General features: G+C 38.8%; 3 protein-coding genes and 1 pseudogene across 6 annotated transcripts; 2 read left to right on the forward strand and 2 right to left on the reverse strand.

Annotated features, from left to right (window-relative positions):
- Positions 1-23,242: 23,242 nt before the first annotated feature.
- On the reverse strand, positions 23,243-48,185 carry ELOC (elongin C). Of its 2 annotated transcripts, none has more exons than XM_039238399.1 (4): positions 48,108-48,185; positions 36,495-36,548; positions 32,125-32,268; positions 23,243-25,088 (listed from the first exon to the last, which is right to left on the reverse strand). In XM_039238399.1, the coding sequence occupies exons 2-4, from the start codon at positions 36,496-36,498 to the stop codon at positions 24,898-24,900; spliced, it is 339 nt and encodes a 112-aa protein (XP_039094330.1). In that variant the 5' UTR covers positions 36,499-36,548; positions 48,108-48,185; the 3' UTR covers positions 23,243-24,897. The 2 variants fall into 2 exon arrangements, with proteins under 2 accessions (XP_039094330.1, XP_039094328.1); XM_039238397.1 differs by lacking the exon at positions 48,108-48,185 and adding an exon at positions 47,931-48,034.
- Positions 48,186-52,810: 4,625 nt separating this feature from the next.
- Positions 52,811-60,697, forward strand: TMEM70 (transmembrane protein 70). 2 transcript variants are annotated; one of them, XM_039238396.1, is made up of 3 exons: positions 52,811-53,122; positions 54,321-54,426; positions 60,053-60,697. In XM_039238396.1, the coding sequence occupies exons 1-3, from the start codon at positions 52,925-52,927 to the stop codon at positions 60,508-60,510; spliced, it is 762 nt and encodes a 253-aa protein (XP_039094327.1). In that variant the 5' UTR covers positions 52,811-52,924; the 3' UTR covers positions 60,511-60,697. The 2 variants fall into 2 exon arrangements, with proteins under 2 accessions (XP_039094327.1, XP_039094326.1); XM_039238395.1 differs by having other exon boundaries at positions 52,812-53,134.
- A 5,408-nt stretch (positions 60,698-66,105) lies between these two features.
- LY96 (lymphocyte antigen 96) lies at positions 66,106-93,762 on the forward strand. Of its 2 annotated transcripts, XM_039238411.1 has the most exons (5): positions 66,106-66,283; positions 80,051-80,140; positions 83,348-83,476; positions 92,408-92,460; positions 93,631-93,762. In XM_039238411.1, exons 1-5 carry the CDS (start codon positions 66,172-66,174, stop codon positions 93,727-93,729), a joined length of 483 nt encoding a protein of 160 aa, XP_039094342.1. In that variant the 5' UTR covers positions 66,106-66,171; the 3' UTR covers positions 93,730-93,762. The 2 variants fall into 2 exon arrangements, with proteins under 2 accessions (XP_039094342.1, XP_039094343.1); XM_039238412.1 differs by lacking the exon at positions 80,051-80,140.
- A 10,780-nt stretch (positions 93,763-104,542) lies between these two features.
- LOC120235881 lies at positions 104,543-105,757 on the reverse strand (annotated as a pseudogene).
- Between the last annotated feature and the right edge of the window lie 29,064 nt (positions 105,758-134,821).

A 134,821-nucleotide genomic window follows, 5' to 3' on the forward strand; every position in this document is an offset into this window, starting at 1 on the left:
ACCAAGAATGAAACCTAATGTAAATTATTGACTTTCTGTGGTAATTATGTGTCAATATAAGTTCATTGATTGTAGTAAACGTACCTATATGGTACATTGTGTACAACTGTGTAAATGTACAATGTGGTGCAGGATGTCACTAAGTGAGTAAGGTGTACATGTGTTGGGCCAGGTAGTGTGGGGGAAGTCTATACTTTCTCTTAAGTTTTGCTGTGAACCCAAAGCTCCTCTGAAAAGCAAAATGTATTAGTTTACCAGTTTTCTTTACATTAATACATAAATATAATGTGATTTGAATAAAAATAATAATCTTTTCCCCTGGAACTATGTAGGTTGATCCTAAAGGGCATACATGAGAAAATACACATGCAGGAGTAAGCTACACAAAGAGAAAAAGATAATAATGGTGAAATCGCCTTACCAGACACAATAAAACTTTAAATGTACATGGGGACGTCTGGGTGGCTCAGTTGGCTAAGTGTCTGACTCTTGATTTCAGCTAAAGTCATGATCTCATGGTTCGTGAGATTAAACCCCTCATGGGGCTCTATGCTGAGTGTGGATCCTGGTTGGGATTCTCTCTCCCTTTCTCTCTGCCTCTCCCCTGCATGTACACACATACACACTCATGCTTGCTCTCTCAAAATAAGTAAATGAACATTTTTTTAAGTGCATGGTACTGGTATATGAATAGATAAATCAGTATAATAGGGTAGAAGATCCAGAAAGAGATCAAAATATGTATGGAAATTTAATATGTAGAAAACTGGCATCTCAATGCACCAGAAAAGAGATTTTTTTCTTTCATAGTTTATTGTCAAGTTGGCTTCCATATAACACCCAGTGCTCATCCCAACAAATGTCCTCTTCCATGCCTATCACCCCCCTTCCCCTCTCTCCCACCCCCATCAGCCCTCAGTTTGTTCTCAGCATTCAGGAATCTCTCATGGTTTGCCTCCCTCCCTCTCCCCAACTATTTTTTTCCCATTCTCCTCCCCATGATCCTCTGTTAAGTTTCTCCTGTTCCACTTATAAGTGAAAACATATGGTATCTGCCTTTCTCTGCCTGACTTATTTCGCTCAGCATAACACCCTCGAGTTCCATCCATGTTGCTACAAATGGCCAGATTTCATTCTTTCTCATTGCCATGTAGTATTCCATTGTATAGATAAACCATATCTTCTTGATCCATTCATCAGTTGATGGACATTTAGGCTCTTTCTATTCCCATTTGGCTATTGTTGAGAGTGCTGCTATGAACATTGGGGTACATGTGCCCCTATGCATCAGCACTCCTGTATCCCTTGGGTAAATTCCTAGCAGTGCTATTGCTGGGTCCTAGGGAGTTCCATTGTTAATTTTTTAAGGAGCATCCACACTGTTTTCCAGAGGGACTGCACCAGTTTACATTCCCACGAACAGTGTAGAAGGGTGCTATTTCTCCGCATCCTCACCAGCATCTAAGGTCTTCTGATTTGTTCATTTTAGCCACTCTGACTGGCGTGAGGTGGTATCTCAGTGTGGTTTTGATTTGTATTTCCCTGATGAGGAGGGACGCTGAGCATTGTTTCATGTGTCTGTTGGCCATCTGGATGTCCTCTTTGGAGAAGTGTCTGTTCGTGACTTCTGCCCATTTCTTCACTAGATTATTTGTTTTTTTATGTGTGGAGTTTGGTGAGTTCCTTGTAGATTTTGGATACTAGTCCTTTATCTGATATGTCATTTACAACTATATTTTCCCATTCCATCGGTCCTATTAGTTTTATTGATTGTTTCCCTTGCTGTGCAGAAGCTTTTTATCTTGATGAGGTCCCAATAGTTCAGTTTTGCTCTTGATTCCCTTGCCTTTGGGGATGTGCCAAGTAAGAAATTGCTGCGGTGGAGGTCAAGGAGGTTGTTTCCTGCTTTCTCCTCTAGGGTTTTGATAGTTTCCTGTCTCACATTTAGGTCCTTTATCCATTTTGAGATTATTTTTGTGTACGGTATAAGAGAGTGATCTAATTTTATTCTTTTGCATGTTGCTGTCCAGTTCTCCCAGCACCATCTGTTAAAGAGGCTGTCTTTTTTCCATTGGATACTCTTCCCTGCTTTGTCAAAGATTAGTTGGCCATATATTTGTGGGTCCCATTCTGAGCTCTCTATTCTATTGGTCTATGTGTCTGTTTTTGTGCCAGAGATAGATGTTTTAACAAATGGTATTGAAATAACTAGACAGCCATTAGAAAAAACCATAAAATTGGATCTATTCCCCACAATATATATCATAATAATTTCCAAATAAATCAAAGATCTAAATGTAAAAACTGAAACATATTTACTAGAAGTAAAGCACCATGAGCAAATCAAAAGACAAATGACAAAGTGGGAGAAAATATGGCAATTCCAGATGAAGGGATAATCTCTCTAATATCTAAATAACTTAAAAATAAAGGGAGATAAAAAGACCAAATACCTGACTGGCAAACGGTCAAAAGACATGAACAGACAGCTTACAGAAAAAAAGAGAAAGGGTCTTAAGCAAATGAGAAAGTGTTCACCTTTACTCATAAGAAAAGAAACACAAAGTAAAACTGCACTGATATACCATTTCTCAGCTCTCTCCCAGTGTGGGAAAACAGGCCGCTTTCATACACTGTTGCTGGGAATGCAAAATGGCACAACCTCTCTGGAGGGGAATTTGGCAATATCTAGCAACAGTAAACATGCATTTACCCTTTGTCCCAGTGTTCCTGCTTCAGAAAACTCAGTGATTTGCCCCTCCACAAATACAAAACACAATTTGTATGCATTATTTGTACTACAAAATTACTGGAACAATATAAGAGTCTATCCATAGTAGAACAGTTTATAAATTATGGTGCAATCACACAATGAAATACTGTGTAACTGTAAAAATAATGAGAAAGATCTCTTTGAACGTACATGGAATGACTAAGTGAAAAAAATGCAAGGCATGAAAGAGGATACAGCATTCTATCCTGTGCATATGACAAGAAGGAGGGAAAGACAAACACACACAAACATGCATACATATTCTAGCTCTACCCACTGAAAGGGCACAGAACTAATGATAATCCAGTAACAATGAGCATAGGACTTGGTTTCAAGTACTATCCCTCACTAAAAGGAGGTTTGCGGCAGGGAAAGCTCAAGCTTAGCCAAAAACATATCGTTGGGACAAAAAGTAAGTGTTCACATAATAATGGATATACATGTAAAAAGGAACTATGTCCCATTTTGAAGGGATTCCCACTCATCATATTGGGATATTTGGTTATAAAAAAGAATAACAATGGTAATGAATCATAAAATATTTAGAAAAAAGTCCTACGAATCATAGCAGTGCTCCAAAAGTAAAGGGAAAGGGGAAACTTCTCTTTAATAGAAGAATGTTGGCTAATCAATGAGGAAGTAATGATCTAATTAGAAAATCACCATTTTGTAACTACCAATGTAATAACTGATTCAGGCAAAGATTATCAATGGGCATTAATACCATTACATAAAATGTTGCTGAGGAACAGGATAGTCACAAAATACCAACCCATAGATTACTTATAAATTTCAAAGTGTAAAAGTATATTCTTTGCTAATACAGATATTTGGCTGATACTACATGAGCCAAAGAGTATCACCAATGAAGAGACAAACTGATATTATATGCCTCCTAGTGGGATTTAATGGTAAATATACAGCATTCTCTACTTAGTGTTCTTTGACTAAAATTTTAACCTGAATCTAATCATGAAGGAACAGTCAGTCAAATCCAGATTGTAAGACATTCTATAACACTATTGGCCTGGGCTCTTAAAAAATGTCAGCAAGGAGGCCCTGAGTGGCTCAGTTGGTTGAGCATCCGACTTCAGCTCAGGTCATGATCTCACAGTTCGTGGGTTCGAGCCCCTCATTGGGCTCTGTGCTGACAGCTGGCTCAGAGCCTGGAGCCTGCTTCGTATTCTGTGTTTCCCTCTCTCTCTGACTCTCCCCTGCTCACGCTGCCTCTCTCTCTCTCTCTCAGAAATAAATAAAACATTTAAAAATTAAAAAAAGAGAGATAAAGCATATGTGGGAAATGTTAACAACTTACAAATCTAAGTAAAGAGTTAACAGGTGTTCATTGTACTACTAAGTTTTCCCAAAGTTTGCAAAGATTGGGAAAAAAGATAAAAAATGTATTCTAGTGAAATTTTTTGGAAAGGTATACAGATCAATCAGCAGAAACACATAGCCTAATAACAATACTAGAATTTAAACATGAAGAAAAACTCCTATAGATATTGCCTTACAAAATTAAGAAGAACATATCAGTTTGGCATCAGAATTCTCCGTTTTGGTACCAGAAAACAGTGGATCGGTATCTACAAAACCCTTGGGGAAGAGAAAATGTGGCCCCAAATTTTAGAACCATTGAAATAAAAACTCATGAAATTTAGTTCTGAGAGCTCTTCAACCAACTAAAAGTTGAATGAAGAAGCTGCTGAGGTAAACAGAGAAGTGGTGAGAGATGAGTTTATTTACATTGTTTAATCAGTCCGTTAGTTATTCACTGAGTACCTAGTATGTACCAGCTCTGGTGATCGGTTGTGACCCAGATGGATGGTCCCTTCCTTCATGGTACTTATAGTGTATAGAGGGAGACAGGCTGATTGAACAAATACATAAATAATTACACATTACCAATTGCTAAGAGGGAAACAAAGAGACTGCTATTTTTAAAAATAATAGATTTAGGCATGGAGTGGTACCTCATTTGGATAGGGTAGCCAGAGGAGGTAACTGTGATTGATATTCAAGTTGGGACATGAAGCCTGAGAAACAGTAAGCCATGTAAAGAGCCAAGGGAAAAAGAACCCCCATGTGGAGAGTACAGCCAGCTTAGATATAGAACTAAGGCCGGACAGTATGTGCTCTAAAGCAACACCACTCTTGTTTCTGGTAGAATGTCCAGCTTCCACAGCAGTTAATGGAAAAATGTTTCATCAGTTAGAAACAATTTGCCTATCCAATTATCTCCTGATGGAAATTATTTACTTATATAGTCTCCTCAAATTTCCTTTCAGGTTGATGCTAAATTATATGAAATAGCATTTACTATTGTTATGTGCATGTAAGTAGTGAGGCCAGAGATTAATATCTTAAAATACCCTACTATAGTACTATTTGATAATTTATGTATTTAAAAAAATTTTTTAATGTTTATTTATTTTTGAGAGGGAAAGACCGAGTGCTAACGGGGGAGGAGCAGAGAGAGAAAGAGACACAGAATCCGAAGCATGCTCCAGGCTTCGAGCTGTCAGTACAGAGCCCGTTGTGTAACTTGAACTTATGAACCATGAGATCATGACCTGAGTCGAAGTTGGACGCTTAACCGACTGAGCCACCCAGGCACCCCTAGGAAACTTTATATTAATAACAAATCTGGGGCGCCTGGGTGGCTCAGTCGGTTAAGCGTCCGACTTTCGCTTAGGTCATGATCTCGCAGTTCGTGGGTTCGAGCCCCGCGTCGGGCTCTGTGCTGACTGCCAGCTCAGAGCCTGGAGCCTGTTTCAGAGTCTGTCACTCCTCTCTCTGACCCTCCCCTGCTCACTCTCTCTCTCTCTCTCTCTCTCTCTCTCTCCTAGAAAAAAAAACAAAAAACAAAAAACATTAAAAGAAAAAGATTTATAGGGATTAAAAATATTGTCCAGGGGCACCTGGGTGGCTCAGTGGGTTAAGTGTCTGACTTTGGCTCCGGTCATGATCTCACGGTTCGTGGGTTCGAGTCCCTGCATCAGGCTCTGTGTTGACAGTTAGCTCAGAGCCTGGAGACTGTTTCAGATTCTGTATCTCCCTCTCTCTCTGACCCTCCCCTGCTCACACTGTCTCTCTCTCTCTCTCAGAAATAAATAAAAATATTTTTAAAAATTAAAAAAATATATTGTCCAGTGTTCCATAGTCTGTAAGGAATATAGACAAATGTAATTATAGGACTATATAGACACAAATATGATCTAAGGCTAGTTTTGATACATGCTGAAGTAGAACATACAAACAAAAGCAAATGAGAGGAGATTGGGAAGGCGGTGATTTGAGATGGGTCTTAAAGGAGAGGTAGAGCTGTGAGAAAAGAAGAGGAAGCATAAGCATCTTTTAAAAAATCAATTTTTCTAATCCAATAAAACAGCATACAGTGTTACATTAGGTTCAGGTGTACAGCATCGTGAGTCAACATTCTATACATTATTCAGTGCTCATGACAAAGGTACTCGTAATCCTCTTCAACTATTTCACCCATCCTCCCACCCATCTCCCCTCTGGCAACCTATATTTAAGAGTGATTTTTTTTGTCCTTTTTTGGGTCTCTTTTTTTCTTGTTTGTTTGTCTTATTTCTTAAAATCCACATACAAGTGAAATCATATGGTATTTGTCTTTTTCCGACTGACTTATTTCACTCAGCATTATACTCTCTAGTCCTATTCACATTGTCGCAAATGGCAAGATTTTGGTTTTTTATAACAGTAATATTCCATGTGTATGTGTGTATATATCATATATATGTATATTGTATATATACATACATATATACGATATATATGAGATATATAGACTCATATATGATATATATATATATCGTTTTCTTTATCCATTCCTTTATCAATAAACACCTGGGTTTCTTCCATATCTTGGCTACTGTAATTAATACTGCAGTAAACAGCATAAGAATAATCATCTTTTCATGGAGACAGGAAAGTTGGAATGTTTGTAAGTAATGATTAGCTTGGCATGGCTGCTTGTGAAGGTAGAGATATAGGTTGGATATTGAAATACATACCATTTTGATTATGAAGCAGGACAGAATATGACTGCGAGATTGCAGGTGGGAGAGAAAGAGTAAAAAACAGAAAAATGTAAGATAGGGGCTACAAGAAAGGCCTGGCTCTGGGCTGGCCCTCATAGTCGTGATCTGTAGACATCACAGCTTTCAAGAGCACACATGACCTGGGACTGCAGTCACTACCCACGGAGCTTGCGTTAGAGAGCGGATACCGTGGCTGGGATCTCTTGGCAAAACCCACAATGAAGGTGGACAACAGGTTCAAGAAATGTTTGAAATAGATCCCACTTAGTGGTTTGAGTTTCCACAGAAATCTTTTAGTCTCATTAAGAACATTTTGGCAATATTCAGGCATGGTGTTTGGGCCCCAATCAAGCAGGAAGCCCAGGTTTACACCATAATTGGTAAGGGAATTGAATTAGAATCAGGACCTTGCGGAAAATGTAGTCAGACCAATAAAACATGGAGTCAGAGATTAAGAGTCAAGCTGTAACTCCATAAATATATCCTAGGCTCATGAGATATTTGCCTGGGAGCAGCAAAGTTCATTCTAGTCACCAGGCAATAATGGAGATGAAGTTTTCAAAATACATGATTTAACCAGAATTGGACCAGAGACTCAGCATGACTCAGCTAGATATAAAGATTATTGTGCCATTTGCTGGCGGGAGGTAATGTTAGAAATATAGGTTGGATTCAGACTGTGGTCGGCCTTGAAAGCAATTTATTTTATATGTATGTGGAGTGATATTACAATCTTTCAGAATCATCTGGAAATGACAGAAGTGGTTTCATTTTCATGAGTCCGTAATCATAGAAGAAAGAGTCCAGAAACAGACCCACACATACACAGTAACTTGATTTACAACAAAGACAACTGTGCAGTACAGCAGAAGAAATAATGGCCTTTTCAGTCAATGATACTGGGTCAATTAGACATTAATGTGGAAAAAAAGAAATTTTTTTAAAATTTATTTTTATTTTTTATTTTTTTAATGTGCTTTTTTTTTTCTTTTTTCCTGAGAGAGAGAGAGAGAGAGAGAGACGGCGTGAGCAGGGTAGGGTCAGAGACAGAGGGAGACACAGAATCTGAAGCAGGCTCCAGGCTCTGAGCTAGCTGTCAGCACAGAGCCCAACATGAGGCTCGAACCCACGAACCATGCGATCATGACCTGAGCCAAAGTCTGACACAACCAACTGAGCCACCCAGGCGCCCCAAGAAATCTTGACTCCTGCCTAAAACCTTACATAAATATCAATTCTAGATGGATTGTAATTCTAAATGTGAAAGGGAACATAAGAAAATAGGTTTAGGACCTTGGGGGTAATTGCAGTTTTCTTAACACAGTATTAACCTTAAAGGAAAAAATAATATGATTTATATTAAAATTAAGAACTTTTGTTCATAAGAATCCAACATTAAGAGAGTGAAAGGCAAACCACAGACTGAGAGAAGATATTTTCAGTACATGTAGCAAAAAAGATGCATATACAGAATATATAAAGAAGTCTCATAAGTAAATAAGAGACAGGCAAGCCAATCGAAATTGGGCAAAAGAAGTACTGCACAAAAGAGACTATCTAAATAAATGCAGTACCACTATACTTTCTCAAGAATGGTGAAAATGAAAATGTCAATACTAACTGTTGGCTGGTAAGGATGTGGAGTAACTAGAACTCTCATACACTGCTGGAGAAAGCATAAATTGGCGCAGACACTTTGGGAAGCCATTAGCCAGAAATTTGTAAAGCTAAACATATGCATATTCCACAAGTTTATTTGTGGGCATTTATACAAAATGTGTATATATGAACACCAAGAGCCATGTACAAAAATGTTCGTAGCAGCATTATTTCTAAGAGCTCAAAACTGGAAACACCCAAATGTCCATCAACAGTAAAACGGATAAATGAACTTATACAGTACTGTATGTCAGTTATATTTCAATAGAATTGAAAAAAAAATCAATATCCCTTCTCTGAAGAGGAACAACTCGGTGTCTTGTCAATTAGTGAATTTATTTATTTTATTTTACTTATTTTTAGTTTTTTCCCCCGGTTTTTATTTAAAGTCTAATTAGTTAACATATAGGTTAGTACCAGTTTCAGGAGTAGAACTTAGTTGATTCATCACTTACATGTAACACCCAGTGCTCATCACCCATTTAGACCTTCCCCTGCCTACCTCCCTCCATCAACCTTCAATTTGTTCTCTATAGTTAAGAGTCTCTTATGGTTTGCCTCCCTCTCTTTCTTTCCCCTTCCCCTATGTTCATCTGTTTTGTTTCTTAAATTCTATATTTGAGTGAAATCATATGGTATTTGTCTTTCTCTAATTTATTTCACTTAGCATAATATACTCTAGCTCTAGCCATGTCATTGCAAATGGCAAGATTTTGTTCTTTTTGATGGCTGAGTAACATTCCATTGCATATATGTACCACCTCTTCTTTATCCATTCATCAGTTGATGGACATTTGGTTCTTACCACAATTTAACTATTATTGATAATACATCTATAAATATCAGGGTGCATGTGCCTCTTCGAATCAGTATTTTTGTATACTTTGGGTAAATACCCAGTAGTGCAATGGCTGGGTCATAGGGTAGTTCAATTTTTAACTTTTTGAGGAACCTCAATACTGTTTTCAAGAGTGGCTGAACAAGTTTGTATTCCTACCAACAGTGTAAGAGGGATCCCCTTTCTCCACATCCTCACCAACATCTGTTTTTACCTGTGTTGTAAATTTTAGTCATTTGGACAGGTGTGAGGTGCTATCTCATTGTGGCTTTGATTTGTATTTCCTTGATGATAAGTAATGTGAAGCATCTGTTCTTGTGTCTGTTAGCCATCTATATATCTTCTTTGGAACATTTTCTGTTTATGTCTTTTGCCTATTTCTTAACTGGATTATTTCTTTTTTGGGTGTTAAGTTTGATAAGTTGTTTATAGATTTTGGATACTAACCCTTTATCAGATATGTCATTTGCAAATATTTTTTTCTATTCTGTAGGTTGCCTTTTAGTTTTGTGGATTGTTTCCTTGACTATGCAGTAGCATTTTATCTTGATGAAGTCCCAATAGTTTATTTTTGCTTTTGTTTCCCTTGCCTCCAGAGATGTATCTTGTAAGAAGTTGCTAGAGCCAATGAAAAAGAGGTTGCTGATTGTGTTCTCCAGGATTTTGATGGTTTTATGTCTCACGTTTGAATCTTTCATCTATTTTGAATTTGTTTATGTGTATGGTGAAAGTGAGAGGCCCAGTTTCATTCTTCTACATGTTGCTGTCCAGTTTTCCCAACACCATTTGTTGAAGAGACTATCTTTTTTCCATTGGATATTCTTTCCTGCTTTGTCAAAGATTAGTTGACCATATAGTTGTGGGTCCATTTCTGGGTTTTCCTTTCTGCTCAATTAAAAAAAAAAATTTGTTGGCGTGCCTGGGTGGCTCAGTTGGTTAAGCCTCCAACTTTAGCTCAGGTTATGATCACATGTTTGTGGGTTCGAGCCCCGTGTTGGGCTCTGTGCTGACAGCTACAGAGCCTGGAGCCTGCTTTAGATTCTGTGTCTCCCTCTCTCTAACCCTCCCCTGCTCACACTGTCTCTCTCTCTCTCTCTCTCTCTCTCAGAAAGAAATAAAACATTAAAATTTTTAAAATTTGTTTAATGATTATTTACTTTTGAGAGAAAGAGAGAGTGTGAGTAGGGGAGGGGCAGAGAAAGAGACGGGGTGACACAGAATCTGAAGCAGGCTCCAGGCTCCAAGCTGTCAGCACAGAGCTCAATACAGGGCTTGAACCCACCGAGCTGTGAGATCATGACCTGAGCCATAGTCAGATACCCAACTGACTGAGCCACCCAGGGGATCCCTATTCTTCTCCATTGATCTACGTGCCTGTTTTTGTGCCAGTACCATACTGTCGTGATGACTATAACTGTGTAATAAAGCTTTAAGTCTGGAATTCTGATGCCTACAGCTTCACTTTTCTTTTTCAAGGTTGCTTGGGCTATTCAGGGTATTTTATGGCTCCATAGAAATTTTAGGATTATTTGTTCTAGCTCTGTGAAAAATGCTGTTGTCATTTTGATAGGGATTCCATTAAATGTATAGATTGCTTTGGGTGGTATAGACACTTTAATAGTGTTTGTTCTTCCAACCCATGAGTATGGAATGTTTTTCCATTTCTTTGGGTGTATGGAAAGTGTTCTATAGTTTTCAGAGCACAGAATTTTATCTCCTCGGTTGAGTTTATTACTAGGCCTCTAATGGTATTTGATGAAATTGTAAATGGGATAGATTTCTTGATTTTTCTTTCTGCTGCTTCATTTTTGGTGTAGAGAAATGCAATAGATTTCTGTACATTGATTTTGTATCCTGCAACTTTGCTGAATTTGTGTATCAGTTCTAGCAATTTTCTGGTGGAGTCCTTTGGGTTTTCTGCATAGAGTATCATGTTGTCTGTGAATAGTGAAAGTTTGACTTCTTCTTTGCCAGGTTGGATGCATTTTACTTCCTTTTGTTGTCTGATTGCTGGGGCTAAAATATTCAGTACTGTGTTAAATAACAATGGTGAGAGTGGACATCTCTATCTTGTTCCTGACCATAGAGGAAAAGCTCTCAGTTTTCCCCCATTCAGGATGGTATTAGCTGTGTGTCTTTCATATGTAGCCTTTACAATGTTGAGGTATGCTCCCTGTATCCCTACTTTGTTGAGAGTTTTTATCAAGAATGGATGCTGTATTCAAAATGTTTTTCTGCATCTATTTAGAGGATCATATGATTCTTACCCTTTCTTTTATTAATGTGGTATATCATTGTTGATTGACTTCAAATATTGAACCACCCTGCTTCCCAGGAATAAATCACACTTGATCATGAGGAATGATTCTTTTAATGTACTGTTGGATTCGATTAACTAGTATTTTGTCGAAAATTTTTCCATCCATGTTCATCAGGGATATTGGTCTGTAATTCTCCTTTTTAGTGGGGTCTTTGTCTGGTTTTCAAATCAAGGTAATGTTGGTCTCATAGAATGAGTTTGGAAGTTTACCTTCCATTTCTATATTTTGGAACACTGTGAGAAGAAGAGAATAGGTACTATCTTTTCTTTAAACATCTGGTAGAATTCCCCTGGGAAGCCATCTGGCCCTGGACTTTTGTTTGTTGGGAAATTTTTGATTACTCATTCAATTCCTTTGCTGGTTATGGGCCTATTCAATTTTTCTATCTCTTCCTGTTTCCATTTTGTGTATATATTTTTAGGAATTTATCCATATTTTTCCAGATTGCCCAATTTGTTGGCATATAATTTTTCATAAAATTCTCTTATAATTTTAGATCCTTTCTCTTTTCTTTTTGATAAGTCTGGCTAGGGGTTTATTGGTTTTATTAAATTTTTCAAGGAACCAGCTCTTAGTTTTATTGATCTGTTCTGCTGTTTTGTTGTTTCTGTATCACTTATTTGTGCTCTTAATATTTATTATTTCCTTTCTTCTACTGGCTTTAGGCTTTATTTGCTGTTCCTTTTCTAGCTCCTTTAGGTGTAAGGTTGGGTTGTGTATTTGAGGCTTTTCTTGCTTCTTGAGATAGACTTGTATTGCGATATACTGTCCTCTTATGACTGCCTTTGCCGCATCCCAAAGGTTCTAGACAGTTGTGTTTTTATGTTCATTTGCTTCCATGTATTTTTAAATTTTCTCTTTAATTTCTTGGTTAACCCATTCATTCTTTAGTAAGAAGATCCTTAACTTCCATGTATTTGTTGGTTTCCAAATATTTTCTTGTGAGTGACTTCAAGTTTCATAGTGTTGTGGTCTAAAAATATGCATGTTATGATCTCAATCTTTTTGTACTTGTTGAGGCTTGATTTATGACACGGCATGTAATCTATTCTGGAGAATGTTCCATGTGCATTGAAGTGAGTGTATATTCTCCTGCTTTAGGATAAAATGTCTGAATATTTCAGTTAAGTTCATCTGGTCCAGTGTGTCATTCAAAGCCATTGTTTCATTGTTAGATAATCTGTTGATTGTGTAAGTGAGGTGTTAAAGTCCCTTATTATTATTGTATTGTTATCAATGAGTTTGTTACTAATTGATTTATATTTTTGAGTGCACTCAAGTTGGGGGCACAAATATTTATAATTATTTGATCTTCTTGTTGGATAGATCTCTTTATTATGATATAGTCTCTTCATCTCTTGTTACAGCCTTTGGTTTAAAATCTAGTTTGTCTGATATAAGTATGGCTACTCTGGCTTTCTTTTGACATCTATTAGCATGATAAATGGTTCTCCATCCCCCCATTTTCAATCTGGAGGTGTCTTAGGTCTAAAATGAGTCTCCTAGAGGCAGCATATAGATGACTCTTTTTCTTTTTAATTCATTCTGATACCTTATGTTTTTTGACTGGAACATTTATTTAGCCCATTTACATTCAGAGTGGTTATTGATAGATATGAATTTAGTGCCACTATATTACTATAAAGTTGATGTTTCTGGAGATTTTCTCTGTTTCTTCCTAGTCTTTGCTGCTTTTGGTCTTCCTTTCCCACTCAAAGAGTCCCCTTTAATATTTCTTACAGAGCTGGTTTAGTGGTCACAAACGCCTTTAGTTTAGTTTAGTTAGTTTAGTTTAGTTTTTTTTTTGTCCAGGAAACTCTTTATTTCTCCGTCTATTCTGAATGACAGCCTTGCTGGGTAAGGTATTCTTCTTGACTGCATATGATTCCTATTCAACACATTGAATATATCATGCCACTCCCTCTGGCCTACCAAGTTTCTGTTGATAAGTCTGCAGTCAGCCTTAAGGAGTTCCCTTGTAAGTTAGGTATTTCTTTTCCCTTTCTACTCTCAGAATATTTTCCTTATCTCTGTATTTTTGCAGATTTTACTATGATATGTGTTGGTGTTTGCCTGCTTTTGTTGATATTGATGGGAGTTCTCTGTACCTCCTAGATATGGATATCTGTTGCCTCCCTCAGATTGGGGAAATTTTCAGCTATAATTTGCTCAAATAAAACTTCTCCCCACATCTCTTCTTCTGGAACTCCTATGATACTACTGTTGTTATACTTTATGGAGTTGCTGAGTTCCCTAAGTCTACATCTGTGATCCAATTCTTTTTCTTTCCAGCTTCATTTATTTTTCCCACGTAATTTTTTCTTCTATATCACTTATTCATTTTTCTGCTTCTTCCATCCTTGTGGTCATTACATCCAGTAGATTTTGCATCTTGGTTACAGCATTTTTTATTTCAGCCTGACTAGTTTTTAGGTCTTTTATTTGTATGGTAAGAGACTCTCTGGTGTCTTCTATGCTTTTCTCAAACCTAGCTAATATCCTTATCATCGTTGTTGTAAATTCTGGTTCAGGCATATTATCTCTATCTGTTTTGACTAGATCCTTGGTCATGACCTCCTTTTGTTCTTTCTTTTGGGATGAATTCCTCCCTCTTGACATTTTATCTAGGTCTCTGTCTTCTATATGTTAGGAAAGCCTGTTATGTTTCCTACTTCAGAGAGTAATGGCGATATTAAGAAAAGATCACATACTGTCCAGGTCCTGGCGCTTCAGGAAGTGTTTTTGGTGTTTGTTGTGTGCATTCTGCTGTTGTTTTTTGGCTGCTCTTTCCCTCAAATCAGTCCTCTGCAGAGTTTCTCCTTGATTGCAGTGAGGGGTGTTTGGACCTCGTCTAGTGTGTGGTGAGTTTTAACTCAGTGTGTTTTCTGTTTTTTAAAAAGGGCTAGATCCTATATCCCCTAGAGCTGAAGCTCTAGAGCACTCTGTGGTTAGTAGACCTGGTGTATGCAGGGTTTTTGTGCTGGTCTTCTGGGGGAAGGGGCATGTTGCTGTTCTGGCTTTTAGGCACACTTGCCCTCTGTGAAAAAAACAAAAACAAAAACAAAACAAACAAAACCCTATAAAGCGCAGGGGAGCAGGGCTTGGTGTAAGTGGCTCAAGCCTCCACTGTGAGAATTGTGTCTCTCTCTGAAGTCCATGCAGGTTGATGGGAGGGGTGAAAATGGTGTCACTTGGCTCTCTTGTCCCTGGAAAGGGAAATTTGCACCCATTGCTGTTCAGGAAGCCCTCACAGAGGAGCGAACAATTTTCTCTCCTGTGTCCGAGGCTTCTGTCAAATCCCTGCCTTCACCTTGTCTGTGTCCAAGTGTCTGCCCACCTGGCAGCACAGTATCTGTGTTTTATCTCAGGTGCATGGCTGAGTTTCAAAACTCCAAACTGTAGGGACTTGGTATGGCCCAGATCTGTGCTGATCCTCTAATGAGGAGGGTCTCACTGAGCTGTGTCTGATGCTGGTTTGTCCCAGAAAAGCAGTTGCATGACCATGCGGGGTTTGGAGTTTGTGGTAAAGGCAGCAAAAACCCAGCATCCAGGTTAGTTGGCCCCAACAGGTGCCTCTGCTTCTATGCTAATGAATAAGGCAGCTCAAAGGTCTTTTGTCCCCTGGGAGGCAGTGCTACCATTCCTAAATGCACTCCAAGAAGGGGAACTATCTCTCCCAGTGTGACCCAGGGGATCCTCAGTCCTTGCTTTCTGCTTCTGGGCCTCTACCCTCCTTGTCCACATGAGCACTGCTATGCCAGCCAGGCTTGACCCTGGCAATGGCATGGACTTCTAAAACTTCAGGTTTTGAGCTTTGCTGCTTGTAAAAACTTGTGATTATCAGCTCTTCATGTTTTTCCAGTCAGTAATTTTGGGGAGTTGCTTTTCTTGTGCAATTCCCTGCATGCTGCTTTCTTTCTCTCCTCTCTCCATGATTAGGACTCCCTCCCCTCCACCACACCAGGGATTCTTTTCTTCTCCAAATCTCATCTCCATAGCTCCTACTTTCCACAATGTGGACTCTTTTCTCCCTCTAGTTATGCAGTTTGCTCTCTCAGTATACAGATCGATTTCTTGCGTGTTTAAAATGATTTGATATTTATCTAGTTGTGTTTGAGGGATGAGGCAAGCACAGAGTCCCCCAACTACTGCACCATCTTAATTCCTCCCACTGCAATATCTCAATTATTGAATTTAAAAACAAATCTGAGGGGGACATGGATGACTCAGTCAGGTAAGCATCTGACTCTTCATTTTGGCTCAGGTTGTGATTCATGGTTTGTGGGTTTGAGCCCTGCATTGAGCTCTGTACTGACAGCGTGGAGCCTGGTTGGGATTCTCTCTCTCTCTCTCTCTCTCTCTCTCTCTGCTCCTCCCCTGCTCTCTGTCTCTCTATCAAAAATAAATAAACATTTTTAAAAAATAAAAACAAATCCAAGATCTCTGCATTATGTCTATTTCTACTCCAGTTCTCTTGTAATCCCCTCAAGGACTAATTATAAAATTAAACTGCCACAAGTGCTAAATAAAATAGTGGGGAAAAAAGGAGATGGTGGGAAAAGGAGGAGGATAGTTACCACATGTAGATATACACAGGACATAGCAGGAAAGAATATGTTGCAATTAGATGTTATAATTGTCATTTTTACAACTGGTTGTAAGGTTGAAGCAGTATTATAATTTCCCTCTTCTATTGTACTTACTTTGCCTTCAGTCATAAACCTCCTGGCTGTAAGTCTTTACCCGCTGGGATGCCCTAAACTTTTATTCCTGGGGGATCTGAGCTCCTGGTGATCATCCTGTGTTCATGTAGTTGCAGTAATCCTTTATTAACATTGATGCTAGATCTAGAAAATCTCCAGGGATCAATTTATATTCCTAGTCTGAAACAACGATGGGTGAGGTAAGAATGAGCTCTCCCCAGAGTATATCTCCAGGTCTAAAGGAGTTCCTGCTTCTTTACAACTAGAACATGGTGGTTGATTTAGCCTTCAAGAAGGGTCATGATGGATTAGAAATGATCCTTGTTTACTTTTGTGGATTCCTTCTCTTTTCTTAATATCTTAAATTTCACATAGTGGACATGTAATCACCAGTGCCAACTCAACTGACATTTTAATTCAGTAACTTATTGGATCAATCTTCACATTTGGTTTTACAGTGATCAGAAGGCTGCCTGTGGGAGCACCTGGATGGCTCAGTTGACAGTGTGCAACTCTTGATCTTGGGGTTGTAAATTTGAGCCCCATTTGGGGTGTAGAGATTACTTAAAAATATATCTTTAAAAAATACTGTTTGTAGGGGCGCCTGGGTGGCTTAGTCGGTAAAGCGTCCGACTTTCGCTTAGGTCATGATCTCTCGGTTCGTGGGTTCGAGCCCCGTGTTGGGCTCTGTGCTGACTGCCAGCTCGGAGCCTGGAGCCTGTTTCAGATTCTGTGTCTCCCTCTCTCTCTGACCCTCCCCTGCTCACGCTGTCTCTCTCTCTCTCTCTCTCTCTCTCTCTCTTTCTCTCCTAGAAATAAATAAAACATTAAAAAAAATTTAAAAAATACTGTTTGTAGTAAAGAACATAATAATAGGGGCGCCTGGGTGGCTTAGTCGGTTAAGCATCCGACTTTCGCTTGGGTCATGATCTCGCGGTTCGTGGGTTCGGGCCCCGCGTCGGGCTCTGTTGCTGACTGCCAGCTCAGAGCCTGGAGCCTGTTTCAGATTCTGTGACTCCCTCTCTCTCTGACCCTCCCCTGCTCACGCTGTCTCTCTCTCTCTCTCTCTCTCTCTCTTTCTCTCCTAGAAATAAATAAAACATTAAAAAAAAAAGAACATAATAATAGAAATTTCCTAGGATTCTAACTGTGCCTTGAAATGAAACAGGAATTTGTGGTTGTACTCTTTCTTTAAGCTACTTGGTACCATTAAAAGCTGTCATTCCACCTCCCAGGCTCTAATTTCATATTGTTAATTCTTCATATCTTCCATCTTGTTTTTTGATAGATGCTTTGCAAGCATCCAAACCCCTGTCCTCAGTGGGGAAGAAATAACTTGCATAGCTATTTAGTCTTCCTGAGCTCTTGACTCTCAGATTACCATTTATGAATACTATGGAACTGTCACTACTTTTGACCCTAGCTAGGCAAGGTAATAAAAAAATGTATATCAGTTTCCCTCTTTTTCTGAGAGTTTGTTGCCTATAACCTACCTTTAACATCAATTTCTGTAAGAGTCATAGTCCTTAACTAAAGCCTAGGTAGAAAAGAAAAGGCAATTATTGAAAGGATATGGAGGGTTCCTTGGTCATGTCCCAATGCATGGATAGTCAGGAAGCTGAGAAGAAATCTTTTTTTTTCCCCTTCTGTGGTAGGATGTTGGGGCACCACCTTCACTTATTTCTAGATAATGGGTATTTTCCAAGTCCAGGATGGGAACTTTTATGATACATAGCTAAAACGAAAGTAAACAAACAAAACATCCCATAAAAATGGCCACTACATTTTCAACTTCTTTCTTTGAAATTTCAGAATTCTTAAGTTTATGCTTTGGGGATTTTCTGAGACCTCACACTGCCTGAAGATATTATTGTCTGTTTTGTCCCAATATTTACACCTAATTTTATGTATTTTTTAAAAAATTTTAATGTTTTTATTTATTTCTGAGAGAGAGACAGAGACAGCGTGAGCAGGGGAGGGTCAGAGAGAGAGGGAGATACAGAATCTGAAGCAGGCTCCAGGCTCTGAGCTAGCTGTCAGCACAGAGCCTGACGCGGGGCTCAAACCCACGAACCATGAGATCAAGACCTGAGCCGAAGTCAGACGGTTAGCCAACTGAGCCACCCAGGCGCCCCACACCTAATTTTAAAAAATTACAACTTTGCCTGGAAATTTCCAAGAAATAGTATGTAGTGTGTTGATAGCAAGTATTCTTATGTTGGTCCTCATTTTTGTTTTTTAGAGATGTAATGGACATAAAACACCCTATTATTCAGGTGTACAGCATGACTTGGTATTTGTATACATTGCAAAATGTATACACAGTATACACAGTATACTACACAGTATACTACTATACTTACCACAGTAAGTCTAGTTAACATCTGTCACCATACATAGTTAGAAAAAAAATTTCTTTCTTGTGATGAGAACTTTTAAAATCACCTCTCAGCAACTTTAAAATATGCAACACAGTATTAATATAGTCATCATGCTGTACATTTTATCCCTGTTACTTACTTAATCTAAAAGTTTGTACCTTTTGATCCCTTTTACCCATTTCACCTCCCACCCCCATCTCAACCTCTGGCAACCACCAATCTTTCTGTTCTCTGTATCTATGAGCTTGATTTGTATTTTTGGGTTTTTGGGGGGTTTTAATTGCACATACAATTGAGATCATCTGGTACTTGTCTTCCTCTATTTCACTTAGCATAATGCTCTCAAGGTCTGACATGTTGCAACTGACAAAATTTTATTCTTTTTGTGGTTCAAATAAATGTATTCCATTGTGTGTGTATGTATATATGTATATATACATATGTGTATATGTGTATATATGTATACATATGACATTTTCTTTATCCAATCATTGAATATTTAGATTGTTTCCATATCTTAGGTATTGTATATAATCTTGCAATGAACATGGGTGGCGGTGGGGGTGACATATATCTCTTTGGTTAGTATTTTTATTTTCTTCAGACAAATACCCACAAGTCAGATTGCTGGATCATATAGCAGTTTTATTTTTAATTTTGTGAGGAACCTCCATATTATTTTCCATAGTAGCCATATCAACTTAATTCCCACCGACAGTACACAAGTTTTCCCTTTTCTCCAATTCCTCACCACTTGTTATTTTGTCCTCATTTTAAATGAAATTGCATGTGATAAATATTTTTTAATAAATATTCTTATGTGTGGTAACTTTTGGCTTGATATTATTTTTTATTAAAAAGTTTTTAATGTTTATTTTTGGGAGAGAAGGAGAGAGACAGTGCAAGCAGGGGGAGGGGCAGAGAGAGTGCAGGGGACAGAGGATCTCGAACAGGCTCTGTGCTGACAGTAAAAAGTCTAAGGCGGGACTTGAACTCACAAACCATGAGATCATGACCTGAGCTGAAGTCAGTCGCTTAACCGACTGAGCCACCCAAGTGCCCAAGGTATTGTTTGAAAATAATGTATGAAATATTCTATTCCTAGTGTAGTAGTTTAAAATAAGAAGTGGAAACAATTTTTTACCAAATGATTTTTAAGTACCTATAAAGATGATCCTACTTTTTTTTTTTTGGTAAATTTATATCAATATTATTTTCTTTCCTTCAACCATCTTTCTTAGAATAAATGTCGATTATGATGTAGTATTCTTTGACTATAGTCTAGATTTGATTTGCCAGTATTTCATTTAGAATTGTTGCCTCTATATTCCTGTGGCATAATCTTCTGTAGGTTTGTTTATCAGAATAACCCTGGCTTTATAAGAGTGACTTGGAAATTTGTCATCTTTTTCTATATGCTAGAACAATTTACTGTGGGAATCATGTCCCTTGAAGATTAAAAAAACAAAACACTTAACTGTAAAAATAATCTAGTCTTATGCCCCTTTGGGACAAATATCTTGACAATGACTTCATTTCCTTCCATGGTTCATTGTTCTATTTAGATTTTTCTTGGTTTAATTCTCATAATTTATAATTTCCTAGTAAATCAATCACAATTCAAAAATTTATTGGTATCATGTATATAATAATCTCATATAATTTAAAAACTTCTACGTTTTTGTGTATAACCTTTCTCATACATAACAAATGTTGGGCATTGTTTTATCTCTGCATTTTTTCTTTCCTGCTTTTTTTTTTTAATGTTTATTAATTTTTTGGAGAGAAAGTGCACGAGCAGGGAGGGACAGAGGGAGACAGAGGATCTAAAGCAAGCTCCATGCCGTCAGCGCAGAGCTTAGTATAGGGCTCGATCATGACCTGAGCAGAAATCAAGTCAGATGCTTAAATGATTGAGCCACCCAGTCATAAACTTTAAATAAAAACTTAAAATTTTCTCTTCTTGCTGTTCAGTTTGTGTGCTTTCCATTACCCTATTTTTCAGATTCCTGATATATTCTTCTGTAATTTCTAGTGTTGATTCCTTGTACTGTTTTTTCAATTATTGTACTCAACAACAATTGATTCTTTTTAATATTTTTCATCTTATTGAAGGTCTCATTGAGTTCATCGGTTCTTTTCCCCAACTCTGTATCTTTGTGATCATTACTTTAAATTCTTTATCAGGCATTTTGTTTATCTGTTAACTAAATTAACTGTTAACTAAATGGTTCTTTTTCTGAGTTTTTTTATTCTTTCTTTGGAAACATCTTTGTCTCCCCGTTTTGCTTGACTTTGTGTTTTTTTTTCCTATGGATTAAGTGAAATGGATACTTCTCCTAAAGTTGAAGTAGTGGTCTTGTGTATTATGTCCCCTACTCAAACCATGTGGGCTCCGTGACTTTTGCTGGCCAGCTGTGTATGTTACTCTTTTGAACTGTGGCATGTCTCCATTTCTCTTGCTAGGCTATCTATGTTGTGCAGTAGCTGTTCAGTCAGCCCTGTTTTCCTTCAGGAGCAATTGTTTTGTTAATAGTTGTAGTGTGTTCCATGGAGGAGGTGATTTCAGGGACTTCCTACATCACCTTCCTAAACGGAAACCTTTCCATTTAATCTTTTGATGTGCCAAAATATTTTCTACAGGAGCTGCACCATTTTACATTCACACCTGCAATTTATAAGTTGTAATTTTTACACATCTGGGCCAGTATGTATTATTGTCCTTTTAAAAAATATTATTGCTATCCTAGTGGTGGTGAAGTAGGTTATCTTTTTGTGATTTACTAGTTCTCTAATGACTTACGACTTGAGCAGATTGGCATCTATTGTTGGTCATTTGTGTATCTTTGGAGAAATGTTTATTTAGAGACTACAATTATCTTTTTCGTGGGAGAACATCAAGAGCGAAATCATTAACAAGGATCTTGAACCTAACTTTCCTGCCTTCCTATTCAGTAGTCTTCTCTGCAAGTGGCAGACCAGATGGTGTGCAGATATCTCCAATTAGGCTCAGACTAATCTTTTATTTCAACATTTACCTATTCGTTGTTAGGACATAAAACTTTAAGGTTGCAGTGGAATATGTCTGAGACACTACCTTTACATACCAGTGAGTTTGATTCAACGCAACATTTATTGAATGCCTGCAACATAAAGGCATTTTGCTGGACACTAAGAGAAGATCAACATCACCTAAAAAAAATAATTTTCCTCCTTCATTCCTGCTAGCTTACAGTGTAGTTTTTAGATGTACATAAGGCAAAAATTGCCACTAGGCAAAGAATTAAAACAGTTGTTCAAAAACAAATCACATAAATTATTTCATTAGTTTCACGAGCTTTTGTACTTTTATAACTTTAATATACATACCCATTCCACTAGTCAGTGTGACTTCCTGGACTCGATTTAGGAATAGGTTTTCATCAGAGTACCTTCAGTGTTTAAGGATGGTATGGTACCTCATCAGAGTCTATTCTTGCCCAGAACAGGAAAATTGCCTTTCAATGTGATGTTAGAAAAAACCCCCAAAATGTTGGAAGCACAATGCCTAAACCCTGTCTACCATGTTGCATTATAGGACAGCAATTTTATGAAATCCCTTTGAATTACAACTTTGATGCTGCTACATTAAAAAAAAAATTAAGTTATTTATTTTGAGAGAGAGAGCACGTGCCCGAGCGTGCAGGGGAGGGGCAGAGAAAGGGAGAGAATCCCAAATCCCAAGCATGCTCTACGTTGCCAGCACAAGGCCCGGCATGGGGCTCAATCCCAACTATGAAATCATGTCCAGAGCCTAAATGGAGAGTTTGATCCTCAACCTAAGTCACCCAGGCATCTTTTGTGAGATGCCATGCTACCTGAACCAGATTACTGGCTACTTGAGAAAGCTACTTTAATTCCTTTAGTTATATACCTTCTTCCTAAACCAGCTTGGCCTCTTACCTTTATTCTGTAGGTTTGGATCAAAAACATTTACATTATTTCTCTGAGTATTTGCACTATTTTGAAGAGTCGATAAATTTAACAATATGGCTCACACTAAGATGACCACTCCATACATAGCAAAATGTCTCTAAATGTATTTCTTCTAATATGGGCTGGATTTATTGCTTACAGTAAACTGTATTTCTCAATATCAACAAGACTTCAAAAGTAAGGAGACTCTCATTTGTCAATTGCAAGAAAGATAAGCAATCTAAAAAGCATAAAATAATCTTAGTACAAAAATGAAATACTGAATAAAACAGGATTTTGTGGTAATATTTTATATGCAGAAAAATAAGTTGAGATTTGCTCCATTTGAAAAGTAACCTAATTATCAAGTTTCTGAACTGTTAAGATTTCAATGCTATGTAAAAGTTATCTCTTTGATTTAACCAAATAAAAATTCCTGCTATTCAATCATATGGCAAATGTCCTGAAGCAAGTGGTTTCATGAATTCTCAGAAAAAAAGAGAAAATTAAAGTTAAAAAGATCAAACACCAAGTGTTCATCAAACCTTTCAGTCAAGAGCCTTTATTAACATGCATGTATCATTTGCCGCAAGATATACAGTTTTTCCTAATCTTTCAGTTCTATTTCAATATTTTAAACTTAAGGTTACTTCTGGATCTAACACATTAAGTAACCTACTAAAATTGGTCAAAGTTAAACTTTACTCTAGTTATCACTTTGACCTTTAAGATCATTATTTAGGTTTTTGACATTGTCAGCAAGTAGACTATGATTCCTGTACTTGATAATCTTCTATACTAAAATATGTACCAGTATGTCTTGAGAAGTTACTAAAATATATGCAATTACCATATTTAATTGCTTTCAGTAAGCTGGAAAGTACAATGTTAGGTCTTCTATAAGGAAAAATTACTGATAGATCTTGGCTATGTTTTTTGTAGGTTCCAGAAAAACCGGTCCATATTAAAACAGTCTTACAGAACTAAGCTGAAGGCTTAAATATATATCTCCTATTTCGATAGCTGTGTTTTACTACTAAGATAGAGATAATCATAAACCCTACTCCAGTGCTTCTTTTCCCATGCCTGAGCAGAGGTGCTCTGTCATAGTTTTTCTGTTTAGCATAAAAGCTGAATGACCTCTCTGTAAGTCTGATTTCAGTACAAGACCCACAGATTATGGGTATTATACTTATTGAGACGTATTTTAATTAATAGATGATAATTCATATACTATATCAAAGTGCATGATAAGATTTGCACTTCGTCTCTCCACGTTTTTAGTCTTGCATACCATTTCAGTTTGTTGGAGGAAGACTGGAATAGTTCAGAAAAGTCTAGCTTTTAAGAGCCTATTAAAGTCCATAATAAGTCTTTTAAAACATTTATATAATCAGAAGTGCAGTCACAACAAGGGACTATGTAAGAATGAATATTGCAAAGGAAGCTTTATAGTCAATTCAAGTACAGTACTTTGGATTGGCCAAAATGCACAACGCACATGTAATCAGTCATGTAGTTTACCTGTTGACCATGTGGCTACCAGTTCAAAAAGTGATTGCTTCAAAAGCTGTGCCTAGTAATCTTCCAAAATTGCTTTTAAATAAAGTTCTTAAGTTGCAGCAATAAACAAAAAGATACACTTAAACAATACTGCAGTTTATCAAAAGACACATAAGAAATTTCAACTCTTATGTCTTTGACAGTTATAAAAATCAATGTTTTGGCTAAGTTATAAACATGTTTATAATGCAATTATTTGCATAACTCTAGTAATGCTAACAACGGCTATAAGATCAGAACAGGTTTTCTTTCTTTTTTTTAAAAAAACTACTAGAAACACAAAAATACGTAGCCCCGTTATTTACCTGTAGAATGTGTTCATTTATGCTTAAATTTCAGTTTTACGATATCACCACTGCTCCAATTTTAAAAATCACATCCAAAGGATAAGGCAAAACCACCTACGAATTGGCATATTTGTTTATTTCTCAATTTGTGAAAATGTCCTCAATTTGTTGATGTAGCAAACAAATTTCAACTCTGATTGCTATGCAAAAGAACAGAAGATAATCTGCTTTGCAATGAACTTTAAAGTTCAACTGCACACAGGCAACATGCTATATATGAAAAAAATTACTAACTGAACTACAGGTATTAAATACTGAAAAAAGTTAACAGTTTATTATAATTTATTTTATTTAACAATCTAGGAAGTTCGCAGCCATCAGCAGTTCCAGTGCAATTTCAGGTGCAATTGGGAATTCAGGAATCTCTGTGGAGCTGTTAGTGTAGCGAACCTTGTAGGTAAAATACATGCATACTTTTGATAGCACATGTGAAGGGATCTCTCTAAAATTGACTTCATTAGTTTCATTCTCAGCAAACTGACCTGTAAAAGAAAAACAGTATGTTTGTTAGGGGCTTAACAGTGTTCCTCCAAAATTCCTATGTTGGGAAGTTCTAACCCTCAGTACTTCTGTGACTGTATTAGGAGACAGGATCCTTTCTCTCTCTCTCTCTCTCTCTCTGTGTGTGTGTGTGTACACACACACACACACACACACAATGGAGTATTACTCAGCAATCTAAAAGAATGAAATCTTGCCATTTGCAACTACATGGCTGGAACTAGAGGGTATTATACTAAATGAAAATGGTCAGAGAAAGACAAATATCATATGACTTCACTCATATAAGGACTTTAAGATACAAAACAGAAGAACATAAGGGAAGAGGAGAAAAAATAATATAAAAACAGGGAGGAGGACAAAACATAAGGGACTCTTTAATATGGGGAGCAAACAGAGGGTTACAGAAGGGGTTGTGGGAGGAGGGGATGGGCTGAATGGGTGAGGGGCATTAAGGAACCCACCCCTAAAATCATTATTGCACTATATGCTAACTTGGATATACATTTTATTTATTTATTTTTTAATGTTTTATTTATTTCTAGGAGAGAGAGAGAGAGACAGCATGAGCAGGGGAGGGTCAGAGAGAGAGGGAGTCACAGACTGAAACAGGCTCTAGGCTCTGAGCTGGCAGTCAGCACAGAGCCCGACACGGGGCTCAAAACCACGAACCGCGAGATCATGACCTAAGCGAAAGTCGGACGCTTAACCGACTAAGCCACCCAGGCACCCCTGGATATACATTTTAAAAATAAATTAATAAAAAAAATCTTTATTAAGATAGTATTTGAGATTAATCAAGACTGAATTTTAAAATTCTAATTTTTGTCCAGGCTGGAAACTTGAGCTTCTCCTAAGAATCACAGTGGCATGATTAAGTAAAGGTGAATAGGATATAAAAAAAAAAAAGACAAATCTTTTAGAAGATTCAGTTTAGGGAAAGAAGTCTTTATGTGCCATCAGGAGCCTTGTGCTATACTGAACTGCCATATAAAAATAAGTAAATAATAAATGTTTGTTTCCCCCTTTAGTTTTTTTTTTTTTTTAATTTTTATTTTTTTGTTTATTTCTGAGAGAGAAAGAGAGAGAGAGAGCGTGAACAGGGGAGGGTCAGAGAGAGAGGGAGACACATAATCTGAAGACAGGCTCCAGGCTCTGAGCTGGCTGTCACCACAGAGCCCAACGCGGGGCTCGAACCCATGAACCGTGAGATCATGACCTGAGCTGAAGTCGATGCTTAACCGACTAAGCCACCCAGGCGCCCCTCCCCCTTTAGTTTTTAAAACTACGATTGTTAACGAGAGCTCCTCATAAGTTACTTCCTTTTGTTTTAGTAACACTTCATAAACTGTTTTTAGTGACCGCTCAAAATGTCTTTAGCTATATAAAGGTGACAGTGCTTAGCATTTACGATAGGGATAAAATAGTTTCTTAGCAGCCTAGCACTAGCGCTGTGTACTGAATATAAAAAGTAGAAAAATGTACTTTCTGAGAATGTAGTATTTTAAAAGTTTTCTAATAATTGTTGTTTGGGGGTGGAGTGGGAAGAAAAGAATGCATAATTCACAGCAATGAGGTAAGTTTTACTTTGTTAATGACTAAAACTCTCTTTCTTGAATGTAGTGTGAAATCCTACCAATAGATACTTATTAAGCCTTTGATATTAGACAAACATTAGGGTGGTGTTTTTTTGTTTTTTTAAAATTTTTTTTAATGTTTTTTATTTCTAGGAGAGAGAGAGCGAGAGCGTGAGCAGGGGAGGGTCAGAGAGAGAGGGAGTCACAGACTGAAACAGGCTCCAGGCTCTGAGCTGTCAGCACAAAGCCTGATGCGGGGCTCGAACCCACGAACCGGGAGATCATGACCTAAGCGAAAGTCGGACGCTCAACAGACTAAGCCACCCAGGCGCCCCAAGGGTGGTGTTTTTTGAGGTGAAATTCATATTACATAAAATTAACCATTTTAGAGTATACAATTCAGTGTATATAAACAATGTTGTACAAACACCACTGCTATCTAGTTCCAAAACATTTTCATCATCCCAAAATAAAATCCTGAACCCTTTATGCGGTTATTCCCCATTTTCCCAACCCCCAGCCTCTGGCAAATACCAATCTTTCTGTCTCTATGGATTTATCTATTCTGGACATAAATGGAATCCTACAACATGTGACCTTTTGTATCTGGCTTCTTTCACTCAGCATCATATTTTGAAGGTGCATGAATCAGTACCTCATTCCTTTCTATGCAAACAGTTTTGGGTTGCAGATATATTAAAGATCACACTTACAAAAAGCAAATATCCTTTAATCTTAATTTTTAATTAAAATTTGTTGGCACCCATGATTTTGTTCTTCTAAAGTAAATCTTAGCTCTATCCAGTAAAAAGCCTAAACATAATTCATTCCATGAGCAATGAGTACTGCTAGCAACATACTGGAGTCCTTAAGGACCCTTTTCCATTACAAGAAAATGGCTCTTTGGAAAAAAATGGCTGGTTTCAGGATTGGAGAATAATGTACCAGAAAGCCTTAGAAATCTTGTTATTACAGAAAGTAGTATAGCTATCCTAGATTACCAGAGCCGGGTCAAAAGGACACAGGAGCCAACCTAATGTGGCTCCTTCTGAATAAAAATGGAGCAAATGGGGAAATTTGAGCATCAGTGAGAAGGACTACACCAGATAAAAAACCTTAAATAATACAAAATCACAAGTTGAAAATGAAAGAGAAAAAAACCAAAACACTCTTTGCTATTAGAGGATGCTAAAGAATCATTTCATTACTCTGAAAAATTAAATGTAAACAGAAAAAAAAATCAAGTATTTATTTTTACTATGCAGAGTATATTTCCAGGTAACCAAATATTTCTTTATAGGAAAATTCTAATAAATGCAGAAGAAATTACAAGAATTAGAAAATCACGGTTTCATAGTTCCAAATGAAGTAAATCTCAGCAATAATTACACTGAATGCTAAAAGCATTATATGAAAATCTGCCTGCAAAACTGTTCCTAGATGAATCAGCTTCTTAGCAGTGGAACCCACCAAGCGATCTTGACATTGCTAAAAGACTGGTACAACAGGAATACAGTAGTACCGCCTATCAAGTACTCTTGCCTAGAAAAATGAACTGGATTCTAATCATGCCTCTAAGAGTTCTAATTTATACGCTTACAAAATGAAATATTAAGTTTAATCCAGATGTGGACACTTTACAAATAACTTGTTTCTCCAGAAAATTCATGGTCTAAAAAAAGGGAGAGTGCAGCAGGACTATCATAGATTTTTAAGTGAAATGACACTGCCAGGATTTATTTGCTTGAAATACTCTTTTAAAAAAGTGATAATAGGGGCGACTGGGTAGCTCAGTTGGATAAGTGTCCGACTCTTGATTTCAGAGCAGGTCATGATCTCACAGTTCATGAGTTTGAGCCCTGCGTCGGGCTCTGCATGAGCAGTGCAGAGCCTGCTTGAGATTCTCTTTGCCCTTCCCCTGCTCGCACTCTGTCTCTCTCAAAGAAAGTAAATGTTAAAAAAAAAAAAAAAAAAAAAAGCTGAGGATAACAGGTGAAATGAAATTGGCAAAATGTTGACAAAATTGAAGCTGGAGATGGGTACATGCAAGTGTATTATACTATTTTTTGTACTTCTATGTATGTTTTAAAATTTCCACAATAGGGGTGCCTGGGTGGCTCAGTTGGTTAAACATCCGACTCTTGGTTTTGGCTCAGGTCACAATCTCACAGCTTGTGAGTTAAAGCCCTGCACTGGGCTTTGCACTGACAGCGCAGAGCCTGCTTGGGATTTTCTATCCCTGCCCTCTTTGCACTGTCTGTGTCTCTCTCTCGCTTAAAAAAAAAAAAAAAAAAAAAAAAAAAGTTAAATAAATAAATAAATAAAATTTCCACAGTAAATATGGAAAATACAAGTGACCTCAAATAGAAACAATCAACAAAACTAAATGGGAGAAGATATTTACAAATGACTTGGCTGACAGAATCCACAACATAAAGATCTTATAAAACTCAAACCCCAAAACTGCATAATCTAATTAAAAATGGGCAGAAGACATGAATGACATTTTCCCAAAGAAGACATACAGATGGCCAACAGACACATGAAAAGATGCTCAACATCACTCATTATCAGGGAAATGAAATCAAAACGAGATATGGAAACCAGCTTGACAATAAACTATTTAAGAAAACAAAAACAAAAACAAAACAAAACAAAACAAAAAACAATGAGATATCACCACACCTGTCAGAATGGCCCAAGTTAACAACACAAGAAACAGGTAGTTGACAAGGATGTGGACAAAGGGGAAGGAACCCTCTTCCATTTTTGGTGCAAGTGCAGCCACTCTGGAAAATGGTATGGAGGTTCCCCAAAAGGTAAAAATAGAACTACTCTATGATCCAGCAATTGCACTTCTAAGTTTTTACTCAAAGAATACAAAAATACTAACTCAAAGGGATATATGCACCCCAATGTTTATAGCAGCATTATCTACAACAGCCAAATTATGGAAACAGCTCAAATGTCCATCAACAGATGAATGGATAAAGAAGATGTGGTATGCACACGCACACACACTGGAATATTACTCAGCCATAAAAAAATGAAATCTTGCCATTTGCAACAACTTGGATGGAGGTAAAGTACTATGCTATGTGAATTAAGTCCAAAAAAGACAAATACCATATGATTTCACTCGTGTGGAATTTAGGAAACAAAACAAATGAGCAAAGGGGAAAAAAAGAGATGAAGAGGCAAACCAAGAAATAGATTCTTAACTACAGAGAACAAACTGATGGATACCAGAAGGGAGGTGAGTGGGGAGATAGGTTAAATAGGTGATAGGGATTATGGAGTGCAATTGTAATGGGCACTGAGTGTTGTAGGAAAGTGCTGAATCACTATATTGTTTACCTAAAACTAATATTACACTGTATATTAACTAGAATTTAAATCAAAACTAAAAAGACCGAAAACAAGTGACCTCAAATAGCCAAAACAATCTTGAAAAAAATAAAACACAGTTAGAGGCCTCACAATTCCCCATTTCACAACTTACTACAAAGCTATAGTAATCAAAATATTGTGGTATTAGCATAAGGACACATCAATGGACTGCCACTGCCCCCTCCACCTAGCTCAGTGGGTGGAGCATGCGACTCTTGATCTCAGGGTTGTGAGTTCAAGCCTCAGGTCAGGTGTAGAGATTACTTTAAAAAAAGAATAGATCAATGGAAGCAAGTTCAAAGCCCATAAATACAAAGCCCATAAATAAATCCACATGGCTATGGTCAACTGATTTTCAACAAGGGTGCCAAGACCATTAAATGGGGGGAAGAACAGTCTCTAACAAATGGTACTAGGATACCCACATAAGAAAGAATGAACTTGAATCATTACTTCACATCATATACAAAAATTAACTGAAATTTAAAAACCTAAATGTAAGAAGTAAAATCAGAACTGTTATGGGGCACCTGGGTGGCTCAGTGGTTAAGTGTTTACTTTGGCTCCAGTCATGATCTTGTGGTTCACAAGTTCAAGCCCCATGTTGGCTCTGTGCTGACAGCTTGGGAGCCTAGAGTCTGCTTCGGATTCTGTGTCTCCCTTTCTCTTTGCCCCTCCCCTGCTCACGCTCTTTCTCTCTCTCAAAAATAAATAAACATTAAAAAAAATCAGAACTGTTTTAAGAAAATATTTGCATATCATATATCTGATAAGGGTCTACTGTCCAGAATTTATAAAGAACTCTTGGGGCAGCTGGGTGGCTCAGTCGGTTGGGTGTCCAACTTTGGCTCAGGTCATGATCTCCTGGTTTGAGTCTGAGCCCCACATCAGGCTCTGAACCTGAAGCCTGCTTCGGACTCTGTGTATGTGTGTCTCTCTCTCTGTCCCTCCCCCACTCATACTCTCTCTCCCTCTCTTTCAAAAATAAACATTAAAAAAAAAAAAAATTTAAGAACTCTTAACAACTCAGTAACAAAAAGACACACAACTGAACTGAAAAATGTACAAGAGATTTGAATAGACATTTCTCCAAAGACAATATACAAATGTATAGCAAACACAAGAAGTGACGTTCAATACCATTAGCCCTTAGGGAAGTGTTAATCCAAACTACAATGAGAAACCACTTTATACCCATTAGGATGGCTAGAATCAAAAAAAGGGAAAATAAGTATCAGTGAAAATATGGAGAAACTTGAATACTCATACAATGATGGTAGGAATGTAAAATGGTGCAGTCACTGCATAAAGTTTGGTGTTTCCTCCAAAAGCTGAACCCAGAATTACTGTTTGCTCCAGAAATTAAAATTCTTTTTAAAAATTTTTAATGTTTTTATTTATTTCTGAGAGAGGGAGAGACAGCATAAGCAGGGGAGGGTCAGAGAGGGAAGGAGATACATATTCTGAAGACAGGCTCCAGGCTCTGAGCTAGCTATCAGCACAGAGCCCGACGCAGGGCTCGAACCCATGAACTGTGAGATCATGACCTAGGCCGAAGTCGAACGCTTAACCAACTGAGGCACCCAGATGCCCCTCAAATTTTTCTTAAGGTAAGAAAAAATAATACAGAAATTATTTCAAGAAAAATTTTAAGGTAAAAAAAAAGTATCAAAGGAAAAAAAATGCAAGCAAGCAAGAAAAAGCAAGCAAGTGAGCAAGAAAAATGAAAACATTAAGAATAGATGTTTGGGAAGTGGTAATTTCTAAAAATAAACTTTATACATAGTTAGGAGCACACATCGCCATCAGAGTCCTACTGTGGTGAAGATATTAAACAGGGAAACGAATGTAGGGAAATGATCCTTCCTGTTAGGGTAAATAACTGAAAACAGGATATGGCAGAAACCAATTTTTCTAATGCAACATCATCATGGAATAATGTTAGAAAAGTTACTCTTTCCTTTATTGTTATGAATCACTTAATTCAAATTAAGTTAAGAACATATTGAAAGTAAAGATTTATTAACAGAAAATAAAGAAATGTACCTACCTGGGCCACTCAACATGGCTTTTATTGTTCCGGATGTTAGTGCATGTTCTCTTTTTACAATAAATTCATGACCATCCGAAGATATCAACTTGACATACATGGCATCAGGGCCTTCACAGCCACCATAGGTTTTCTCTTCTCCATCTACAGTAAGTAGTAAAATGATTACTGAATCACAAAATTAAAAATAAACAGGCTTACCATGGTTAATATTTGAATAACCCAGACCAAAAACATTTCTGGATGGTAAGATCTACCAAGATTTTAAGTTTTTTTTTTTTTAACTCCTTGTTTTATCATTCTCTAAACATTTCCCAATGTCAGAGTAAACTACATTTAAGGATATCACTTTAGATGAAAACTTACTAGTATTTTTCAAAGAAGTATTAACAATTTTTTTGTGAAACAGTAGTACATTCAGATTTAAAGGCTCAAATAAAATAATCAACCAGTAAAACTTTAAATCACCTGAAATACTCATTTTAAAAATAAGACATTATGTGTTTAAGAATGAATGTTTATGTCATATGAATTCAACTTCCCTGACAAGCTCCAAATTCTTAAAGTTGGGGCTTCCTTTTATTCAGCATCTTGCTCTTGATCCATAATATTAATAATCAAAACATTTTATTGCTGAATTTAAATTACTGCATGATTGAAGTAATGAATATAGACAAATACTGGTCTTTGAAAATTCAAAGCAGAGGTGAGGACATAGAGCATGTAGATGTTACTCTACTGCCAGCTACCCTCAATTCCGCTACAGCTTCCACCACAGTAGTAGCTAGCTCAATGTAACTTTTTTGTAAGTATTTATTTTTGTATATCTTCCTAAGATCTTTCTAACACCTATGATTTTCATAGTATTGTGCTGACAAGATTATTTTTATGGTTACCAATATCTGAAAGAAAGTAATAAGGCTTATTCTAAAAACTTAGGAGCCCAAGAAAAAGATTACAGAGGATAAAGCTGCCGAAGTATTCAAGCTATAAACATCCATTTATTAATAATTAATTTCAAAATCCCTCCAATTAAGATTAATAAATACAAAAATAATTTATGTACTACTGCTGTCCGACATGTTTAATCTGAATCTAATCAGGAATAAACACTCAGACAAATCTAAATTTTAAACTGTCATCAAAGACCTCACTCCTCACACCCCCAAAAGTAGGGAGCTGTTTAGATGAGATTAAAGAGACAAATTAATGTAGTAAGTGATCCTTGACTGGATATAAAACACAGGCATAGCTCAGAGATAACTGTGGGTTCAGTTCAAGACCACCACAATAAAGCAATGCAAAAGAGAGTCAAATCAATTTTCTGGTTTCCTGGTGAATATAAAAGTTTGTTTACGGTATACCATGGTTTGCAATAGCATTATGTCTAAAAAAATGTATAGACCTTAATTAAAAATACTTTATTGCTAAAAAAAATGCTAACCATTGTCTGAGCTTTCAGTGAGTAGTAATCTTTTTGCTGGTGGAGGTTCATGCCTTGATGTTGACGGTCACTGACTGATCAGGGTGGTGGTTGCTGAAGGTTGGGGCGGCTGTACCAATTATATAAAATCAGACAATGAAATCTGTCTGCAGCAGTGATCAACTCTTCCTTTCAGGAACGATTTCTCTGTTGCATGTGATGTTATTTGACAGCATCTGACCCACAGTAGAACTTCTTTCAAAACTGGAATCAATCCTCTCAAACCCTGCCACTGTTTTATCAACTGAGTTTATGATCCATACGATGCAATTCCTCATCTGTTAAAGTTTTATCACGAAATTGTAGCAATTCAGTCACATCTTTAGGCTCCACTTTTAGATCTTGCTGTTTCCACCACATTGGCAGTTACTTCCTTCACTGAAGTCTTGAACCCCTCAAAGTCATCCATGAGGATTGGAATATACTCCTGTTAATGTTTATATTTCGGCTTCTTTCCATGAATCACATGTGTTCTTAATGGCATCTAGAATGATGAATCTTTTCCAGAAGGTGAATCTTTTCCAGAAGGTTTTCAGTTTACTTTGCCCAGATGCATCAGAAGAATCACCATCTATGGCAGCTACATATTTCTTAAGTAACAAGACTTGAAAGTCAAAATTACTCCTTGATCTGTGGGCTGCAGAATAGATGCTATGTTTGCTGGCATGAAAACAACATTAATCTCATTGCACATCTCCATCGGAGCTCTTGGGTGATCAAGTACACGGCAGCGATTTTGAAAGGAATCTTTTTACCCTGAGCAGGAGATCTTAAGAGTAGGCTTAAAATATTCAGTAAACCATGTTGTAAACAGAGGTGTCATCCAGGCTTTATTGTTCCATTTATAGACCACAGGCAGAGTAAATTCAGCATGATTCTGAAGGGCTCTAGGATTTTCAGAATGATCAATGAGCACTGACTTCAATGTAAATGGCAATTAGCCCCTGACAAGAGAGCGAGCTTGTCCTTTGAAGCTTTGAAACCAGGCATTGACTTTTCTCTACAATAGTCCTAGATGGCATCTTCTTCCAATACAAGGTGTTACATCTCCACTGAGTATCTGTTGTTTAGTGTAGCCACCCTCATTAAGTACCTTAGCTGGATCTTCTGGAGAACATGCTGCAGCTTCTACATCAGCACTTGCTGCTTCACCTTACAATTTTGTTACAGAGACAGCTTTCCTTAAACCTCATGAACCAGCTTCCGCTAGCTTCAGACTTTTCTTTTACAGCTTCTCCACCTCTCTCAACCTTCACAGAATTGAAGAGTCAAGGCCTTGCTCTGGATTACGCCTTGGCTTAAGGGACTGTCATGGCTGGTTTGATCTTCTATCCAGACCACTCAAACTTTCTCCATTGCCAATAAGGCTGTTTTGCTTTCTTATTATTTGTGTGTTCACCAGAGTAGCACTTTCAATTGCCTTCAAGAACTTTTCTTTTGCATTCACAACTTGGCTAACTGTTTGGCACAAGAGGCCTAGCTTTCAGCCTGTCTATGCTTTCGACATGCTTTCCTCACTAAGCTTAATCACCTCTTGCTTTTGACTGAAAATGAGAGATGTACAAGTCTTCCTTTCACTTGAACACTCAGAGGTCATTGTAGGATTAATAACTGGCCTAATTTCAATATTTTGTGTCTCAGGGAATAGGGAGGTCTGAGGAGAAAGAGAGAGATGAGGGAATAGCTAGTCGGTGCAGCAGTCAGAACACATACAACATGTACTGATTAAGTTCCCCATCTTATGTGAGCATGGTTCATGGTATCTCAAAATAATTACAATAGTAACATCAAAGATCACTGATCACAATAACAAATATAATAATAATGAAAAAGTGAAAAATTGTGAGAATTACCAAAATGTGACAAAGATGTGAAGTGGGCAACTGCTGTTGGAAAAATGGCACCAAAACTGTTCCACATAAGGCTGCCATAAACTCAAATTGTGAAAAAACAAAAAAACAAAAACCGCATTAACTGTGAAGTGCAAGAAAGTGAAGCACAATAAAATAAACTATGTCTATAATGTACCTGCTATAAAGAACACTACAGAAACAAATGGGAAATTCCAAATATGGAATGTTTAGGAGATGCCTACTCAAGTATTTGGTGTGAAGGGATACTGCACAACTAAATATATGGTATAGAAAAAAAAGCATGCATGTGTATGTGGATATATATAAATACACATATACATACACATAGAGAAGCAAATGTGGCAAAACAGTAACAATCACTGAAGGCTATGTAGTATATTACAATATTTGATAATAAAAAGCTGGGACATTCATAAAGATGCAAGTAACTTCTGAATTATAGACTACTCAAGCATACAGATATTAAGCAGGTTTTGCCAATCTCTTAGAACAAAAATAAAAACAATTATTAATTATTTAAATTTGTAATTCTTCTATTTTTTTTTTTTTTTTGCAGACTAAAGCATTTTATATGCTTGTTGGGAAAGTTTCTAATTTCTTAAGGTGCTATTTCTTACTAGCAATCACAAATATATTTGGCACAAAAACATTACTTATCTGCCTTTCAAAGAATATGTTCAGGCATACCTTGTTTTTGGCAGGTATGTTGTTTTGTTTTTTATATATAATGTTATTGCACACTTAAAAGACCACAGTATAATGTAAACATAACTTTTATAAGCACTGGGAAACCAAAAATCTCATTTGACTAGCTTCACTGCTGTGGTCTGGAACCAAACCCACAATATCTCTGAGGTTTGCCTGCAGTAAACAGACGCTGTAGATTTAAACAACCAATTTCAGTCTATTCTGATTGTTTTTTTACTTGCATTCACCAATGTCAAAGGCCTATCCTTCAAAAGAAAAACCAGCTTCTACTAGTTGCAATAAAAAATTACTTTTATGTAACTTACCCATTATGTTCTTATGAAATTCTACTTTACTTCCACAGGAACTTCAGTAGTTTCCTGAAAATATAACAATGCTATTTAAGATTAATGCTGGAATAACATGCTTTTACCCATTACTAATTAGTATTTCCTTGGTATTACAAGTTTAAAAACACTCTCTCTGCTATGCAGGAGTTTCCCAGCCCCCATAATACGGAACAGTATCAAATTTCTGAACATGGGAGGGGCGCCTGGGTGGCTCAGTCAGTTAAGCTTCCAACTTTGGCTCAGGTCATGATCACACGGTTTGTGGGTTCGAGCCCCGTGTTGGGCTCTGTGCTGACAGCTAGCTCAGAGCCTGGAGCCGGTTTCAGATTTTTTATATCTCTCTCTCTCTGACCCTCCCCTGCTCACGCTGTTTCTCTCTCTCTCTCAGAAATAAATAAAACATTAAAAAAAAAATTTTTTTTTTAAATTCTGAACATGGGAGAAAGGATGATCACCATCAGAATAGTGGTCTAAATACAGATTTGTTTTTTTCCTCCCCTTTAAGGTAGCTATTCTGACAACAGTTTAAAAATATAGGCAATTGTTCCTTAGGAGTTGAATTTAACTTGAAGGGATAGTTGGCCCTGATCATCTTTGCATACTTGTGTCTACTAGATACTAGCAGACACTAAAGCAGGTATTTGCTAAATGAATGGTAACATGATAAATTCAAGGAAATGAAGTAGCCTTCAGAATAATGAATAAGAAAAAGCTCGTCCTCATCTTATGTAATCATGCATGTTTATAATACATTTCACTGTGGCATCTTTGCTGCAAAATCTATGAAAATTCTGAAATGTAACAGTGAAATGGTAGAAAATTTTTAATATTCTGACAAATCTTAAATTTTAAATTTAAATTATTTAAAAATAAGATGAATGCTAAAGGAAAAGGGCTCATGTTTTGAGTAACTTTTTTTGAGGGCCTGATAAGTGGTGAACATTGTACTACATACCTTACATACATTATTTTAAAACAACACTTCCACAAAGGTATTATTATTCTCATTTTAGAGATGCAGAAACACTAAGAGGCTGCTACCTGCTTAAAGCTTCTACAGCTTAAGTGGCAGCAAGAGGATTTAAACCTAAGTAGGTCTGCTTTAGGGCCCACACTCCTTTCCATTATTCCATGCTGCTATGGTAAAAAAAATTCTGGCTCCCATTAAAACTTGCTTTCCACTCTGCTAGGTAAGAGCTGCTGACAAAAATCCTTAGATACGTATCTAAAATCTAAAAACAGTACTGTGTCACTTTATGGTAATAATAGTAGACAAAAATTCATTGGTCATTATTATTCTGTTCATACTGCTTTGTAATCATTCTAAGAAAGCAAAAAAGGAAAAAAAATGCTAGAAAAGCTAGAACAAGAACTTCAAGTGCCAACTTTCTATCTGGAAAATCTCCAGAGCCAAACATCTAGGATGTTTACTTAACTACCAGCAGCTAAGCAACCAAGCAGTCACATCTTAGAAGCCCCCTGTGTAGCAACAGCTTCTCTATAGACTTAATATAGCAAGTCAATCTCACCATTTATTCAAGGGTTAAAAATGGGTGGGTGGGGGAAGAGAAACTCCCCATCACTAACAAAACAATCCAATATATTAACAGTTAAGAGTAAATCCTAATTCTTAGGTAGAAGTTAAAAATATTTAAAGTGTGATTAAATTTGGATGTAACCTACAAATTACCTACATAAGTCTAAATTTGGGTTAACGAAAATCTCAGGGTAAACATTTGAATATCCATTCCATAACTGAGCTGAGTTCTGGAAACACGAATAGGTAAAGACAAGTGGTTGAGCGGTAGGTTGAAAATATTTCTAGGTTGGGGCGCCTGGGTGACTCAGTCCGTTAAGCGTCCGACTTTGGCTCACAGTTCGTGGGTTTGAGCCCCGCATCAGGCTCTGTTCTGACAGCTAGCTCAGAGCCTGGGGCCTGTCTTTGGATTCTGTAGCTCCCTCTCTCTCTCTGACCCTCCCCTGCTCGTGCTCTCTCTCTCTCTCTCTCAAAAAATAAACAAATAAATAAAAAGAATTGCTCTATTTGTAACATGTGATTAGAAGCATGAATGATATATTAAAAAAATATTTCTAGGCAAAAGATACAGTACGAACAAAAAGTCCTCGGATATCATTGTGCTTTTAGTGTTATATATAAACATTACTCTTTTATAGGTTTTTTTTTTTTTTGTAACAGAAATTCTAGATGAGCCTAGCACCCACACTGAAATCAGTTTTGAATCTAGTATTACTGAACATTGAAAAGATCTTTGAACAGCCCATCCTTCAGATTTTAAATGTTACCATGATCATTTGTTATATTATAGGAATTTCTAGACTATATTCTATCTCACTAACCTGTTTATACCTGACTAATACATCCACTGTTTTCATTACAATAAGTGTGATAAACACGTTCTGCTAAATGGCCAGGCAAGTCCCATTTTATCATTAGAGATTTCTTTTTAGGTGGACTTTTAGATACTTTACAGTTTTTACTATGAATGCCATCTGTTTTCCTATTATACTCTCTGAAAGGTTATTGCTGGTGTTTTAACTCCCTTAAAAGTTGATTTGTATACCATCACTTTTGCAGAACTCTCTTCCTAGTACTAATAGTTTTTTAACTCTTGGCTTAAGTTATTAAGTAAGTGATACTAACAGCTACAAATACATTTTTTGTACCTGTCTTTTACATTGGCTATTTATTTGGAAAAAGTATTAAGGTTAGATGTTTGACATCATTCATAAAAATACCCTATAGACTAAAGAACAAAATATAAAAAACTCACTGAGCTCTGGAAAAATAGAAGAAAAAAATAAAAATAGCTCATAGACCTGTACACAAAAAAAAGTTTGATCCCTATAGTAATCACGGAACACGCAAACTAACACACTAAAATGTGCTAAGAATCAAGTGTTGGAGGAGAGGGGGACAGGGTAATACTATATATATAGCACGACAGTTTTTGGAAGGCAGCAGCACAATCATCAGGAGGCCAGCAATAACTCTCCTTCCTAGTATCTATTTTAGAGAAACACTAGCATTGTGCACAAAGGCAAGCAGTAGAAAATTGACTATAATATGTGTACAAATGAAAAACTGAAAATACCCTTAAAAGGTTCATCAATTAGGGAATGACCCAAAGAAAAACAGTATATCTACAATTATTAGCACTTATTATAGGCAGTGAAAAGGAGTAAGTTAAATCTATGTACGTATAAAATACCATCAAGATAAACTTAATTTTTTAAAAAGCAGATTAGAAAGATAGGTATAGTTTGGTGCCATTTATGTAAAACAAGTGGCTTCCTGCCTATTATGTTTTCTGCAGAATAAATAAAATGCACAAAAATACATGCTCAAAGTGTAAGTAACTAGAAAACTAATGCATAAAAAAATTTAAAAAAAATTTTTTTTACCTCTCTATGACTGAGGTATCCAACACAATGGTAATTATGCGGTAATTTTGAGAGAAAGAGGGAGAGAGAGCACATGAGCAGGGAAGGGCAGAGAGAGAGGGAGAGAGAAAATCCCAAGGAGAGTCTGCCCTGTCAGCGCAGAGCCTGGAGCCTGCTTCAGATTCTGTGTCTCTGACCCTCCCCTGCTCACGCTGTCTGTCTCTCTCTTTCTCAGAAATAAATAAAACATTAAAAAAAACCAAACAACAAATAAATGTATAGAACCAAGCAGCTCATAAGGGAACAATGATCAGCCTGATGATTAGTTCCTAACTATACGTAAAAATGATTAATTTGGAAAACAAAGTAATACAAATTTTGACAGAACTTAGGAGGCAATTCCAATTCATAATAACACATCAAAATATCCTGCCCAGCTGTGCTTACAGTGTCACCGATATATGTCTGTCAAAAGGAGTTAAAAGTTCTCATTCTAGCCTATTTAAACTTATACTTTTAGCTAATAGTACTCCTTCCCCTTATTTCCTCCATTGGGGAATTTATAGTTTTCTTCACTATTAATGCAAATGCTTCGAAGTGTCTCTTTAGATATATTTTGTCTTGCTTACTAGCTGTAAATTTCCACAAGGAAAGAGTCTCTATGACCGAGGTATCCAACACAATGGTAATTATGCGGTAACGTTAACAATGTGAAGATTCGATAGTGTATTTGGCCACAGACACAGACATTACTATTCTAACCTTTCTAACAGAATAAAGTTATGCAAAGGTACAATCCTTGTGACCAAGATTGGTTATTTTTATGTTTTCCCATGATGTTAGCATTGAACAAACTTCGAGAACTTTTAGAAAACCACAGTGAAAACTGTTCTATTTAAGTTTATTAAAATATTTTAGGCTACACTGAGAGGAGGGTGCGACTAAGGAAGGAGATGGTATTCCATCTTTCACAATAAAATTTAGTCAATATGAATTCTTAATCCTTAAAACAATATTTAAAGACTTCAAGGACATAGCCACATTTTATGAAATTATGATAACCAAAACAGCAGTCTCACAAATTTGCGCTACCATAATTATTAATTATAAATGCAAATGTATGAAACACATATTCCTGTAAACTATTTCTAGAATTTTGTTTCCTGGAACTAATCCAGTTATCTGAAAATGTTGTGTTTGACAATGTCCTCAAATCTCCTAGGTTAAAGTTTGCTCCCAAACATCCCAGAGTTTAAGAACAAGTTTTGTTCTCAGTGGCTGTCTACACTAATGCTAGGTCAAAGAGCATAGTTCTTTGCTTTTACTAAGGGAATTTATTCAGTCATTTAATGTAAAAGCACTGACCTCAATTTTTTATCTATTTCTGATGGTTAACAATTAGTCATGGCCTAATTATTGTCCTAAATGGTCAAGTTTTTACCATTAAAATAATGATTCATCTAATAATGCTCAGTAATCAACTGTATTATAATATTCCATCAACAGGGCTCAATTTCTGGAAACAAATCCTCACAAATGCCTGCCCTATGTTCTACCCGTTGTGAACTGTGGGCCTTTAGGAAATCTAGATTAGAAGAAATCTCTCTGGTATTTAAGAACTCTATTTTAGACTCATCACAAATGATTAATCAGAAATATTACACAAGGTGATGCAGACCACAACAATTCCAGTGATATTAAGTGGTCTTCAGATCATTGTGAATGATGGTTCTCGGTGACTTATGACTTGTTAAGTTACAGCTTACCAATTTACAAGCAGCAAAATGATAAACAAGACTTTCCTAAATCCTCACACTGGATTTCTAAATATTTGCCCAAGAAATAATTTGCCCATGAAAAATCTACAGGGTGCCTTGGTTGCTCAGTTAAGCCTCTGACCTGGGCTCGGGTCATGATCTCACGGTTTTTGAGTTCTCACCCAGCACTGGGCTTCGTGCTGACGGTGTAGGGCCTGCTTAGGATCCTCTGTCCACCTCCCTCTCTACCCCTCCCCTGCTCATGTGCACACGCACTCTCTGTCAAATATAAACATTAAAAAAAAAATGTCTTACAGAAGTGTTTACAGCAGCTTTATCCAAAATAAATGGGAAACTACTCTGATGACACATAAGCTGTGATATGTGTACAGAGGAATACCATTCGTAATAAGGTACACTGGAACACAAGACATAGGTGAACACCAAAAATATTATACTGAATGGAAAAACAAAAGAGTACATACTGCATTATTCCATTTATATGAAATTCTAGAACAAGTAAAATGAACTTATGGTGGTAGATTAGTGGCTGCCTCTGGAGGAACATGAGGCAACTTTCTGGAAAATTAAACGGTACACTGAGTATCTCACAGTATGTCAATTATATCTCAATTAAAATAAGGTTAGAATAAGACTTAAAAAATTACTGATGATTTTTCTTAAATTTAGGTATCTTTCATTGTAAAGGTATCATCAATCCAGAATGTTTTGTCTTATGAACCTTTCAAAAGATACTGATGCTGATACTAAAACTAATCCATATTCTCTAGACGTGCAGATGCTAACAGAGGAGAAGGACTGTGGGAGTCCAAAAGAAGTAAATCTAGACTATGAATCTCTTAAGTGAACAGCCACAAAAGGAAAGCAGCTTTTGATCTGGGTCTCAATGTATGCAGGTATTTTTACCAGGCAGAACTGGAAGAAGGAGGAGATCCAGGCAAAGTAAATAGTACAAGCCAAATCAAGAGAGGGGTGGGAAAGGCCTTCATACAAAGTAGAAGTGTCACTGGAAGTCCACATTTGAATTTTTACTCTCCAAATTCCTATCCTGAGAGCCTGATAGATTAAATTAGTGGTAAGACTTTTGGTTTCTTTACCCCCCCAAACACAATGGGCTAAATTGTGTCTAGAAGTCCCTTCCAGAGGTGCCTGGATGGCTCAGTCAGTTAAGTGTCCAATTTTGGCTCAAGTCATGGTCTCACAGTTCATGGGTTCAAGTCCCACGTCAGGCTGTGCTGACAGCTAGCTCAGAGCCTGGAGCCTGTTTCAGATTCTATCTCTCTCTCTCTCTCTCTCTCTGACTCTCCCTTGCTCACGCTGTCTATCTCAGAAATAAATAAAACATTAAAAAATTTAAAAAAAAAATCCCTTCCAGAACCACTATTTCATGATTGTACCCATCTGAAATCCTTCACCCGTCTACAAATGCCTGTAACTCCCAATTTCCCATCTTTATTCAACAGAGCTGTTGCTCTCATACACCACAGAACTTAAGGACTCCAGAGCGCTATGTGCTTCCACAGAGTCTGTCTCCCTCACTCTTGTAAACTACCTCGACTCCCTCTTAGACAACAATCTCCAAACTCCTTTGTTTTGGTTTAAAAAAGTTTGAACAAGTATTCCCACTATATACTATCTAATTACAGATTCTACCTATTATAAAATAATTTAAAAGAACCCTTAGAATAATACACTAAAAACAAATATAAAAAACAAATAGAAGATAAGTTCTGACCTTGCTTCATCCCACTGTTAAGAGTTCATCAGGTTTGGCACCATGCACATCTCACAGTCTTTATACCCTAACTCCCTGCCCTCTCCTCTATGTATTTGCCACATCCCTATCCTGGGCAAACCCAATTCCTTGCCTACCTCAAGCCTCAACCAAGAGATGGATTGTGGCTGGAGAAAAGACACAACCATTTTGACTGATCTCAACTTTAAATTTGTGACCACATACTTTAAATAGACACCTGGCATTGTAGTGATCCTGGCAGTAAACTGACTTTTCTACTCTAAAAAAAATCCTAGGGGGCGCCTGGGTGGCTTAGTCGGTTAAGCGTCCGACTTTCGCTTAGGTCATGATCTCGCGGTTCGTGGGTTCAAGCCCCGCGTCGGGCTCTGTGCTGACTGCCAGCTCAGAGCCTGGAGCCTGTTTCAGTCTGTGACTCCCTCTCTCTCTGACCCTCCCCTGCTCACGCTGTTTCTCTCTCTCCTAGAAATAAATAAAACATTAAAAAAAAAATTAAAAAAAAAAAAATCCTAGCTTCTCCTAAACCTCCAACACCTTCTCCTCTTTGCCCTGACAAATTTACTTATTTTATCAAGAAAACAGAAAGATATCACTTCAATTGCCTTGTCTTTCTACCTTCATTCTACCTGTATGTATATACCATATCCTCTGTTTACCCTCCTGTTTCAAAAGCTGAATAAAAACCATCCTTTCTGGGGCACCTGGATGGCCCAGTTGGTTGAGGATGTGACTCTAGGTTTCAGCTCAGGTCAAGATCTCACAGTTCATGTGTTCAAGCCACACAATGGGCTCTGTGCTGACAGGGTGGAGCCTGCGTGGGATCCTATCTCCCTCTCCCTCTGCCCCTCCCCCAATGGCTATCCTGCTCTCAAAAATAAATACATAAATAAATAAATAAATAAATAAATAAATAGGGTCATCTGGGTAGCTCAGTTGGTTAAGTGTCCCACTTTGGCTCAGGTCATGATCTCAGGGTTTGTGAGTTCAAGCCCCACTTCGGGATCTACACTGACAAGCTCGGAGCCTGGAGCCTGCTTCAGATTCTGTTTCTCCTATGTCTCTGGCCCCTCCTCCACTTGTGTGTCTCTCTCTCTGTCTCTCTCTCTCAAAAATAAACAAACATTACAATCCTTCTTATCTAAGGCCAACTCTTCCACTTACGCACACCTCTCCAAGGACTCTGTTCTATTATTCCCATGGACACATCAAAATGCTATAACTTCATTACTACCATCCACATCTCCTTAACCCACTCTGATCAGACTTCAGGCCCACTAATCCACTCAAAGGGCTCATCATATTTCAATTACTTGTTTACATGGCCAATATCTAATTCTCATCTAACTCTTAGCAGGGTTTTACAGTTGACTACTACTTCCTTCCCAAAACAATTTCTTCCCTTGGTATTAAAAAAAAAATTTTTTTTAAATAGTTTTTATTTATGTTTGAAACAGAGAGAGACAGAGCATGAGCAGGGGAAGGTCAGAGAGAGAGGGAGACAAAGAATCTGAAACAGGCTCCAGGCTCTGAGCTGGCAGTCAGCACAGAACCCAATGCGGGGTTCGAAACCACGAACCGCGAGATCATGACCTGAGCTGAAGTCAGACGCTTACCTGACTAAGGTAATCAGGCACTCCCTTCCCTTAATATTAAAGATGCCACACCTTCCTGGCTTTTCTGCTTCTATCACTGTTTGCTCCTCTTCTGACCTGAGTACTCCCAGTCATTTGCCCTCTTCTCCATTAACACTCTCCACTTGATGTCCTCCAGTCCACAGGTTAAAATATGACCCTCAGATAATCTTCCTAGCCTGACTCTGCCCCCAAGCAATAGTTATAGATATATAACTTGCCTACTTGCACACATTCTGAGCTGTAAGATAATTATCAAACTTTGTATTCCTATACAAATCTCTAAATTTATTCCTCAGAAACCATTGTACCTTCTTGTCTTCCTCATCTGAGTAACTGGCACTACTGGTCACCCAGATGCTCAGCAAAACTGTTGATTCCTCAAATTTTTTTCTGTCCTAAGGTGAAGGCAAGACCCACCTGGTTCTGTCTTCAAATTATATTCCAAATCAGACCATTTCTACTAACTTCCACGCCACATCTCTAGTTCAAACTACTATTATCTCAGTTGGACTACTACAAGCCTCCTTAAGAGCTGGTTTCCCCACTTTCCTCCAACTTGGTCTATTTGCCACCCAGTAACTAGTTATCAAAAGTGTAAGTCAGATGTTACTCCCCTATAAAATCCTGTAATGGCCTCTCATCACAGGCAGAAAAAGGACAATAAAGTTGCAAGTTACTTAGTCTTTACTAACTACTCTGATTTCATCTTCCGTCATTCTTCCTTCACTATGCTCCAGCTACACTGGTCTTCTTTGTATTGTAATAGGTCAAGTTCGTTCCCCTCTTAAGGTTTTTGCATTTTGCAGTTACTGCTATCATAAAAGCTCTTCCTTCAGATTTTCCTCATCATTTAGGTGTCCGAGGAAAAACAACTCCTCAGAGGGGTAGATTTTCCTTGCTCACTCCCGTATCAAATTAGAAACTCTTACCCTGGTCACCTATTTTAACCTAACTCTAATTTGATATCATTTCTTCACATTTATCACCACTTAAAACTATATTTCCTTATATATATACTTATTGTATCTCTGCTTTCCCCAAGCTCCATAAAGGCAGGCCTACTATACTGCCTGGCAGATAGCAGATGCTCGATAAATATCTCGAGTTAAAGGTACTATTGTTTTCTTAATCACCAAGGCTTGAAATTTCAGGTATCACTAGATGGGCTTTTTCTGATCTTATTTAATAATGGAACAGTAAACCTTTTTTTTAACTTTTTTTGGGGGGTGGGGGGGAGAGAGCGAGCCAGCAAGCAAGCGAGCAAGCAACAGTGGGGGTGGGTGACAGAGAGACCTTAAGCAGGCTCCATTCCCAGCACAACACGAGGCTCGATCTCAGGACCCTGAGATCACAATCTGAGCCTAAATCAAGAGTCATGTGCTTAACTGACTGAGCCACACAGGCGTCCCTGAAACCATAAACATTTACAGCAAGTGAGCAAAAATGCATTTAGACATATCAGTGTTTCCAGATTATTTTATAGTAATGCAAAACCCATTAAAAAAAAAAAGCACCTTATAAGATATACTCAAATATTACTTTAGAACTTGATATATAGAGGTGTCTAGATGTCTCAGTCAGTTAGGTGTCTGACTTCAGCTAAGGCTGTGATCTCAGTTTGTGAGTTTGAACCCTGATATGGCTCTCCACTCTCAGTGCCCGGTCTGCTCTGGATCTTCTGTCTCCCTCTCTATCTGCTCCTCCCCCACTCACCCTCTCAAAGATGAATAAACATAAAAAAATAGAACTTGGTATATAGGACTGAATATAACCTCTGACTACTAACTAATTACATTACACAATTACCATAAGGTAATGAAACGAGCAGCGGAGTTGAAATTTTAAAAATGCACATATATTTTGATATCGTAGTTACTAAATATATACTTAATGGAAAAAGGATATCCATTTAAAAATTAAATATGAACCCTAAATCATTATTTGGCAATAAGCAATAAATATCCACGATGACAGGGATCATACCAGTTTCCTTACCATTGTATCTCTAGATTCAATGAATCCACGTGTGATGTTTCAACATCATGAATTATAATGTAAGCAAGATTAGCAATTTATCATCTTAGTCTACACTAAAGGAAACAACTATTTGGGGGGAATCATAAAGCAACTTGGTAGTTTGCAAATAAAGATTTTAAAACTCAAACTAAAGGATTTCGGTTGTTCCCTACACTGAAGGTGATGCAAGCAGAAATGCTCGCACTAATGACACGAACTCTACAACTATAGATTACTAAAAAGATTTTCGTTCCGTAAGAGAAACTCAAGGGCCACGGTACGAGATCCCTTTCAGACAAGACTGGAAGGTAGATAGATGCACACCAGTTCCAAACTATCAAGTCGGGCAGAGATCGCCCGACAAGTTGCCCAGAAGGTAAACTTCTCGGGGTCCTGCAGCTGGAAAGTGGGGGACGGGGACTGTGAAAGACTATGTGAGAATCACCCCTGTGACTGGGGACTGACTACAAGAAAAGGACTTTTCTGAGTGCACCCGGGGAAAGCAAAAAGGGAAAGCGACAGGGCTGCCATGCTCCTAACTCCACCCTCCCCGCGCTCAGCTCGCGGAAGGCCCGGACTCGCGGGCCGCCGCCCCTCCTTTTCCCCCCTCTTCGAAACCCACCGAGAGGCGTCTAGAAAGGTCCCGCCGCCCTCTCCTCCCCTCCCCCAAACCAGGGGCTGAGGAGGCCCGGGGAGGTTAAGGGCTTCCGTTCCTTCCCCGCCCAAATGGGAAGGGGTGGGAAGTGGGACGGCGAGCGCGCCCAGTACGAGCCTTCCTCGTTCTCCATGCGAATCCGGAGCTCCGTTCCCATCCCAGCCCGAGACTCACTTGTCAGCACTGAAGCCACCGCAGCTACCGCGCCGGGTCCCCGCACACCGCCACAGCCCCTACTCCAGGGCCGCCCCCCCCACCCCCAGCTGCCTGCCGCCGTGGGTTCCGGGGCAGTTGGAGGAATCACTTCCGCCGGGTTACGGACCCTTTCTACGACGCGCGGGAGTTTAGTACCTGGTAAGGCTGGGACGCAGTCTATCGCCGGCTTCCGTCCACAGGAAGTGCGCACGCCCCCCTTACTCCTAGAGTACCACTGACTGCGGTCATTTGTAAATTTCAACCAATCGGATGCTGAATCTTCTGATTCCCAGCATGCAACGTCGACCCTGATCCGATTTCCGCAGGGACATCACCCTGAAAGAGATGCTCGGGGTTCCGTCGCAGCACTGCATCCTGGGATTTGTAGTTTTCCTGGCAGGTACTGTCTGTGTTTCTCCGCGGCAGCAGTAGACTCTGGGACTTGTAGTTTCTCACATTGGATGTTAAGATTTATTGGTAATTTTAGAGGTTGTCCCTGCCTCTGGATTGGGGGTACTCGTAGGGGCTGGAGATTATCTACAGAGAAAAAAATTGAAAAATGAGAGTAAGGTTTCTATGTTAACAAGCTTGTGGTCTTTAAGAAGCAGCAGTCTTTTGTGAAAAGTTGCTAGAGCATGTCAACTGCTCAGGCAATTGGTTGGCTTCATTCCCTTTCTTCCAGACACCTATTACCGAAAAGTAATCACGCCCCCAGTCCCTAGGGTTTGGGCCTTTCTTCCTCCCTACAAAAATCTGCCTACATGTCTCTCTCAGCCCCCGGTTGTTCAGCTCTCCTGGATTTTGATATCCTTCACAGAAATTCCAGGCTTCTGCCGGTGATACTGAATTCTGACACTCCACGCTCTCTCTTCCCCAGCACCCTTCCTCTCTCGCCCTCTCTGCCCCTCTGTCAATCGGCCTATCCTTTGTACATGCTTTGCTGTGGTTAAATTCAGGCACCCTTCCAGAAAAGCTGAAACAGCTAAATAAAGTTTGCACTCTGTTTAGGGGAGCGTGGCACGAAGGGAATGTAGGGCCACGACACTCACCATTACAAGTTGCTCAACTAGGCGCTGTTGTGTTAACAATGTCCACAAAAGGAAAATAGATACAGGCAATCCAAAGTTTGTTGACCTAGTTAATGACTTTTGGCTGAAAGACATGTTTTGTTGATCTGGCAGATAAAAGTTCTTGCTTTTTGCAGACAGATTGTTCTGGGTTACTTTTCAAAGCCTTTGCAAAAATTATTTTTTAAAGTTTTTGGTTTTAATGGTAGCTCAGAGTAGAGTTCGGCGGGGAAGAGAGGCGATGGGGTAAGGAGAGGAGACTGTGGGCCCATTTTCAATCAGACTTTTCCTCCTTTACTTCAGAAGTGTTTTCTCCCCTTCTATCTTACTCTTTTCCTCGTTGTATTATCACCCTGTAAAGGATCATTATATTCGTTGCTGAGAGAATGATAGAATTTTCCAGATGAGGATAATAAGGCTAGCTAATGCCAGAGTTAGGGCTAGAATCTAGGATAAGTTTTTATATGTAATCAATATAATATGCTTACTGTGCTTATTATGTTGCTTAGTATGAAAAATATAGGTTGCAGGTAAGTTTGGTTTTTTTCCCATGGACTTTTACATAATCATACTGTGTATATATGGTTCTATATTTTGTTAAATTTCCAATTTAACTTCTCTATATACAAAGCCTCAACAAGCATCATATTTAATGTCTGTATAGAATCACATTGTCTAACTGTGATTTTGATAATCTGTTGACGAATTATTTTCCAGAAAGATTCTTCTGTATATGTTTTAAACCAGTAGTGTATAAAGAAATATTTAGGGTTCTTATCAGTATGCTAGCTTTACCAACTTTTTTTCTTTTTTCCATCATGCTATTTTGCCCTTAAACTCACCTTTAAGGAAGAAAAGAGAGCTGGTGGATGGGGAGGAAAGACAGCTAAAAAACAAACAAAAAGGACATACAATAGTGGCCATACATTCTACAAGTGATAATTGTTTTTCAATTTTACATCAGCCTCCATTTTTTTAAATGTTTATTTTTGAGAGAGAATGAGAAACCAAGCAAGAGCAGGGGAGGGGCAGAGAGAGAGGGATACACAGAATCTGAATCAGGCTCCAGGCAATGAGCTGTCAGCACAGAGCCCCACGCAGGGTTCCAATTCATGAGCTGCGAGATCATGACCTGAGCTGAAGTCTGAGCCAAAGTCAGATACTTAACCAACTGAGCCACCCAAGTGCCCCTATCAGCCTCCATTTTTAATTAATTAATTTATATTTATTATTATTATTTTATTTTAATTTACATCCAAATTAGTTAGCATATAGTGCAACAATGATTTCAGGAGTAGATACCTTAATGCCCCTTACCCATTTAGCCCTTCCCCCCACTCCACACACAACCCCTCCAGTAACCCTCTGTTTGTTCTCCATATTTAATACTCTTATGTTTTGTCCTCCTTCCTGTTTTTGTATTATTTTTGCTTCCCTGTCCATCTGTTTTGTATCTTAAAGCCCTCATATGAGTAAAGCCGTATGATATTTGTCTTTCTCTGACTGACCAATCTCACTTAGCATAATACCCTCTAGTTCCATCCACATAGCTGCAAATGGCAGGATTTCATTCTTTTTGATTGTTGAGTAATACTCCATTGTATATATATATACCACATCTTTATCCATTCATCCATCGATGGACATTTGGGGTCAGCCTCCATTTTTAAAGGGAACCTCTTAGATGATATGAATGGGCTATCAAAGCAAATTTTTAAAGTCTTAGTATCATTCTAAATCCCATTCAAGTAGTTTATGTTCAACAAATCTCTATGTTAGTAGAACTGGGAAATCTATTTAAGTATAAGTAACACTTAAATGTAATTCTACAGCATAGAGTTTTCAGAATGTGATCCCAGTTTAGCTATTTAGAAAACTTGAGAAGCAAACCAAATATTTTCATTTGCTTACAGTATCTGTTGGGGGAAAAAAACCCCTAAGCTTAGCAGAAGTTCAAATTCGGGTTCTCATGGGGCGCCTGGGTGGCTTAGTCGGTTAAGCGTCCCACTTTCGCTTAGGTCATGATCTCGCAGTTCGTGGGTTCGAGCCCCGCGTCGGGCTCTGTGCTGACTGCCAGCTCAGAGCCTGGAGCCTGTTTCAGTCTGTGACTCCCTCTCTCTCTGACCCTCCCCTGTTCACGCTGTCTCGCTCTCTCTCTCTCCTAGAAATAAATAAAACATTTAAAAAAATGTTTAAAAAAAAAAGGATGCCATTAGACTGAGATCGCTCTAATACCATGGTAGCCTATGTAAGCAAACCAAACGTAAGCCAGAATTAATTCCTATAAATGTCTAAGAACAACCAATCACAAACAGCCAACTAGATTTCCCCAAATAATGCAACTGCTTAAACTATAGGAAATGAAATAACTTCCTTGCTTTTGCTTCTTTATCTTCTCTGTAAACACCTTGCCCCTAGCTCCTCTCCGTGGAGGACTCTTAACCACGTTCAGTTTGGTATTGCCCAATTTGAATACATTTTTGCTCAAATAAATGAAACATTTTAGTATATCTCAATTTATCTTTGTAACTGTTAAAACACTATATTAAAAGAAAATTTTAGACATATATCAGTAAATGGAAAATTGGTATTTGTAGTATCAATTACACTGAACAGAAGAGTTTTAAAAGTCTAATTGGAAGAGGGGCATCTGGGTGGCTCAGTCTGTTGAGCGTGAGACTCGTGATTGGGGGTCAGGTCATGTTCTCGCAGTTAGTGGGATCCAGCCTTCCCCACCCCACCTCAGGCTTCGTGCCCTAACAGCACAGAGCCTGCTTAGGATTCTCTCCCTTTCTTTTCTTTCTGTCCTTTCCCCACTCACATTCAAGCATATGCGTGTGCTCTCTAAATAAATAAACTTAAAAAAAAAATGTTAAGTGGAAGGTAACTTTAAGAAAATGAAGTTATTCATAAAGAAGCAATGTAATTTTATCCTTTTGGATACCCAGAAAAAAAGTAAATAGGATCTGGAGTTGTCAAGGTATTAGTTTAGACTTTTAGTTTGATCCTCTCATATGCAAATAGCATCTGGAGTCGGAAACATTGTTCTGAAATAGTAAACAAAGGTGTGTCCACTAGCTGGATGCTCATCATTCAAGACTCAGCTAACCTGAGCCTTCAGACAGTGAGGCCAAAATAATCATGCTGTCTTTTGGGCTTCTGAAGTATTTTGTAAATTGCTATCTTTTAATTATATTGCACTACTACATTTTAGCTTAGTTTTATGTTTCCTCCACTATGTTAGCACAATGGATTTCCCAATTTTTTGCAGTATCTTTATATCTTCCGCTCAGTCTTTACTATAGGCCTTCAATATCTCTTAAACAAGTAATAAACAAACGTGTATATGGATGTGAAGGATTCCAGAAGACGTATTTGACAAGTATCAGCATTATATGAAGAAGTTACATTTATTTTCTGCCAATCCAATGGTTGGATTAAATTGCCATTCATTTTTGTGCAAGTCGCATTATTACTCGGTGCTAACAGGCCAGCATTATTTTCCGGAATGAAAATCGTCTTGGAGGCCTAGAAAACGACGCCAACGAGAATGAAAGATTTAACCCTGGCTTCCAGGCTTTTTCCTTCGCGCATGGCTCTCTCCTCTTTCTCGTAAAGAGCGCTAAAGTCTGGGAAAGTAGAGCCGCGCGCTTGCAGGCTGTCTGCGGACCCTGCAACCAGACTCGGGTGGGCGGTGTTCAGAGCTCAGTCCGCGGGGAGCGCGCGTGGCAGGAGACGCTGCAGGCAGGCCGCGTATTCTGCGCACGCGCGTGAGGCCGAGCGTGCCCCGCGGACTTCTGGGGCGGGGCGAGCGCGGCTCGTCCCGGCAGCAGGCGGTTTGGGAGCAGGGCCTAACGGTTCCCGCTACCGCGGTTGCGCCGTCGGCCGCCGTTCGTCCCGCGCAGGATGCTGCTTCTGGCCTTGCGCAGCCCGTGGGCGGCCGGACTCCGGCTCGGCGGGAAGAGGACCGCGCGGTGGGCGGCTGCCGCGCTCCGAGGCCCCAGGGCGGCCGCCTCGCGGGTGGCCTGCTGCAGCGGCTCCCCGGGGCTGGCGGGTGGAGGAAGCGAGGGGCTGCGGGGAGCCTGGCCACTGTCCGGGAGTCGGGTGCGAACGCAGGTCCGCGGTCTGAAGGCGGGGCGGGGTGGAGGCTGAGGGTTGCTCGGGCCTGGGGAGCCCGCGCCCCGCCTGCCGGGTGACTCTGGTGCGGGGGACCTCTGCGACGGCCGCGCACACGCACCGGGCCTCCGTCTCGGGAACGGGCCTGGGGTCCCAGGGCTTACGGCACCCATGAGTCGAGGAATATCCGTTGGAAAGTGGTCATGTTCTGGGCGGTTCCAAGTAATTTACAGGGGGCTGCAAACCCGGCGGGTGTGTGAGGACTCTCTTCTTTCTGTTCTTGAGCGGAAGCTCGGAGGGATTAATTTGCAACGAAATTACAGGCACCACGTGGAGACCGAACTGAAAAAAGTCAGATTAGCGGATTTTACGTTTGTTCTATTTTTTGTTAGGTGAGCTTATTGTAAGGACTTATTTTGTTCTTTGAAAAAAGGGGATGGAGACCTTAATGCTCTCATTTTATCTGAATAAATTGTCTCCTAATCCTGCCCTGTGAAGTATCAAGACAAGGTTGAAACTTGGAAATGCCTAATACAGGCATTAGAATCTAATTACATTTCAGCATAAAGGGATTAGGCATGCCTTTTATATTTTAAAGTGTGTGTACTGTGAAAGTTTTAGATAGTCGGGATCACTTCGGTGAAATTTGGTACTGGATTGCAAGTGAAATATTTTACGAGGAGCAAGGGGTACAAGGAGACGAATAAGGAAAAGAGTTGCTCTTTAAAAAAAAATAGTAGCTATAGTATAAATATTTTAGAAGTATTAAAAACAGTCACGACCTCAAACAATTTGAATTTGCAGTGTTTTATTTACATTATACTGAGGGTTTTGTTTTTTGAAAAGCTAATGCGTTTACACTTTTGGCATTTTCATTCACCATAGAATGGAAGAGCCTGTTCCACTTGTTTTTACTTGCTCAAAGTCATACTTTATCTAGAAAGCTTTGAGCTGGGATGCAAACCTAGGTCTTCACACGCCAACGCCGCGGAATGTGACTGGAGTTCAGGAAAGTGATTTTGTTAGTTTTATTTCCTTAACTCTGTACATTATTTGGAGAGAAATCCTTAAATTATCTTATGTGACAGTTTTCTTTTACTCTTCATTATAATTTTAAAAATAAATTAAAATTTGTCTAAATGCACTTTATTATGTACTCACATTATAATGGTCTCTGTTTCAATAGATCCCTCTTTGTTGGGAAAGATGTGTTCAATGCTTACATACACAGCTTGAAAAATCAGAAGATGGAAGGCTGATTTATACTGGGAATCTGGCCCGAACAGTATTTGGTGGGTAATCAGAAGTGAAGGTAATTTCCTTTGTAAAATGTATTACCTGTATTATTTTAACACCTCTTAATCACAAGATAGGGGGAAAAATTAGGATATAATTTTTTTTTCTTGTGGCCTCATAATACAAGATTCAGAAGTTGAGACCTTTGCATTTCTAGGAGATTTAAAAAAGATTTTTGAAGACTGTTAATGACTGTGTGATCTATGGCGGGGTGCTAAAGCTTCCATCCTTTAGTCACCTCCCAAGATGTTTAACAACAAAATAAAACAGAACAAGAAGTGCACATTTATTTGTTGTAATAGTTGAATAAGTAGAGAAAAATTGTGGAAGAATACCACTTAAGAATAGTTATTTTGAAAGAATACACATTTACTTCATATATATATATATATTTATTTATATTTATATTTATATTTATTTCTAGGAGAGAGAGACAGCGTGAACAGGGGAGGGTCAGAGAGAGAGAGAGACACAGACTGAAACAGGCTCCAGGCTCTGAGCTGGCAGTCAGCACAGAGCCCGACGCGGGGCTCGAACCCACGAACCGCGAGATCACGACCTAAGCGAAAGTCGGACGCTTAACCGACTAAGCCACCCAGGCGCCCCACTTCATATATTTTTAAATTTGGCAGTTAAAATGAGCACATAATACTTTCATAATTAAAAAATATATTCTTCAGCTTTTCAGTTCACCTTAGAATTTTCAAGAAACATGTTTATTTAGTGGCTTTTGTGGGCAATAGTAATGGAGAAGAAACACAGTGTATTAAATAGCTGTACGTTTGAAGCTCTTAGTTCCTAATTTGGTATTTAGTATGAAATAATTTATTAGGGAAGGTCAGAAGAACTTAGGTATGTGATTTGCTCAAGTTCGTCAGGTTGTATCATTTTAATAATCTTTGAGAATAACCTGAAATATCTGAAGGATTACTTTAGAGCCAGGTCAGCCACAAGAGCTCAGCACCTGCATTTGCATTCCTATTTTTGGTTATGTTGGTGTCAACTGATCATCTAAAATTTACTCTGGAGGGGAGCCTGGGTGGCTCAGTGGGTTAAGTGGTTGGCTCTTGGTTTTGGCTCAGGTCATGATCTTGCGATTGGTGGGTTCGAGCCCCACATTGGGCTCTGCACTGACAGTACAGAGCCTGCTTGGGATTCTCTCTCTCTACCCCTCTCTCTGCTCTTTCCTGCTTGCTCTCTGTTTCTCAAATAAACTTCCGAAAAAATTTTTTTTAATTTACTCTGGAAATCTGTTAAGTTCTCAAGTGTGAGGCATCAAAATAGACTAGTATAGCTTTAGATATTTAAAACTTTGGCAATAAGGGCTGAGTATAATCACTATTGAGAGAAGTTCTGAAGTTGCTGGAAAATTTAATTTTGAGTGGTAGAAATTTCTTTAGGAGTCAATACATGAGTAGGCCATTGAGCCTTTGTCACATATCTGGCCTGGAGTACCTGGATTTAAACTACTAGATATGTTAACGGGGACACCTATGATACCCTTCATTCCGAACAGATAGCCTTCCTTCAAATGCAGTGAAGGTTTACTAATTTATTTATTTCTATTTGACTTTATCCTGTAAAGGTGAGAATAGGTTAATTTTTGTGTGGTTATGATGTAGTATTTGTGGAAGAGCATAGCCATCCATGGTATTTGAAGTTCTAGAATTGTAACTTATATAAGAATTTAAATGTTTGAGTTCTTTAAACATTATGGTAATAGAAAGTTACTGTATATCTGCATATACTCTATAGGGATTACTGTTTTATTTATTTCTTTACTTATTTTAAAGTTTATTTATTTATTTATTTTGAGAGGCAGCACATGAGCTTGAGCCAGGGAGGGGCAGAGAGAAAGGGAGAGAATCCCAAGCAGACTCTGCACTGTTAGTGTTAGTACCTTTTTAAATGGAGAACTGAGGGAGAAACAGTTTTTATATGTAAAACTAAATGAGAGACATTAAGATAGAGGTAGCATTCTTGGAGATTCTTTAAACTACCAAATGGAGGGGCGCCTGGGTGGCTTAGTCGGTTAAGCGTCCGACTTTCGCTTAGGTCATGATCTCACGGTTCGTGGGTTCGAGCCCCGCGTCGGGCTGTGTGCTGACTGCCAGCTCAGAGCCTGGAGCCTGTTGCAGAGTCTGTGACTCCCTCTCTCTCTGACCCTCCCCTGCTCATGCTGTCTCTCTCTCTCTCCTAGAAATAAATTTTAAAAAAAATTAAAAAAAAAATAAACTACCAAATGGATCCTAGTTTAAAGACATTTGAAGAGTCGTTTAGTTGATCATTCTTGTTAATTCATCAACAAATAATTAACTGATGTCATAGTAGCCTCATTTTAGGATGAGAAGAATTTGAACATGAAGAGGTGTGAAAGAAGGGCATCCCAGGCACGGAGGTAGTATGAGCAAAGACGTGAAGCTGGGAAAGCCCAGAATATATTGTTTAGAAAATGGCAGTTATTATGGGGCCCCAAGGTGGCTTAGTTGGTTAAGTGTCCAACAGGTCATGATCCCGTGGTTCATGAGTTTGAGCCCCCACATCAGGTTCTGTGCTGACAGCTCAGACCCTGGAGCCTGCTTCAAATTCTGTGTGTCCCTCTCTGTCTGCTCCTCCCCTGCTCATGCTCCTTTTCTCTCAAAAGTAAATAAACATAAAAAAAAAAAGCAGTTATGTCAATTCAGGCAAATAAAGTATATGATATATTAGTTTCCTCAGACTCTTGTAGTAAACTTGGTGGTTTAAAGCAACAGAAATGTGTTCTCAGTTCTGAAAGCTAGAATTCTGAAGTCAGGCTGTTGGCAAGGGCCATGTTCTCCCTGAGGGCTCTAGGAAAGAATTCCTTGCCTCTTCCAGCTTCTGGTGTTTCCCAGCAATCCTTTGTGTTCCTTGGCTTGTAGATGCATAACTCCAATTTCTGCTGCCTAATTCACACAGCCTTCTCCGTGTCTCAGTCCTGTTCTGTCCTTATAAGGGTATTCTCACTGGATTCATGGCCCGCCCTGTTCTGGGATGAACTTACCTCAATTTTTGGTTGTCTACAAAGACCGTATTTCCAAATGAGGTCACATTTGGAGGTTCTGGGTGGAGATGAATTTTGAGGTACATTATTCAACCCACTATAGTGTGACAAAAGTCTTGGGGAATAAAGGGGTAGTTGGAAGGTCTAAGATTGCTTTTACAGAAGGCATCTTGGTCCCCATTGTAACCCTATTGTATGAGTACCAGTGTCATAGCAACTACCTGTGGGAGGAAGGAAGGAATTATTTTTAAATTACTGATGCCAGATAATTATGCCGTTAACCAATAACAGTGTAGAAGACTGTGTTACAGCCTCATCAACAGTATGTTGTCAAACTTTTGGTTTGTGGCAGGTTTGGGGAAAAACAATATCTGACTGTGGTTTTAATTTTATTTTTCTTATGTTTGAGGTTTATTAACATTTCGTCTGTTTAAGAGCCATGTGTATTTTTGTTTCAGTGAACTGTCTGCTTCTGTTTCTTGCGTGTTGTGGACAGGGTTGTTGATCTTTTTCTTCTCATATCCTAGTAACCTTTGATATGCTCAGGATGTTAGCCCTTTGTGATATTAAGTTGCAAATATTTTTCTCATTTGTCTCTACTTTGTTTATGTCCATGTACATTTTTTTTTTTAAATATTTTATTTATTTCTAGGAGAGCGAGAGAGAGAGAGAGAGACAGCGTGAGCAGGGGAGGGTCAGAGAGAGAGGGAGACACAGAATCTGAAGCAGGCTCCAGGCTCTGAGCTGGCAGTCAGCACAGAGCCCGACCCAGGGCTCGAACTCACAAACCGCGAGATCATGTCCTAAGCGAAAGTCGGACGCTTAACCGACTAAGCCACCCAGGCGCCCCTGTCCATGTACATTTTTAATCAGATTTTGGTGTCTTCTGGATCGCTTCTGTGTTTTGAGTCATCATTAGAAAAGTTTTCCCATTCTCAGATTATGAAGGACTTCATGGATGTTTTCTTCTTTTATCTCTATGATTTTATTTTTTATATTTAAATATTTGGATTATTTGGAATTTTCCTGGTAGATGATCTGAGGAATGGATTGAATTTTATCTTTTTTATATGGCTCTACAGTTGTTCCAACACCAATTTGCTCACATATTTGAGATTTATAGTACATAAATTAATAGTAAATAAATTTCCATATCCAGTTAGGTTTATTTCTAGATTTTCCATTTTGTTCAACAGATCTGTTTTATTGTGTACCATTACCACGTCATTATAATTATAACGTTATGTTTTAATATCTAACTTCTCCCCACTCTTTTTTCTAATTTTGTTTTTCCAAATTAACTTCATAGCCAGTCTGTCTAGGATCTCAACTTGTCTATTTTCTAGAAATTTATATTTTAAGTCATTTATGGAGATAAAATATATATAACATAAATTTACCATTTTAACCATTTTAATTTTTTTAGTGTTTTTTATTTTTATTTATTTTGAGAGAGAGAGCATGCACAAGTGGTGGGATGCAGAGAAAGAGAGAGAGAGGGAGAGAGAGCTCCCAAGGAGACTCCACACCTCAGCGCAGAGCCTGATATGGGAATTGATCTCACCAACCCCATGATCATGACCAAAATCAAGATTTAGTTGCTTAACCTACTGAGCCACCCAGGTGCCTCTTAACCATTTTTAACTATGCATTTCAGAAGTCAATGATTTTTAATCTTTTTAATGTGACAGATAAAAATATCTCACTATTTTAACTTGAACATCTTTCATTGGTGAAGAAATTGAAATATTTACCACGTGTTTCTTTCTTCTTATATTTTATAAGTTTTTATTTTCTTTTGAGAGGGACAGGTATAACAGGAGTAAGGGAGGGGCAGAGAAAAAGGGAGAGAGAGAATCCCTAGCAGGGGTGGAGCCTAGCACAGGGTTCAAACTCACTAGCTCTGAGATCATGACCTGAGCCGAAACCAAGAGTCAGATGCTTAAACAACTGAGCCACTCCGGTGCCCTATTTCTCATGTGTTTCTTAACCACTGGTGTTTTTTTTTTTTTCTTTCTTTTTTTCCTTATAGTTTGGTGTTTTAATCCTGGACACTTAACCTGATAATGTTAGTCTCTTATTTAAACATTATATGTTAGGTATGTGGAAGCACTTATTAATAGAGTTTTATTTATTTGACAGTCTGCTTACTGAATTTTAGAGTATTCATAAAGATCTTTGAGTAATATTGAATCTTTTATTGGGAAACTGAGGTTGAGGGCCAGTTAACCCTAAAGCACATTTCTTACCTGGAGAGGCAGTGCAGTGTTGGTCCGTGGCCTGGACACTAGAGTCAAAGTGCCTGGGTTTGAATCCCAGTACTGCCATTTGGTAGCTTTGTAATATTGAGCAAGTGCATTATTTTTCTCATGTTTCAATGGGAGTGATGATGATAATTGTACATCTGTTTCATAGTGCTTTTTCAAAGATTTTGTGAATAAAACATATAAAGTATGTAAAGACAGCCTAGGAAATAATCATCATATGTGTGTGTTGATTTTGTTGTTTTGATGATATAAGAAGGTGGAAGTATTAATTGGATAGGTTGATTGTTTTATACCATTTATAAATATTAATCTCCCATTTTTTTCCCTATTTAGGTGTGAAATGTTTCTCTTACTCTACCAGTGTCATCAGCCTTGCATTTCTACCATACATTTTTGCACAAAATAATATTATATTTGGAAGCCTGCCTTTGCAAATACTATTTTATGGCATCATAGGAAGCTTTACAGTGATCACTCCAGCACTGCTTCACTTCCTTACAAAAGGCTACGTCATTCGGTTGTACCATGAAGCTACAACAGACACTTACAAAGCCATTACTTACAATGTTGTGCTTTTAGAAACAAGTACAGTGTTTCACCAAAATGACGTGAAGATTCCAGACAGCACCCATGTGTTTACCACGTTTTATGCTAAAACAAAATCACTGTTAGTTAATCCAGCGCTTTTTCCAAACCCTGAAGATTATAACCATCTAATGGGTTATGACAAACCATTCACTTTTGATATGGAAGAAGACAGTGAAAAAAAACAGGTTAAAGATGAGAAATGAGTCTGCGGTTTTTATATTTGTGCTTAAATGTGATTTATGTTCCAATGTATAATAATTAAACTGCCTTTTGTTTTCTCTTAGTGACTGATTGTTAACACTAATTTGAAGTTGTATCAAACAACTTTTAATTAGTTTGCAGAGAATTCTGTTTCTGTATAATAAAATAAGCTATGGTTGAAACACAAAACATGTAATATTCTACCATTTATGTTTTTAAAAAGTGTGAGAATACACGTCCATGCTGGCATGTGCACGAGTAATGTTATATAAGTGGTTGCCTGTAACCTGAGGATCAGATGTCAGAAGCAAATAGGAGAACCATTTTTCTTTTATGTTAGGATTTTTCTAAGTGTATAGATACTAACCTTACCCACATTAAAAACTCTAATCTTAAAAATTCAAAAATTAAGGGAAGTAATTACAGTGTTAATCTCCCTTTGGCTCAAACCACAGGTTTTTGCCGATCTTCTCTGGCACAGTTGCCCATAATAAGAATCTCCATGTCCAGTTGAGTGTGGTCGCTAGAGGAGGAACGGTGCTAAGTGGTGGTGTCTTTGGTGGTACCAGTCATCCCTCTGTGTGCTCTTCTTTGGTGTAGCCTGTTGGAGCAGGAAAAATCATTGGTACTAAATCGACAACAGTACCTTTTATAAAAGAGCAATCTCTATGCTAACTTTATGAAGTCCTGGCCTTTTAAGATTTTTAACCTCTAATTGTAAAATCAAAGTTGGTTCTTGTGAAGGATTTTCAGCAAGGAACAAAAGGCCTCAAATCATGCTACTTAGATCAGTAGGCAACTTCTTAGGTGCCCAGTGTGTGCCAGGTACTGTGCTGGTTGTCAGTCACAGGCAAGAACAAAGCACCCAGTCTGTATGGAGCTGCCTCATGTCTCCTATCGTCTGCCGTGAGGGTACCCCTCATCATGGCTTACCTGTGTTTGAGGAAGGTTGATGGGGAAGGAGCAGAGGCATCACTAGTTGATAGAAAAAGGTCAGGTCTGAAGCTGCTAGGGGCTTAGAGGAGAGAGGGTAAGGTAGAAAAGTGCCATCATTTCTGAGACCCAGAGCCCGCCCTCTGCTAGGATCAGCCAGCTTACGACCCTAGTAGAGAGCAGGCTCTGGGTCTCAGAAAGGTGAACAAGCTGGTACTGTCTCCATCCTCAGGTTAGGCCTCTGCCTGCTCCTCTGTCCTATGTCACCTAGATCAATACCTGTTGCTATTTTGGCAGTTAATGTGATTTGTATATTTCTATTAAAAATTATTTCATGATCAAATGTTCTTCATGGGCGCCTGGGTGGCCCAGCCGGTTAAGTGTACGACTTCAGCTCAGGTCATGATCTCACAGTTCGTGAGTTCGAGCCTCGCGTCGGGCTCTGTGCTGACAGCTAGCTCAGAGCCTGGAGCCTGTTTCAGATTCTGTGTCTCCCTCTCTCTCTGACCCTTCCCCTGTTCATGCTGTCTGTCTCTCTCTCTCTCTCTCTCTCTCTCAGAAATAAACAAAACCAAAAAAAAAAATACTCATCGAATATCAGAAAGTAGAAGAAAGAAAAAAATCACCCTTAATTCCACTCCTACAAGAAAAAACAGCATTGTTAATATTTTAGTTTTCTTCCAAGTGTCACTTCGATCATAACTTGTTTTGAGGACCTCACATCTCTTTCTTTAAATGTTCTGTATCCATATAACCGTTTTGCCACCTGTGTAGTGGAGTGAAAGACCTATTTTTATTAGTAGCCTCATAATTCAGAAGACGACTTGGTTGTTTAGGGGAAAAGAAGCCTGAAATCCTGAGAAAGATGACTTCTCAAGTGCATGGTCTGGAAAGAACAGCATGCATAGAATTTGATTCATCACTGAAATAAGTCAGCTGAAACAAGTCAGACCAAGGTGAGGAGGAGAAATTTATACACATATTCTCTATGCCACTTTTCTAACTTCACCTGAGGCAGAGTAAGCTTGGAAAGCTTGGGAAGGTGAGGAGTGTCCCACTATCTATAGGAAGGGCACTGAGTCAGTTTTATTTGAATCTGAAAAGGCAGGATGATCTTGGCTTAACATCTGAGTTACATCAGGTAATAAAACGCATTGATTGTGATCCTTTTTTTTCAATGTCAATTTCATCATCCTGAAAGAATTCAGCTTTTGGAAGCAAAAGTAACAAAATGGCCATTAAGTCTGAATGATACATTTTAAAAACTTTTCTGATTTACTCAGAACACTTTGTACCTTTGTTGTTGGCTTCCTTTTCATTGACAATTTCTATCTCTAAAAAGTAGGAGTACCATGAATCAACATGACTATCATCTGGATTCAGTATTTACCAACCCATTTGTTGTCAGTGTTGTTTCATCTAGACCCCAACCACTTATGCTCTACTTATTTGGAAGCAAAACCCAGACATCATAACATTTATTTCTTAAATATTTAATTGTGTAACTCTACCGGATAAAAACTTAAAAAATTATAATACCATTATGATACCCAAACCGCTCTTCTTTCCCAAAGTTATCAAATATCCAGTCTGTTCAAACTTCCAATTTCCTCCCCACATTTTGTTTGGAGTAAGATCTAAGAAAAGTTCATACCTTATTCATACCAATTTATGAACTGTCTTTTCAGACTCTTCTTATCTACAGGCCCCTCCATTTCTACCACTTTGGTTTTTTCTCCCTCATAAATTATCTGTTGAAAGAAACACTTGTTTGTCCATTTCATCTTTTCCTGGTCTAGATTTTCTGATTGTGTCTCTGAGGTGTAGTTTAACATGTTTCTCTGTCCTCTGTATCTCCTATAAATTGTTAGTAGGACTTGAGGCTTTGTCAGATTGAGATTTATTTTGGACAAGACAAATTCATAGATAATGTTGCTTGTATTAGTTATTGATTGTTGCACAACAGCTACTAAAAGTCAGAGGTTTACAACATGATACTGCACGGTGCCTGCTGGTCCAGTATCTGGGAGTGGCTTAGCTAAATGGTTCTGGCTCAGGTTCTCTCATGAGGTGGCAGTCGAGATATCAGCTGGCACTGCTGTCATCTGAAGGCTGGAGGAACTGCTTCCAAGATGGCTTGCTCACATGACTGACAAATTGGTGCTGGCTTTTTGGCCAAAGGACTCAGCTTCTCACCACATGGTTCAGTCTTTAGGATTACCTGCTCCCCTAGAGCAAGTGATCCAAAAGAGCAGGGTGGAAGACACAATGATGTGTTATGATCTACCTTGGAAGTTGCATGCTGTAATTATGCAGTATTTTATTAGTTAATTTTTATCAGCCTTCTTCACTGGTGGAGAGGGCTACTACACAAGGGTTTGGGTACTAGGAAGTAGAGATCGTTGGGAACCATCTTGGAGGCTGGCTACCACAGTGTTCATCTATCAAGAAATACACAAAGTCTGTCTCTCTTTGTGAAGTTAGCAACCATTGATGCTCGGTGCCTAAGTTCAGTAATTCCTTAGGTGTTGCAAAATGGTTATCTTCTATTTTTCCTTTTTAATATATTAGCTGACTGCTTCTAAAAGTAGAGAAGAGAGTAAGAGGAGGCAAGGGAAACTTGCCCTATCTCCTGTCTGGGTACCAGTAGTTAAGTTTCTATAGAGAAGTCAGGATAAACGTTTCTTTCCCTTTATTTACTGGTTTTCAAAAGAGTTGGCTTCCTAGCATTATCTGATGATTAGACTTTAAAAAAAAAGGAGCTCATATCTCATATTTATACACAAATATATACACTTCATTGCAGTTAACTATCTCAATGTTTATATAGTAGGCTGAGTAATGGTCCCCCAAGATGTTCGTGTCTGGAAACTGTGAATGTCACATTGTATGGCAAAAGGAATTTTATAGATAGATCTTGGGGAGATTATCCTGGATTATCCAAATGGTTCTAGGGTAATCACAGTGTTCTTATAAGAAGGAGTCAGGAGGTCGGAAGGTCAGAGGAGAAGGTGATATAATGATGGAAGCAGAGATGGGAATGCTGAACTTTGAAGATGGAGGAATCCAAGGGTTGAAGCTCTCTAAGATGAAAAAGCAAGGAAACAGATTCTTCTCCCAAAGTCTCCAGAAGGAACCAGCTTTGACTTTGGCCCAATGAAACTGATTCCAGACTTCTGACCTCCAGAGCTGTAAGAGGACACGTTTGTATTGTTTTAAGCCACTAAGTTAGTGGATATTTGTTACAGCATCAATACGAAACCTATCTTTGGTCAGTGGGGACTGTCTTCATGTTGCTTATCTAACGTGATAAGACATTCCAGGCTCCATCTTGTACATTTTCTGACCCAGATGTGGAACCAGCAATTTCTCTAGTCCTTGTTCCTTTTAGGGGGGAATGGTATTTTGAGACCATTAGGGGCATTCATAGGTTTTTCTTCTTGTTCTTCTTTTTTTTTTTTTTTAATTTTTAAATGTGGTAAAATATATATAATATAAAATTTACTATCTTAACCAATTTTAGGCCTAAATTCAGTAGTGTTAATTATATTTACCTTACTATGCAAGAAATCTATAGGACTTTTCATCTTGCAAAGCTGAAACTCAGTATCCAATAACAACTCCCATTTCCCCCTATCCTCCCATGGATTTTTGCCTTTCTAAAAAATGGGAAAGTAGCCCAGTTCTTTAGTGGAAGATTTTAACAACATATGATAATTTTGCTCCAGACTTGTGGATTTTTAGGTCTTGACTCCATGCTATTTTGGCTACTAATTCCAAACTATGTCCTTTAAAGGATTTCAAGTAGCGGGGCACCTGGGTGGCTCAGTCAGTTAAGTGTCTGACCTTGGCTCAGGTTATGATCTCTTGGTTCATGAGTTCGAACCCTGCATCAGGCTTTCTGCTGTCAGTATGGAGCTGCTTTGGATCTTCTGTCCTCCCCCCCCACCCCACCTCCCTGCCTTCTATCTGCTCCTCCCCTGCTGTGCTCTCTCTCTCTCTCAAAATAAACTTTAAAAGTTTTTTAAAAGGATTTCAGGTAGCAAAGTATCTAAAAGATGAGCTATTATTTCTAGAACAGAGTGAGAATTTTGAAATTTATGCTGCATGTAAAATAATGACCATTTCATTATCAGGGGTCAAAATATTCCCTGGATCTGCACTTGCTTAAGTACGTGCATTGTCAAGCTGGTATGGCCCCTGCCCACTGCACAGAGCTGTGCAATGTCCCGTATCTGGGGTCTCATCTAGTCTGGCTCTGCCCTGTGGCTGCACCCACTGCAGAGCAGAACCAGTTTGCGTAAGACTACTCAGTTCAGACCTATAGGTCCAGCTCCCTGGGCCACGAGACACTGTTGTGTAAAAAACTTACGGGACAGAACAGCAATGCAGATGGAAAAGAGGTACCAGTCTGTTGGGATTCTAAGGGAGACCTACAGACTGGTTCTGTTACTATAGACTGAGAAGTACCTTGTTTTGTTTTTAAAGTGCTGAGCTCTCATTTGCATCAAGTGTTCTAGAAAAAGTATGTTCTAAATCATTTTCCTTTCTCCCCTTGCCGGAAGTACTCAAATACTAAACACACACAAAAGAGGAAACAGTTGGACAGGGAACTCAGAAATCATGTGATCAGTGACTAAGTTAAATCTTTTCTGCTTACTGAAAGGGAAGAGTCTGATGATTAGTTACCGATTCTCCTTGCATTATTAAAGTTTTGGAGATCCTGAATCATGTTTCCCTTTATCCTTTTTTCCATTCTGTTTTCTTCCATATTCACTGAACCTGGGGAGCGACAGTGGATCTGCAACTCTTCTGATTCCAGTGTTTGGTATTCCTACTGTGGTAAGTAAAACAGCAACAGGTACTTCGAGGGTAAGTTTTAAAGGAACCAGTGTCACTTTGGTGTCGTGGGAACACAGGAAATGAGTGTGTTCTAGCTGCTGTTGCGAGTGGCAGCAAGAGTGATGCCCGGTTACTGTCCCATGTAGATTTTCTTCATCTTTCACAGACTTTCCGTCTCTAAACCGTGTTCAACTTGACCTCCAAGTGCTTTTGTTGTTCCCTGTGGTGTGGTCAACTCTCTCTACTGTGAGTCTGGTTTCAGATTCTGCCCAGTTTGGGCAGAACTCTTTGCTTCTGAGCTTTTGCCTCAGACCCAAAACTTACTTGTTCTCCTTGAGAAGGAAGAATCATCCTAGCTGTCTTTTGGAATTGATTATTGCTTTTTGGTATGTGATTTTTTTTTCCCCTTCAGCAAAGCAGTGAGCATATAACAGGTACTTTTTAAGTGTTTCAGGCTGTGACTTTTGAGCTTTCTTGGAATTACCTCCCTAAGAGTATATTAGCCTGGTTCCGTCAGTTACTGGCTGTGTGACCTCGAGCAAAACGTACTTAGCCTCTCTGTGTGCCAGCTTTTTTATCTGTAAAATGAAAGTGATTTTATTTATTAAAAAAAAAATTTTTTTACATTTATTTATTTTTGAGAGACAGAGAGCAAGCAGGGGAGGGTTAGAGAGAGAAGGAGACACAGAATACGAAGCAGGCTCCAGGCTCTGAGCTAGCTGTCAGCACAGAGCCCGACATAGAGCTCAAACCCACAAACCGTGAGATCGTGACCTGAGCCAAAGCTGGACGCTCAACCAACTGAGCCACCCAGGTGCCTCAAAATGAAAGTGATTTTAAAAGCTGTTTTACCAGGATTGTTGTAGGTTAAGTTTTTAGCACATGGCCACATAGAAACAACAGTACTGATTACTTTAAAAATCAGCCATACCCGAATGTTATTAACTATCTCTATCAGTGTTTTTTGTTTTTCCTCCCTATGTCTCTACAAATGCCTGCCAGACTGAACACACTGCATCAGGGCTTGACTGCTGTTTTGGTTTGGCACTTTCTACTTTCTATTGCTTTGTTCATCATGGGTTGGCTGGCCTTTTCTACCTATTAGCTGTATCAGGAAGGTTTGGTGCTTCCGCAAATGCTAGCTCTTTGCGATTCTGTTGGGAAAAAGGATTGGTGGTTTAATCATCTGGGGGGAGATTTACGAATATACTCCGAGTTCTGAGAAGTTCTGTAATTTGAAAAAAATCTATTTGGTCCCCAGATTTTCAGTGTTATTCTATTTTATATTTTGAGTGTGTTGACTGTTCTGAGAAACACACTCTGACAAATGCTAATATAAAGTTACTTCCAGGGCCTTGGGGTAATTGCCAGGTGTGAGAACAAGATTTAACCATGTGATCAACCTTACAATTGTGGCTTCTTTCCTATGTGTGGTTTTTACTGAATTCCCTTTCAATTTATCTCTGAAATCTCTCCATCCTACAGGATCAGTCTCCCCCTCCAGGGAACCTCCCCAGTGCACTCTGCTGTCAGGTATCTCCTCTCCTTCTATGTACCACACATTGATTATGTCACCTTCTCTCTCTCTCTCTCTCTCTCTCTTTTTAGGATTTTATTTTTAAGTAATCTCTACACTCAACATGGGGCTTGAACTTACAACACTGAGATAAAGAGTTGCATGCTCCACCAACTGAGCCAGCCTGGTGCCCCAATTATGCACCTCTGTCCCATGTTTCTCGTGCACCCTTATTTATCTTACACTTATTATTATTCAGCCTTTTTTTTTTTTTTTTTAAGAGAGAGAGTGTACATAAGACAGGGAGGGGCACAGAGAGAGAGAGAGAATCTCAAGCAGGTTCCACACTGTCAGCCTGTCAGCACAGAGCCTGATGCAGGGCTCAATCTTACAAACCCTGAGATCATGACCTGAGTTGAAATCAAGAGTTGGTCGCTTAACTGACTGAGGTACTCAGTTGGCCCCATTATTCAGCTTTTAATCTTTTAGTAACAAAAATCCGATTTCTCTTTTGATTTTATTTTTGAGGGGAGATCTTGTGTCTTTCTGTGTAATGCTGAGAAATCCTGTGGTCTTTTCCTGCTGCCTCACTGACATAGGGACTGAGAGGGGCAAGCAGAGTACAGAGCTATAGCAGTGCTATGCCACTGCCATGTCATATTCTTCCCTACCTTAGAGAATCTATCCTGGCTGAGCCCAAAATCCACGTGTGGGACGCACTGATTCCAGTGGGTATTCCTGTGAGGATGTTGGTAACAAAAACAGCACCCGATTTAGTCTTTCTGTGAGGATGATTTCCATTTGGTGAAGTGATGGTGTATTTACAGTGTATTAGTTTACTAGGGCTGTGTAACAAAGCACCAAAGACTAGGTGACTTGACAGAAATTTATTTCTCACAGTTCTGGGTGTGGAAGTCTACAATCAGGGGTCATCAGTTTTGTTTCCTTCTGAGGCTTTTCTCCTTGGCTTGTGTACGGCCGCCATCTTGCGGTGTCTTTATATGGTCTTTTTTTTTTATTTAAATGTTTTATTTATTTCTAGGAAAGAGAGAGAGACAGCGCGAGCAGGGGAGGGTCAGAGAGAGAGGGAGTCACAGACTGAAACAGGCTCCAGGCTCTGAGCTGGCAGTCAGCACAGAGCCCAACGCGGGGCTTGAACCCACGAGCCGCAAGATCATGACCTAAGTGAAAGTCGGACGCTTAACCAACTAAGCCACCCAGGCGCCCCTATATGGTCTTTTCTGTGTGTGCACTCATGCCTGGTGACACTATCAAGTGTGTAAATCTCCTTATAATGACACCAATCATACTAGAGTAGGGCCTACCCTAACAGGTTCTTTTTAACTTAATCTCTTGTTTAAAGACCCAGTCTCCAAACAGTCACATTAGAATTTCCACATATGAATTTGGGGGAGGGAGGCAAGGATTCAGATTATAACCTACAGAAATGGCAAGAATTAGCTGTATGTTCCCCAACTTTGGAAAAGGCATAAAATGTGGGTGTGCAAGTCAGTCTATAAGACCGTGGACACATGCCCCTTGTAACCTAAGTCATCAGGCTCTGATTCAGTTCTAGCCATCACTTTGTCTATTTATTTGTTTGTTTGCTTGCTTGCTTGCTATAGGTAGTCCAGAAACCCAAAAATCAATGGATTATTGAATTCAACCAATGTTTAGTCCAGAAACCTGAGAATTAATGGATTATTGAATTAAACCAATATTTACTGTGCATCTAGCATATGTCTGTTCTGAGCACTAAGGATATTTAGCAGCGAACTACAAAAACAAGAGTCCTTGCTCTCATGGAGTTTTTATCAGTAAAATATTCAGCATGTCAGATGGTGGTGTTTGCTGTGTGAGGAAAAAAAAGCAGGGGAGGAGACAGAGTGCACAGATGGGGAAGCAAATTGCTTTATAAAGTAGCATGGCCAAGGAAGACCTCCCTGGGAAGGTGACATATAGCAAGGGCCTGGAATAGTTGAGGGAATGAGCCATGCAGCTATCTAGGGGAAGATGTAGGGCAAAGGGCACACACAAAGGTCCTGAGGGGGGCACATGTCTGCTGTGTTGGAAGGATAGCAAGGAGGCCAGTGTGGCTGTGATGGAGAGAGTGAGGGGGAAAGCAGTAGAAGATGAGATTGTAGAGGGAAATGGGGAGGAGGTGAGGGCTTTGTAGGTCAGGGGCTGGCTTATCTTTTACTGCAAGCAAAGCTTGGTCTGGCTCCTGTGTTGACGATAATCTATAAGGGGGTGAAGGGGGGGACAGGAGATGTGTTGGGAGGCTGTTGTGCAGTAATCTCAATGGGAGAGATAATGGTGACTCAAACCAAAGGAGTAGTGGTGGAGGTGATGAGAAGGGATCAGATTCTGCCAGGATTCTGAAGGTGGGGCTGACAGGACCTTCTGACTGATTGGGTGTGTGCTTGCAGCATGGCGCTCCCAGCTAAGCAGGTATATCCTGGCATCTTGCATGATCCCCCACTCTGAGCAGGCCAGCCTCTCCTCTGGCCTTTAGTTGTACTTCTGCTGTTCTGTAACTTGAAGTATCTGTGTCCATCTTTCTGTTTCATATAAACCTTTTGTGGTCCATCCAAAGTCGTACGTGCCCTACAGAGCCTAGTCAAGTCAGCTGAATTTAATTCAGTTTAACAAGCTTTATTTAATAGGCATTAAGTTTAGTTGTTATGATAAGGAGCCCTGAGAATGCAAAGGTTAGCTAAGATAGAGCCGGTGTCTCAGGGAACTTCTGGCTTTTGTCTTGTGTGTAGTAGGATGAATAACTGTGCATGACCTGAGGATTCATTCATTCATTCTATGAACTGAGCATGGCCACTGGGAAGTCCAGTAGCCATTTGGAGCTAGAACTCTTGACGTCGTATACCAAGCTGAGCCTACTTCTTCCTATCTTCCCCATGTCATCATTCACCTCAGTCCTTAGGCCCCGAACCAGGGGTACGTTTTCATTATCTCTTTTCCTTATCTTCCACATTCAGTTTATTATTGGTGATTCCCATTTTCATTATCTCCAGAATATATTCTAAAGCCAACTATTTCTGACTGTCCTCTGCTTACCACTCACACCCCTTTCTCCTTTGGCTTCTTTTTTTTTTTTTTTTTAAATGTTTTATTTATTTCTAGGAGAGAGAGAGACAGCGCGAGCAGGGGAGGGTCAGAGAGAGAGGGAGACACAGACTCTGACGCAGGGTCCAGGCTCTGAGCTGGCAATCAGCACAGAGCCCGACGCGGGGCTCGAACCCACAAACCTCGAGATCATGACCTAAGCGAAAGTCGGACGCTTAACCGACTAAGCCACCCAGGCGCCCCTCTCCTTTGGCTTCTGTAGCAACTTCTCAGATTCCTTCTCTCTCCCCCTCAATTTTTGCTCCCATATCATTTGTTCTTGGCACTGGGCCAGACCGGTCTTCTGAAAATGTAAATAAATAAGAGAATGTTACTCCTCTTGTTTAAAACTTTCCAGTGAATTTCCACTGCAATTCGAGTGAAATCCCAACTTTAGAGCAAGACCACCAAGATCCCTCGATTGTCCCTTCCTACTTGTCCCATCCCTGGGGTCCCCTCCCACCCTCTTTTATAACTTTCCATTCACATTCGCTTTTATTATCATTATTGTTTATACTATCAACATCACAAACATAAGAGTTACCCTTTTAGGGGCGCCTGGGTGGCTCAGTCGGTTAAGCATCCAACTTCGGCTCAGGTCATGATCTCGTGGTTCGTGGGTTCGAGCCCCGCGTCGGGCTCTGTGCTGACAGCTAGCTCGGAGCCTGGAGCCTGTTTCGGATTCTGTGTGTCCCTCTCTCTCTGCCCATCCCCTGCTCATGCTGTCTCTCTCTCAGAAATAAATAAAATATTAAAAAAAAAAAAAGAGTTACCCTTTTAACCATTTTTAAGCGTCCAAATCGGTGGCATTAAGGACATTCACAGTGTTGTGTGATCATTACCACTATCCCACATCCAGAATTTTCATAATCCCTAAAAGAAACTCCGTACCTATTAAACACGAGTTCCCTATTTCTCCCTCCCTCTAGTTCGTGGTCTCCCTCTACTTTCTGTCTCTGAATTTGCCTACTCCAGGTACCTCATATAATGGTCTGTGTGCGTGTGTCTGTCTGCATGTTTCTGTTGTTGTTGACATATCAACGTCATTTCACCGCTCTGGGTCTGCGCTTACTTGAAATCCTTCTGGTCGAAACACTCTTTCTCCAGTTTCCACAGGCCTGGCTCCTTCCTGTCACTCCCTGAGTAACGTCGTTGAAGGAACGCCGCCATCCCTAGCACCCACTCCTCCGTGTCCACCACACACACTCTTTATCCCATGATCAAATCCTATTTGATTTTTTTATTGGCATATACATTTCTCTTTTAATTTTTTATTTTTTTAACATTTATTTGTTTTTGAGAGAGAGAGAGAGAGTGCGTGTGTGTGTGTGTGTGTGAGTTGGGGAGGAACAGAGAGAGTGAGAGTGAGAGAGAGAGAGAGAGAGAGAGAGAGAATCCCAAGCAGGCTCCACACCGTCAGTGCAGAGCCTGATGCAGGGCTTGAACTCACGAACCATGAAATCAAGACCTGAGCTGAAATCAAGTGTTGGACACTTAATCTACTGAGCCACCCAAGTGCCACTTGGCATGTACATTTCTCAAGAGCAGGACCCATGACTTCTTGTTCACTGTTGTTTCTTTAGTGCCTAGAGAGATGTTTGTCACATAACAGATGCCAAGCAAAAGTGAATAAGCACACATTTCTCATCTGCCATGGGCCCAGCACTCTGCTCCGTGCCAGAGTCATGAAAAACAAATGAGACATCTTTCCTTTCCTGAACGCTATGCTGTTTTTATGAAGGCAGATATATAAATGAGTAATTGTAATAAAGATTTACAAATGACCACTGAAGGATGGTCAAACACTATGAATGATTGTGTGTTTGTGACTGTGAGAGTAAGGAGGTGTGGAGGAATCAACGAAGGCTTAATAGTGTTGATGATATTTGAATACATTTTGAATGAGGAGAAGGAATTTCTCGACTGATGATGACAAGCACATTCCTGACAAAAGGAACTGCATACTTATGTACTGGAAATCCCATTAAAGAGGTAAAATGAAGTGCGATGATGGTTCCTCTCCGGCCAACAGTTCCTCCCTAGACCTCCAGTAATACTTCATGCCAGCACTCAGAGCGGCATCGGTTTCATATTCTGTGCCAGCTGCCGTTGCCTGGAATGATGGGTTAAGAAAGATTCTGAGGCAGAGCTCAGTAGGAAAATGTGCTATGATGGATTAGCGATGCCGACCTTTACAGCTACAGGTAAATTGGAGCCTCTTGTTCTGTGCATTTGTTGAAACTGGTTATCACTTTCTATAATAAACCAAATATAGAACTTGATCACAGACATGGTGGCTTTAAAGTAATGAAGCTATCTTCCAATAGTTCCCAAACCCTTGTAAATAATAAAATCACATGTCGTACAGTGCTATACAATCTTTTGATTCTTATATCTAATTATTTTTTGTAAATTGGTCTTGTCTTCCCAGAAAATTCATAGACTTCCTTATGTTAAGACTAAGCCTTATATCTCTGTTCTCCATTCTCTAACACCCCAGGCCCATGCCCACTCTGTTCTGATGCCTAACCCACAGGGGCTCTCTAAACATTTGTCTGATCAGATCAAATTGCTGATGTTATCATCATAGTCAGACAACCTCAGACATGTGGGAACCTTCATTGGAAATAGCCCTTACTAACATGGCTCTGGTGATTCACTGCTTTTAACTTGTTCTTAGCTTCTGCTCTAGAGTCTTTGGTCTGCTTGCTCTGAGGATTTTCTACAAGGATATGACTGGGAAAGAAGATACACAGTACACTATGGCTGGTAATGCATATGAAAGTGCCCATATTTCAATGCCATAACAACCTTTTTCTTCCTAACAAAGGTAATAATGGATACTGATTAAACAAATCATTGAAAATATAGATGAAAATGAAGAAAATAAGGCCCTCTAAGCCTGTCACAGTTAAGAGTTGACCACTGTTAATATTCTAATTTTGGTGAATATTCTTTTAAATATATAAAGATATATACCATAAAACCAGAATCATACTGTTGGATAATCAGGTTTTTAAAAACTTTAATAATATACCATAAATAGCTATGTCACTTAATATTCTAAAAATTTAGGGGCACCTGGGTGGTTCAGTCGGTTAAGCATCTGACTTCAGCTCAGGTCATGATCTCACGGTTTGTGGGTTTGTGGGTTCGAGCCTCACACTTGGGCTCTGTGCTGACAGCTCAGAGCCTGGAGCCTGTCTTCAGATTCTGTATCTTCCTCTCTCTCTGACCCTCCCCTGATCACACTCTCTCTCAAAAATAAATAAAACATTAAAAAATAAATCAAATAAATAAAAATTTGTTTTAATAGCTGCACATTTATTTAATAAATAGGTATACAGTATTTAGTTGACCACTTCTATACATTTTTAATTGTGATATAATTGATGTATAACATTATATTTCAGGTGTACAAAATAATGGTTTGATACAGGTGTATACTGCAAAACGATCACCTCACTAAGTCTGGTTAACATCCATCACCACACAAAGTTATAAATTTTCTTTTATGATGAGAACTTTGAAGATCTATTAACAACTTTCAAAGGTACAATATAGTTTTATTTACTATAGTTACCATGCTATACGTTACATTACATGACTTATTTATTTTATAACTGGATGTTTATGTCTTTGGACCACCTTTAGTCATTTTTGTCCACCCCCAACCTCTGGCAACCACCAATCTCTTCTCTGTATCTATAAATTTAGTGTTTTGTTTTGTTTTTTAGAATCTACATATTAGAGAGATTATATAGTATTTGGCTTTCTCTGTCTGACTTAGCATACTGACCTCTTGGGCCATCTGTGTTACAAATTGGGCATTTTTGGGGTGCCTGGGTGGCTTAGTCGGTTAAATGTCCGACTTCGGCTCAGGTCATGATCTCATGGCTTGTGGGTTCGAGCCCCATGTCGGGCTCTGTGCTGACAGCTAGCTCAGAGCCTGGAGCCTCTTTCAGATTCTGTGTCTCCCTCTCTCTCTGACCCTCCCCTGCTCACATTGTCTCTCTCTCTCTCTCTCTCTCTCAGAAATAAAACAAACAAAAAAAATTGGTCATTTTTTTTCTTTAGTCATAAACTATTTAGGGATGAACATCTTGGTCAAATATTTGTGAGCATCCGTGGTTAGGTGAAATGACTGTTAATATTCATTCTATGAGAATTTTGTTGCAGGTAAACTCAATTAATTGAATAAGAGATGTTAACATTAATTTTAAGGATTGCATTCGGGGTAAATCCATGCAAACCTAGTATTGTCTCTCTCTTCCTCCTCAGTGCTTTTATGAACTCTTCTTCTACACCTTTCTTGAAACTCCTTCTTCAGGAAGACTCTTCATTAACTTATTCATTCATTTATTCACTCACTTAACATTTACCAGATCTCTAAGTACTTGATGTATATTTTCTATTTTGAACCAATGACACAAAGTGAGGAGAGTGGGGAAAAGGAGAGCAATGTAGAGAAGAAAAGGTTAAAAACTTCCAAAATAGAACAAGTAATTTTATGAAAATACGTTTTGGGAAGTTTTTTTTCCTCCACACAGTTTAAAATAATTCTGCATCAGGACCCCTGGGTGGCTCAGTCGGTTAAGCGTACAACTTAAGCTCAGGTCATGATCTCGTGGTTCGAGCATTCGAGCCCCACGTCGGGCTCTGTGCTGACAGCTCAGAGCCTGGAGCCAGCTTTGGATTCTGTGTGTCCCTCTCTCTCTCCCCCTCCCCCACTCATGCTCTGTCTCCTTCAAAAATAAAATAAACATTAAAAATTTTAAAAAAAGCAAAATAGGAGAAAATAATTTTCAAAAAAAATAATAATTCAGTATCTTCGACTTCCACCATAACCATATTAGGATATTAAAACACTAATCTATTTACATTACAGGGAGGTTTATTTTCTGTTTTTGTATACTATTTTTAAATCTGTTTTACTGTGGTAGGAACACTTTACATGAGATCTATCCTCTTAAACACTTAAGCGTACAGTACATTATTGTTGACTATAGGCACCATGTCATAATGGCGGAGATCTTTATGGCATAACTTTATGCCTGTTGGTTAGTAACTTGCCATCCCCTTCTCCCCTCAGCCCCTAGCAACCACTGTTCCACTCTTTGGTTCTATGAATTTGACTGTATAGACACTTCATGTAAGTGGAATCATGCAGTATTTGTCTTTATATGATTAGCTTATTTCCCTTAGTCTAATGTTCCCAGAATTCATTCATGTTGTAGCACATTGCAAAGTTTCCTTCTTTTCCTTAAGACTGAGTAGTATTCCATTGTATGTATAGACCACATTTTCTTTATCCTTTCATCTATCTATAGACATTTTGGTTGTTTCTACATCTTGGATTGTGAAGAGTGCTACAGTAGACACAGGAGTGCAGATATCTCTTTGAAATCCTGATTGAAGTTCTTTCAGACAGAAGTACCTAGAAATGGGATTGCTGGATCATATGGCAGTTCTGTTTTTAATTTTGCATTCATTTTGCATCATTTTGCATTCCCTCCAATGGTGTGCAAGTATTCCAATTTCTCTATATCCTTGCCAACCCTTGCCTTTTGATTTTTTGACAATAGCTCTCCTTGCAAGTGTGAGGTGGTATCTCATTGTGATTTTGGTTTGCATTACCCTGATTAGTGATAGTGAACATTTTTTTCATACACCTGTTGTCCATTTGCATGTTTTCTTTGGAGAAATATCTAAAGTTTTTAGACCATTTTCTAATCAGGTTATTAATTTTTTAATAATTGAATTATTATAATTCTTTATATATTTTGGACATAAATCCCTTATCAGCTATGTGGTTTGCAAATGTATTCTCCCATTCCATACATTGCCTTTTCACTTTGTTGAGTGCTGTTCAGAAGCTTTTTTGTTTGATGTTGTTCTATTTATTTATTTATGTTTTTGCTGCTAGTACTTGTGATGTCATATTTATAAAATCATTGTCAATACCAATGCCTTGACACTTTTCCTCTGTTTTCTTCAAGGATTTTATAGTTTTGAATCTTTAAGTCTTTATACCATTTTGTGCTGATTTTTCTATATGTCATATGATAAGGGTCCAATTTCTTTTTTTTTCATTAAAATTTTTTTACGTTTATTTTTTAAGAAACAGAGAGTGAGCTATCAGCACAGAGCCTGACATGGGACTTGAACTCGTGAACTGCAAGATCATGACCTGAGCCAAAGTCGGACGCTTAACCCACTGAACCACCCAATTTCATTCTTTTGCATATAGAAATCCAGATTTCCCAGCACCATTTCTTCAAAGGACCATCCCTTCCCTATTATGCATTTTTGACACCCTGTCAAAGATCAGTTGACAATATATGCATGAAGTTATTTCTGGGCACTCTGTTTAGTTCCATTGGTGTCTGTGTCTATGTTTATGCCAGTACCATACTGTTTTTATTACTGTAGCTTTTGTAATATAGTTTGAAATCAGGAAATGTGATGCCTCCAGATTTGTTCTTCTTTCTCATGATTAATTTGACTAATTGTGGGTTTTGTAGTTCAATATGAATTAAAAAAATTTTTTTTCCTGTTAAAAAATGCCATTGAGGGGCGTCTAGGTGGCTCAGTCAGTTAAGTGTCTGACTTCAGCTCAGGTCATGATCTTGTGCTTCGTGAGTTTGAGGCCCACATCAGGCTCTACGCAGACAGCTCAGAGCCTGGAGCCTGCTTCAAATTCTGTGTTTCTCTCCCTCTCTGCACACCTCACCTCCACACCTGTCTTTCTCTCTCAAAAATAAGAAACAATAAAAAAAAATTTTTAAATGCTATTGCGATTTTGATAGGGAATGCATTGAATCTGTAAATTTCTTTGAGTAATATGGACATTTTAAGAATATTAATTCTTCTAGGGCACCTGGCTGGTTCAGTTGGTAGACATTATGACTCTTGATCTTGGGGTTGTAAGTTCAAGCCTCAAAATGGATATAGTTTCCTTAAAAATAAAATCTTTTTTTTAAAAAAAGAAAGAATATTAATTCTTCCCATCAGTGAACACATGATGTCTTTCCATTTGTTTGTGCTTGTTTAATTTCTTTCACCAATGTCTTGTTGTTTTCAGTATACAAGTCTTTCCTGTCCTTCGTTTAGTCCCAAGTACTTATTCCTTTTTTGTGCTATTGTAAATGGGATTGTTTTCTTAATTTCTGTTCAGGTAGCTCATTGTTAGTACATAGAAATGCAACTGATTTTTGTACATTGAGTTTGAATCCTGTAATTTTCCTGAATTTGTTGATTAGTTATAACAGTTTTCAATGGAATCTTTAGGATTTTCTATATATGAAATCATGTCTTGGGCACCTGGCTGGCTCAGTCAGTGGAGCATGTCACTCTTGACCTCGGGGTTGTGGGTTTGAGCCCCATGTTAGATATAGAGATTACTTAAAAATAAAATTGTAAAAAAAATTTTAAAAAAAAGGAATCATTTCTGCATGCAAGGAAAATTTTACTGCTTCCTTTCTGATTTGGATGCTTTTTATTTATTTTTCTTGTCTAATTGATCTGACTAGGTCTTCTGGTGCTATGTTAAGAGTGGGTATCCTTGCTTTGTTCATGATCTTAGAAGAAAAACTTTCAGTTTTTCACCACTGAGTGTATGGGCTTTTCATGTATGGCCTTTATTATGCTGAAGCCATTTCCTCTAATCCTAGTTTGTTGAGAGTTTTTTTTTTTTTTTATCACAAAAGGGTGTTGAATTTGTCAAATGCATTTTCTGCATCTATTGAGATAATCATGTGATTTTTTATCCTTCATTCTATTATTGTGATATATTGCATTAATTGATTTTCATATGTTGAAACATCCTTGCATCCAAGGAATTGAGTCCTACTTGGTCTAGGTGTATGATCCTTTTAATTTTTTGTTGAATTTAGCTTGCTAGTAATTTGTTGAGGATTTTTGCATCTATATTCATTAGAGATATTGGCTCATAGTTTTCTTGTGGTGTTTTTGTCTGGTTTAATATCAGGGTAATGCTGGCCTCATAAAATAAGTTTGGAAATAGTCCCTTTCAATTTTGGGAAGACTTTGAGGATTGGTATTAATTCTTATTTTCATGTTTGTGAGAGGGGTGCCTGAGTGGCTTCGTCAGTTAAGCATCTGACTCTTAGTTTCAGCTCCGGTCATGATATCACTGTTTGTAAGTTTGAGCCCCTCATCAGGCTCTTTGTTGTCAATGTAGAAACTGCTTGAAATCCTCTCTGCCTCTCTCTGTCCCTCCCCTAGTTGCTCACACAGTCTCTCTTTTCTCACAAAATATATAAATAAACTTAAAAAAATAAATAAACGTTACCATTTCCCTGTGAAGCCATCTGGTCTTAGGCTCTTCTTTGTTGGAAAGTTTTTAATTATTTATCTTTTTTTAAAAAAAATCTTTAAGGTTTATTTACTTTTAAGAGAGAAAGAGAGTGTGTGTGTATGTGTGTGTAAGTAGGGGAGGGGCAGAGAGAGGAGACACGGAATCCAAAGCAGGCTCTAGGCTCTGAGCTGTCAGCACAGACCCTGATGTGGGGCTCAAACTCACAGACCGTGAGATCATGACCTGAGCCAAAGTCAGATGCTTAACCGACTGAGCCACCCAGGTGCCCCTTTAATTACTTTTCAATCTCCATACTAGTTAGAGGTCTGTTCAGACTTTCTAATTTGTCATTCGTTTGGGTATCCACCTTGGAAAACTCGGATACAGGAACCAAACTCTTGCCTCATGAATGAAGCTGGGAGACTAGGGCATCTTTTCCTGATGGTGCTGTGCCAGGTGTAAGGTTTCTGGTAAAATGACGTCCTCTACTGACATTAGTGGGTCTGATTTCACATTCTCCTGTTTCTCCTCGGATACAGGAAACTTTCAATTAGTTTCTGATTTCTCGCAAAGGGGATTTGTCCGTGGGTTGTTGCTGAATTGGTATGTTTGTGAGGAGAAGGAGGGTCTTGAACTTCTTACTCTGTCATCTTGCTGATGTCACTCCTCCGGGGAGGCAGATGTTTTCAACCACCCTCAATTTTTTTCATTACACAATTTTAATAGCATCTCTTGGGGAATGATATTCAGAATACTTTACTTACTGGAAATGATTTATAATAATTTATTGACATCTTTATTCTTCATTTAGATAAGATGAAAATCCCTATCTCAATAGATATTGAGCCCTGTATAATAATGAAGGGAAGCCGAGGATACTTGCATGTTTCCTTCATTCCAAGTAAGACCAATGTTTTGTTTTTGTACTTCAATGAAAAAGGTTCAAGAAGTATTAATGATAAATTATTGTGTTCCAAATGTACATGTATTTATTTTCTATTTCTATGTAACAAATTACCACAGTTTTAGAACTGTATACATCTATTATCTTGCAGGCTTTGTTTGTCAGTAGCGTGGGCATGGCTTAGTTGTGTCTGCTTCAGGATCTCCCACAAGGTTTCAGTTAAGGTATCAGCCAGGACTGGAGTTTCTTCTGAATGCTCAAGTAGAGAAGAATTCACTTCTTGGCTCTTGTGGTTGTTGACAGGATTCAGTTCCTGTCTTTCTGTTGGAAAACACTCAGTTCCTTGCCATATGGGCATTTTCAATATGGCTTCTTGCTTCATCAAAGCCAGCAAGAGGGACAGTCAACTAACAAGATAGAAGTTACAATCTTATGTAGCCTAATCATGGAAGTATCACTCTATGACCTTTGCGGTATACTTTTTGTTAGAAACAAGCCACTAGACTAGCTCACACTCATGGGGGAAAGGATTAACATGGAGGTAAAAATGGAAATAACATGAGACTTTGAATAATCTAATAGGTATATCCTTTGTCAGCCATTAACTATTCAGCTCATGAGTAAAGCTGGGTTTCCACAAGTGAAAGATCTACATATGAGCAAGCAACATAAATATATATATATACATATATATATATATAAAGATGACCTTTCTAGAAAAGCTATGATGAGATGGGATAAAAGAAGGCAATATTTTTTGTTTTGTTTTGTGTCTTGTTTTTCCTCTCTATGATTTCATTTGTCATCAGCTTAGTAAAACCTAAGTTGGGTGATGGTGATAGCATCAGGATAGATCTGAGTGTCTGTGAAAACACACAAAACTTGCTTCCTCTCCTCCTCCTCAGCTCTGTTGCCTATAAGCCTTAGGATCCTGGGAAACTTCAGTTCTTCTTTTTTTTTTTTAATGTTTATTTTTATTTTTTTATTTTTAAAAATATTTTTTAATGTTTATTTATTCTTTAAGAGAGAGCAAGAGCAGGGAGGGGCAGAGAGAGGGAGACACAGAATCAGAAGTAGGATCCAGGCTCTGAGCTGTCAGCACAGAGCCTGATGTGGGGCTTGAGCTCATAAACCACAAGATCATGACCTGAGCTGAAGTCGGATGCTCAACCGACTGAGCCACCCAGACACGCCTTAATGTTTATTTCTGAGAAAGAGAGAAACAGAGTGTGAAGTGGGAGAGGGACAGAGAGAGAGGGAAACAGAGAATGTGAATCAGGCTCCAAGCTGTGATCTGTCACAGAACCTGACACAGGGCTTGAACTCACAGACCCACAGGGTAGTGACCTGAGCTGAAGTCAGACGTTTAACCAACCGACTGAGCTACCCAGGTGCCCCAGGAAACTTCAGTTCTAATCATCATCATTATCATTATTGTTTTCATCATTGCCATCCTTTACATCCTAACCTATATTTGGAGCTTGCACTTTACAAAGTGCTTTCACATAAATAAACATTTCCCCCCTGATTTTAGTTCTCAGTTTACAAGACAAAAGGTTGCTGAGAACTCAGAAATAACAGACAGTAAACTTGTGTTTTATTTTTCCTGAATCTAATTGTTTATCCTGTATTTTGAAATTTTATTTCTGCTTTCCTGTATTCATTAAAAAATATTTAGAAATACATAGTATGTTTTAAGTAGTGTGATAGGTATTGTGAATTCATTGATGAATAAGACATTTCTTGACCCTCAAGAATCAGTGCAGTGGGAGAGAGAGATCTGTAGATAATATGGCATGGTAAGTGAAATGATAACATTCAGGCTTAGTTAGTGGTAGCACAGAGGAAAGAATAATCAACTCTGTTCACTCCACTTTCTTGGCCAAGGGTGAGAGAAATAATTTAAGTTTTTGTCTGGCTGATGTTCTATAATTTCTTCCTCTTTTCTCAGGTTTTGTTTACTGATATGCTTTATCTACCACCCCCTCCGCCCACATTTGGCAGAAGTGATTATTTACATAACAAACGACCTTGTTTTCAATTGAACCTCTTGCCCTTACAGACGGGAATCAGACTGTATCCTTCCAGGCTGAAGGAATAATACAATACAGAGTCACTTAGTGTTCTTTGAAAAGCAGATACCAAAGAGGAATTAGACATACGAGAGAGTTCTTAGGGGAAATGATGTGAAAAATAAAGTGAAGAGGAAGCCAGAGTAGGCAAGGAGTGAATTCAGATTCAGATGCAGGTCTGATACCTTTGAAATGAGAGAGGAAAGGAAGGAGTTAAATGTTAAATGTTAATAGGGAAACCATGAGAAAATAATAAGATAACTTGTACATATAATTTTTAATCAAAAAGTTCAATTTTATTCTCCAAGAAGTCTTTTATCAAAACTGCTAAGGGGTGCTTGGGTGGCTCAGTTGGTTAAGTGTCCAGCTCTTTTTTTTGAGAGAAAGACAAAGAATGTGAGTGAGGGAGGGTCAGAGAGAGAGAAAGAGAGCGAGGATCCCAAGCAGGCTCTCCACTGCAGAGCCCAACACAGGGCTCAAACTCAGGAAATTCTGAGATTATCACCTGAGCCGAAGTCAAGAGTCAGACACGCAACTGACTGAACCACCCAGATGGTCCTCCAACTCTTGATTTTGACTAAGGTCATGATATCATGTGTTATGAGGTTGAGTCCCACATTGGGCTTTGTGCTGGCAGCATAGAGACTGCTTGGGATTCTCTCCTTCTCTCTCTGCCACTCCCCCGCTCATACTTACGCACTCTCTCTCTCTAAATATTAAAAAAAAAAAATCTAAAATCGGGGCATGAGTTGATTATCCTCATTTCCTTTCCTTTCCCTTTCCTTTTTCTTGAACTTCTCAGCAGAACTAGGACTGGAACTGGAAATTTTACATACCCACTTGACAGTTTTCTCAAAAACATAGGTTCCTCTATTTTCAGGCCGAGTGCACATAATTTTCACTGTGGAATATTCTGTTGGATTGCAATCTATTAATTTCCATCTCTGAGCTTCATTGTTCTCATCTGTAGCACAAGGATAGCAATACTCATGTGGCAAGTTGTCATGATGATTACATGAAATAATGTAGAAAAAGTAAAGGACATATTCTAAGTGTACAACACATGTTAATTTATTATTTATAAAAGAATCTATTATTTGAGGGACTAATGAGATTTGTTTTTCTTTTTAAGGAAGAGATATTAGAAAATTATATTTCAATCTCTATTTATCCATAAACGCCATGGAGTTGCCAATGCGCAAAGAAGTTATTTGCCGAGGAGCTGATGATGTTTATTCTTTTTGCAGAGCTCTGAAGGGAGGTAAGCATTCAATCCATATTACTTTCAGAATAGAACATAATAATTTGTGAGAATATTCTGAATATTAAGTACATTGAGAGTGTTAAATTCCTTTTCTAATCATTTTTTTATCCACATTTTTTACTTTTAGCAGCTTAAACAACATTTTGTAGTTATGTTACTGAATTATTATTAATATGGTACTTATTTGAGTGTGTTTAAAGGTATCTTAAAATTTTTATGTTGTTCAGATTAACATTGTACATTTATCCCTTTTTCTAAAAATTACACTTACTATTTTTTATAGAAACTCAATAAACCACAGCCAAAGTAATGGGCTTTGTGGAATCAGCAGGGAAAGAAAAAGAGATCTTTTAAAAATTTTATTTATTTATTTAAATTTTTTAATGTTTTATTTATTTCTGGGAGAGAAACAGAGACAGCATGAGCAGGGGAGGGTCAGAGAGAGAGGGAGTCACAGACTCTGAAACAGGCTCCAGGCTCTGAGGTGGCAGTCAGCACAGAGCCCGACGCGGGGCTCGAACCCACGAACCACAAGATCATGACCTAAGTGAAAGTCGGACGCTTAACCGACTAAGCCACCCAGGCGCCCCTTAAAAATTTTATTAAAACAAAAAGAAACTCACTTGATTTTTTTTACAGTGGTTTCCTCAGTGTCTTTCCCTGCTTTTTTCCACCCTGATAATATTCACAGAATCAGAAAATTTCAGAGTTCAAACCTTAAAGGTCACTTACTGAAAATCAAGTAATTTTTCCTTAATAATTTTAAGCTAGTATTTTAAATAGTTTATAAATATTATACTGTCACATTACCAGAAATTGGAAAGTATAAATAATTTTTAAAAAAGTCACAAAATTGTATTTCCAGAAACATTTTGGAGTATTTCCTTTCTGATTTTTCAGAAGGAAATAAGCATGTTCCTATAAGCATGCTATACTATAATAATTTCCTTTTTTTTTTAAATTTAAATATTTTATTTTTAAGTAATCTCTATACTCAATGTGGAGCTTAAATTTACAACCCAGAAATCAAGAGTTGCATGCTCTACTGACTGAGCCAGCCAGGCACCCCAATAATTTTTATTTTTTTATTTTTTATTTTTAGTTATATTTTACTTGAGAGAGAGAGTGGGGGATAGGGGCAGAGGAAGAGAGAGAAAGAATCTCAAACAGGCTCCATCCTTAGCACGCAGCATGGAGCCCGATGCAGGGCTCTAGCCCACAATCCTGGAATCATAACTTGAGCCAAAGTCGAGTCAGGTGCTTAATGGGGCGCCTGGGTGGCTCAGTCTGTTGAGCTCCGACCTCGGCTCAGGTCATGATCTCACGGTTCATGGGTTCTAGCCCGGTGTTGGGCTCTGTGCTGACAGCTAAGAGCCTGGAGCCTGTTTTGGATTCTGTGTCTCCCTCTCTCTCTGACCCTCCCCTGCTCATGCTGTCTCTCTCTCTCAGAAATAAATAAAAACATTAAAAAAAAATTAAAAGAGTCAGGTTCTTAACCAACTGACCCATCTAGGCACTTCAATAATTTTCTTTTTAAAAGTTAATGTATTTAATTTTTTGACTAGATAATTCATGTGGCTCAAAAATTGAAGTATAAACATTACATAGTGAAACATCTCCCTTAGTGGGTATGCTTTGGTTTATTTAACCATTCTCCTATTGGACATTTGCTTTCCTTCTGATAGTTTTACTATTATAAATAATATTGTAATAAATATATCTCTGTATATAATTTTTCTCATATTTTAGATTTAAATATGTTTGCAGGGGGTTACATTTAACTGCCAGGGAAATACCCACACTTAATTGGATTGATTGTATTTGTGGTTTTGTTTACATAGGCCAAATCACTTTTATAAAGGAATGTACCATTTATACATTATATCACCTTCCATGTGCATGTATTTTCATCTCTGTAGTTTAATCTCAGGTCTTGTTAATAGTGGGCATCATCATTTAAAAAAAGTTTTAAAACAACTCTTAGGTTTAAAAATATCAATTGTTTTATTAACATTTAAAAATTACTGTTGCAGTTGCATATTTTCCTATACAATTAGTTACCATTAACTTATGCCCTGTCTTGTTTAAAAAAAGATTTTAGGCAGTTTACATGAATATATTAAACTTAGCAACATAGCATAAATTAGATGTAGACAGGACAGAAAATGGAAAGTAAGGGCTGGGAAAGAATGGAATGAGAGTAGCATAAAAATTCATAACAGGTTTTTACCGGCTCTGACACAGACATCAGTTTGATTATATATTTCCTAGCATTCACTAAGAAATTGTTTCTAAGTGCATCAGTTTTCTTGTTATGCAAGTGAAACTTTAAGATATGGCTTCTAGTCGACCATCTTTTCACAGCTCTGACTTGTCTGCCACCCCCGAACCATATGCAAATAATGTAGTTGGCATTGAGTAGGTGTCTGGGCTCAGAGTTGGAAAGATCTGAAGCTCTGTCCCAGCTGTTCCATCTACCAGCAATGTGACCTTGTGTGTGGTATTTAGCTACTGTCAGCCTCATTTTCCTCATCTGTAAAATGGGAACAGTGAAACCTATTGTACATGGTTTTAAGGCTATAATTAGAAAATGTATATAAAAAAAGTGCAGTGCTTAGAGTAAGAATTCAAGAATTATGGTTGTCGAATAATAAATAATTCATCTGAGTATTAGGAGTCCTTTTGTTCCTGATTTTTACAGTCCTGTCATTTTTACAAGTGAGGGAACTGATGCTTGCGGTGGTTCAGTAACGTGACCCTGGCCATTTGGAGAGTTAGTAACAGAGTAGCCTCATGACTCTTAAGTCCCATTCTTCCACTGTACCATGCTTTCTCTTTGGAAAACAAAAAACAAAACAAACCCTTTTGGCTGATTACTTTTTTTTTAAGCAACTGTTTCACAATGCCCCCTAATCTCTGATATATTATGTTGACATTTTATCTCAATTTTCGAAGTTTCACTTTCTTGAGATCTAAAATGTGTCAGACTCAACCCAGTCTACTGGCTTTTCCCTCCCTCTTGCACTTCCTTCCACAAACATCTGTTGAACCTAATTTGAGCAAGTCATGATTTAGGCTCTGGAGATTCCAAAGTTGAATGATAGGGTCCTTCCTTAGAAGGTCCCTCTTTCTGGGAATGACAGTCATGGGAACAAAAATTAAAATAAAATGTCTTAAATGCTGATAGAATTATATGCTCCTAGTTTACCTATATAGTTATCAATTGACTATGACGGAACTCAGATAAAGGTTCAGAGAGTACTTTAGTAAAGTCTTGAATCTGAGAACATGAGAGAGGAAGAGGAAGGACATTCCTTGGAGAAGAAACAGCATATGCAAACACATCTAGCCATGAAAGAATATGGTTTATTTGGAGAGTAGTTTTCTGTAGCTGGAGCAGAATGTGCTGTGGGGAATTGCTGGAGATGAGCCTAGGAAAGGGGGCAGGAGTGAGCACATAAGTCATGTACAAAATATCGGCTTGCATCTTGTCATCAGTGGGTAGGGATGACCCACTGAGATTTTCAGTTTTGCAGATAACTAGTGTCCATATGGAAGGAGGCGGGGGTTGGCTGAGGTAGGAAGCTGGGATGGAAGGAAGTGCAGCCAGGAGGCTGTGTGAGAGACCACAGGGCTGAACAAAGATGGCAGCCTGGGAGCAGAGAAGAGGTGAAGAAGGAGGGCATATTTGGAGACAGACCTGGCAGGACATTCTGATTGATTTGATATGGCAGAAGTTTAGATAAAATCAAGGGGTGGTGGAGGTCCAGGGACTGGGATGAGTGGAAGTGCCATTATCTGAAATGATGTGTGCAGAAGGGGCAGATTTTTAAAGAGAAAGCAATGAGTTCTGGTCTAGGCATATTGAGCTCAAGGTAATTTTGGAACATTCAAATAAACATGTCCATCTGGTAGCTGAGTATATGGGCTCAGAGCTCAGGACATTCTGATTTAAGAAGCATTGATGCTATCAAGAGACCCTTGATAATTTGGGAATCAAATTAGTAAGTACCGTATCTACTTTTAAAATAGTTTTCCTTTTGGTATTTGTTACAAAAGTCATATATTTTTAGGATATGATATTTAGAAAATATGGCAAGCAAAAATAAAATAAAAATTATCCACAGTATTACCACGTCTTACACACGCACACACCACACACACACACACACACACACACACACACACACCCCTTTGTTTCTTTTAAAAACACATTTGAAAATAAATAAATGTTATTTCAAAGGCATCTTAAGCTTAATTATCTGTTAGACCTGTTTCCAGCATTTTCCTAGGGTTGCTGTAACAAAGTACCACAAACTGGTTGGCTTAGAACAACAGATATTTATTATCTGACTGTCTGGAAGCTAGAAGTCCAAAATCAAAGTATTGTCAGGGCTGTGCTCCCTCTGAGGGCATGAGGAAGGCTCTGTTCCAGGCCTCTCTCCTAGCTTCTGAAGGCCTCAGGCGATTCCTGCCTTGTAGATGGCCATCTTCTTCCTGCGCCCATTCACAGTGTTCTGTCTATGCATTTCTATCTCTGTGTCTAAACTTGCCCTTTGTGTAAGGACACAGTCATATTAGACAATAGCCTGCCTCATCTTGACCATCTGCAAAGGCTCTGTTTCCAAATAAGGCCATGTTCACAGGCACTGGAGGTTAGGACTTCAGCATCTTCTTGAGGGACACAATTCAACCCATAACACCACCTGAAGCTTGGGTCCTACGTTCTATGTGGTTGCCAGGAAAAGTGTGCTGGACCACAAGTGAGCTGCATGGGAAGAGTAGAGAGGGGTCTAAACAGGCGCTCTGTCTTCCTTTTCTCCGGCCTTGCCTTGGTTCTCTCCTGGCTTCTTAAATGTTGGCAGAAGCTTCAAGCTAACTTCCATAAGAATAGAATGGGATATTTGAGAAAAAATATGAACTTTCTGAGAGAGACATAACAATTGAAAAAGAAGACTACCCTACAGAAGAGGTTAGTGCCTCTTCTTCCCACCTGACCTGGTAAACATTCGGGCATTCTCCTTAGATAGAAATCTCAGAGTTACTCTTGATTTCTTTCTCAAATTCTCAAGTCTCATCCATCTCCTTTCCTTCCTCTCTCATACAAAGTTTTCAGGATTGGCCTACAACCAGGGCCTCAGACTCAGAAGGGCTTCACATTTTGAGTTTAATATTCTATGATCATAGATTTGAGATTCTTAATAATTTTATCTTTTTAAAAAAATTTTTTTAATATTTTATTTATTTCTGAGAGAGAGAGACAGCGTGAGCAGGGGAGGATCAGAGAGAGAGGGAGACACAGAATCTGAAGCAGGCTCCAGGCTCTGAGCTGGCTGTCAGCACAGAGCCTGACATAGGGCTTGAACCCACGAACTGTGAGATCATGACCTGAGCCGAAGTCGGACGCTCAACCGACTGAGCCACGCAGGCGCCCGACCGAGCCCCGATAATTTTATCTTTGAGTGTGTGTTTTGTAAGTGGGGTCTGATGGGACAGTGGGGCATGCATGCAGTTCCCCTAGATGGGTTCCCGGCTCCCTGCTGCCCACTCCTGTGCTGGCACCCTGGGCCCTGCTTGGTACTCCCCTCTCCTGTTATAGCCAGTGACCCCTGCTGCCCTCTGTCCCTGGTGAGGGCCTGGATGCAGGAAGGGTCAGGATCAGGTACAGGTGCCCTGCAGTGTCTGACCTGCAGTGTGGCCATGGCCACCCGATCTGGGCTGGCAGCACCGTGGCACTATTCAGTGGCTTGCCCTTGCCCCGCCACAACAGGCAGCTTGTGGAGGTTATTACATGGAAGTTGCCAAACCCTTGAGGTGGGACAGTGGCCTTTGGGAAAGAAAGGCCTAATTTGTCTTCTCTGCCCCAAACTGAGACCTGAGATACCTGGCAGCACGGGGAGGGCCCCCCAACTGAGACAGCTATCAGGCCCACGCTTTGCGTAATTGCCCCACTGTGGAGCAGCCCCCTGGTTCTCCTTGCGCTTCTGTACTCTGAGCCAAGGGAACGTTCCCTTGGATCATTCCTTGCCCGGGGGTCCCTTTTCCTCCTTCAAAGGTCCAGAGTTGGGCTTGTGCTAGTTTTCTCTGGTCCGCTTGAGGCACCTTTTGGGGATGAGCCACCAAATACAAACTGTGTAATTTCAGTGATTCTGTCTCAGAGTTAAAAGCTCTGATATTTGTATTTAAAACTGTCATTGTGCAATATAAAGATGAATGGTAATTTAAAATTTTGTTTTAATTCAAATGAGATTAAATAGCAAATAAAAAATATGGCAAGTCTAGAGAGAGACTGTAGAGGAAAAGAAAAAGCTTTATATTTCAGTACTCTTCATAGGATGTCTCCCCTGCTTTTGAATAAGGGGCCCCCATTTTCATTTTGCACTGGGCCTTGTAAATGATATCTCTGGTCCTGAAGCCAGGTACCCAGGGACCAGGGACTAGCAGTTGGAGCTTCAGAAGTGACCAAAGCAAAGCCCTGTCCTCATAGAGCTTATGAACCAGCAAACAAGATCATTACTAAGTCATGAAATAAGACAAAAATGAAATAAGATTCAGTTTATGATAAGTGCTGTCAAGGAGAGCGGCAGGCTAATGAGGTACACCGAAACGGGGGAGGGCGCCTGAGCTGGTGGTCACCACTGTTACCACCTCCTGGCCTCTAAGTAGTGTCCCTGACTCTTAGTGCCACCCTTAAATCCATCTGTGACAATAGTCACGTGACCCACCTTTCACACTCTTGGGTATTCTTTTATTGCCTCCATTCTCTTAAATGTGGGACCCGAGCCCATTTTTGCTTGCTTCTTAGAGTAAGATGTAGTTCTTAGCACTCGTGCTTCTTCTTTGCTTTAATAACACTGAGCCTCTTGCAGGTGTGTGCGTTAGTCATACTGATTTTCACTTTCCTGCCTTTGCTCCTTCTTTTCCTGCCACCTAGAAAATCCTTCTTGTCCTTCCTTCCCATCCTTTATGACAATTCAACCCACTTGCTTCTCTTTTCTAGATTCCCTTCCCACCGGCATCTCTTGAATAACGGTAATTATCATATCAATGATAATATTAATGACATCATTTTTATTCACAAGATGCCATGGAAAGAGGGTCTAGAAAGGAGAAGGAATAACATTTAATGTTATAATAACTAAGATTTTAATGTTAGTAACATTTAATGAGTGCTACATTCCAGGCATTGTTCTAAGCACTAACATGTATTAACTCATATAGCCTTCATGATCTTCCTATGAGGTATGTGTTATTATCCATTGCCATTTTACTGTAGCACAGAGAAGTTAAGTGACTTGCCCAAGGCTATACTCCAAGTAAGTAGATGAGCTAGGATTCAGATCCGGAACTATCACTCTTACCAGAAATGCTATATTACCTTAATCCTTACTGGATCTTTTCATTGCATTGCATTTGGAGTGGCTTCTTCGCTTGTCTATATCCCCAGTAGACTTTAACTCTTTGAGGGAAGGAACAGTGTATACTAGCCGTTGTCTTCTCAGTCCCTGGTATACAGTGGCTTTCAATAAATACTTGTTGAACTATTACATTTGAATTGGATTGGCCTTGAATGAAAACTCAGAATATCATGAAGACATGATTACTTTAGTAAGCTCAAGAACTAACATCTCAGTGTGCTAACACCCCTTAATAAGAAGTAAGTGAACTGATTCATTTTCAGAAATACCAAATAAAAGCTGTGCTGTTTCGTTAACAATAGGTTTACAACTTACTGGAAATATGTACAAATTACTCCCCACCAGACAATGTAGTCCCAAACCCTTAGACACTTCATTTCCTGGTTCCTCTTCCCCTCTTCATTTCCTGGGCTTATTTTTCATGGGCTTTGCAATGAGCATGTGCCAAAGAACTGAAGTCTCTGCATCACCTCAAGGAATGTACATTTGTTCCAATCAGACTACTTTTTGGCCTTATATGGGCATAGGCAACTGCCAGATAAGACTGTAACCTGTAGTACTCAGTCAATGAGGAATCAGGGGAGGAACTTGCATGCTAGGAGATAAACTGTCTGCCATAACTGCCCCAAGTGTGCCTGTCCATCAAACACCCACTCTTGCAAGAAACGTTGATTAAAGCCTCACTTTACTGTGCTCCAAGTCTCTGTGTCCCTTCTTTGATTGGGGAAGTAGGATTATTTCTCACACCCAGAAGCAAATAGATGCTTTTTAAAAATGAAAATAGAAGTATACATGCAGTCATAATCAATTCATTTGCTATTAAGGATTATCTTTAGCTAGCTAGGAGAACAAGAATGATTATTGTTTGTATTTGTTATATTACTTTAAAAGGTATTTTTGGCCACTATTGCTTTTGTTAGAGATTCAAAACCTTCCTACTTTTCTATCCTTACTCTGTAAATTCACTCCTTTGGTGTTTCTGAGTAGGAGGGTGGAGTATGTTTTTTCCTGCACTTCTGACTCTGTGTCCACAACTTCTGCAGGGCCAGGTCTGTGGCTGTGCATTTCAACAGTGACTATTTAGTCTTCTCAGTGGTGGGATTGGAAGGATATTTGGTATGCTGGCTGCCTCCTCCCAACTCTCTCCTCCACCTTTATAAAGGTCTATTTTACTCTGTTGAAGGAGCAGCAGTATTAAATATACACATATGTAATATGGGATGAAGCATATTAGCACTGACTTATACATTCATTCATTCACTATTGAGACAAATAGGCTTTAAATTTTTGTATCCCCCAAGGGATGAAATATAGGCTGATACCAAGAGATGCTTGGGGTGGCAAGGAAGCCATAGAGACTCATAGCCGGGGTATAAAGTTCATTACTTCTCTACAATTGACTTGGGACAACTTCTGCTGGTAGCAGCATAAAAGGTGCCCTCATAATACATTAAAAAAATCACCTAGTGATTACCAATATAATTTTTTGTATTTTGTATTTTGTTTGTAGAAACTGTGAATACAACAGTAGGCTTCTCCTTCAAGGGAATACGATTTTCTAAGGTATTGTTCAAGAGTCATTTTTTGTACTTTCTTAATCTCTTGCAGTTACAAATGTGTTAAGAATTTGACATAATCCATTCACAACTTCAAAAATAGCTATTCAACATTAAGGTGCTTAAGATTTTGTTTTTTGTTTTTATTTAGCTTCGGGGGTTTTGTTATTTCTTCTTTCTGTAAAATATGGAAATATGGAAAAGTAAAACAAAAGAAAGATCTTTTTCACTTCATTTTTTTCCTCTAATATCCATGGCTAAAAGTAATACAAATGCTCATAATTAATATGTTGAATATCTTTGGGTAAAAGCACTGTACGACTGCCATTTATTAACTCAGTAACTGCCTCCGAATAGTAATGATGTAATTTTAAACATTTGTGTTAGATGCCTGGCAATGAAATTCTGTGTATATTTCACTTTGGGTGACTATTTATTTATTTATTTATTTATTTAAAGTTTATTTTTTGAGAGAAAGAAAGAAAGGTGCAAGAGGGGGAGGGGCAGAGACAGAGACAGAGACAGAATGCCAAGCAGGCTCCGTGCTGTCAGCCCAGAGCCTGACGTGAAGCTCAGAAGCTTGACAGACTGAGCCACCCAGGCACCTACTTGGGTGATTATTTTAAAATAGTCATTTAAAATGTGTATTCCCTACCTTTTTTTTTTTTTTTAAGGATATTGAATGTTTGAAAATCTCACAAACTAGGGGTACTAGGGGTACCTGAGTAGCTCAGTCAGTTAAGCATCCAACTTTGGCTTAGGTCATGCATGATCTTATGGTTTGTGAGTCTGAGCCCCGCTTTGGGTTCTGTGCTGACAGCTTGGAGCCTAGAGCCTGTTTCCAATTCTGTGTCTCCCTCTCTCTGCCCCTTCCCTGCTCATGATCTATCTCTCTCTGTTTCAAAAATAAAAAAACATTTAAAAAATTAAAAAAAATATCTCACAGACTAGTTTCAAAACACTGTTAAAAATATCCCCTTATAATTGGGAAATAAATAGGTTTATGCTCGCTGAATTCAAAAGGCATACAAAATTTCATCTCCTTAGGAAACTGAGATAATGACAACCAATTTAATGTAAGTGGCTTCATCCTAGTAAGACAAAATTCTTATAAAAGTCTTACAAAATAGAGGCATCTAACATTTTATTTACTTATGTTTCTTATTCCTCATTTTAGGGAGAATACAGATGTGTTGCAGAAGCCATCAGTGGAAATACTGAAGAAATGCTCTTTTGTTTGAATTTTACCATCCTATACAACCCTAATTTACATTAGAATAAATAGAGTATATTTTTATTTTTCAAAGGTCTTATTGCTCACTTACATTTTTCCCTACAGTGCATTAGTGTGCTAGGGCTGCCATAACAAATAGCACAGACTGGGTGGCCTGAATAATTAGAAATTTGTTTTCTCACAGGTCTGGAGGCTAGAAATCAAAGTGTGGATGGGTGTGGTTCCTTCTAGGACCTCTCCCTTTAGCTTGTAGATGGCTGCCTTCCCTATGTCTTCACATGGGCTTCGCCCTGTGTCTGTGTCCTCATCTCTTCTTATAAGGTCACCAGTTGCATTGGTTTAGGGCCCACCCTGCTGACCGCATTTTACCTAATTACCTCTTTAAAGATGCTACCTACAGGGGCGCCTGGGTGGCTCAGTCGGTTAAGCATCCAACTTCGGCTCAGGTCATGATCTCATGGTTTGTGGGTTTGAGCCCCACGTCGGGCTCTGTGCTGACAGCTCGGAGCCTGGAGCCTGCTTCGTATTCTGTGTCTCCCTCTCTCTCTGACCCTCCCCTGCTCGTGCGCTCTCTCTCTCTCTCAGACATAAATAAAACATTGAAAAATTAAAAAAAAATAGATGCTACCTACAAATCCAGTCACATTCTGAGGCACTGAGAGTTAGGGCTTTAAGCATATGAATTTTGGAGAGACAAAATTCAGCCCATAACACATAGGTAGTAAGATCTTTTGAACTGGTCGACTTCCCTCCATTTCCTGCCTCTCTACTCTGGGGCAAGTTACCAGTGTTGCTCCTCTGGGCTGATCTTTTTCTTTTTTTTTTTTAATCTTTTTTTTTTAAATGTATTTATTTATTTCTAAGAGAGACAGTGTGAGCAGGGGAGAGTCAGAAAGAGAGGAAGACACAGAATCCGAAACAAGCTCCAGGCTCCAAGCTAGCTGTCAGCACAGAGCCTGACGCAGGGCTCGAACCCAGGAACCGTGAGATCATGACCTGAGCTGAAGTCTGACGCTTAACCAACTGAGTCACCCAGGCGCTCCATCCCCTGAGCTGATCTTCTACTGCCTCCTGACTAATCTTCCTGTACCTGGTCAGGTGCCTTTGATGTAGTATTCTCCACAAAGGTTGTTTCAATAATACCGTCAAAATACAGGTCCAGTCATGTCACCACAATGCAAATGGAACAGAATGAAGCAAAACCAAACAAGAGCCTTCCTGTGGCTTCCGATTCCTTTTAGGATATAGTTGGAATTTTTTGGAAAGCCTGCCAGGCCTTGCCCACCCTTTCCCTCTCCAGCCCTTTCTCCCACGACCCTCCCCTTGCTCTCTGTGTTCTAGAGGAATGTGCCACATTCCTCCCTCTAGAACCTTCAGCCATTGTTTCCTGTCTTGACTCCACTCCTCCGCTCTGTCCTGCCCTCACCCTTTCACCTCTGTAATGGATGTGGATCTTTCTGGGTTCAGATACTACTTTCCAGGGAATCATCAGCTCCTTCCTACACTTTTGTTGCTGAACAGAGGCGGTCCTGAGCAAATTCACAGAGAGCTCATATGACGTGGAGCCTGGCTACCAGTGTCCTGTGGTGCTCTCCCTCCCCCAGGTCCTTCTGCTCCATCCACCTAGCTTTTTTTGTGATGTGCTTTGTAGACTTGTGAGTCCTTAACACTCATTTTGTCATCATTTCAATCATCTGTCACCAGACTAAGCTCTATGAGCCCAGGTCATGTAGTCAGCCCAGTTATGCACGTCCAGCAGCACCTAGTACCTAGCATAGTGACTGGGCTTGTATTTGCACTGAATCCATATTTGTTGAATGGATAGATAAACATTTTATTCTTGTAAAACATTCAAACAATACATAACTATAGAAAACAAAATATTCACACAATAATTCGACTGATTTATTGAGTACCTGTCATATGTCAGGCCCTGTTCTAGTTGCTGGGGATACAGCATTTAACCACACACACACACACACACACACACACACACACACACACACACACAAATCCCTGCTCTCATGGAGCTTATATTTTGTTGGGATGAGACTGACAAATAAATAATGGTGGACTACTATAGAAGCAAAAGGCTATATGAGTACGATGAGCAATAAAACAGGGAAGGGGGGCAGGTGGTGATAGTGGCCATTTAAAATGGGGTGGTCAGGAACAGCTTCGCTGAGAAGACAATATTTGAAAAGGTTGAGGGAGCAATCCATGTGGCTTGCTGGGAGTAAAAGCACTGGAGGTTGAGGGAAAAGCTGGTGTTAAGGCCCTGGGGTCAGAGTGTGTCTGGTATGTTTGAGGAATAACAGGGAGCTGTTCAAGTGAAGTAATTTAGGGGAGATGCAGTCAGGGAGGTATGTATGTACACGGGGGATAGGTAGGCACATGCTGAATTTGACAGGCCATTATTAGGACTTTGGCTGTTGCTCTGAATGAGGTGGAGAGTTCTGTGTAGGAGAATAGCACCAGCTCACATTTTAAAAAGTCTTATTCTGGCAGACAATTGCTCATATGTGGAAAAACACCAGGGAACTCTTTGTCATAATCTAGGTAAAAAAGGAAGGAGAAAGTTGGGAGGCATTTGAAGTAATCCAGGCAAAAGATGATGGAAGAGATGATGAGAACTGAGCTATGCTGGGTATATTTTGAAAGCAAAGACAATGGCAAGTATACTTTTGTTGATGGGTTGGATGTAGAATATGAGACAGAGGAGGTCTCCAATCTTTTTGCTTGAGCAGATGGAAGGATGAAGTTGCCATTACTTGAGATTGGAAAGTCAAGGAAGAACAAGTTTATAGGGAAAAATCAGGAAGTTGCATTTGCACATGTTGAGATACCTATTAGACTTGCAAGTGGAGACTTTGAGAAGGCAGTAAATATAGGAGCCTGAAGTTCAGAAGAGAGTTCTGGGCTGGAGGCGAACATTTGGAAGTTGCTAACATATAGAAAGAATAAATGTAGGCAGAGAAAATAAGAGATTCAAGGATGGAGCCCTGGAGTACTCTGTCATCAAGGCATTGAGGGTGAGGAGGAGGCAGCAAAAAAGGAGGATCATGGGGGCAGAGGGATCATGGGGGTAGAAGGAAAATCTGGAATGTTGGTCTATGAGAAGCCAGTTTCAACTGTTTTGAGCTGCTGATAGGTTAAATAAGATGAAGACTGAGTGTTGATGTTTGGATTTAGCAACGTGGAGGTCATTTGTGATTTGGTAATGTTTCCAATAGAGAGCCTCTAAATTTAGTAGGCATCACTTCCAATGTGGGCTACTCCAGTGTGGAGGTCATATGTTAAGCTCTCTGAGGAGACCAGTGGAATCCCCTCTCACTAAGGTTTGAAGTGGGAGAGCAGTTCCTTACCTAGTTCAATTTCCTTCCCTCTTTAAGGGGAAGGATTTGGGGAGGCAGCTTACAGCAAAGCTTTCTCTAAAAGCATCCTCCACAAATCTTCTTAAAGATCTTCCCTTGGATTAAATGGTCTTTTGAACTTTTTATTTACTTGATGCAAATATGTTTTACTATTTGTCATCAACACTTTATATACCTTTATGTAGTTGATATCTGATAACTCATTCCACATCTCTTGAATTCTTTAAAAAAATTTTTTTAATGTTTATTTATTTTTGAGAGAGAAGAGAGAGACAGAGCACAAGCAGGGGAGGGGCAGAGAGAGAGGGAGACACAGAAATCAAAGCAGGCTACAGGCTCTGAGCTGTCAGCACAGAGCCCAATGTGGGGCTCGAACCCACAGACTGTGAGATCATGACCTGAGCCAAAGTTGGGCTTTCAACCAACTGAGCCACCCAGGTGCCCCACATCTCTTGAATTCTTGAGAGGGCTTAAGAATTGTGGACTGGGTTACAGACATTTCCCATTCCCTGATTTTGTTCTGGTGCATGCTACATGCCTAGCTCTAGGAAAGGATCCTGACTTGCTAGATCAGCCAGTGTGAGGTATTTCCCAGGGGATTACTATTGGTCCAGGTTGGATGCATGTCTAATGTTGGCCTAATCAGATGACAGTGAAGGACTAAAATATGTTGGTTGTCTCACTGGATGTAAACAAAGAGGGATGTGGCCTCATTTCTGCTGCCAGTTATGTGATGACCATTAGGGGGTACTGTCCTTGCGATGAAGTTGATGCTGTGGACAGAAGGATGAAGATTTAGAAACAACCTGAAGGGCGCCTTGGTAGTTCAGTGGGGTGAGCATTTGACTTCGGATCAGGTCAATGACTGACGGTCCTTGAGTCCCAAGCCCCACACAAGGTTTGCTGCTGTCAGTGCAGAGCCCACTTTGGATCATCTTTGCCCTTTCCCCACTTGCTCTCTCTCTCTCTCTCTCTCTCAAAAATAAATAAACATTTAAGAACCTGAAATTTTGCATACACTATTGAGGCATTGAATCAACTGAGCCCACACCTTGCCCTACCTCTGGACTTTCCTATTACTGGTTGAGTGAATTGGAGTCAGGATTCTAGTAGTTGCAGTTAAAAAACATTCTAGTTGATTTACAGTTACATTGTCTATCACATATCAGAAGTCAGGCTAATTCCCAAACCTGGTTCTCCTTCTGTTTCCTTCTGACTTTTTCCATTGCTTTTAATCCCTCTTTTGCTGATACTTGTGGGCCCAACTTATCTATTAGGCACAGTGGGCACAGTGCTTATATTTATAAATAGATATGTTTCTGCAGGATGGGGCCCATGAAAGTCATAAAGTGGCCCTGGGTTCTTGGCTACCACATACTCTGTTTTTTGCTTATATTACAAGGTTGCTAGGTGAATTGATTTCTTCAATACCTATTTAATGCCTACTGTTTTCCAGGCACTGTGCTAGACCTTGAGGATACAGGGGTGCACAAAACAAGAACAGTCCTTTCCTTCACAGAGGTTTTGATCTGGTAGGAAAATCAAACAAAACAGATGATTACTGGAAAATATGGTGAGGGTAAGTATGGAGTGATGAGGCAAGAGACATCATCTATGGGATCAGAAAAGGCCCCCTAGAGGCAATGACATTAAGGGTGAATGTTGGAGGATGAGTATGGAATTAATTAAACAAAGTGTATTCCAGTTGTAGAGAAGAGCAGGTGCCAAATATAGAAGTGAGAGAGACACAGCACATTTAAGATGTTGAAAACATCTAGTAATGATATTATTAGGTTATCAGTTATCAATGCTGATCATATCAGGTGGTGGGTGCTTTTCAAGGCATCTTGCATGTCAAGAATCTAAGCAAGAAATACAATTATTGGGGCACCTGGGTGGCTTAGTCGGTTAAGCGTCCAACTTCAGCTCAGGTCATGATCTTGTGGTTCTTGGGTTCGAGCCTCGCATCGGGCTCTGTGCTGACAGCTCAGAGCCTGGAGCCTGTTTCAGATTCTGTGTCTCCCTCCCTCTCTGACCCTCCCCTGCTTATGTTGTCCCTCTCTCTCTCTCTCTCTCTCATTCTCTCAGAAATAAATAAAACATTAAAAAATTTAAAAAAAAGAATGCTTTAAGGGATGCCTGGGTGGTTCAGTTGGTTAAGTGTCTGACTTTGGCTCAGGTCATGATCTTGTGGTTGGTGGGTTTGAGCCCTGCCTCACACTCTGTGCTGACATCTCAGAGCCTGGAGCCTGCTTTGGATTCTGTGTCGACCTCTTTCTGACCCTCCCCCACTTGCACCTTGACTCTTTCTCTCAAAAATAAATAAACATAAAATTTTTTTAAAAAAAACAATGCCTTCATTATTACTTACTTAAGCCCATTGATTTATTTAAAATTAAGGGGACATTTAGAAAATTCCAATCAAGATCAGTGAAAATTGGGAACAATGTAAGGGACAATCATTTTGGATAATGTTCAAAGGAAATTGTAGTACCATTAATACACATTATACAGCAGTTTAAAAGAATGAGGTAGATGTAGATATATTTGTACTAATGTGGATAAATAAAGCAATATTGGTGAATTAAAAAGTTAACCTGCAAAATTCATCCTAAAATTAATATGGCATCTTAAGGGACTTCAAATTGTCAAAACAATTTTGAAAAGGAATAAAGCTAGAGGACACACAGTTACTGATTTCAAAACATTACAAAGCAATAGGAATCAAAACAGTGTGGTACTGGCACAAAGACAGACAAATAAACCAATGAAATAAAGTAGAGAGCCTAGGAATCAATCTTTGTGTATGTGGTCAAATGATCGGCAACAAGGATACCAAGGCTACTCAATGCGGAATGGACAGTAGTTGCAACACATGGTGCTGGGAAAATGATATCCACATGCAAAATAATTAAATCAGACATTTATCTTATGCCAGGTACAAAAATTAATTCAAAATATGTTAAAGACTTAAATGTAAGACCTAAAACTGTAAAGCTCCTAGAAGAAAACATACAGGGAAAGCTTCATGAGATTGGACTTGGCAATGCTTTATTTGGAATGATGCCAAAACCACAGGCAATAAAAGCAAAAACAGACAGATGAAACTATATCAAACTTAGAAACTTTTTGCATCAGAGGACACAATGTCCAAAGTGAAAAAAACAACCTAAGGAGCAGCAAAAACTACTTGCAAATCATTTATCAGACAAGAGGTTAATATCCAGAATATATGAAGAAATCCTACAACTCAACAGGAACATCCAATAATCCAATTAAAAAAACGGGCAGAGGATTTGAATAAACATTTCTCCAATGATATACAAATAGCCAATAAGCCCATGAAAAGATTCTCAACATCACTAATCATTAGGAAAATGCAAATCCAAACTGTCATGAGATATCATCTCATGCCTATTAGGATGGCTGCTATCAAAAAATTAGTGTTATTTGTGAATGAGGAGAAACTGGAAACTTTGTGCATTGTTGATGGGATTGTAAAATGGTGTAGCTGCCATGGAAAACAGGAGTTTTCTTTAAAAAGATTAAAAAGAAAACTACCATATAATCCAGCCATCCTACCTCTGGATATATATCCAAGGGAATTGGAAGTAAGGTCTCAAAGAGAAATTTGCATACCATGTTTTATAGCAGCAACATTCAAAATAATCAAGAAGTGGAAACAACCCAAATATCATCAACAGATGAATAGATAAACAAAATGTGGTATACACACACAGTGGAATGTTATTTAACCTTAAAAAGGAAGGAAATTCTGCCAAGCGCTACAACATTGATGAACCTTGAGGACATGCTATATGAAATAAGCCAGTCACAAAAAGACAGATATTTATATGATTCTACTTATATGATGTATCTAAAGTAGTCAAGAAACGGGGCGCCTGGGTGGCTTAGTCAGTTAAGCGTCCGACTTTCACTTAGGTCATGATCTCACGGTTCGTGGGTTCGAGCCCCGCGTCCGGCTCTGTGCTGACTGCCAGCTCAGGGTCTGGAGCCTGTTTCGGAGTCTGTGTCTCCCTCTATCTCTGAACCTTCCCTGCTCACACTGTCTCTCTCTCTCTCTCGCCTAGAAATAAATAAAACATTAAAAAAAATAAAAAATATATAAAGTAGTCAAGAAACAGAAAGTAGAATGGTACTTACCAGGAGCTTCATCAGGGGAAACAGGGAATTGCTTACAGAGTTTCAGATTTGTAAAGTGAAAAGTTGTAGAGGTCTCTTTTAAAACAATGTGAATCTACTTTCTTTTTAATGTTTATTTTGGGGAGAGGGAGCCAAAGAAGGAAAGATAGAGAGCGCAAACATGAGTGGGGGAGGGGCAGACAGAGGGAGGCAGAGTCTGATGCAGGCTCCAGGCTCCAAGCTGTTAGCACAGAGCTGGACAGAGGCTCATGTGGGGCTTGAACTCACAAACAGTGAGATCATAACCTAAGCCAAAGTTGGAAGCTTAACCGACTGAGCCACCCAGGCACTCCACAACAATGTGAATATTCTTAACTGTACACTTAAAAATAGTTAAAATGATAATTTTTAAAAAAATATTTATTTTTGAGAGAGACACAGAGTGTGAACAGGGAAGGGGCAGAAAGAGAGGGAGATACAGAATGTGAAGTAGGCTGTAGGCTCTGAGCTGTCAGCACAGAGCCTGACGCAGGGCTTGATGCATGGCTTGAACCCACTGACCACAAGGTAATGACTTGACCCAGAGTGGGATGCTTAACCAACTGAGCCATCCAAGTGTCCCTGGCTAAAATGGTAATTTTATATGTTTTACCACAATAAAAAATTTTAATCAAAACATTAGAAACGCTGCTGGTTATAAGCGTATAGGGAAATAGAAAAATATTAAAACAAATATTTAGTACACTGTAATTTAAAACATTGGAATCATCGAGGCATTAAAGTGTTTTAGTTCTTTGTAAAAAAAAAAGAAAGAAAAAAAGAAAAAGAAAGCAACAAACATTAAGCCATAGATAGACATGTATAGTGTCTAGGTCTGGTGGGTTTGGGGAAGGACACCAAGATGGTGGATTGGACTCCATCTTATGACCATCTTGGGACTTTCCACCACCAGCTTCCCGCTCCCAGTTTCCCACCACTGGTTTCTCAGAAGACACATCGCCTCAGCAGAAACTAAACCCAACCCAGAACAAGCAAGACCAAATAAGGAAACCTACCCTCACGGATCTCCACCCGAACTACAGTCCTATATACACCCCTCTTCCCAGTCTCGGGTTGCGATTTCCCCAGCTTGCTTCTACCCCTGAGTGGTGGAACCTCGCCAGAGAGCCCTTTTCAATAAAGGTGTGCTCAGTCCTTTCCCCTTGACTCCTTTTTCTCATTCTTGAGCATCTTTGGTTCACCACCCTCTGTTATCTCAGCCTTACATATAGTATGATACGTTGAAAAAAAAAACCAAAATATACGAAAGTATACAGTGTACTTTCTACAGGGACATATATTCATATATAAAGACATTAGGTAAGAACTGGAAGAATATACACCAAATTGATCACAGTAGTTATCCTTGAGTAAAGGAAAAGGGGACCAGACAGTGGATGATGGGTAAAAGGAATTTATACATAGTGCCTCGAGTTTTTATGGAGAGAATCAATTCATGAATTATTTATATAAAATAGTCTCTAAACATATAAAAAGATGTTCAAACTTGCTTTAAAAAATCCAATTAAAACTACACTGGAAAAAAAACTGTACTGAAATTCCCCATTTCTCCTTTTGGATTGGCAAAGATTTGAAAACTTGATGATATATTCTGTTGGCGAGGCTATGAGGAAACACTGCTGCTGGGAAGGCAAATTATACCACGCCTACAAAGGGGAATTTGGCAATACCCAACAAACCCAGCACTCTACTTCTAGAAATTCACCAGGAACATACGCCTCTAACAATACAAAAATAAACGCCCAAGGTGATTCATTGCAGCATTACTTGTAATTGCAAAATATTGGAAAGTACCATAATGGTCAATCATGGGATACTGGCTGTATAAATTTTGTCACATATGTACAATCAGGTCTTAGGTGGCATGATCTCTACAAACTGATAGGGAACAGTTTCTAGGATATAGTAAGTGAAAAAAAGAGGTTGCTAAATTATAATGTGTAGTATGTTGTTGAAGAGAGAAGGAGAAATTAATGAAAATGCACATGTGTGTTTATTTTCACTAAGCAAAATTTAATAAACTTAGTGACCAGTGACCAGAGGGTGTGTAGAGGAGACATGAAAACTCTACAGGCAGGAATAACATTTCCCTGGCCACACCTTTTAATATAAGTTTGACTTTGAGTTATGTTAATGTTCTAGATATTTTTGAAGTAAAAGAAATCAACAAGGATCAAAAAATTCCTAAAATGGAATGTAAATAGAAACACACAAAGCCAACTATATTTTTAAGTGAATGTCATGTCCACATTGAAGGGAAAAAAAAAAAACTAATCCAAGTAACTTTTGACTACACAATAATTTGAAGATATATATACTGCAAGTAGCAATTCTAAAGCTAATTTGTGTGTATTGAAGGATTGACCAAAGGAACAAATATATTGTTTTGTCGGGAGTTAGGGTCCCCATTACATAAGAAGGGGTACGTAAACATGGACAGTGAGAAGAATAACCCTGTAAGCTTTACTGGAATTGGTATTAGTTAAATTTATGATTTCTATATTTTTCCTAACTCTTTTAATTGAAAGGGCCTAGGAACAATGACACCCCAGCAAAAATTTAGTACACACAATGCAATTCCCTACTAATAGGAATTGGTACTTTATTTTTACTCCCTCCACCCATTTCTTCCCCCCACCCTCCACCTCCCACTCCCCATTTCTGGAAACCACTAATCTGTTCTCTGTATCTATGGACTAGAACTATTTTGGGTTTTTTTGGGTTTTTTTTTTAGATTCTACAAATAAGAGAGATCATATGGTATTTGTCTTTGTCTGGCTTATTTCACTTAGCATAATACTCTCTTGGTCCATCCGTCTTGTCAGAGATGGCAAGTTTTCATTCTTTTTTATGGCTGAATAATATTCCATTGTGTGTACATGGCACAATATCATTCATCCATCAGTGGACACTTAGGTTGTTTCAGTCTTGGCTATTGTGAATAATGCTGCAGTGAACATGGAGGTGCAAATATCTTCTTGAGTGTTATTGTTTTCTTTGGATAAATGCCCAGAGGTGGAATTGTGGAATCATATGGTAATTCTGTTTTTATTATTTTATTATTTTTATTTTTTAGAAGCACACTACAATAATTAATTTTATTTGTTCAAGGCTCTCTTGCAAGCACTCAACCAAACATGGGCTCTGATTCTGTGAGACCAGCTTCATATATTTAGGAAGATAAAACCGAACTGTGATCCATGTAAATGGATGAAAAACTATAGGCTCACAGTTAATCACATTGTAGTTTTAAATTTTGATAGCCTAGAAGCCAGAAATCACAGGTCTTTTAGGTCCTTCTGGATGTCCCACAGGTATCTGCACTTTACCTGAGCTGAGGGACTTCATTTCTTCAACTTCCAGTTGATAATACTGGTTAATCCTCTATCATTCAGGATATACAGAAGGTTTAGGAAGACTTCATTCTTAATGCCATACATTCCCTTCATCATTCTTTTTTTTTTTTATTTTTTAAAATGTTTTTATTTCTGAGAGAGAGAGAGAGAGAGACAGCGTGAGCAGGGTAGGGTCAGAGAGAGAGGGAGACACAGAATCTGAAAGAGGCTCCAGGCTCTGAGATAGCTGTCAGCACAGAGCCTGTTGCAGGGCTTCAACCCACGAACCATGAGATCATGACCTGAGCTGAAGTCAGACACTTAACCGACTGAGCCACCCAAGCACCCCTTCCCTTCACCATTCTTGACACTGAAGGAATCCTGGATAGATTTTCCAATATGGATTCAATGAGATCAGCCACACTTAATCCAATAGCCCAGTTGGTATATCCTTTTAGCTTGATGACTTTGTAGGCACTTTCAACCACCATCTTATGCACTTCCTTCCAATTTTCACTGTCATTGTTCCCATTTCTGGATTCAGTTCTTGGAGAGAAATGCCACATTCACTCCACTCCACACAGCCACACTTGAGTCACCATGTGCTCCAAAATCCTTCCATGGCAGCTTCTGGGATGAATGCCATGTTTTTCAGCCCTAAAACAGCAAAATCTAGCAGAATCCAGATTATACCTACTTCCAATCATGTGGTGCTTGGGTAGTCCACTTAGTTTCCAGGTAACACATGTGAGAATATCCACTGAGTTGGAAAACATGGTTATGATACAATCAGGACTGTGATTGACTATTGAGGAATAATGAATTTAAGACATTAACATTCCTCTGCACCAGACTGAGATGGTGTCTTCCTCCTGCCGGCGGACTCCTACAGGGACCACCACAACCTTGGAATTGGCAGTCACAGAGTATCTTTACCTGCCGCAATTTTTGGTGCATGAAGAAATAAGCTCCTAAGCTGCAGATCCATCATTTCTCCTCTGAATTTATCATCCAAAACATACATAAGGGTAAAGTCATGAGCCATTTTCCCAGAATGCTGATGGCACATGCCCTACCAACTTGTTCAACACCTATTACAGTGGGGATGGTTGCCTCTTCTGCAATTGGTGCCATCAGTTTGTCCTTAAGAGTTGCCATTGTGTCCAGAGAGAAACTTCTGTAAGAATTGTACAAAGAAGGCAATGTCAGTTACCTGTGACTCCTCCGGCACAGAATCTGCTAGGAGTGGTGGTTCTAATTTTAAATTTTGAGGAAGCTCCATACTGTTTTCTATAGTGGTTGCACCAATTTACATCCCACCAACAGTGCATGAGGGTTCCCTTTTTTCTATATCTTTTCGAACACTTGTTATTTCTTGTCCTTTTGATAATAGCCATTGTAAGAGGTGTGAGCTGGAATCTCATTGTGGTTTTGATTTGCATCTCCTTGATTATTAATGTAGTTTTGGTTTGCATTTCCTTAAGCATCTTTTCATGTGCCTGTTGGTCATCTGGATGCCTTCTTTGGAAAAATGTCTATTCATATCCTCTGCCCATTAAAAATTTCTGTTTCACAGAAATAGAAAAAAACAGCTCTAAAATTTGTATAGAACCACAAGAGACCTTGAATAACCAAAGCAATCTTGAGAAGAAATAAAAAAGCTGGAGACATCATACTCCCTGATTTCAAACTATATTGCAAAGCTATAGTAATTAAAGCCATATGGTACTGGCATAAAAACAGATACATAGATAAACAAAACAGAATAGACAGCCCAAAAATAAACCCATGCATATATGATTAATTAATTTACAACAAATGAGCCCAGTGAGAAAGGACAGTCTATCCAATAAATGGTGTTGGGAAAACTGGACAGCTAAATATAAAAGAACAAAACTGGGCTACTATCTTACACCAAAAACAGAAATTAATTTAAAATGAATTAAAGACTGGAAAGTAAAACCTGAAACCATATATCTCCTAGAAGAAAACATAGGCAGTAGGCTTCTTGACATAGATCTTGGTAATAAGCTTTTGAATCTTACACTAAAAGCAAAGGCAACAAAAATAAAAAACAGTGGGACTGAATCAAACTAAAAAGCTTCTGCACAGCAAAGGAAACCATCAACAAAATGAAAAGGCAACCTACTGAGTGGGAGAAAATATTTGCAAATCATGTGTCTGAGCAGAGGCTAATATCCCAATTTATAAAGAGTTCATACAACTCAATAGCAAAAAACCCCAAACAATTCAATTTAAAATGGAATCGGTACTCTACATAATGGCTGGGTTTTTTAAAAATGTTTTTATTTATTTCTGAGAGAGAGAGTCAGCGTGAACAGGGGAGGGTCAGAAAGAGAGGGAGACACAGAATCTGAAGCAGGCTCCAGGCTCTGAGCTGTCAGCACAGAGCCCAACACGGGGCTTGAACCCACGAACCGTGAGATCATGACCTGAGCCAAAGTCAGATGCTCAACCAACTAAGCCACCCAGGCACCCCATATAATGGCTGATTTTAGGATTGAGGCAAGGAAAATCTAATGAGTCTAAGACATTGTGTTATTCACAAAAGTAAGGAAGTACCTCCTCCCAACCTCCATTGATGGCAGCATGTTAAAAACACTCAGAAGCAAGCTTGAAATGGTGCTAACTGCCCAAAATCTGGTCAATTGGTTCATTAACATGTATAAGAACAGTAAAATATTACTACCCATTGAAGAAAAAAGAAAATCCAGGAGTCCTTACTGGTAATACACAGATTAAGTAAGTAAATAAGTGAATAAGTAAATAGGCAAGAAGGGAGTGTTCTTTCTTACATGACAACTAATAATGGAATTAGAAGAATAATGGAATGGGGTGCTTGGGTGGCTCTGTCAATCAAGCATCTGGCTCTTGATCTCAGCTCAGGTCATGATCTCAAGATTTGTGAGTTCAAGCCCTGTGTGGGGCTCCTCGCTGACAGTGTGCAGTCTGCTTGGGATTCTTTATCTCATTCTCTCTGCCCCTCCTCTGCTCTCTCTAGCTCTCTCTCTCTCAAAATAAACATTTAAAAAAAAAAGAAGAATAGAGTTACAAAACCACTGTTTTCATTTTTGTTTTTATTTTGTTTTGAGAAAGAGTAAGCACATGTATGCACTCTCATGGGCATGAGTGGGGTACGGGCAGAGGGAGAGGGAGAAAGAGAATCCTAGGCAGCCTTGATGCCCCATGAGGAACCTATTGCAGGGCTTGATCTCATGACTGTGAGATCGTGACCCGAGTGGAAGTCAAAAAGTTGGACTCTTAACCAACTGAGCCACCCAGGTGCCCCCAAACCACCATTTTTAACCATCATGGTCCAATTTCATTTAGGGAAGAATCATATATACATGCTAAATCTAGGGAGGTCAAGTTTGAAGTGAAATAGTAATTACAACAGAAAAAACAGTAACTATCCAATAGAGAAACTGAACAACACCCTAACCGCAACTAACATCACCAATGAAATGTAAATGGACATCATCACGTGCCTCCAGACAGGACTCCTTGAAAAGGATGCACTACCCTTTGGTAGCACTGCAGCCAAAAAGCAGCAAACTTATCAGGAGAATGCATTAAAGAAACACAAATGAAGATCATTATACAAAATAACTGGCCTGTGATTTTCAAAACTGTCCATGTCATGAGTCAAGGAAAGGCTCAGACATGACAGCTAAATGGAGTAAATAATCCTGGCCCAAATAAAAATTGCTTATAAAAACATTCTTAGGACCTTTAATGAGACTGAAAAGTGCACTACAAATAAAATTCAAATTCCTTATTAAACTTCTTGAATTTAATAACTATACTGTAGTTATGTAAGTGTATACCCTTGCTTAAGGGGTAAAGGACATGGCATGTGCAATCCACTCTTGAATGGTTTAGAAGAAAAAAATTACACACATATTTTTTAGAAATATATATACACATATTACAGAGAGAGTTATAAAGCAAAGGTAGCAAATGTTAAAAATTGGTTAATGTAGGTAGGTATATGAGAGCTTTATTATTCTTGTGACTTTTCTGTAAATTTGAAACTCTTTAAAATCTGAAATTATTTAAATATTTATTTAAAAGCATCTAAAAATCGGGGTCCGGGGTGATTCAGTTAGTTGAGCATCCAGCTCTTGATGTCAGCTCATGATTCCACAGTTGTGGTATTGAGCCCTGCATAGGTGCTGAGTGTGGAGCCCGCTTAGGATTTTCTCTCTCCTTCTGCTTGCACTCTCTCTCTCTAACATAAATAAAGAATAAAGGTATTTTATTTAATATATTACTATATTATAATTTATTATAATATATTTTATTATAGATGATACTATAATATATATTATAATATATTATAATCACATATTTTAATACTACATTAGGATTTATTATAGTATATATTCTGTATTTATATAATTATATATTATATACTTATACATAATTATATAATATATTATAATACATATACTATATTATATTATAATATATACATTATATTTACATTATAATTTATAATATATTAATGCATTATATTATATAATATATTATAATTTATTGTTATAACTTATATTCTAATATAACATATAATTTATTATATACTATATAGTATTATATATTATAACATATATTATTATTATTATAGTTTATTAAAATCTACTTTATATTTTGTTATAATATATTTAATTACTTTAATACTTGTTAGATCATTAAATCTTTTACTTCTTTATTTTAAATATTATTAAATATTAAATTATTAAACATTATTTTAACAATTGTATTATAATTTATTAGAAAATATTTTAATTAATATATGGTATATTTAATGTATTTAATTTAAAAAACCCAAAGGGGTACTGGCATTATATCTTTCTAGTCACACTAACAATTTGAGATGTAGACTCGCTCAAAATTCTGCTCTTTTACACAAGCACACCAGTATGTTCCAACAAGGAGTATGGCACTTAGATGAATGAGTGCTAGACTCCTTCAGAGGTAATTTCTTAAAAAAAAAAAATATATATATATATATATACATGTATATATATATAAATAAAATAAATTTTAAAAATATATATGTTGTAGAAAGGTCTAGGTATTTAGACTTTTGCAATCCTTGATAGTTAATGTTGAAAATTCATCCCTGAGGATCTGGACAACTTTTGGTTTATTTCCTTTTAAAGAGGAAATAGCCTATTGAAGGGTTAATACAGAAATCAAAATAGTCTCATTCACCAGTGCCTAATGTCTGGCACACAGTAGGTGCCAGTAAATATTTATAGTTGAAGATTAGGATCACTAACTCAAGAAAAGATTACAGGGTCATTCAGAGGTAAGATTGCCCTGAGGGGAGGGTGGTTGGAGGTGGTGAGCTGGAGGGAGATTCTGGATGAAGTGACTGCCAATGAATGAGGTGACTGTCTGTGAAACTAAAGACCACATCATGTATACCGCGACTGTGTTGATGTTGGGTTCTGGCTGTCAGAGTTCAGGAGGGTTTTATTCAGGGCTGTGGAGAGGTAAGATGCAGACTTAGACCCCAAAACAATGAAGTGAAATACTCAGTGAAGGTGGCTAGGAAGAGGCTATTTTCCAGTTGATGTTGACATTGACTGGAATTTGGTCATGTTAGTTGTTGCTAGGTGACACACACGTTTGTCATTTCGAATTGGCCTGATGTGCTTCATTTTGCTTTTCTGCTTATTGTTGGGCATATGGGTTACTTATAATGCTGTAATTATAAACAACACTATAAAGATTTATATGTGTGTGTGTGTATGTATGTGTGTGTATATATACATACACATATATATTTATGTATGTATATATACATTTTTTTTGTTGTGGTTTATTCTCTTGGTGTGTATTCTTCCAAAATGGACAAAAGACATCTATAGTTTTATAGTTGTTTTTTAAAATATTACCAGATAGATTTCCAGAAAGATGAGATAATTCACATTGTTTCTTTCTTTTGTTTTGTTTTAAGGTCCTAATGTTTTATTTTTTAAGTCACATTGTTTCTTGTAACATATAAATATACCTACTTTTTCACAGCCCAGCCAACTACTGATACTTGTAAGCACATTTGCACATTTACACATTACACATCCTAAACTGTCATGAGCAAACTTTGAGATGATAAAAATGGATGAATTCCTAATTACTATTCAAATTGGAAGAGGATGATTAGGCAAGATTAAAAACTAAAATTTTGGCATTCTAAAGGTTAAATAAACCAATGACCAAGTGCCTGGCATAGTTTAGTGGAAATCAAATACTAAGAATATAATATATATGAATAACAATGTTCTGAAGATTCAACTTGTCAGAATCTTAGGAAACTCATTACGGGTACTTGTCAGGTGACATTGACTTTGACATTAAACAGATCTTAACTGAATTCATGTTCTGCCATTAACTAGCGTTATGACCTCAGGCAAGTTCTGTAATATAAAAAAGGTGAAGAGTTTATAGTTATTTGAAATATTTTAACATAATACTTGCACAAAATAAAAATTTTTTTCCAGTTTTACAAAATAAATTAGGGGTAGAACTATTTACCTCACAGACGTGGTGCAAGGGTAAGATGAGGGAACTTGGAATGTGGTAGGTTTGCCATAAATGGCATTTATCTCCCCTGATCTTGCTTTTCTATGTTTTCTTTTTATACTAAACTATTCAAAGATGGAAACTTCCAATGCTTTAGAACAAAAATTAGGGCCTGGTCTTCCAGGCCTTTTTATCTCAGTGGCTTTTGGCTGTCACCAATCACAGCTGCTTCTTTTGTGACAGCTTTGCCTGTCATTCTCCAGAGTGCGGCCAGTCCCTGTCAGCTACTGGGTAGGCTTCGGAAGATGGCTGGGTAGTGCTCAGGTGGGTTATGTTCTCTACCATTGGACTAGCTGAGGTGACCAGAACCCTTCATTTTCTAGTTGTTTTTCAGGTGGCCAGCCAGGGAACATCGGTCCCAGATCTGGATCTACCACCTATCTGACCTCAGGCTTTACTCTCTTCATCTGCCAAGAGAAGAGTTTGGACTGGATCATCTCCAATGGTCATGGCTTGACAAAACAGGAAAACCTACACTTAATTTATTCTGTCAAAGAATTCTATTGTTTTCTAATGTTGTCTTGAGCGTTGTATGCTCCTACAGCTTAGTTAGACATAGATCGTACAGTGTGGGTTAAAAATTAGAGATGAACCCAACCAAACTCTCACTTTCCAGTTTGAAGTAAATTTTTGTTCATGGAGAAGAGTGGATTATTAGGAATGTAAAAAGAAATCTTTCAACTTGACAGTCTCCTAAGTACAAGATAGCTGAAATACATGAGACAGAAACCATTTCTTCTTCTTTTGTTACAAGTAAGTTAATGTGGTTAATTCATGAATGTTTAAATGGGATAATTTGCTCAGAGAAAAAGAACTGGTCATCTTTGAATTTTTGAAAAAGGGAATTATAAGGCAATGTAAGTCTGTGAGCTACCTCAACTTCTGAGTTCTCCATATGCTTTGCCCACCCCTCTCTGACTTGATTACTTTTCTCATGTATGCTCTCTCAGGAGACTATTATCTGATGACTTTTTTCCCTATAACTGAGATTCAGAATAGACATCGTTCTTCCTTCATTCAAAATATCTGTCTTGAGTTCCATTCCCTGCCAGGCTCTGTGACTGAAGCAGAGGATACAAATAGAAAAACACTTCCCCGTCTTTGAAACCTGCACAGGCTTCTGAGTCCAGAGGTTAGAGGATAGAAAGCAAAGATCAAATGGGAAGGAGCAGTTTCATACTTTAACATTATAGAAGTATAGAGACCTCTCAGGGAACAACGGATGGGAATACAAACACAAAGGTTATAAAAATGCCTGTGACAAGAACAGAGATGTTCAGTTCTACTTACAGCAGAGTGACTGAAAATCAAACATGGACACTTGCATTTCTAGATCTAGTGTTTAAAAAAAAACTTGAAAAAGGGCTATATAAGTACAAATAAATTAATGAGAAACTGTAAAAGCCTTTAGCTCTAAGGTATTATTACGGTGTCAGTCAGGGTCTCAGGACAAAGCAGATGACACATTTAAGTTAGGATAATTTCAGGAGGGTTTCATAAAGAACTGTTTACAGAGGACCAAATGTAGGGAAATGATGCAGAATCATGCAGTAAGCAGGGTTGGTATCAGTGGACTCCATTATTCCTCAAGGGTAGGGGATCATGTACAGGAAATGGAGACAGAGAGTGCCTGAGAGAGGCTACGACTCTTACCTCCCTTGTGCAACTAGACCAGCTGGAAGTAGCCCCACAGGGAGGAATTGCACTCTGCTAGCTCCCTCAGATCTCCTGCTGGGCTCTCCATTGACTGAACCCAATGAAACCAGAAGGCGAGGGGGCTAGCTATCATAGTTTCACAGGCCAGAGCAGGGCACACAGCTGGGTAGAGAAGAAAGGGGCGAATGGTGTTAGGATCCATTCCTGAACTCACTAGTTGAGAAAACTCCTTGTAGGTTAAGGCAAGCTTGCAAAGCTCTTGCCATCAGATGAGGACTGATACCCAGCCCCACTCAATTGTTTCTGCTTGAGGACCGACCCCCAAGGCACCTTGTTGATTTATCAGGAGTGACTTATTATGGCCCTGGTATGATGACTGCACCTTGTGAAGGAAATTGTTGTAGCTTGGAAAAATGTTGATGCTTAGTAATCTGGAAATAGTGATCAGGACTGAGTAATCAATGAACGAAAAGGTCAGCTATTGCTTTCGGGTTTACATTAATAAAATAATAACTTTGGTACAGACTGATGTACTATTCCTGGGCATGGATGACATTATAGGAACTGTAAGCCCCATGGTTAATGTTTAGATGCCTTCTTTTGTGGTTATGGGAGCAACACTGCGTTTCCTGAAAAACCTGTTTTTCTTAACATTTCCCATTAAGCGATAAACAGGCGATTGACAGCTGCTCACAAAGAACTAACTTTTGCCTTTACTATGCCTAAAACATCCTGTTTATATTTGAATGCCACTACTGAGCTGTTCTCCATATACCTATGCATATCAATGTTCTGGAAAGTTTTTACTGATCAAAGAATTTATCATCAGAATGCCACTTCTGTGCTGTCCCCCAAACACTTAATCATAAAATAAAATTGAGTCTCAGACAGCTTGGTGATGCCTGGCTGGTGACCAGAAAGAATCTCCCTCTCTTGCCAACGTCACCCATCCTTCAGGGACTCCTGGGCCTGCTGGAGCTGGACTCCAGCAGAATAGAAGATATCCAGAACAACTGCATAACCAAGAACATGAAAGTCAGTGTTCACAATAACATTAGTATCACCTTCACAGCCAATATTTGACAATATCCTACAACAGGTCACATAGCAGTTACACCTTGGATGACAAACTTTCATAGCACATCCACAAAAATATTTGTAATTTATTAGGGACACATTTTTTTAATTAGTAAGGCAGTGAAATTGAAGAAAAAGCAGCTTATGCATATGTGAAAACACACTTCCTTACTAACAATAAACAGAAAGCTGGCCTGACATATATTTTTTGGTTGTATATGGTCAATAATAAAGACAAAGAAAGCATTACTGAGAAAGTCAGGCTATTCTTAAAGCAACCTCTGCTTTAATTTACCCTTGTGAAGGGTAAATTATGAATTTGTCTTCATTATCCTTTACCTTTTCTTCCAGCAATTCTTCTCCTTCATACATATCTGTTTTTGTTTATTTGTCGTTTATTAGAATTTATCTCTCATGGCCTTTTGGGGGAGATGAGCATGGTTCTTTATTCTCTCATCCTATTTGGATTTACTACAGGAAAGATTTGGTTCTAATTTCATGGAAGAGCCAGTTTCTTGTACCATTCCCTTCCTTAATGAGCCTCCTGGAACAATAGCACAGAATCAGATAGTTCAAACACCATTTGGCTTCTGTATGTAGACAAGTCCCTCACACTGTGCTTCTGGCTCCATGACTTATGGACTGGTATGGGGGCTGACTGCTCAGGACCTAGAAATAGGTAGAGGCTCAGGATAGGGTGACTGAAGAATAGAAGAAGAAGATCTTAGAGGATCAAATTGCTTCCTTCAGTCTGAAAATTGGACAAAGCATGGTGTCCAGTAACACAATTTTTGTGCACACAACAGAAGAGAAAAGCTACTCTGCTCCTTGAGTGCAGTGATAGGGGACTGGTAAAGACATGGCAGGAGTGCTGGTCAGACCTGGCTTTGTGTCCTGGCTCAGCCACTAACTGTGTGACTTAAGCTTCAGTTTTCATCTCTAAAATACTGGTGATAACAATATTGAACACTTCAGATGGTTGTGAAGATTAACAACACAACATGTGCAAAATGCCATTGCCTGAAATGTAGTAATCTCTCCCCAAATGATGGCTATGAAGACGGTAATGATAGTCAAGATTATGTCAATGTAACCATAGTCCAATCAACCAATATATCTAGCCAGATTCAAGACCAAGTTATGTTAAATTCCAAGCATCTTTTCCATTTGCTTCCTTTCTTCTGTACTCATGCTGCTACCTAGGTCAGGCTTATGTACCTCTTGACTGGTCTTCGTGCTTCCAGGCCTTTCTTGCTTACCTGTCCTTCATTCTGTTGCCTTGGGTCTTTTGCCCTCACACTCGCCACCCTTAGCGAATCAGGGTGTGAACCTGAATCAGCCAGTGCCTCACAAATCTCAGTATGCCATGCAGACAAGTGTACAAAACCTGCATGTACAGTTTAGGGAATAATCATAAACTACTCTCTAGGTTACAAAATTAAACACTGCTGTTTTCTAGAGGCCTCCCCACTCCTGTGTGCCCTTTCTCGATTACACAATCAGCCCTCTCTCCAAGACGTATCCACTCTCCTGATTTCTGTGATAGTGGTTTTGCTTTTTTAAAAAAGTGTCTATTATTTTTGAGATCGAGAGCATGAGCAGGGGAGGGGCACAGAGACAGGGGGACAGAGGATCTGAAGGGGCTCCGTGCTGCCAGCAGTGAGCCTGATGTGGGGCTCAACGCATGAACCGTGAGATCATGACCTGAGCCAAAGTCAGATGCTCACCAGACTGATCCATGCAGGTGCCCCAGTGTTTTTGCTTTTAAATTTTACCTATTGTGTGTGAATCTTTAAACAATATGCCTCATTTTACCAAATCCAGGAAGATATCTTTTTCATATTGTAGTGTGTCTGAAGTTGAGATATGCTTATAATGATGGCTTGCCATGCTTTAATTTACAGCGTTTTTGTCTTTATTAGAAAAAGTATAAAATATACATACAGAAGTATAAAATAATGGTGTGTTGTACAATCAATGGCACCTTAGATTTAGTGCTGGCTAGTTTGGATTGTTTCTGAACTGTATGATTAGAATTCTAGCGTATGTGCTCTTTTACTTCTGTCTTCTTTCTGGTCAGCACAGTGTTTGTGAGACTCATTCATTTTGTGGCCACATGAAGTTGTTCCTGTTGTCTACTACAAACAATGTTGCTATGAATAATCTGGTATGTGTGCCCTGTTCTCAGAAGGCGTATGACTGTAGACAAAGGTGCCATAATTTCTCTTGATTTCTGCAATATTACCCAAACACCAACCTTAACCCTCATCCCGACTAGAGCAATGTATTTGAAACATAGACTTGGTCATCTCATTTCCCTGCTGGCAACATTTTAATGGTTTCCTGCTGTTCTTAGAATGAGGATCCACATGTCTGATACAGCTTTAAATCCTTCAAAGCCAGCATCAGCTCCCACCATTATTCTTACACATCCTTTCTCTAGGCTGAATAGCCACAGTGGCCATCTATTCAGTTCTTTAAACAAGCTTTCCTCCAGGACTCCTCTCTACCTCACCTCAATCTCCAGCCTGATTAACTCATCCATCGATCAATTCAACTTCTAGCCTCAACTCCTCAGAGAAGCCCACCTTCTCACCAGCATAGGTCAGGACACTTTACTGTGTCTTCTCAAAGAATGCTCTTCTTTTTAGAACATAACTCTGCTGCTGAAACAGAGACCATGGTGAATTTAATAAGACAGAAGTCTTTATCCTTTGCTGACGATATAATGTTGGACTTAGCAACCCAGAACTTCTCTAGAGTCTCTCTGATGTTGGAAACCCAGAATCCTTCCACCTTGTTGTGTGGACATCACTAAGTTGCTCTCACCAGCATGCTTTAAGTCAATTCACCACCATATTCCCATTTCAGTCAGTGGAAGGAAAAAGAGGAAAGGGAGGGCATAACCACTCCTTCTAAGGGCATGACTCAGGAATTGCACTTATTACTTTTACTCACCTCTCCCTGGTCAGAACTTCATCACATGGCCACACCTTGCTGCAAGGGAGCCTGGAAAAAGTAGTCTTTATTTCGGCTGCCATATGCCCAGCTTTAAGCCTGGAGATGTTACTATAGATGGAGTGAATGGATATGGGGACACCTAGTGGTCTCTGTGGCAGTCCATCCAACCCAGATTGCAATGTTACACTAATTAGTGTGATTATTTGATTGATGTTTATCTGTTCCACTAGACTGTAATCTTTACAAGAGCAGGTGTCATATTTGTTTCACACACCATTACATCCTCATCATCTATCCCAGTGCCCGGGACATAGTATTGATGTGGAAACATTGGGTTTGGAGCCGATGGCCAAGAAAGAATTCTTGAGATGTGTTCAGCACAAAAACGTGGTTTTATTAAAGCACAGGAAGAGGACCCATGGGAAGAAAGAGCCGAACTGGGGTTGGGACAGTTGACTGATTATATACTTTCAAGTTGGAAGGGTGTTAGGGATAGCGTAAGTCTCTAAGGAATTTTGGAATCAAGGTTTCAGCACCTTGAGGGGGCCTAACTATTGTTAGGAAAAGGTCATTCATTGCTGTCTAATAAACCTTTAGTCATGAGACCCCCCAGATGTATATCAGCGGGCTACATGCTTGAAGGATGATTGCTAACATTCATCTTGGGGGATAGAGATAGTAATGGTAGGACATTTCCAAACATTTTTGTATGTTAATGTTTTATTTATTTATTTATTTCTGAGAGAGAGAGAGAGAGCGAGAGCTAGTGAGCAGGGGAAGGTCAGAGAGAGAGGGAGACACAGGATCCTAAGCAGGCTCCAGGATCTGAGCAAGCTTTTAGCACAGAGCCCAACACAGGGCTCGAACCCATGAACCGTGAGATCATGACCTGAGCCAGAGTTGGACGCTTAACTGACTGAGCCACCCAGGCACCCCCCTTTTATTTTTAATGTTTTTTTCTCAAACATTTTTGTATGTTATTTTTAAAACTTTTTTTAATGTTTTATTTATTCCTGAGAGAGAGAGAGAGAGAGACAGCATGAGCAGGGGAGGATCAGAGAGAGAGGGAGATACAGAATCTGAAACAGGCTCCAGGCTCTGAGCCAGCCATCAGCACAGAGCCCGACGCGGGGCTCGAACCCATGAACCGTGAGATCATGACCTGAGCTGAAGCTGGACACTCAACCGACTGAGCCACCCAAGCACCCCACATTTTTGTATGTTAAAGGAGACTTGCAGGATCCTGCTGGGGTCATGATAATGTTAAGCTAAGATCACCTTTTGCTTTTGGCTAAATATTAACATAACACCCAGGCAGTTGAGCTCCTAGAGGAAGGTCACCCTGTCTGTCTCAAGGACTTATCAGTGCACTGTAAGCTGTAAGGACATTTAGTCTTTTCTTTTACCTTTGCTTTCTACATCAGTATGACCTTAAAAAATATTTGTTGACTGCAGGAGTGGATAGATTGGGTCTCTGACTATGTCCTGTGTTCCTGTCACATGCTTGACATTCCACCTAGACCAAAACAGATGTGGTTATCCAGCAATGTATTCATCATCCATTAAAAAAAATCTTTGCTAATCTGATAAGCAAAAATAGTCATCTCATTGTTTAAATTTCTTTGATGACTTTTGAGATAACACAAATTTTCACGTATTTCCATTTATACTTCTTGTTTTGAGATTTAATATGACCAATTCTATCAATATCCCTCGAGGTACACTAAGAGTTTAACACAATAGATTTCAGTCAGATAAAGTCCAAGTTAGGCAGCAACTGCAGGGACTTGCTTGATCAAGGAGTGGAATATAAAGTAATGTTTGAATTAGGGCACTCATGCAATTCAATGTGGATGTTATTTCTCAAATTTGAGCTTCCCACAAGGGTTAGGAAGCAAAGAGTTAAAGGTTATATGCCATATTGTGATTTATGATAAGGAATATATATTTGGTCTTTGTTCCTATTTCTGGTGGAGAAATCCTAAAACCCTTGGACTTTCCTAAGTGATAAAGTTTCATGATATTCTTAAAAAGCCCCTTGTAACCACACCTGAGATATGCTAATAAGGTGACTATTGGAAAGCACTTTAGGATGGGGCTGGTTGTCAGGGGGAACCAACCTTGTGATTGGTGTAGTTCCCCCCCCCCCCACCTCTGGGGAGGGAGGGTCTCCAGGTTAAATCAATTGCTAATGGCTAATAATTTAACCAGTCACACCTGTGTAATGAAGCGTTAAAAACTGAAAAGGACAGCGTTCAGAGAGCTTCCGGGTTGGTAAACCGGAACTTCTACATGTCTGGTCCCAAACTTCACCTGAACAGCAGTTCTTGTGTTTGGGACCTCTTGCTGTTCATTTTTATCCTTTGTAATAACCCGGTAATCTGGTAAATAAATGGTTTTCCTGAGTTCTGCGAGCTGCTCTGGCAAATTGACTGAACTAGAAGAGTGGGTTGTGGAACTTCTGATTTTTAGCCAGTGGGCCAGAAGCACAGGAGATAACTTGGACTTTCTATTCCAAGTAGACCACCACATTGGAAGTGGCTCTCTCCAAGTAGATAGTGTCAGAATGGAGTCAAATTTGTAAGACATCCGGTCTGTGTCCTTGGAGAATCGAGTTAACTGTTTGGTGGTTTGGAAAAACACATCTGAGATTTTTTTATTGCTATTTAAGGAAATATCCATGAGCTCTGGTAGCCAGTAAAGATTAATGTTGTATTGATAAGTGAATAAGTCTAGTGAAGACTTGGTGAGAATGATGGCCGTCTCACAATCACCAACATACTACCCACCACTAGCTACTTAAATGTATATTAAATGATAAGAATATAAACATAAAAACAATATATTTAATATGGACACACTGAATGAAGCTTTATGAAAAAAATGAAAACATGTAAGAGTAGTGGGATCCAGATTTTATTAATATTTCAACATTTTTTCTTTAATACTGTTGCTAATGAAGCTAAATCACAGCACCTGTACCATCACCACCACCAACAATTCTCTTAGTAGTGCCCTTTTAAAGAGACATAAGACCTATAAGATTTATTGGCAATAGAGAAAAGTAGAGGGAGCTGTTCTAAATATAAGCATGCACGTGGCCAGGGTGCGGAAGACACATTTTCCTGTATAAGATTCAATTTACAATTCTGAAAGCCAAGAGAGGAAGCAATAATTCAAGGAAAGGAAGTGAAGAGCTTCTATTTCCTTAGGGCTCACGAGCAGGCCTGATATGGACATTACTGCTAATGAGAACATCATGCTTTCAGACAAAGAGCATACGCCAGGCTTCTCTGTGCAGATAACCCAGGATCGGTACAATGCCAGCAACCAAGAACTCCGCTGCTTTCCTTTTGGTATTAATTGGGCATAACTGAGAGTAGCCTCTTAATAAGTTGCTCTGTGGCTGCTCAGAAAAGCACTTGACTGTACGTCCCCCAATATACACAACTTCCTACTAATCATCTAGGTTAGGAAGCTTCTTTCCCTAATGGCAGCAGGGTTCAATTTTACTCACTTCTTGATTCAAATTACTGTGTTTTCAAGTTCAGCTATTGTCTTAAGTTTAGTCATGTAGATGTTTAGAGATGCTGAGTGTGCAAAAAAGGCAGAAGGAAGGACAAAGAAAAAGAACTTGATAATATGGTTGGGAGAAGAGGTCATTTTGGAGGAAGGAAGGCGATTTTGGTGGACCACTGTGGCCACAGGAGGGTGCCGTGTGAGCATGTTCGTGTGTGTTATCACCTTCATTGCCGTTTCCGTTAAAGTGGCAGCCCTGGAGTGGGGGTGCGGGGGCACATGTACCTGGGAGGCTGTAACCTTTAGCTTCCTCCAATTTAGCCCAGTTTTTCCCATTTAGGCTGATCCATTTCTGACTGTTCCTTTTTTGTTCTTGACAGAGGGTCTACCCTCAGAAGAAGAGCTAAAAAAGTTAAAGAAAGGGGGAAATGCTGGATGGGAGCTTGGAGGTATTGGCCATGGGACCTGGAAACCAGGCACTCTTTTTGGGGAGAGAGCTGTAGCAGCAAGCCCAGCTGCAGAAGGTGATAGAATGTGGTAACCAGAGAGTTTGTTGGCATCTTGAAGGGCTTCAGATGCCACTAGAAATGGGAGTGATGGAAACTTGATTCAGGGGGTAATACTCATTCCCATGACCTCAATTGCATCAGTATGAGGGGCTGCAAATTCAGATCCCTAAGTCGGGGGTGGGGCAGATGGAGCAGTCTGGGTGAAAGACAGTGGGGATGCATGCTACAATTGGTTAATGGAAGGGCACACACACCATTTAAATTTACTGTGTGGGAATACTGGCTCATTGTGGTCAGATCTTCTGATTTTTCAAAAGAAGGGGTAAGTTTGGAGTTTTATGCAAAAAATGTAATTACAAAATTGATTTTAAAAAGCTAAAAGCGCCATGCAGGACATTATTGTATCTGCCAAACAACACTTGCATATTTCATAGCTCCTGAAACTCAATCTGTCAGAAAGTGGAACTCATTAGTTTGTATTCCCCATTTCAGTAAATGATGCCACTGACTGCCAGGAAACTCAAGCTAGAAAGGTGGGCATCCATCCCTACCCCTCCCTCTCCTTTACTACTCACATCCATTAGGTGACCTAATTATGTGGGTTCAGCCTTCTGAAATCTTATACTTATTCTCTAATCTACATTCCCTACTCTGTCTTTACTCAGGTTTTTACAATTAGTTTCCTAGCTAACCCATTTCAAACCTGCTAGTGACCTGTCTCAAATAAAAACTGAGGCAATTGCTCTTCCCCCTCAAATTTCATTTTAAGCCACTACCCATAGGATGAAATCAATGTGCTGTGGCACGGCACTCATTTAGTCTCCTATTCTGACTCCATCTACATCTTCAGGTTCATTCTGTCTTTGCATTACTCCTACTCTAATTAAAAAAACTTTTTTAACGTTTATTCGTTTTTGAGAGATGGAGAGAGAGCACGAGCTGGGTAGGGGCAGAGAGCGAGGGAGTCACAGAATCCGAAGCAGGCTCCAGGCTCTGAGATCTGGGCACAGAGCCCAGTGAGGGGCTTGAACTCCTGAACCATGAGATCATAACCTGAGCCAAAATCAGATGCTCAACCGACTGAGCCACCCAGGTGCCCCTCTTACCCCCTAGTCTGTGCTCAGATACTGCAATGGCTGTAGTTCCCCTAAGGATCATGCTGTCCCATTCCTCTCTCCCTTTGCTCTTAGTGTTCCTCTTACCTACAGCGAATGCCCTTGCCTTTTTGTACCAGGTGTATTTAGTTCCAAGAAACACAAAACCCACCTCGAACTGGGTTTAAATGATAAGGAAGATTTATTGATTTCTGTAAGTAGAAGCACAGGCTTCAGGGTTGGTTTGATTCGGTGGCTCGGTGATGTCACACAGAACCCATATTTCTCCTGTGTTCTACTGGGTCCTCTTCCCTCCAAGGCTGGCATTACAAGACAGCTGCTGACCACCCCGAGTTGCCTGCCTCCTTGTCCACGTCCGAGGTGGAGGTGATTGTATGGTGGGGAGAGAGCAGATGCTTTCCAGCAAGTCTCTGGAAAGAGCAGGAAAACGTCTTCTCTAGAATCCTTCAGTTAGTGTTGCCCTCCGTCTCATTAGCTGACATAGGGTTGAGGTGGCTATGGCCAGAAGATAGGATTATGTGCTTCAGAGTAGATAGCCTGTGCTCCCTGCCTCCCCTGGGGAGAGGTGGGATTGGGTTGTTTTGTATGGGCTTCACTGGGTACATGTGGATACTGAGTCTGAAATTGGGATGGTATCCTATTAGAGGGGTTTGGATGTCAGGAAGGACACAATAATATTCTCAGTCTTTTTTTTTTAAAGCTTGAAGCTTTAGAATTTTTTTTTTATGGAGGTATAACTGACATTGAATTATTTTAGGTGTACAATGTAATGATTCAATATTTGTATATTTGCAAAGTGAGCACAGTAAGTTTAGTTAACATCTGTCATCATAGTTATGATTTTTTTCTTGTGCTAAGAACTTTTGAGACTTACTCTTAGCAGCTTCCAAACATGTAATGTATTATTGACTATAGTCACTACAGTCTGTACATTACAACCTAGGACTTCTTTTTTAATGGGAAGTTTATGCCTTTTGATTGCCTTCACCTATTTTGCCCGCCCCCTCCCCCCACCTCTGAAAACTATTAATTTGTTCTCTGTATCTATGAGCTTGGCTTTTTCTTTTTCTAGATTCCACATATAAGTTAGATCATATGTATGGTATTTGTTTTTCTCTGCCTAGCTTATTTCACTTAGCATAATACCCTCAAGGTCCATCCATGTTGTTACAAATGGCAGGATTTCCTCCTTTTTATGGATGAAAAAAACCTATATAATATTGATGTGCCCTTAGGTTGTTTCCATATCTTGGCTATTGTAAATAATGCTACAATGAGCATAGGGCTGTGTACATTTTTTCCAATTACTGTTTTTACTTTCTTTAGGTAAATACCCAGAAGTAGAATAGCTGGAGCATACGGTAGATCTATATTTAACTTTTGGAGGAAACTCCATACTGTTTTCCACAGTGGCTGTACCAGTTTGTATATTCACCAGCAGAGTACAAGTGTTCCCTTTTCTCTACATCTTCACCAGCACTTGGTATTTCTAGTCTTTTTGATGGCAACCATTCTAAGAGGTATGAGGTGATATCTTATTGTGGCTTTGTGCATTTTCCTAATGATTAGTGATGTTGAGCATCTTTTCATGTAATCGGTACTTTCTTTTTAATCTTCATTTATTTAGTATTTATTGAGCACCTACTGTGTGTTAGGCACTCTTTCTAGGCACTTGAGTTTCAACATAGAACAAAACAACTTCCACTGAGAACAGACAGAAATTAAATAAGTAAATTAACTTATAAACAAGATAACTTGAGTTTGAAGGGAGGGGCTTATAGTCCAGTAGATTTAGGACCTGTTATGAGTGAGCTGTGTTGAGGTTCCCTAGGCAGCAAGTTTATGACTCAATAGGTGTGAACCAAGTGTGCAAAATTTGATTAGCTATTATCTTGTAGAGCAAGAATGAAGAATTTTTTAGTGGAAGTGTGGGGGAGAAGTTGAGAAGATTTTATATGTAGTTCTATCTTTATGTGAAGACAGAAGAAAGGGGAAAAAATGAAGCAACTACCATGAGAAGAAAGAAAAAAAATACTTAAGGGGGATTTTTTTGGAGGGAGGGTTTACTTTATGTTATATAAAAGTCTACACCTTTATTTCTTTAAAAAACCTTGGGTAAAGTCTACATTCCATGAACAGACACTTCATGAAAGAGGATGACTTAATGGCAACATGAAACATGAAAAAGTGCTCTACATTATTAGGAAAATGCAAATGAAAACCAGAATGAAGGGGCCTACGAGGCTCAGCTGGTTAAGTGTCTAGCTCTTGATTTCTGCTTGGGTCATGATCTCCTGGTTCGTGGGTTCGAGCCCTGCATTGGACTCCATGCCGACAGCACGGAGCCTGCCTGGGATTCTCGCTCTCCCTCTCTCTACCCCTCCCCTGATTGTGCTCTCTCTTTTTCTCTCTCTCAAAAATAGATAAATAAATATGAAAAAAACAAAAAACAAACCCCAACAAACAAAATGAGATACTTCAAAACCTCCACCAGAATGGTTGAAATGAAAAGGCTGACAATAACAAGTGTTGGGGGAAAATGTGGAACAATTGGAATTCTATATTGCTGGTGGTAGTATAAATTGGTAGAACACTTCATCCATTCATTTATTTATTTAGTTTATTTTGAGAGACAGTGCCTGTGTGTGCGTGCCAGAGGGGGAGGGGCATGTGGGGGAGAGAGGAGACAGCCGATTTCAAGCAGGCTCTGATCTGTCAGCACAGAGCTAAATGTAGGGCTCGATTTTGCAAACTGTGAGGTCATGACCTGAGATGAAATCAACAATCAGGGGCTTAACTAAGTCACCCAAGCACCCTGGTAGAAGACATTTAAAGTTAACCATATATCATTTATAATCCAGCAATTCTAGTCCTGGGTATATACACAATAAGAATAAACATTTAACACATCGAAAGACATGTGGTGAAATGTTCATTGTAAATTTATAATGGTCCCAAACTGGAAATAATCCAAATACTCATCAACTGAATGGAAGAGTTAACTATATTAATATTACAAATACATATTCATACAATGGAGAAACTCAGCAATAAAAAGCTACAGCTATTGGGGTGCCTGGGTGGCTCAATTGGTTAATCCTTTGATTCTTGGTTTTGGCTCAGAATCTGTTTCTGATTTGGAATCTCCTGGTTCATGAGTTTAAGGCTTGCACCAGGCTCTATGCTGACAGCATGGAGCCTGCTTCGGTCTCTCTCTCTCTCTCTCTCTCTCTCTCTATCTCCCTCCCTCTTTCCCTCTCCTTCTCTCTCTCCCCCTCCCCCACTCATGCTCCCTCTCAAAATAATAAACTTAAAAAAAAAAGCCTACATCTACTTGTAACAACATAGATGAATTTCACAGATACAAAAGTAAGTGAAAAAAGACACGTAAGTTATATGAACTTCAAGAACATACAAGGGGTGTCTGGGTGGCTCAGTTGGTTAAGCATCTGACTTTGGCTCAGGTTATGATCTCACAGTTCAAGCCCCACCGTGAGGCTCTTTACTGACAGCTCAGAGCCTGGAGCCTGCTTCAGATTTGTGTCTCCCTTGCTTTCTGCCCTTCCTCTGCTCATACTGGGTCTCTCAAAAATAAATGTTTAAGAAATTATTAAAAAAACAAACAAGAAATCTAATCGGTGGTGATACAAGTCAGAATATTGAATTTCTTTTTTGAGACGCGGGGCAAGGAGTTTTAACTAGAGTGTATGAAGAAGCCTTTTGGGGTGTTGAAATTGTTCTGTATTTTGATTTGGCTAGTGGCTATTGGAGTAAACGTGTAAAATCTTTTTAGCTATACTATTAAGATATGTACCCTTTACAATATCTAAGTTACAACAAGGTCATTTTTGAAAATTCCACATTACATATCAATACCTTAATTAGATTTGTATCTGTTTTTGATTAGATACTTCTGAGACTAAGCAGATGTCTCTAATAAGGCACAGTCATGTAATTTTATAATAAATTATATAAAATTATATAATAAAATAAATTATAATAAATTACCTTTCCAGGTTTATCTCTCACACTTCCCGACATATACATTATATTCCAGCCAAATTGGATTACTCATTCTTCCTTGAACACCCTATCTTTTCACTTTGTCTTTGCTCATGTTCTCTGTATATTAATTTTTCATAAGTTACATCACATTTTAAATGAGCCCACAGAATTTTCTTTTGAAAGGAAACAAATCTTGTTAGACCTTTTGCAACATGAAGAATCTCAAAATCTTATTACACCATTTATATTTTTGAAAAGCTCAGATTTTCATATACTGAGCTTGTATAAAATAAAAATCACAAGATTCAGAAATATTCATGAAGGACAGCTAGGAAAGGTTATTAGCAATAGTGAAATCAGCTCAAAACAATAATTCTGTAAGGCAGTGTAAGGTAGAGGAAGGAACATAGTCTTTGATGTCAGATGGATAGGATTTTGACTTGTCTTTGCAACTTGGTAGTTGTGAATTCACCTAGGTCAGTTAGTTTCTTTTTGATAAATCGTAGTACCTTCTAGAAAGTAGTGGAAGTAATGGTTCTGTATCTCCTTTCAACTTTTCAGTCAATTTAAAATGACAGTAAGTTTTAGACCAACTTCAATCACTCACAGAAGCCAGTTCCTATGTTGGAAGGATACTCAAGCAGCTCTATGGAGAGGCCCAGATGGTGAGGAACTGAGGCTTCCTACGACAGCCTCATGGATGAGCCATGTTGGAAAATGCTCCTTTGGCTCTGGTCAAGCCCAGTTGTCCCCTCGATTGCCACCTCATGAGAGACTCTGAGGCCCAACTGAGCCTCTCCTTGATTTATGACCCATGGCAAAGATAAATATATATAATGTATTTTTAAACTGCTAAGTTTTGGGGTCATTTGTTACTTGGCAGTGGATAACTAAATCAACTAGACTAGTATTCCACTGAAAAGTCGTCTAGTAATCTCTTTTGACCATATATAAATCTTGGACACTAGAAACAGATTCCCTAACTTTTGGCGGGCTATGTATATTATATAAATATAAAAAATATATGTTCTATGTGTATTTTAAAGCCAAACTTCATAATCTCTTTATAATCAACACATTGAAATACATTTCTCAGGAAATTGCTTTTTTATTTAAGTAAATGATAGGCTTTAATTTTTATTTTTATTTATTTATTTTTTAAATTTTTTTTAAATGTTTTTATTTATTTCTAGGAGAGAGAGAGAGAGAGAGACAGCGTGAGCAGGGGAGGTTCAGAGAGAGAGGGAGTCACAGACTGAAACAGGCTCCAGGCTCTGAGCTGGCAGTCAGCACAGAGCCCGAGGCGGGGCTCGAACCCACGAACCGTGAGATCACGACCTAAGCGAAAGTCGGACGCTTAACCGACTAAGCCACCCAGGCGCCCCAATAGGCTTTAATTTTTAATGAATATCTTTCTGGGCAAGTTGGTTATTTGCAAATGTAAGGTTGATGTAGGTTTAGTTAAACAACTATTAAGAAGAATTTAAGGGCGGGCGCCTGGGTGGCTTAGTCGGTTAAGCGTCCGACTTTCGCTTAGGTCATGATCTCACGGTTGGTGGGTTCGAGCCCCGCGTCGGGCTCTGTGCTGACTGCCAGCTCAGAGCCTGGAGCCTGTTTCAGAGTCTGTATCTCCCTCTCTCTCTGAACCTCCCCTGCTCACGTTGTCTCTCTCTCTCTCCTAGAAATAAAAAAAGAAAAAAAAAAAGAAGAATTTAAGGGAACATGTTGTTTTGTTGAATATATATATAAAGCAGTCAGGAGTTTATATTGCTGGGACTGGGATAATTTTGGCAATCTGCACAACCATGTGGCTCTCTGACATTTTGTGACAACACACGCTCCTGGCTGCAGAAGGCGTCCTACAGAGGGAGGATGTTGTACCAGTAAAGAGCACAGATATGGGAGCCAGAGTCCCTGGGTCTGACGTTCCCAGTGCCACTTACAAGCGGGGTAATTTTGTCAGCGTATTTCACCTCTTTTCCTTTGGTCCCCACCTGTAAAAAAAAAAAAAAAAAGTTATGATATTCAGAGTACCAAATCATCAGATGTGAAAATTAAATCAGTTGAGGTATGGAAAGCACCCAGGATAGTGTGTATAAAACACAACAGGCATGGTAGGCAGATGTCCCCTCCCCCAAGATGTCTATACCCTGATCCCTGGAGCCCATGAAGCCCGTGAAGTTATACTGTGTGGCAGAAAGGACTTTGCCGGTATAATGAAGGTGCCAGATTTGAAAATAGGGGAAATTACCCTGGATTGTCCATGGGGGCCCAAACCAATTACACGGGCTATTAAAAGCAAAGGACTTTCTCTGGCCAGAGGCAGAGAGATGCAGAAGAATGAGAAGTCAGAGCCTTCCCAAGCATGAGAAGGATTAGTGCTACAGCACTGTTGATCCTGAGAGGTCTGGGGCCATGTGACCACGTGTAGGAACTGGAGGGAGGCCACTAGAAGCTAAAAAGCAGCACTAGCTGACAGCCAGAAAGGAACCTGGGACCTGGATAAGCTTGGAAGCAGATTTCCCCCCCTAGAATTTACAGATGAGAGAACAGGCTGGCTGACAACTCAATTTTAACCTCCTGAGACCAGAGCAAGGAAATGGTTGAGCTCACCAGACTTCTGACTTCCAGAACCGAGAGGGGACAAATTTGTGTTCTGTGAGCAATGGACTTCTTTATGTTAGGCAATTGAAATTTGGGGTTTGTTTGTAACCACATCCTAGCTTATCCTAACTAATACAGCAGTTCTATAAATATAAATATTTACAAATTGGGGGACAATTAACTCCTGTCCAAGAATGCCATATACCCTTTTCCTCTTATGAAGACATATTCATAAAAACAAACACAAATGAAAATAAAAGTATGTGGTGAAGGTTTAGTATCCCATCCTGATACATGGAAATCTGTCATCATGTGTTCACCGTTTCAATTCAGTAAACATATATTGAATATCTGAAAAATAAAAAGTGTTGGGCAGCATTTGACAGAGAAATACATTATGTAGTCCCTACTTTTGATGAGCCTGTGGCCGTTGGGGAGGCATTAAGGCAAGGGTAAACTGACGTCTAGGCTATGTTTAGAGGTAAGAGGGTACATAAAACCTGTAACGGAATGCAGGATTTTGTTATACAAATTTGTGCCATCAACATTTAGAAAGAAACTACTGTTCAGGGCTAGTGTTCGTAAAGATTCAAGGAGAAAGTACAGGAGGCATGTGCTCTTGGCTCGTCCTGACTGTATCTGCTTTTCTCTCTTCCCTGTTTTTATTTCCGGGTTTGACATTGTAATCCTATCAGAGATTATCTAGTTGCAGATAAGGAAACATGTGTATAATCATAGCTGACTTTAGTAGGTGCAGAGTGAAAAATATTGATCATTTGGTGGTCAATAATGTGATCATATAATTATAATATATTATTAATAATGTAATTATTGATTACTAATGATAAAAACTAAATTTATTGTTGATTGGTGGTTTCGGTCCAATAAGTCATTAGTTTCTTAAATATTTTCTGTCCCCAAAGATGAGGAAGGCTGAGTGCATGTGTGTCATGCACTGCCTAGTAAATGCCTATAACATTCTTCATTTTGACTTTCCATTCTCCTCCAGCCTGACCCAAATTCCATTCCGTGACTCAAAATCACTGGGGGCCCCAGCAGGAAGCAGATGACATTCTGAAACTGACTGATTTGAGGAGAGTTTAATAAGAGGATTATTTACAAAGATGTGCAAGATTTCAGAAGTCAATGGATGATAGTGTAGTATCCCAGAGGTAGTGACAGCAGGGTGCTATTACCACCTTCGTCCTGAGGATGAAACAGAAGGGGATAGTTACCAGAATATTAGGAAGGCAGTTACATGGAAACCTGACCTGCCAGCATCTGGGTCTCGGATACAAGTACACAGCCAGCCTGTGGTACGTGATAGGGAAGGAGCTGTGGGAAAAATAGCCAGCCTGAATCTCTTCCATGCCCTGATCTGTCAAAGTCTCCCACTGGTGAATCCTATTCTGATTTGGAGGCCAAGATCTTATTGAAATAAGTCATAAGTTCAGCCTCCGAGGCTCAGAGAAGGATAAAGATTGGAAGTCAAACAAGATATCCAGTATGCCTTCTCTTGATACAAAGATACCTGCTATTCTGAAAAGATTAAGACTTCCTATGTTTAGATGTTTCACATTCTTTCTTCAACTCTTTGAATATTTGTCCATCCCTTTCTCTTTCACTCCTATCTTGCAGGAAGTTCCTTCTCCCCCGCCCCCCCCTCCCCCCCGCAAAGCTAAAGTAATTCCCTTCATCTCATTTCTATTCCCTCTTAGATAGAATGGAACATGAGAGGGTAAATAGTTGCTGCAGACATTTTTGGTGTTCTTCCAGTAAGTCCTAACATTCAAAAAAGCATGTCAGAGTGTAAAACAGGTATCATTGGGACAGATTTGGGTATATTCTAAAGGTATATGTTAAATAGCAAATCATCAGCACACTTTAGTATTCTCACTCTTTAACAAATTATTTGTGGTGCTCCTCACAAGGGATCATGATGCAAGGTTAGGACTGGTGGCCTTCAGCAGTGATTTAAAGGAGAGTGGTAGTCTGAGAATATCTGCATTTTAGAGCTTCTGTTGGCTATGTTAGGATGGATTAAAGATTAGTGGGTTAGAGGTAGGGGAACCTGAGCCTACTTTTGGTCATCCAGGTGAAGGCCATAGCAGTGGGGGTGAAGAGAGGGGCAGAATATGGAGATTTCAAGGAGGTATAAGGGTAGACCAAAGGGGATGGGAGTGAGTGCAGGATAACTCCTGGGTTTTTAGTTGGGTGGCTGAGTGGTCGGTGTGTTGACTCGGTTATCAGACAGATAGTTGGAAGCTTTGAGCTACAGTGACCAAAAAGCCCAACTAACAGTGGCTTAAGCCAGGATTTGGCAGCCAGCATCCCTAGGCTCAGTAGTGTGCAGTAGGTGGGTTGCAGATGTGCTGAGATACCAATCTCCTTAGATCTTGGAGCAGCCAGATAAAGGCCTGGAGCACTTAGGAGCTCACCATGAATACTCTTATCTGCTTACCCATGTGTCATAAACACCACTTTTTAAATATGTGCTATAAAATGACAAAGTTCATTTGGTTTAAATAATAAACTATAAATTCTGGTTGAAATTAGATCTAGGATTGGTTAATTCAGTAGCAAAACACAGTTGTCAGGAACCCAGATGATCTCCATCTTTACATTCTGCTTTCCTCAGTATGTCAGCTTCTATCTTCATGCTTGTTCCAGATGGTTCCTGGGTGTAGTCAGTTTCCTGTCCCTCAATTTTGGCTTTTCTGATCTTCTTCATGAGAGGAGTCAGGTAATGAATTTTGGTAGGGATGTATGTCCCCCCTCAGTGAAAGGAAATTTTCCTCAGAAGCTCTCCATCAGACTGCCTTCTGTCTCCTTGGCCAGAACTTGGTCACACATCTACTGCCAGACCAGTTCTGGCAAAGGGGAATGAGATCTCCATGACTGCTTGCCAGATCAAGTGTGTAGCTACGTCTTCATTTTGTGCTTAGAAGCCAGAGTCCTCCCTACACTATAAACCAGATTCTCATTCTATGTTTTCTTTTGGGAGTGTCATGGTTTCACGTCTAACATTTAGGTCTTTAATTCACTTTGATTTTGTGTATGGTGGAAGATAGTGGTCAGGTTCATTCTATTGTACACAGTTGTCCAGTTTTCCCAACACTATTATTGAAGAGACTGTCTTTTCTCCATTGCATATTTTGCCTCTTCTGTCATAGATTGATTACCGTATAAGCATGGGCTTATTTCTGGGTTTGTAACTCTATTCCATTGATCTATGTATCTGTTTTTTGCCAGACATACTGTTCTCATTACTATAATATTGTGGGATAGTTTGAAATCTGGGATTGTGATACTTTCTGCTTTGTTCTTTTTCTTAATATTGCTTTGGCTATGCAGTCTTTAGTAGTTCCATACAAATTTCATAGTATTTTGTTCTCATTCTTTGAAAAATACTGTTGGTATTTTGGTAGGGATTGCATTGAGTCTGTAGATTGCTTTGGATAGTATGGACATTTGAACAATATTAATTCTTCTAATCCATAGCATGGTATATCTTTCAATTTGTTTTTGTTGTCTTCAGTTTTTTTCATTAATCTCTGATACTTTTCAGAGTATAGGTCTTTCAACTCTTTCACCACTTTTTTAACCTTTGGTTAAATTTATGCTAAGTATTTTATTCTTCTCGATGTAATTTTAAATGGGATTGCTCTCTTAATTTCCCTTTTTGCTACTTCATTAGTAATGTATAGAAATGAAACAGATTTGTGTATATTGATTTTTGTATCCTTCAGCTTTACTTATTTAATTTATTAGTTTTAATCCTTTTCTTGATAAAGTCTTCAAGGTTTTCTATGTATAGTATCCTGTCATCTGCAAATAGTGATGTCTTTACTTCCTAATGAAATTAGATGCCTTTTTTTTTTTTCTTGTCTAATTGCTATGGTTAGGACTACCAATACTATGTTGAATAAAAGTGGTAATAATAGACATCCTTGTCATGTTCCTGATCTTATGGATCAGCTTTTCAGCTTTTCACCATTGAGTATAATCTTAGCTGTGGTTTGTCACATATGACCTTTATTATGTTGAAGTACATTCCCTCTATATCCACTTTGTTGAGAGTTTTTATCATGAATGGTTGTTGAATTTTGTCAAACACTTTTTTTGCATGTTTGAGATGATCATATGATTCTTATCCTTCATTTTGTTAATAAGATGTATCATATTGATTTTATATATGTTAAACCATCTTTGCATCCCTGGAATAAATCTCATTTGAGCATGCTAAATTATCCTCTTAATTAATGTATTTTTGATTTAGTTTGTTAATATTATGTTGAGATTTTCTGCATTTATGTTCATCAGGGATATTGGTCTGTAATTTTCCTTTTTTGTAGTGTGTTTGTCTGTTTTGAGTATCAGGGTAAAAATGACCTTGTAGAGTGAGTTTAGGAGCATTCCTTCCTCTTCTACTTTTTTGGAATACTTTGAGAAGGGCAGGTTTTAACTGTTTTTTAAATATTTGATAAGATTCACCTGTGGCATCCATCTGATCCTGGACTTTTGTTTATTGAGAGTTTTTTTCTGGTTACTGATACAATTTTATTACTGGTCATTGGTCTGTTCAGATTTTCTTTTTTCTTTTTTTCCTGATTTCATCCTGGAAGACTGTATGTTTCTATGAATTTATTCTTATTTCTTTTAGGTTTTCCAATTCTTTGGCATATACTTTTTCATAGCGGTCTCTTAGAATTCTTTGTATTTCTCTGTTTTCAGTTGTAACTTGCTTTTCATTTGTGATTTTATTTATTTGAATACTCTCTTGATGAGTCTGGCTAAAGGTTTATAAGTTTATCTTTTCGAAAAACTGGTTCTTAGTCTTATTGATCTTTTTTATTGTTTATAATTCTCCATTTCATTTATTTCCACTCTAGTCTTTATTTTTCCTTTTCCCTAATTTTGGGCTTTTTTGGGGGGTCCTACTTTTCTAGCACCTTTAGGTGTCAAGTTATATTGTTTGTTTGAGATTTTTTTCTTGTTTCTTGAGGTAGGCCTGTATCACTATACACTTCCTTCTCAGAACTGCTTTTGTTGTGTCTCAAAGATTTTGAACTACAGTGTTTCCATTTTCATTTGCCTCCACATATTTTTTGGTTTCTTTTTGATTTCTTCATTGACCCATTGGTTTCTTAGTAATGTGATTTAGTGTGCACGTGTTTGTGTTTCTTCTAGGTTTTTTTCCTTGTAATTGATCTCTTGTTCCATACTCTTGTGGTCAGAAAAGATATTTGGTATAATTTCAATCTTAAATTTATTGAAACTTGTTCTGTGGCCTAACATGTGATCTATCCTGGAGAAGGTTCCATGTACACTGGAAAAGAATGCATATTCTTCTATTTTGGGGTGAAATGTTCTCTTTATATATTTAAGTCACTAGTCTAATATTGGCATTTAAAGCCAACATTTCTTTATTGCTTTTCTGTCTGAGTGAGCTATCCATTGATATAAGTGGGGTATTAAAGTCAATTAGGATTATTGTGTTACTGTCATTTTCTCTTTTTATATCTGTTAATATCTGCCTTATGTATTTAGGTGTGCCTATGTTGGGTGTATGGATATTTATAATTATTATGTCATATTGTTGGATTGGTCCCTTTATCATTATATGGTGACCCTTTTTGTCTTTTGTTACAGTATTTGTTTTAAAGTCTATTTCATCTAACATGAGTATTGCTAACCCAGCTTTTTTTCACTTTTATTTGCATGGAATATCTTTTCCCATCCCTTAACTTTCAGTTTGTAAGTGTCTTTAGGTCTGATGTGAGTCTCTTGTAGGCAGTATATAGATGGGTCTTGTTTTTTATCCAGTCTTTCACTCTGTGTTTTGATTGGAGTATTTAGTACATTTAAATTAACTATTGATAAGTATGTGCTTGTTGCCATATTGTTACTTGTTTTCTGGTTGTCTTTGAAGTTCTTTTCTTCTTACTTTCCTTTTCTTCCTTTGCTCTCTTCTCTTGTGTTTTTTTTTTTGTTGTTGTTTTTGGTTTTTTGTTCGTCACCAAATGATTTATATGGATTAATTCCATAATAGAAGTCAGGAAATTAAAAATTTAACTGAATTTAAGCACAATCCTCCAGAGATATGCATTGCTAGAGGAAGAAATAACATTTTTTTTTTTTACAAATAGTTTATTGTCAAATTA

Source organism: Hyaena hyaena, unplaced genomic scaffold, assembly GCF_003009895.1.
Source record: "Hyaena hyaena isolate Hyena2069 unplaced genomic scaffold, ASM300989v1 scaffold_139, whole genome shotgun sequence".
Lineage (NCBI taxonomy): Eukaryota > Metazoa > Chordata > Mammalia > Carnivora > Hyaenidae > Hyaena > Hyaena hyaena.

Coding starts and splice junctions, on each gene's coding strand:
- ELOC (XM_039238399.1), bottom strand. Junction 25,089..32,124: donor AGCCATGTTGAGTGGCCCAG/GTAGGTACATTT, acceptor TTTCTTTTACAG/GTCAGTTTGCTGAGAATGAA.
- TMEM70 (XM_039238395.1), top strand. CDS start 52,925: ATGCTGCTTCTGGCCTTGCGCAGCCCGTGGGCGGCCGGACTCCGGCTC. Junction 53,135..54,320: donor GGAGTCGGGTGCGAACGCAG/GTCCGCGGTCTG, acceptor CTGTTTCAATAG/ATCCCTCTTTGTTGGGAAAG. Junction 54,427..60,052: donor TCTGGCCCGAACAGTATTTG/GTGGGTAATCAG, acceptor TTCCCTATTTAG/GTGTGAAATGTTTCTCTTAC.
- LY96 (XM_039238411.1), top strand. CDS start 66,172: ATGTTTCCCTTTATCCTTTTTTCCATTCTGTTTTCTTCCATATTCACT. Junction 66,284..80,050: donor TGTTTGGTATTCCTACTGTG/GTAAGTAAAACA, acceptor TTCTTCATTTAG/ATAAGATGAAAATCCCTATC. Junction 92,461..93,630: donor AGGGAATACGATTTTCTAAG/GTATTGTTCAAG, acceptor TCCTCATTTTAG/GGAGAATACAGATGTGTTGC.